At 34.9% G+C, this 144179-nt stretch overlaps 1 protein-coding gene across 2 annotated transcripts; it reads left to right on the forward strand.

Annotated features, from left to right (window-relative positions):
* Positions 1 to 29305: 29305 nt before the first annotated feature.
* Gabrg2 (gamma-aminobutyric acid type A receptor subunit gamma2) lies at positions 29306 to 119629 on the forward strand. Of its 2 annotated transcripts, XM_046426262.2 has the most exons (10): positions 29307 to 29827; positions 56866 to 57017; positions 58534 to 58601; positions 61994 to 62214; positions 65282 to 65364; positions 66226 to 66363; positions 106579 to 106731; positions 111781 to 111986; positions 114246 to 114269; positions 115658 to 119628. In XM_046426262.2, the coding sequence occupies exons 1-10, from the start codon at positions 29721 to 29723 to the stop codon at positions 115931 to 115933; spliced, it is 1428 nt and encodes a 475-aa protein (XP_046282218.1). In that variant the 5' UTR covers positions 29307 to 29720; the 3' UTR covers positions 115934 to 119628. The 2 variants fall into 2 exon arrangements, with proteins under 2 accessions (XP_046282221.1, XP_046282218.1); XM_046426265.2 differs by lacking the exon at positions 114246 to 114269 and having other exon boundaries at positions 29306 to 29827; positions 115658 to 119629.
* Positions 119630 to 144179: the final 24550 nt, after the last annotated feature.

Consider the following 144179-nt stretch of genomic DNA (forward strand, 5'->3'; position numbering starts at 1 on the left):
ATGGCAGTTATTAAGAATACAGACAACAATAAATGTTGGGAAGGATGCAGGGAAAAGGAACATTCATACATTGATGATGGGACTGCAAATTGATGCAAACAATCTGTAAAGCACTATGGAGATTCCTTAGAAAATTTGGAATGGAACATCTGTCACACTCCTCAGTCTATATCAAAAGGACTAAAAATCAGTATACTGTAGTAACATAGCCACATAAAAGTTTATAGCAGCTTAATTCACAATAGCTAAACTGTGGAAGCAACCTATATGCCCTTCAGTAGATGAATAGATAAAGAAACTGTGGTATTCTCACACAAAGGAATATTACTCAGCATTAAAAGAAAATAAAATTATGACATTTGCAGATGAATGGATGGAGTTGGAGAATATTATGCTAAGTGAAGTAAGCCAATCTCAAAATCCAAAGACCAAATGTTCCCTCTGAGGAGTGGATGCTGATCCATAATGGGGGAGGGGTGGTTCTCATGGGAAAAATGAAGGAACTTTGAGCAAAGAGTAGGAGGGGTGAGGAGGGGGTATGGGGGCAGGAAAGATGGTGGAATGAGATAGGAATCATTACCCTAGGTACATGTATGACTGCACATATGTGTGATGCTACATCATTACAACCAGAGAAATGATTGTGCTGCAATTGTGTACAGTGAATCAAAATGCATTCTGCTGTCATATATACCTAATTAAAATGAATAGTTTAATTAATAAAAAAGAATTTTAAGAAGAGGTGTTTACTTAAAATTTTAGAGCTCCTCCCTTGCCTTTTCCTCTCTGGAACCAGGTTTCCCAAATTCCACTCTGTCTGCAAATTCTCAACTCTAAGTACATGTCCTGTATCAGCAGAGATCCCAGTTCTTTACCTGAAAACTACTTCCCTGAAACACATTTTAGAATAGTGTCTGACAAACTCTTACAGGGAGAGTATAGTTTACTGATGCCTGTTTCCTTGTGTCAGGACAAAAGCTACTTTTAAAGTTGAATTCAGAATCACATCGGTTACACATCCACATTTTTACATAATGCCCTATTAGTAACTGTTGTATTCTGCTACCTTTCCTATCCTCTGCAATCTGTATTTGGGGTAAAATTGGGAGTTCATAACCAACTTGAATCTAATGTATGAAATATGATATGTCAAGAGCTTTATAATGTTTTGAACAACCAATAAAAAAAAATAAAAAAAAATAAAGTTGAATTCACATTTTCTGCATCACTACTTTTAATAATTTCACCTATCACCCCAAATTCACAAAATAAGAAACAGGAGAATTCAGAAAGTTATTCTGTCCAGGTCTTTTAGTAGTTTTTGTTTGTGTGTTTGTGTGTGTGTGTGTTTTTGTTTTATAGCAATATGATCTGATGCTCTCCTAATTCATCTTTGTCAGAACCAATGGTCTTTACCTCTCATTTCTATTTGCAAATGAAGTTTTGTAGTTAAATTATAGGGTAAGGTAAACCTCACTTCTAGATGGCACTTCCCCTGCCATGCTAAATTTCTTCTGATGATCTCAAAGGAAAATGTGAGGCATGAAGATCAGAGAGAGGGGAGGGTGAGAATAAAGGTAAAAGAAAAATAACAGGAGGGGGAAAGAATCTTCATTTGCCTGTTGTTTTATATCTACCAGAGAAGCTAAACTATCTTTCTGACTCAAAAAAGTAAGCACTAAAGTTTGTAGCTGGTCCTTTTGCTCAGAGTTTTTTTATTTGGTTTGAGTCCTTTCGCATTTGATTAGCATCAATTTAACACACTCTGATCAGAGCAATATAGAAATATCTCAGAGCAATATATAAATAATTAGAAGCATACTTGAAGTTTGAGACTCTCTGAACTCTTCTAAATTTCCATTAACAAGTATAATTAAGAGGTATGAAACTGGTAGACACTGTAGAATTCTCCTGATCTTTTTTCTAAAAAGGTGCCTGATTAAAAAATGCCTCTTGAGAAAGGTGTGTTCTAGAGCTTAAGTAACATTACATAAGAATGAAAATTACTTAATAAAGTTTTTAATTCAGAACTTAAATTTTTTAGACTACTAATTATATTCTTTAAGGAAAGTTTTTTTTGAAAACCCTAAGAAAGGAAAAAAATATATTTGCATTATATATATATATATATATATATATATATATATATATATATATATTTTTTTTTTCCTAAATAGCTAGAGATAATGGGGGAGAACTATCTAAACACTTATTTAGAGGTAACAATTATGTTTCAAGGTCATGTAGGCATTTGAATTCTGAACTTAATTCAGCTCATATCCTTCTCTTAGTATTAAACTAAAGTTTGTGGATGTTGAAAATAATGCTAACTCATTTGTACTGACCAGTATTTCATTAGTAAAATCACGAACCTATCACAGGGAAACACCACCTTCAATGAGCTGGATGCAGTGTGAAATAAAGAACTCTAAATTGTCACATAGAAGTTTTCCCTGCTATAACTGCTCCACTTATTTTCATGTTGGAGAAAACTTCGAAATTATCCTAAAACTGTGGTAGAATTGCCTTTGAGAAGATAGTATTTAGAATCTCCTTAAGAATGGTGGCAATGCCTTGTCATTTAACGAATATTCCCCTTTTGAATATAAACTTTGATATGAGAAATAAACATAAAAGCTGAACTGTCATAAAAGTTCTACTTACCCCTTGTGGTGATGAGGAACTATGGAGAGATGAGCCCACTTTGTCCCAGAGGAGCCTCATGAATCTCTAACAAAAATCCTAGGAGCTACAACTGATGAGCATTTAAAACAATGCCAGACATTTCACATGGGTTATGTCTTTTTTCGTTTCCCAGTTTATTGTAAAGTGTTCTCTTCATTTTACGTTGTACACCAAACAAGAAAAGGAGACTTAGATGGTGAAGGCATTTGCCATAATTCTGAGAATTAGTCAGTGTCCACTCCGTGTTTACTGCAGGTATCTCTGAACCCAAAGCTCAGGATCTCAATGCCATTTTGCCTCCACGTGGATATGACATTTATGAAAAACTAATTTAGTGGGTTTTCAGACTAGTCAATTAATCTACAAGCTCGGAGAAGGCGAGGCCACTTTAATTCATTTTCATTAATTTTTGGTTCACTCATTTGTTACTTATTCATTCATTTAGTAACTATTTATTAGTGCAGATGCCTGGATATTAGAAGTTAAAAGCAAGACTGACAAAATCTTTATCTTGATAAAATTGTATTTTAGTTAGTGTAACAGGAAGCATGGAGGTCAGGTGGGGTTTTTGTCATGCAAATTTGAAGAATGAAATCCACAGACAAAACAGTGAGAGTGAAGTAACTGGATTTATTACAGCAATAGAAGGAAAGCAGAGCTCCCTAAGAAGGAGGGATCCCAAGAGAAGATTGCTAATGGGTGTCTGTTTTCTAGGGGGTTTTATGGGTTTGATCTGTCCCTCGAGGTGATTGGTGGAGTATTAGGATTCAGAAAAGGGTCATTTAACTCTATTTGTCTTCTTCAACAAATCTGCGGAAAGGAGTTTTCCAGCCTTTCTTAACATCAGGGTGTTGCACACACACACACACACAACGTGCTTTAGATATTTTGTGGTTGGCTGGTGCTAACAGAAGGGTTAGGGAGAAAGAGCTGTTGTAGAGGAAGCTGTCAGAGATAGCAACAGAATATTCAGGTAAGAATGAGCCATCTTCGTTGAAGCTGTCGGGGAAGTGACAGAATGTTCTCCAGACCTGATATTTCCTTCACTGATGATGAGGACTCATTTCCTCCTTCCCTTCTCCAAGGCTATTATCCTATCTGCCCATGGGTGGTCTACCTTCTTTCCCATTAGGAAGATTGACACTAGCATTATAAGAAATCAAAACAGTAAGATAATTCCTATCAGTGATAAGTTCTATGAAAATTGTGGTGTGATAGAACAGAGATAAAATTTATAAAAGTGTGATCAATTTATCTAGAGTGGTCAGAGGAGACCTTTTTAGTGCAAGTCACAGTGGAGTGGATAAAATTCACAGCACATCATCAGCATTTTAAGGAATGGATTTCATCCTTGTCAAGCCATGATTTTGGTTAAGTCAAATTTAATTTTTTTCTCCATTTCTTTAAAATGATTCTAGTCGAAAAGTCACAGAGCTCCTTAAACGGAAATTTATCGCTAATATGCTTCTTTTAAATCACAGTTATTACTTTATAGTAAGAACATATTTTGAAAAGATAATTGGTTTCTATAGTAGTATAAGTCATTGGGAAAAATGATTATTTATGCACTCCTTGTTCTTCACCTATTCAAAGGGCTACTATTGCCATTGCAAGTCTTGTTGATCACTATTGGAAGTGAGAGAAGAATGATTGTCTCTAGAGTAGGTAAGGAAAAACATAAACCCACCAGACAAATAGAGGAAATGTAGTAATAATGTCAAATACTTCTTTAGACACTATCATGGTATTATGGTTCAGATGTGAGGTGTTCGCCAAAAGCTCATGTGTGAGACAATGCAAAAAGTTTTAGAGGTGAAATGATTGGGATATTAAAGTCTTAACCTAATAACAGCATAACCCACTGATAGGGATTAACTGGATGCTAGCTGTATGCAGGAAGGATGAGGGTGGAGGAGAGAGGTTCCTAGAGGCATGCCTTTGGGGTACATATATTTGTCCTTGTTGAGCAGAGCTCTCTCTCTCTCTCTCTCTGCTTCTTGATGCCATGTTCCCATTTCTTCTCTTTTGCCACACAACCTTCTGTTGTGATGTTCTGCCTCACCTTAGGGTCCCAAAAAATGGAGCTGGCCTTCTATAGACTGAGACCCCTCAAACCATGAGCCCTCAAATACACTTTTCCTCCTTAAAATTGTTCTCGTTGGGTCTTTTGGTCACAGCAACAAAAAATCTATGTCAAACACATGGGTTTTCCTTTAATGAATAATTGTCACTACTTGCACAAGCAATATTTTCATAAATTTTACCTTAAATGCAATGAAAAAAATTCAGGCCAAAAAATGTTTTTTATATTCTAAAATTCCCATCTCCTTCATAATATGCTACTATGTATATTGTCTGATCACTTAAATAATGTAACCTTTGAATTTTGTTTATAATGTTTCCTGATAGCACCTGATACCATTAAATAAAAACTCAGTATGTAGAAGAAATTAACTTGTCTTCCATTGGAGAAAAGGTACACTGAAAAGAATGTTTTGATATTATTCTTTTTGAAGACAAGGTATCTAATGCCTTTTGAAACTCTGAAATGGCATTGTAAATCACAGTTACACATTGTTTCATCAATGGGCAAACTAGTATTTTAAGAATTTTTATATTCTTATTAGCCCAAAGGTGCAGCACATTTTTTTTTGCTGCCTATTAATTGAAGTGATGCAATCCCTAAACATGAGAATAGAGGCATCTGTTCTCTTTTCTTTCTTTAATTATTTTGTATTGGCTTTGACAAGGTGTTACTGGAGATTTAGTGCAAAGAATCTCACTTTACCTGAGCTTATGCCCTGTTCTCTAAACATGGCTGAGCCACATGCGTTGTATATAAGGCTTTGAAAAGAGCTAGAATTTCTAAAACAAAACTTAACATCTTCAATAAAGCACAACTATTACAGGTGACAAATGAACTATTGAATTGTTGCTGAATGCAAAACCTGGTAAGCTAATTCCTGTTGTGTTAACTTTTTGTTACTTGTCATGACTTCCTGAATTTGTGTTCCATGATGTTCAGTACTCTTTCTTTCTCTAGGCTTTCTTGTGAGGTCCATTACAGAAGACTGTTTGGAAAATTAACATTTCATCTTTTCCCCACATACTACCTTTGAAAGGGTGTTAGTGATGCTTTTCCACTTGAGAATTTCCTAAGAATCAAAGTGACTTTATTTTCCTAAATTACTTCTGTTAACTTGTTTAATTATCTGAAGTTCCTACAATAATTCAATCTCTCATCATCATTGATATGAAAACTTCCCTCCCATCGAATAACCCTCTCCCACCACAACATGCACATCCACACTGGAATATATCCATTGAGGCACAAGCAATCAGATACATTGATGACCATGAAATCTACAAATTTTTTCATGGTTCTAAAGTGTGAACCTTGTGTGTTTTAGGAAAAGAGAAACAAAATAATATAAAAAAAAATCTGTGACTAAAAATAGTGTTGAAGCAAAGACACTATTGTCTCAATTCTGGATGTATAGTAGGAAGTTAATGTGTTTACTTAAATATTTTTATTATTGTGGGAAATAACTACTAATTTTTCTCTGACTTCTAGTTATGGAAATTTATGAATGATCTATTATTTAAGTAAGCTTTAAGGAGTTATGGGCTAATTTGAAAGTTATTTAGCCTGACTCCATTCTGTTCATACATCTGACCCATGCAACATTGGCCCCCCTTCCTGTATGAGCCCACTTGCATAGAAACTGACACCCTCACCCACTTGTATCCTGACCACAATGTTTTTAAACTATGGGGCTGGTGCTAACTTAATTCCTAAGTACAGGAGATACAACTCTGAGAACTTGATGACACTTTATGAAATGGGTCTAGTAATTGTACTTTCCCATACTGCCCCCCTCCTTTATGGATTTTTGGTTTTTAAGTCTCGCTCTCTACCTTCATTCTTTGTCTTGGGCTACAGAACTCTCTGCTTTCTGATTCTTCAGCCCTGGCCAGAATAAATCCTTTGTCTTTACTTCAAAAAGACCCAGTTTTATTTGTGATTTTGGAATAGCACCTTAAGAAAAGGACACTTTCTGTTAACTTGCTCAAAGTAGTCTGGTATAGTATCTCAAACACAACCAGTGGTAAAATAAATCATTAAAACCTTTTAAATAATTATAAGAAAGCAACTATAAGTAATATAAAATGTACAACTAGCTGTGAATTTTATAATATCACATGAGACAAGGAAGAGAAGCAATGAACTCACCTTCTCAAGACGTTTTAAAGGCACTCAGATCCCTTATGGCCAAATCACCATCTAAGGTTTCATCTCTTAATACTTGGGGAAGTAAGTGTCAACATGAAATTTGAAGGACAAACACATGTGTCATCATAATAGAAAATGGTAATGGTTGTTTAACTCTCTACTTGTTCACCTCATATGGATTGAAGTCTTCCATCCAAACCAGCTCCCGTTAGGCAGAATATAGCATATTTGTTTCTGTTTCAATTTTACTTATGAATAGATAGGAATATATTACACTTATTTTTATTTCAATTTTATATGTGGATAGAGAGTTTCTACACTTAAAATTAATATAGAGTAGTCCCCTTTTAGTCACAGTTTTGCTTAGTAGTTTAGTTACCCACACTCAACTTTGGTCCAGAAATGTTAAATAGAATATTCCGGAAGTAAACTATTCATAAGTATTAAATGCCAGGTCATTCCACGTAGTGAGAACAAATCTGTGTCAACCTGCTCTATCTCACCGGGGACAGAAATCATCCCTTTGTCAGGTGTATCCAAGTTGTGTAAGTACCCTTTTTCAGTAGTCACTTAGTAGCCCTCTCAATTAACAGACTGATTATAGAGGGATCACAGTGCTTGTGTTCAAGCAACTTTTACTTTACTTACTCCCAACCCCAAAACATAAGATTAGTGATGTTGGTAATTCAGATATATCAGAGAAGCTGTTTATCATTTTGTACACCATTTATTACATTTAATCAAAGGAAGTAGGGAAGAATGGAAAGAAGAAAGGAAGGAAAGAAGGAGCAGGTCAGTAGGCAGGCAGGCAGGCTGGCAGACCACTAAACTACATTGATTCACAAGGCTTACCCATCACTTTTAAAAACATTATTTTAAAAATATATTCATTTAAAAACATATATTTGACTATGAAAGATATAAATAAATTTTTTAATTATTGCCTTTTTAAAGATCGTTTAAAATATAATGGAATGTAGAGGTCTTAAAAGGAAATGAAAATGTCATCGAATTGTGATCTCTTTACGTGTACAAGCTGGTTGAATCATTAATGTGGGCTGATGGAAGTAAACGTTTGCTAAAGGAAGAGAGATAAGGATTATGTACTTAATCACTGATTAAGAACTATAAAGATTACGTACTTACTCACTAATTAGAGGCTATAAAAGGGTAATCTTAACACATCTTTTAAAATATCCTAAGTAGATACCTTCAAATGTCAGCAAAAGTGTTGAGTCCCTGGAATACTTGGCTGTGAAAGGGAAAATTGGTAAAAGGACTTTGAAAAATAGTCTGAATTGCCTTATAGTGTTAGATTCCTACACATCTAATGGTCCAACAGTTTCATTCCAAAGTGTATGTCTATAGATGCTGAATCCTTGAATATGGGCCCAACAGATATAACCAAGAATATACATAAATAAACAGTTTTGAATTACAAAAATAGCACATATTCTGAATGACCACATACATTCGGAGAATGGAGTAATATGTGTGAGATATTAATTCTACAGACTGCACTAGAGCAGAGACAGCCTACACAAAGCAAAATGGATCAATCATAAGAAGTTAAGTAGGTGAAAAGAAAAGTTGAAGAATATACAGTGTCATTTTGTTCATATATATTTCAAATGAAAAAGGAAATTTATGGTGATACCAGCATGTATGGCTGAAGAAAAACAAAGGAACAATAATATCAATATAGTGGCACTCGCAGAATGAAGAGAAGGAGATGGGGAGCACACAAAACTTCAGGTTATGTTAACAATCTTTTCTTTACACTGAAGGTTCTGCCCACAGGTATCACCTTGTCGTTATTCTTTGCTATTTACCTAAGTTTTATAAATATTCTTGTATCTAGTCAATACTCTGTTTAAAATCATGTAATGCAATGTGAGAAGCAACTGTGTCATATTTATGTTTTTAAGCAGGTATTTATCCTGGTAAAATAAAAAGGTTAAACCCCAAACAAAATGTGAAAATAAATAGCAGAAGACAAATGGGATTATTTGAGATTAGCATTCCCTACTATGTTTATCTATCTGCCACCATTGTGTGACTGAAGTGAAAATAAAGTCTTGGCCTATCTCTATCTTTATTTGCACTTAAAAAACTTAAGAGAAGGCTGGGATTATGGCTCAGTATCAGAGTGGTTTCCTAGCATGTGTGAGGCACTGGGCTCAATTCTCAGCACCACATATAAATAAATTAATTAAAGGTTCATGAACAATTAATAATAAAAAATGATGAGTTTTTATTAGCAAATGCTAGGGGTTTTTTTTAACAAAAAAACCCCTAGCATTTGGTATCATTTTTGATTCATATAGAATAGACCTTGGCCATATTCCCAGCCATGTTTTAGTCCACATTTCCTCAGTGGTAGATGCACACCCATGTTTGTATGCATGCAATTCAAGGAAATTGCCATTGGTTCCACACCTTCATGTGTTGGAAAGACTACTTTTCCTTTTAGTAGTAATGTGTTTGGGGAATTAAATATAATGGGATAGTTTGATGATATGTTGTTATTATTGCATTGTGAATTGTCTATTGTAAGGAAAATCAAATCTATCTGTGCCCAAAATAGAAATAGACAGCATTGGAATCCTCTCAGAGAGGGTGCCCCTTCCTACATTATTGTGTCCTATGCCCGTGGTCTACCTCATAGCTTCTTCCACAATGCATGTCTAGCCAAGGCTAAAGATTTAATCACATTGAGTTTACTAACCACCACAAAGTTGATGTTACCTAACACTAACTTGACCAAACTGTATGGTTTATGGTCAATTTGTGGGAATATATTGCTAATGGTTATTACCTATTGGTCATTTGAAAGGATGTAAAACATCAAACTGAATTTTGATTCCTTCCCTAAGTGGTGACATTGTGTACATTGTTTCTCAAATCCAAGATAATGATGTTTCTTCCCCACCCCACTCCCCCAGATAATCTAAGACATATTAACAGGATATTACAATGTGCCATAGGGCTGCAGAATGGACAGAGAGGCTGCTGTTGTTGGAACCTGTCCTCCAGAAATTCATGCATTGGGAACTCATTCCACAGTGAGGTGGTATTGGCAGATCAGGCCTAATGGGAGGTGTTTGCTTCACAAGGGCTCTGTGTTCCTGAATAAAATAGTGGAGTTATAAAAGATCAAGGTCAGTCTTCTCTGTCCCTCTTGCCCCTTGACCTTCTGCTGTGGGATCTCACAGCAAGAAAATCTCGGCCACATGCCAGTACCACAATTGTGAATTCCACAGGCTCCAGAACTGTGAGACAATACAGTAAATTTCTATTTATTACAAGTTACTCGATCCTGAGCATTCTATTATAGCAACACAAAACAGACTAAGAAAGAAGCAAGCAAAGTGATACTTTGAATATGCAGAAGTTCTAATGCAAATATTGGAAAATGTGTTTTAATTATAATTTTCCTTTTTCATCTCTTTAAATGCTATTAAATGTATTATTTGTCTTTAATATTTTCTTGGTTTGTTTTCCTCCTAATTTGGATCCTACCAAATTAATTTGGCATCTAGAGTTAAAAAGAAAGAAAGAAAGAAAGAAAAGAAAAACCTAACAGGCTTTGGATACATTCTCCTTCTATTTAATCAGGCCAAAGAACTTTCGCTTTAAATATAGAAGTTTGTCTCTCACAAGTTTCTCTGCAAATATCATGCCACCCATTTCCTATTTGTTTGTTTTTAGATTCTTGGTCCCTATAAAAGGACAAGATCAAGAGGTGAGAACAGTCAGGTGAAGGTTCTGAATGGAATGGAATTAAAAATAATTTAACACTCCATATGGAACTAAGTTTTCCTTAAGTGTGAACCTGGGGGGAAAAAATAACCTATAGTGTTATTATTGCCTTACGGGTTTTTAGAATTTTCAAAGCTAATTCACACACACCACAACTTTATGACTTTATAAAGACTGTGAATATATAGGATTGTTATTTTAAATTTTATATAGTGATGAGAAATGAGCTAGTCACAGAACATTTAGATAACCTATACAAAATCACAAAACAACACCTCATGAAGTGAGAGAGTTGGTGAACATTAAGAGCTGATTGCAGTTCTAACACTAGTGAGCTCTACTATAATCATTTTCTTTTCTAGTTACAACTTGCTTTCAGTAATGTCAAGAAAGTTAGGAAATGGCAAACACATCTAGGTTGTATCTTGGGAAGAGTTTACCACTTTTATTAGTTATTAATCAGCTATTCATCTTTGGGTAAAATATGGAAGCAAATAGTGACTGATCTTGAGTCTGCTGATTCAGCTTTACCTGGATGCATATATTCAGTAAGTAAAACAAAAATGTAAAATATGCAAGTAGTGGAGCACCTATTTCCATAATTGGAAGGTTTTAGTTTATGATCTCTAAGATCTCGGTCAGACTGAGCACAGTTCAAAGTTCCGACACTTCTTTCCTGTTATGCCTAAGAACATGCTTTTGAATTCTTCTAGCACATGACTCTTTTATAAAATGAAATTACAGTATAAATGTGTACATAAATCAATATTGACTTTCCAAGTTAAACATTTTACCTTTACCTTATCTGTTTTAAACAATGCATAGTATTCCACAGAACTCCATGGTATTTCACTAAGTTTATTCAGTCATAAATCTATTTAAGGGAAATTATATTATTTTCAGGATTTTTTGTGTTTTTATTTTTGTTCTTTTGGCTTTTACAAGTAAAATTTCAGTGTATAAATATATACATATATTATTTATAATATGTATATATATACATATGTGTATATGAGTGTAAATATATATATATATATGACATAATAAATAGATCATATGTATGTTTATACATATATGCTTTATTTAAACTGAACATATTTCCAAGATTCCTAGTGTATTGGTAGCTGACTCAAAGAATGGGTCAGCTTAAAATATTTATGTAATGATAATTATCCAGAAATGTTACAATGCTCTTCATTACCCCTGACAATGTTTGAGGTAGAAAATCAGGTTACTGCTGGGATGCAAAAAATTGAAAGTGTTGATTTCAGTTTATTGAAACATTAAGAAAATGCTTCATCTCCCAAAGTTGAACATTCAGAAGGTGAGAGGATAGTTTTCAGGCCAACTCCCTCTTCTTTCTTATCACCTTGTGACTCTTCCTAGAGACTACAGATTGAATGCTACGGATCCTCCAGTTGTTAATTTGAGATATAAAACCATCCAAAGATTAAAATTGGCCTCTTGGCCTATTTTTTGAGAGTATGCAAATCTTTTTCCCCAATAAATTATCATTTTATTTTATTTTATTTTGCCTTTATACATATACTTTTTTGCATTACAATTCTTATCACACATATATACCACAATTTTTCATATCTCTGTTTGTATATAAAATATGTTGACACCCATTTTGAGTCTTCATACATGTACTTTGGATAATGATGTCCATCACATTCCACCATTCTTGCTAATCCCCTGTCCCTTCCCATTCCCTACCACCCCTCTTCCCTATCTACAATTTATCTAATCCTCCCATGCTCCCCCTCCCTACATCACTATGAGTCATCCTTCTTATATCAGAGAAAACATTCGGCATTTGTTTGGGGGGATTGGCTAACTTCACTTAGCATTATCTTCTCCAGTGCCATTAATTTACCTGCAAATACCATGATTTTATTTTTTTTTAATGCTGAGTAAAATTCCATTGTGTATATATGTCACATTTCTTTTTTTTTTATCCATTCATCCACTGACGGGCATCTAGGTTGGTTCCACAGTTTAGCTATTGTGAATTGTGCTGCTATAAACATTGATGTGGCTGTGTCCCTGTAGTATGCTGTGTTTAAGTCCTTTGGGTATAGTCCGAGGATAGGGATAGCTGTGTCAAATGGTGATTCCATTCCCAGCTTTCCAAGAAATCTCCATACTGCTTTCCATATTGGCTGCACCAATTTGGAGACCCCTCACACATCACATAGAGCACCAATATCATGTCATTCCAGTCAGAATGGCAGCTATTATAAAGACAAACAACAATAAGTATTGGCGAGGATGTGGAGTATGCACATCTTTTGCAGAATTTGAAGAGCAGACTTCTTCAATTTCATTGGCTTGAAATGTAGCAAAAAAATCAATGTTTATACCAAGTACTGGGAAAAGGTATGACCCATCAGGATCCATCCTTGGAGTTGGATCTATGGCCAGCATATTCTAAAGTGTACAGGTATACCAGCAACTTGGGAGGCTGAGGCAGGAGCATTGCAAATTCAAAGCCTGCATTGGCAACTTAGCAGGAACCTGTATTAAAATAACAAATAGAAAAGCCTGGGAGTATAGCTCTATGGTAGAGAATTGCTAGGATCAGTCCGTACTCCCCCCAAATAACTAAATATAAATAAAAAGTGTGAGTATTCTGAGAAGGATGCAGAGCTGCACAAAATCGGTTTCTTTTAGAAACAACTAGGTATTTAATTGTGGTTAGGCAATCAACAATGTCTGTCATAGGTATTTTTGCTCTTGAGGGAAGGGATTATACCCATCTCATGGATGTAGTGGCATCATATTATTGTTTTAATAAGCATTTCCCTGATAACTAATGTGATTAAATTTTTTTCACATTTATTTATTGGCTTTTGTAATTCATCTTCTGTTAAAAATCTATATCCCTTTTTCATTCTATCAGAATAAACATTCATCAATTAGCAGGAGCTCTTTGAAGAATACTATTAAAGCCTTCTGGATCCATTTTTTTAAAATCATGGTCTACAACTAGACTTTGACTTATGTTAGAGTCTACTTTTGTCATCAAGATTTTTTTTCCTACTTCTCCCGTTATAGATTTTGGATGTTTAAGAAACTATTAAGTTATAAAAATATTTTCCTGCAACAGTGCAAATAAAATCTAATCTGTTTATTCCCTGATATTATTTCTTTGGATATAAAAGTAATACAATAAAAGGAGGGGGAGTTGTCATTAGGAAATATTAATTATAATAATTGATCAGCCAGGCATGGCGGTGCACACCTATAATTCCAACATTTTAGGAGCCTAAGACAGGAAGAAGACAAGTTTGAGATGAAACTGAGGACACTGTCTCAAAATAAAAAAAATAAAAAATAAACAAGGCTGGGGATGCAGCTCAGTAGTAGAGTGCCCCTGGGTTCAATTCCCAGAACCAAAAAAAGTAAAACCAAAATGATTTTTTTTTTAAAAAAATTGTAAATGTAATCAATGATCAGCTGAAAGTATAGCTCAGTGGTGAAGAGTTTGCACACCATGTGCAAGATCTTGGATTCAATCCTCAGCAATGATGATGCGTTAGTCAGTTTTGGATCACTCTGACCAAAATACCTGACAAGCACTTAGAGGAGGAAAAGCTTATTTTGGCTCATGTTTTCAGAGTTTGAGTCCATGATAGGCCAGTTCCATCACTTTGGGCCTAAAGTAAGGCAGAACATAATGGCAGAAGTGTGTGGCAGAGGAAGGATGTTCAGCTCATGGCAACCAGGAAGCAGGGGGAGGGAGGGATGGGGGAGAGAGAGAGAGAGAGAGAGAGAGAGAGAGAGAGAGAGAGGAGCTCATGAGAAAATATGATTCACTAGAGCATGTCCCCAGTTACCTACTTCTCCAGCCATACCCAAATGCCTACAGTTACCACCCAGTCGTAGGCTCAAGCTGTTAATTCATCAAATGGACTAATCCACAACACAGTCACAGCTTCCATCTAATCTCTGAACATTCCTGCATTAACACATGAACTTCTCAGGACACACCTGATAACTCAACCCATTAAAAAATGTAGTAATAATAACTGAAGGATTAGAAAGCAGGATTTGTTAAACATTCAACACAGCCTCCCCTGAGCTGAACCTCAATACAAAAATGTCCTCAACCCTGTTAATGCTTCTTATTATAATGTATTTAGTTTTTCTATGCTACTTACTAAAATTTATTAATGTACTTTGATGGCCTAATGTGCATTTGTTTTTCTGTTTAATATCTCATCTAGAAAATAAACTCACAGAAGAGAAGGACCACACCTGCTTTCCTCTCTACTTTATCCACTGGACAAGTAAAAGCATTGCCTTTACACAGAAAACACTAGATAAAGTGTATTTAATTAACAAATTGACACAAGTTAAAGTAACAGGATGCTATACTTTGAATGTTGAATGTCATCTAAAGGCTCATGTGTGAAGGGTGTAGTTTCCAAGTTGGCCCTACTGGGAGATGGTGGAGGATTTTGAAAAGTGGTGTCTAAATTGGAGGTCTTTAGATCACTGGGGCAGGCCTTCTAAGGGGTTGTGGTACTCTAACCTCTACCTTTTTATTTTTATTTCCTGGCTTAAACCTTTAATCAGAACTAGAGTCAATTTCTTTTTTATTCCTACTTTGAAATATTATCTCTCCCTAGTATTTACTTCTACTATTTAGGAACTTAAGCAACAAGAATCACTGCCTCTTGTTAAATCTCTCTGGATGGAGCTAAATGTCCTAAAATAGCATAGAGGAAGTTACACAAATATAGACCTTGTGTTTTTCATTGAAAAGGACACAAAGTATGATGAAATATGCAATTTTAAGAAAGGAAATAGAACTTAAAACTTGAAGGATCATATATTCAGAAATCTTTTAATTCTAGGGGTTAAAGAGTTAGAATATAATATACTAATGTACTGTGCAGTCCACACTGAGTAGGGTACCAAAATATTTGACTGAAAGATTTTGCAAATTGGTGTCTTTCTAAAGTATTCCTATAGATTTTCAGGCAAAGGACATAGAATACTAAAACATAATTAGCATATAAAAAACTCCTTCATGATTCTCCTTAATCTTACAGCTTCCATTTATTTAATGCCTGGAAGTTATGCTTAGATTAAATTAGAAACAGAGTCATTTTTTTTTTGACCTGATGTTCTTCATCAAGGTCTATCTCTAGCCACAACCTAATGAGTGGGGGAGGGAGAGAGATTGGGGAATACAGCATAGTTGGCAGAGGATCTGAAATAATTGCTTTGAACAGAATGTAGTAGTTTTATGGACACAGTCTGACATCAAGGGGATCTGGCCTATAAACCAAGCTCTACTACTTTTTACCTATATTGTCTTGGCAACACAAGTTAAACCTTCTCTACTTCAGCTTTCTGCTCTTCTGTGAAATTGACAAAACATTCCTCCCTATTTCAAGGATTTGTTCCTATTTATTTATTCAAATTTGTTATATTTAACAGCAGAATGCATTTCCATTCATAATACACATATAAAACACAATTGACTTTCTTAATAAGACTCCTATTGCACAAGAAATAAAATCAAGAATCAATAAATGGGATGGATTCAAACTGAAAAGCTTCTTCTTAACAAAAGAAACAATCAATGAGGTGAATGGGAGCCTACAGAATGGGAGCAAATTTTTTATTACATGCACATCAGATAGAGCACTAATCTCTAAGATATAAAAAGACTCAAAAATCCTAACACAAAAAAACCCACAAATAACCCAATCAATAATAATAAATGGGCCACAGACCTGAACAGACACTTCTCAGAAGATGATATACAATCAATCAACAAATATACGAAAAAACGTTCAACATCTCTAGCAATTAGAGAAATGCAAACCAAAACTACTCTAAGATTTCATATCACTCCCGTCAGAATAACAGCTATTATGAATACAAACAACAATAAGTGTTGGCAAGATGTGAGGAAAAGGCACACTCAGATTGCTGTGGGACTGCAAATTGGTGCAACAATATGAAAAGCAGTATGAAGAATCCTTGGAAAACTAGGAATGTAACCACCATTTGACCCAGCTATCCCACTCCTTGGTTTATATCCAAATGATTTAAAAACAGCATACTACAGTGACATAGCCACATCAAAGTTTATAGCAGCACAATTTACAATAGCAAAATTGTGGAACCCACCTAGTTGCCCTTCAGTAGATGAATTGATAAACAAAATTTAGAGTATTAAGGATTTGCTCTAAAGATTAAATAAGATAATGAGTATGAACCAGCTAACATAGTGTTTGCTGCAAAGCATTCACCAATTCCTTCTCTGAGGCCGGCATTATCAACAGTCCAGACCTGTCTCTGCTTCTGTACCTTATGCCCTTCTCCTCTGACCAAATGGGATTTAACGGAGCATATGTCTTGCACATACTAATATCCTTCCTCTCAGACATTTGATTTTTAGAACAGAGAAAACAGGATCATGATGACATTGGAGGAATAACATTAAAGGCAGGTTCTAAAGGTGGTTATGAATTTTCATAGCAGAACTGTTTCCTTTTCTTTCCAGCTTGTTATTTGTTCAAGTTTTGGGGCCTATAATATGTATTACGAAACTACTAATATTTTGATCTACGAGTTTTAACAAAAAGAATCTCAACTAATACAAAAGTGAAGAAATGCTCCAATTCTTATGTGAATATTCACATTTCCTTTTGGACTCAAGTGGAAAATAAAGACTGTGAAGTTAGGAAGTGAAATAGAAGAAAGATAATGTGTATTATATGTCTATTGCACCATATACATATAAAAATACAATCTAAATTTCATATTGCAGAATAACAAAAAAAAAAAAAAGAAAAAGAAAAGCTCCATCTCTTAAAACCATTGCAGCAAGCAGCAGGGAGTCAAACTTCAACGTATGGATTTTAGGGGTATACTAGTCTATAATATTCCATCCCTGACCTCTTAAAATTCAAGTCCTTCTTACATGCAAAAAGTCCATCCCAATAATCCCTAAAGTCTTACCTCATCTCTGCATCAGTCCTAGAACTTAAATTCCTAAGTCTCATGTAAATATTCTCTAAATCAGAGATGGGTGTGATTCCAAGTACCATTCATCCTGCAGCAATTTCCTCTCCAACTATGAACCTGTGAAACCAAATAAGTTACATGCTTTCAAAATCCTAAGAACATGCACTGTGATTTACTTATAAAGACCTGTCCCAAACAGTAAAAACATCATCCCTGTCGGCCTGGATTTACTGGCAGCCCAAGCAACACAGAATCTCACACTGTAGCCTGGAAGTCTTCCAGATCCTTTTGCTGTTCTGAGCTCCATTCTCCATTCAAGACCAACACCATCGTGGGTAATTCAGTAAGCAGGCAAGGCTCCAGTATGTTGGTATCTTGTGAAGGGGGAGAGTGATGGAGAGTCTCATCAAATGAATTATAACATGAGGCTGGAGAGTTGGTATATTCTTAAGGGCTGTACTTGTGCCAGTTGCTAAATTACATTGTGCACGTAATTTTCAATGATCTCAGGTTTGCAGCTATGGGAGACGAGGGTGTCTTTAGGGCTCAAAGAGAAATTTCCATTTATTTATGTGGCACTTGAGAATTTGAATTCTCAATCTTATCCTTTTCTCTGATTTTTTACCAAGGAAAGTAGGAGTAACCAGTCATTTTCATTGTATCCCTTAGTTTGCCATATATGAAGGGTCACTCCGAGAATCCTTGCTTCTTATAAGTAGTTGTTTATGAGTGTCATTATTTGTACTTGTTAATATCATGTAATTAATTTCAGGTTCTTTGGGCCTAATTTTCCCTGTAAATTGGCAATAGTTGCTTGTGAAAACAGGCCTTTAGTATTAAGGTCTGAGGCAGGTATTATATTGAACTATTTACTCATGACTAGCAATATGTGCATCTCAAGCAAAATTATTGAATTGATATGAGAGAAGAAAAGAATTCTATTTGACTCCCAAAGAGAAGAAAGCCTTTAAAAATCATAAAGTACAATTTCTAATTTTAAGGAGTTTATGATTTCCTTGGAAGTATGAGAAAATATATTGATGCATTCTTTTGAACATTTCATTTTATGTGTGCTTAGATTTATCACACCTATGCACATATATATATATATATACAAATATATTCAAACAATCTTCTTGTAACAGATGCACATTATTTTTAAATATTAGCTAACAGTGTAAGGCTATTGCTAATATTACTTCTTAGAGATTTGATACACTGAGAATTGTTAATATGTACCAAATATTATTTGCTTTAGAGTTTAATAAACATTTATTTTTTCCCTTCCAGTTGAAGATGAGAGAAAGACAGATAGACACAGGAATCTGAATTATAATCTGCCATAATAAAATGAAATCCCAGAAGACGAAAACATTTAAACAATGACAGCATAGTTCCCCTGAAGAGTTACTCAAAGAATGGTGTTATAGAAGATCAAGACTGTTCTTGCTTGTATCACACATTTATTGTGTGTTCTTTGGTTCTTTGGCAAGCCATTTAGCACTTTCAGAATTTTATTTCAGAATTATTTATTCATAAAATGAATAGAATGAACTGTACTCTCTGTCACTGAAGCCTATTCAATAAAAAATTGTATAGAGTTTTATTTAATAACAATAATATATTTTTAAAAATTCATTTTTATGAATCACGGAGAAATGGTTCTTAATGTTTCATGTAAGATAAAACTTAAAAATGGTTAAAATAACCTTGAAAATACCAAAGTTGACTATGAACTTCCTTTTATTAAATCATAGAGTCACAGAAAACCCAGTAAGATGCTGAAATTGTAAGCAGAAAGTAGGAAATTGAGGTAGATAAAAAAAAATAGTAAGCAGTTCATTTATTGCTTCATCTCCCTTTTCCTGGAAGCAATTGTGGACATCAAGGGAAGAGTCACCTGGATTCTACTCTCTTCTTGATCTTTGCTTTTCAGCTCTTGTTTTTAACTTTCACCCACTTGGATCAGATTTGCCTTTTTCCATGTTTAATAGCATAATGACATTTGCATGTGTCCATATCTTACTCAAACCTACACATTGTTGGTAACTAATAAATGCTTGCTAGAAAAAATAAAGGTTATATGTTTACAATGAGAAGCAAATGTATAATATCAAAATATAAACAAAAAATCATATTTTATAAAAATATAATATAATAATATAATAAATATAACAGCGATATAATAGGACTCCTTATTGCTGTGATGTGGCTAGATATGTGTGTGACGTGATGATTAGTACTTGGTTGAGATGATCTTATTTTTCTTGCAAATGATCTTTGAGCTAGTTACCAGTTACTACCCATATTTTGCAGATGGGAAAACTATGGCTCAGAGAGGTTAAATAATAAGCATTAAAATATAATATAGGACTGGAAATATAGCTTAATTGGTAGAGGGCTTGCCTCGAATGCACAAGGCCCTGAGTTGAATCCCCAGCACCACTATATTGGTGAATTTTCAGCCAGTCTTCAAACAGTCTCATTCTGATGGCCACAATCTTTTCCATGTAGGTGTCTGGCTACTATCTATTCGTTCATCCATCCATCTGTCAATACTTTATAACTTTGTTTACTTATTTAGCAATATACCACCAATATTTCCTATGCTATTAAATACTTTTATATTCTACTAATGATATGCATTTCCTCTTGTTTTTGACATTATGTACCTGTTTCATCAAAAGTAGATTGTGCTATTTTTGTTCTCTTTATACTTAATCTGTGCTTTAACAGAAATCAAGCTCACAGTTATCTAAGTTAACTTGAACATGGCATTTTATGTGAAAATATTTCATAAACAATTTAAATGTAGCCTTGAATTTAATTATGTATTCATAAGCTAATTATACTTCTAAAAAACCCTTAAAATAGCTATTTATCACATTGAAATTTGAATTTTTGAGGAATTTTTTATTCTTTTAAACAAAGCTCAAATTCTAAAAGAAAATGATAAATGACTAAATGATTCCTCCTTAGGCGGCAAGAGATTACAATGTTAATATGGTTTGAAGGGAAAAAAGAAATGTTTGAAGGCATGAATTTTTATATTAGAAAAGTTTTTCTTGGGTTGGGAATCTAGCTCAGTTGGTAGAATGCTTCCCTCATATGCACAAGGCTTTGGATTCAATCCCCAGCACCACCAAAAAAAAAAAAAAAAAATTCTTCCTTTCTTTCTTCCACATACACTAAATGCTTTATATGAAACTAACATATTTTGCTCAAATAAAAATACAACTTAAAATAATTGCATACACTCCACTTGTATAAAGCACTTTTAAAATTTTATTTTTTAACTTATTGGTTTACTGATTATTTTTAGTTATATATAACAGTAGAATCCATTTTGATATAATTATACAAACACTTTATAAAACATATCTGTTTGTCAGTTTTGCAGCTAGCTGGATATGATCAAAATTCCATGAGAGAAAACTATATTTCTAAAGAAAAAAGTAAAAGTTTGAGAATGTCATTAGCTCCATGGTTCAATCTAAGTTCTACCATTAAACTAAACTCTTGTGTTGACCAATACTGTGGAAATGGACATCACTGCCCACCTTGCCCTATAATAACAAGTACTCCTGTCTTCCATACCAAGTATTGTGAAGTTTGATAACTAGAGTACTGGCATATTGTTGAACAGTTTAATATCAGGAATCAATAAAAAGTAAACCGTCTTTTGAAGACTGGCTTAAGTAAACAAGGAGCAAATCCATATACTTCATAGCACTCAATAAGAAGAAATGAAACACAAGCTATGGTCATATCTTCACCTTTCTATGAGAGTACAAATTGAAGTTGTTGTCAGGGATATAGGGAAGATGAAGACTGCTAGTCTAGGAAACTGTCATTAATTAGCTGGGCAATTTGAATCAGTCATCAAATCTCTCTGAGCCAAATTTCTCTCTCTCTCTCTCTCTCTCTCTCTCTCTCTCTCTTTCTCTCTCTCTCTTTTTCTTGTTTTTCTCTTTCTTCCTCTCCCTCTCTTTCTCAAAGAGAAGCTCAAACATTTTATAAGACCCATTTCAAATCTGAAATAATATTCAATAATTTTGAATGAGTAGTTAATATGATGTTGATTAAGGCATATGTGGGGAAAGTATCAAAGTTATTACATCATTTAATTTCATAAACATTACACCAGCAAACTGGTAATTTTTAAAAGTTTCAGTTGCCCTTCTATTCAGTATCAAATTCCCACATCTAGCCACGAATAAATGCTTAAGATTTCCATGAATATTTTACTTTTTTAAGTCATTTTTTTCCAAAATAGACATATGGGCCCTTGAAAACGAAGCACTAGGCTACTTCCCTGATATATCTGTGAAAATCATGAGGGAAAAATCATGGCTTGCTTCTGTCTGTATCCCCACACTTGGCAGTGCCTGTCACCTCAGGTGGCAGTTAATAGTAATTGTGCAATGAAAGAGTGAATAACTGACTTGAAAGCTGACTGGTCTGTCCAGTTTTCTGTAGAAACAAGATTAAAAAGTTTTTCTATTAGTAATTGGACTCAGATATAATCAACCTCATAAATCAATGAAGTCAGTAGTTGCTTTACTAATATTAATTGAGGAGTTAATATAAAGGAAACTCTTTTCCTAATTATTTTCCATATTCTTATATTACAAAAGTTACAATTCCAATGTAATATATCATGCCCCTTGTTTTACATGTTTTCATATTTTAAGTTTAATTCATGTTAAGATGTTGAGAGCCACAGCCAAAGGGGCCCCAGCAAACTTCCAGCTGCCAGCAAACTTCCAGCTGCTGGCTGATGATTGGCTCACAGTGGCCCCAGCAACATCTAGCTGATTGGCTCCTCTGCGGTGATGCTCATTGGACTGTTTCCCTGCCCTTTCAGACCACGGAGCTGCTCATTGGGGGACTTTTTTGGCTCCGCCCACGTGACCCAGCCAATCGGCCTCAAGAGCAGGAGGATTGTGGGAGGTGGAGAGAAGCTTGTGTGGGAGAGAGAGGCTTGTGGAAAGCCGGTGGTGGCAGTTGAGGCTCTGAGGGTTTTTCCTGAGAGGCTATTTTGTTTGGCGTGTGTGGTTCTAAAAATAAAGTTAGTTTCTTTTGACAAGTGGCTCCTGATTGTGCCCAGCCAGACTGCGGCATTAAGAACACAAAGAATGTGTCATTTTTTGCCATTATCTTTTAAATCAACCAATGCAAGGATTCTCTCAAGTGCACATAGAAACAGAAAACCAAGGAATGTGGTATAATATGAACAACAGGATTTCAGCAGAGATACTCAGTCATCATACTTTTATTCCAGTATACAAAAACACTGGACAGAGGATCCACCTTCATGAAATACATGTTGTCAGTGGAGAGACAAATGTTAAATGAATAATGAATTAATTACGCAATTACAATCACCCATATTTCAAATAATGAAAATTCAGAATAGAGATGGGTGTGTGGCTCAGTGGTAGAGCACTTTTCATGACATACAGAAGGCCTTGGGTATAATTGCCAAGAAATGTAAAGGAAAAGAAGAAATTTCAGGATGATAGGAAACCATATCTCCTATTTAAGCTGAAACATTTACCTAGTTTGTGTGTCTGGTGAATCTTAACTGAAGAAAAAAGTTTAAAATAGGAGTTAATAGGAGATCAATAGCGAAAAAAAAAAAAAAAAACATTTAAAGGCAGAAATGACAGCTTATGTGCAGGTCCAGGGGCAAGGAAATTATAAAAGTGCCCTAGGTAATGGGGTTTCAGTGTGACTAGTGCATAGGAGGCATTTATGAAAACAGACCAAGTTGAAAGTAGGCAGGAGGTTATAGTGAGACCATGAAGTCCTGCTTGTGAGTTCTCAATTTTATTACATACCTGATTGATAATCTTTCACTCTATCCCTAACAGATCTACAGCCCCCCATACACATATACACTCTAAAGCATTTAACATTCATTATTTGTCCTTCTTAATATTTACTTTTAGTATAATTTACTCTTCTATCCTCTGGTTTCTGAAGTTGGAAATCTAGATCATTGATTTCTTTATTTTCATTTCTATGTATCTTTAGCTATACATTTTCCTCTAAGTTCTGCTTTAGTTCCTCAAACCAAAATTTGATATTGGATATTTTTATTTATTGAGAAAGCTCTCTAATTTTCCTCATGGTTTCTCTTTGATCCCCCTGTTTTATTCAGAAGTATGTTATACAATTTAAAGATTTTTTTACGATTTTCTATTATTGATGTCTGAATGAGTTCTGTTACAGTGAGCTTTCAGAATTGTGAAATGTACTGAGAATTCCTTTAATAGCAGTTCAGTGTTCTACAACTGTCTAGATAGAGAACTCCATTTAATATCTCCAAGGATGATGTTAGAAATTTTTTATGTCCTGTTAGCTTTTGCTTCAATTACTTTGAAGCTCTGTTATCAGTTATACAAACTTTTTTGATTTTTAAAAATTTTCTGATGAATTGACTTTTTTTGTTATTTTATAAATAAAGCCTCATTGTCTCCTTATATCCACATGTACTTTCAGCCAACATTTTGCTAAGTGCCATTATTTATCCAATTATTTTCCTCTTCTCTTCTGTATTTTCTACTTGCTCGGTACTTACTAAATTATTTGTAATATTAGATTTTAATTTAGTGTTATTTAGTTGGGATTTTGTCATGTTTTAATGATTACTATTTTCATCTTTCATTTATCATATTCTATTTATGGTTACTCAGATACCAATTCATAAGATATGCAGGAAATGTGTAATAGTATGAGTTTATTTAACTCCATCTCTGGGGTGCTTGTACTATTGCTAACATATTTTTTATATGTATGTGTTGTGAACTCCAGAATTCAGTATTATAATTTTTAGCATTATATAGTCCGGGTGTCAAAAATAAAATGGAAAAAGATTTTTAAAAATTAAAACAGAAACCAAAGGAGCTTAGGGTCTTTTAAACAAATCAAGCTAAAATAATATGATGCTTAATGTTTTTTTCACATATTAACCATTTTTCAGCATTCTTCCTTAATATGGATCTGTGTTTCCATCTGGTATTTCTTTAAGCATAAAATTGTTAGAATTATTTTTAGCTCAGCTTTACTGGTGACAAATTCTCCCAGCCTTCACTTATTGGAAATATTTTTATTTTGCTTTAATTTTGAAGGTTTTATTTACCAAATTCATAATTCTATGGATATATTTAATTTTGATGATTTACAGATGTTTTCACCCACTTTCCTGGCCACAGTTATTGTGGTAAGTCAACTATTACTATATCATTGACCACCAGCAATTGCAATTATAATGTTGCATTTTTTCAAGATACTTTCAAAATTTTCATTTTATCTTTAGTTTGTAGACACATGACCTGTATATAAGTTCCTAGACATAGTTTTCATTGTTTAACCTGCATGGCATCCACTGAGCTTCTTGGATCTCTATGTTAATATTTTCCAGAACAAATTCAGGGTCATTTTGTCCATTATTAAGTTAAATGTGTCTCTGCTTAATTTTTTTCTTCTCCTATAAAATTTTATAAGTATTTTTTGATTTTAGCTCACCATTCCCAAGGATTCCTTTAATTTTTGGTGTTCAGTATATTTTCTCTGTACTTTTTATACTGGATCATTTTTATTGGTCTGTGTTCAAGTTTACTGTTCCTATGTTCTGCCTTCCTACAAGTGTGTTTCTGCTATTAAGGTACATGCAGAGTATCTTTCTTCCCAAACATTAAAAATTTAAGCTCTACAATTTCCACTTTGCTTTTATTTACTAGTTTTCCCTTTTCTGCTGAGATTTCATGCTGCTTGATGATTTGCTCATGCAAACATCATGATCAGATTTATATTTTAAGTGCTTTAAATGTTTTTTAATGTTTGATTAAATGTCCTCATCTGCGATTTACACTGTGTCACATTACATTTTACCTCTTTTATTGACTGAAATTATTTTTAATACCTTCTCATACTGTATTATGTATATCTAATATTTTTTACCATGTACTTGACATTTTCTGGAATATATTAATAACATTCTTGATTAGTTATTTTCTTCTGAACAATGGTGGTTTTTGTTGTAATGGTAGTTAAATTGCTAACCAATTTCTAACTGTTTTCAAGTTTCTCACTGTTTTCAAGTTCATCAGCTTCAGTCCTCACTGTTAGGGCAAGTCTTTAGTCCAGGACAGGTAAGGGTTGTGGTCCTTCCAAAATCCAAAAGGAACATCTCTTATGGTAATGATGATCCTTTAACTAAAGTTCCAAACTTTGCACTTTCTGCGGTGAGTGGCAGCTGAAATATTGGCTCAGACTTCACACATTTTCAAGTGTTGCCTTCTTCCTGGCTTCTTACTATCTGTTCCTCCTTTCCACACAAAACAGACACTTGAGGCAAATGAATATTCAGATATGGAGTCTTATCTTTCTCTTGTTGTTTTGCTAGTGATGTCCTCATATTATGCTGCTCTGCAGTCCCTACCCTCCTCTGAAACTCCAAACCAGTAAGATTGCTGCTTTCTGCTGTTTCTGGCTTCTTACACTTCTGGGTTTCCTGGGATGTGGGAGTCTTCATTCTAAAAACAAGACAATGTCAGGGAAATAGGAAGAAAAAGGTTTTCACCCTTTAAGTGTCCTGATGAGAAATGCCACAAAACATTAAGTCACATCCAATTCTGTTTCCTCTTCACACTTTCTAATCACTTTTGGTAATTTTCTACTTAACATTGTTGTATGTTTAATATTTTTCCAACCGTTATAATTATTATCTACAGAATGGTTAATTTCTCAAATAATGAGAGATTTTGTATATTGTTCAATTTTAATCTCATAATTTGTTTCTGAGTGTAGTGGCCATAATGTTAATAATTATGATACTGTAAATTGGAATTAAAAGTAAATGAAGACTTTACTCAAAAATAAAAATTCAGCTGGGTATGGTGGCAGACACCTGTAATCCCAGTGACTCAGGAAGCAGGAGGCAGGAAGATTGCAAGTTTGAGGTAAGTATCAGTAATTTGTGGACGCACTAAGCAACTTAGGGAGAACATGTCTCAAAATAAAAAGGGCTAGGTACGTAACTGACTCAGTGGTTAAGTGAGTCTGGGTTCATTCCCAGTACCAACATAAATAAATAAAGGTTCACATCCAAAATAACTTTCTAGCATAATGCCAATGCCTCATTTAGATCAAAGGCCATAGGTGGTAGATTTTGTCTTTCTACTTCCCAATGTTTTTTATAAATTTTAATAAATTGTATGTAAATAAATATATACATAAACATATGTACTATTTCAGTGACTATATATACATCATGTTTACCAAATAATGGTTATGTTTATGTATTATAAATCTTTTCTTCAGAGTGGTTAAGAGGAAATATACCTACAAGGTGATTACAAAAGAAACAAGACAATGTCTCTTAAATATACCAATAATGTAACATGCAAAATATTAGAAAACTTATTAAAATAACTTTTTATCAGACACTAGTCAACAGATCAGAAAGATCCACAGAAGCATAGTGAGACCAACGAGGCATGAACAGCACAATTAAAACTGTGCCCAGATTCTACAAATAGTAAAATTTCTTCTATGAAATCTCTTACCAGGCTAGAAGCTATTCTGTTATTGAAATAGATCATAAGTTAAGGGAGCATTATATTCCATTATGGCTGTGAGTTTTGTGAAGGACAGCATTCATTCTCACAGCATCATTATGCTTGTTACTAAACAAACTCACCTGAGGGTCTCACTAAGTTGCATACTCTGGTCTTGAACTTGTGATCCTCCTGCCTTAGCCTTCCAATGGCTGGAAAGTGGCTGGAATTGCATTTTCTCCAGAATCCAGTTTTACCTGAAAACCTTTACAGTGGAAAATTGAGAATATCTTGTATGGTAGAAAACAGATTTCTTATATGTAGTTTTATTTATATAGTCTATAATTAAATATGCAAATTAGTAGCCTAAAGGCCTATTAGATTTGGCCTTCTTAGGACATTTCACAAAATAATTATCACTGACATTTCTTCTGGGAAATCTGGGACCAGACAGTGGTAACTACATTCAGATGACCACTCTAGTTTGCATGGATTCTGCCACTTTACAAATTCATAATGAGCCCGCTTCTTTTATTTCTCAAACTTGCTTGATTTTTATAAGCATCTAAGTATATATATTTAGGCCTTATGAAAATATGATGAGTTGTCTTCACTAAGACCACTATAATTATAAACAACCTGGGCTCTTTTAAAAAGTCAAATTTTGACCAGAGAGGGGCAATGTTCCTCATTGCAGCAAGGAACAGGAGAATTTCAGAGAAATGGGATTTACATTGTTCTGCCTCCATTTTAATCTCAGTGGAGAGAAATAATTTCACTACATGTGAATGCTTTTGCTTTTGCTATGTTTTATTCATATTTCCTCCAAATGTACAAAAATAACTTTTCTTAAATCAAAGTTTGAAAGCCATGCAGACTTTGAGGTGTATCTGTCAAAGCTTGTTGTCAGAATACATCTCTTTGGACTATGGCATGAGCAGCAGCCACCAGTAATTCTCTCTGCGTTTTGGGGTATGTTTTGGAGTTAGTGATGGAATTTGGACCAGATCATCTTGTGTTCTGTTCCTGTCTCCTGGACCTGCCACTCAAATTTCATTTCTGGAAGAGTTTTTCTTGAAGAAAAAGTACCACTTTAGAGACAACTTCCTTGTACTTTCCAGGAAGAGGTCCAATTCCTCTGAATCTCTTTATGAACACCTTGGTTATGGCATGTTGGCTCTCTGGGAACCAGGCAACATTCCTCCATCTTCTTCCCCATGATGAGTGAGTGGGGTTTCCTCTGTGATGGATGGTCTAGGTTGGCATTAAAAAGGGTATCTCCATTCTATCAGTATCCATGGCAACATTCTACACTAGAAGGAAACATTCTAATACCACTCATGCACCCCAGGAATGTTTAGAATTGCTACTAAAGGACCCAAAATTTTCAATTCTCATAAATGAAACAGAATTCCCTCTGCAAAAAAGAAGGCCCCTATTGTGTGGTCTATGTTCTTTGCTCTAGCAGCTATCTGGATGAAATTGTCTTCTTCAGTCTTCAAGGAGTTCATGTCTTCACGTTTTCATTGGAGTTGGAGAGCTGAAATAGTTGAAATAGAATCCTGGGAGCATAGAATGTTCCCATGTCTTGTAATCCCATCTGCATTTTCTCCCTTCACTCAAATTAAATTCACCAAATCCATATTCTTACAGGATGGCTTATAGGAAAGCAGCCACTTTCCCCAGTGCTCCCCCACCCCCAACAATGTAATCCTGATTTCTAAGACTACCCAATTTTAAATTAAGGCTTCTTGGCAGATGTGACAAGACAAACCTTCTGTCATTAGTGATGTAGTTTATGGACTTGCTAAAGCAGCTCTTCTTTCCATGAAGGCCAATCCTTACATGTCTGTATGCATAGAAGGGTTAAAAAGCAGTGGCAGGATGCCATTCATGTGTTAATTCCTGCTGCAGCAGCGTGCATCATTTCCCCTTTGACCTCTGAGTTAATCTGCGTGATAATCACGCAGAGCTTCTAGTGATTTTTTCCTTTCTTTTAAACACACACACACACACACACACACACACACACACACACACACTGCCCTTATTAAAAGGAAAAATAAATAAATAAAAAAGAAAAGAAAGAAAACAAAGCAAATAAATAAAACCTAAAACGATGGAACTGGGGGAGTTCGCGTGAGTGTGAGCAGCATGAATGTGCGTGCTTTTCTCTGTTTGTCTCACTGTGCATCTCTCCCTGTGCCCTCCCCCTACCTCAATTATATTATTCCCCCAGACTTGGAAGCCGCTGCCTGAGCTGACGCTTTGATGGTATCTGCAAGCGTTTGTGCTGATCTTATTTCTGCCCCCTGAATATTAATCCCGAAGCTGGTAGCAATACATCTCCCCAGTGACGGGACCTACTACAGGCAGGTGGGGGGAGCCACCATCAAACCATAAGCATAATAATAATACAAAGGGGAGGGATTCTTCTGCAACCAGAGGCAAGAGACACGAGAGAGGAAAAAAAAAAAGCGATGAGTTTGCCAAATATATGGAGCGCAGGAAGCTCTGCCTACTCGACTCCTGTATTTTCACAGAAAATGACGGTGTGGATTCTGCTCCTGCTCTCGTTCTACCCAGGGTAAGATGTGCCTTTTTAGGCGTCGTTTTTTTTTTTTTTCCCCCCCTGAGAGGTGGGGGGAAGGGGTGGGGATGTGGAACTAGGAAGACCACCCAGATTTAAAACACTCTTCTAGGATTTGGGGCTTTATAATCTGGGGCAGAGTGAATATATGGGGCGGGAACAGGAGGGATGAAAGAGGAAGGTTACGTTCGTTTATTTATTCATGTATTGGATTTTATTTTGGTTTTGTTTGAGAGCGGTAAAGCTATCCCTTTAGACTTGGTATTGGGGGAATAGCCTTTCTCTATTACTGCAGTGCGATTTGTCGAGGTGGGCTTTTGCTGCACACGCCTGAGGATGAGGCCATGTTGAAGGCATTTGGGTGGGGGTCTGGGGGAGAAAACTGCAAATCGGGTCCTGGCGCACACAGGAGAGATGTTGTGAGGGAAGATGGGGGCGGGGGCAGCTCTGTTTCTATACACCAAAGTATCCCTCGTTCCTGCACCTGGTTATTCAGTTAGCCAGGTTTTCTATCCAGCCCCATTGACCCTGCAGCCGACTTCCTGATGGGCAAACATGGTTCAGCACCAAGGACAGCGGTCCTGCTCAGGGCCCGATGGAAGGCGGCTTGTCAAACTTGATAGAGCATCTCTGAATCTGCACAGGACATCCCTATAGTCAGGTAGAAGGCCTGTGGAGCCAAGGAGCAAAAATAAAGCCTGGAGACCCTGCACTGGTTATTGCTACTCCCTCCCTGTGGTGGATGGGAATGTAGTTGAATGAATGCTCAGGGGAATACATGTCTGCAAGAGTTGGCCTTGCTGCAGTGTTGGAAAGCATGCTGAACCAAATGAATGTGAGGCCAAAATTCTGAAGTATGCATTAACGTTTTATAGCATAGCTGCACTGAGTAGAAAAGAGGAGGGGGGAGGGAGTCCTAAAAATCCTGAGCATGAGTGTGCTACAAAGTGTCTTGCATCTAAATTCTTGGAACTTTCCTGAAGCTGGAGCATTAGGGATAACCCTCCATGGAGTATAGTAAACCACTCATCTACCTACATAAATAGCCTCTACCATATCTCAAATTCCAACCAGGACCAAAGGCAGGTTAGAGATCCACTATTTACATTAATTATACTCCTCTATTTTGCTATTTTTAAATAAAACTGTATAAGAATTACCCTAAATTGCCTTACTCCCTACCCCCTAAAAAGAAAAACAAATAGCCATAGAAGAAATCCAGACTACCCCAAGGTTCTCTTGGGAGTTACCACTCTTAGATAGTAGTTGTAACCAAGCTGGAAGGAATGGGGGTTAAGCTTCATTTTACTTTTGCTAAGTGTATCTGGTCAACTGCTTTGGTCCCCTGCTCTCTAGGATGGGTGAGGGAACATGCAAATGTCTGAAAAAAGAAGAGTTTTAGGCAAAACAAGGAGAAAAGGGATAAGTTTGTAGATGCTGACAAAGACAGATCTGTTCAACTCCTCCAGTATTTTTTGTATTTTATTCCTTTTCTATAAAATGGAATACACTTTCATTAAAAGTGTAAGATTAAGAAGTTTACTCAGAAAAGAAGAGGACCTTTTTGAAAATGGTTCTATGTGAAATACATTTTAGTGGAACCCTGGCACAATAATTTTTCTATTCAAAATTCACACACACATTTTCCTGTTTAATGCTATATATGGTTCTTCATCTTTCTTAGAGAATTAGGGAGTTCATAGTTGCTTACCAATAGAAAGTATCTTTCCTATATTCCTAGAGTTGAAGAAACCTGTGGATTAAAACCTAGACAAGACATGGAGGAATACATCTTTCTTTCATACTCACTTCAAATAAATAATTTTATAATTAGAAGGGTTTATATTCTTATATATTTAGTTTCTAACAGTTATTTTTTAACAAAAATTAATTTTATTGTTATTTATAATACTACAGTATTTAGGATGGCTCATTGTTGTAACAGTCCCATTTTTTTTCTAATATCATATGAAAATCAATACCTTATGACATATTATAAAGGAGCTTCAAGTAATGAGAATATGTGTCATGAAAATATCTCCAATAGAAGTATTTTTTAAAACATTTTCTCAGTAGCAATCGAGAATGGAGTCATTGCAGCTTGGTGCAGAGAGTGTAATCAGAGTTTCAGTTTGCTGCAGTCCCATAAACAAGCAATTTGAATGGCTGAGTAAGACTGGATGCAAACATAAGCTTTGATGTATGAGGCTACCCTGAGAAAGAGCTGAAAAAAAAAATAAAATAAAAACTTGGAAACTAGGAGCCTTTGAGTTTAAATACTAGTGGTAGAATCATATAGAAAGTTGAAGTAAAATAAAACAAACATTTAATTGACATTTTAAATTTACAAATTTCTGGAAAAAAACTTTCACTCCTTATGAAAAGACTACACTCATTAGATTGTGTCTACATAAATATAAAACAAATAAGAAAATAAAACATTAGAGTGAGCAGATTGATAACCAATATCTTTTCTCAGCAATTAAGTAGTTCTTTTCAAAACTCAAAATCTTCTGAAATGTCATGTATCTTGCTTGCAGTGCTGACATAAGAATCACCCAAGACTTAACCAAACTAGAGATTGCTATGCTATACACTAATGATTTTGAATCATGTGCCTGAAGTAGAGTCCAGAAATATGCATTTTAAAAGTACCCTAGAACTCATTCAGAAGAGGCCTATACTTTTCTGACTTCCAAAAGTTTATTTATCACCTCATTTAATATTTATGAATACTTTGCTTTTTGATATTTATTATTCAGATGGGCATAGTAAATCAATTTTGTATCCAGACATGTTTTACTCTTATATAAATCATTAAGTATACTATACAAACCAAAAGAAATGATGAATACTATAAAGAATTTCAAAAAACCCACATAATACATAAAAAGACAGTGCCTAAAAAACCCCAAAGATATATACATGTATAAATATGTACCTAAGTATGTTCATAAATTCTATTTATTTATATCCACATAGTGATACAAATAAGTTTTACATATGATTTTGTAATTCTAATTTTATAATTTTTTAATCCAACTTGATTCCGTCTCAGTAAAAATATCATAAGAGAAAGAAAAATAATTAAAATACAACAAAAATTATTTATGTTAAGTAGGAAAGACATTTATTTCTACTATAATAAAATCTCATAATAGAGTTAGGGTGACAAAGAATTGTTTTCAAGAGATCGAGCAGAAATGAATTTTATTTAATTTTTGATAAGTTGAACTAAAGATTTATAAATATTTTATCTCCCTAGATGTTGCTGAGTAAAAATGCTTCAGGTGACATTTTTGAGAGCTCCTAAAGTTTGCTCTTTATCCCATGATTTAATTTCACAGAGACTTTAACCTATAAATTATGACCATTCGCATAGAGAAAATATTGTGAATTTTCAAACAAACAAACTCTATTTACTTACGTAAGTACTCTCTAGGGATAATTTTGTAATTCCTTTACTTCCAAATGTTTCACCTGGTTTTAGATAGAGAAAATCACATTTCCACAGCATATTTAATTGCTTTAGTGGTAGGCATAGTATTATAAATAGTCTACAGTGAGGCTGGGATTGTGGCTCAGTGGTAAAGTGCTCACTTAGCATGTGTGAGGCCCTGGGTTCAATCCTCAGCACCAGATAAAAATGAATAAATAAAATAAAGGTATTCTGTCCAACTGCAACTAAAAATAATATTAAAAAATAGTCTACACTAAAATAAGCACCTGAATAATAATAATAAAAAAGGAGAAGAAAGAAATATTAATGACTCAGAGTTTCCCAGAATTTAGTTGCCAGTCACTATCTAAACAAAATGAGGACAGGAGGCTGGAGTTGAAAAATTATCTTTTAATTTAAACAATTAGCTTCATAAATGTCTCTCTGATATATTAGATTCATTTTTTAAAGAGAGAGAATTTTTTTATTAGTTGTTCAAAACAATACAATGATCTTGACATATCATACATTTGACTCATATAGGGTATTAATTTTCATTTTTCCAAGTGTACAGATTGCAGGATCACATTGGTCATACATCCATGTGTATACATACAGCAATCCTAGTGTCAGTTGTGTTCTGCTGCCCTCCATATCCCCCCCTCCCCTCCCTTCCAAGAGAGAATTTTAACATTTATTTTTCAGTTTTCGGTGGACACAACATCTTTGTATGTGGTGCTGAGGATCGAACTCGAGTTGCATGCATGCCAGTCGAGCGCGCTACCGCTTGAGCCACATTCCCAGCCCTTAGATTCATTTTTAAATAGTCAATCTCCTCAAAAGAACTGTCACAGAATATTTAATTTAAAACAGAATTTAAAATTTGTTTCATGCCAAAGATTTCCACCCAAATGGGAAGGAAGTTAAGACTGATGTTAGTGACAATATCACTGTTGTAAATACTGTGTTACTAGGGTCATGGCTACCTCTCTGCTGCAATTCCCAGCCTTTCCAAGATAGACTATTCAGAGTTTAAGTCAGTTTAAATATCTTACGACCTTTCCATGTGACTACACTTGTAAGAAAAGAGTATTAAGAAATTTAAACTGAAAAAAGAAACAGAGAAGGTAATTATTAAAAGATCTAAAGTATAACCAGCTACCATTATATATATATAATACATATATATATACATATTTGTACTTTTATCTTTATATACATGTACCATGTTTATTTACTCATCATTTTGCATGCTAGATTTACCAACAGACAAACTCATCTTCTAATTATGTTTCCCTCTAGCCAGTCATTTCTTCTGTCTGTAGTCTTGGTTTCCTAGTCTATCAAACATGATTGACAATAATTACTTTAGAGTCATGGTGAAGAGTCAATGTGCATGTGTGTGTGTGTGTATATACACACACACACACACACATATATATGTATATACATATTTTTAATATAAATATATAGTTAAGCATATACATATATATGCATACACACACAAATACATGATACAAGGCGGTTTGAAAGTATGAATATTTTCTGGATTTGAAAATGCCATTTAGCTCTTTTAACCTAGTAGTAGAATGGTATTTTGTGCTGTGCATATGTGGTTCTGCAGACTGAACCTGGACTTTGCTCATGTGAATCAGGCACTGAACCCCTGACCTTCATCCCTATCAGGATGTACTCTCTTTGAATTTACCAGAATAAAGTGTTCCATCTGGAATATCCATACAGATTGAAATCTTGAATCTTAGAGCACTTGCATTGTGAATACACCATAGTGATCTAACTTCTAGACTGCCTTAATTGCAACTTTTAATCAATCTCCTATGATCAATTTGGCAAAAATAATTTGTAGAACTGCAAGTCTGTCATTCCAGTAAAGGCTAATTGTATTGCATCAACCTTAATATTTATAATCCTGAGTCTATTTTCAGATGACCAGGGTCTAGGACAGATACTGTAGATGCCATTGGCACATTGACTAAATTAAAGAGTTCAATTTAATCTATTCTGACACTGGTTTGAGAAAAATCAGTCTCCACCAATTACACCATTACTAAATTGTATCTTATTATATTGTTTTAAAGCTCTATATAGAAATACTTAAGAGGAGCTTGCTATTTGTTGTTTTGATTAGTTTAGGAACATATTAAATGACAATATTTAGTTGCTAAACCAGAATTACATTTTGAAAATTTATTTCCCCAAATGACTGTGTATATGTAAGTGAAGCATAATTTAATTTGCAATTCATTCATTATGCAGGAGCTTAACTACTGCATGACATCTCACCTATAAAGAGATCTTGCCATCCAGTGAGCAAATTTGCAGGATAACATGTTCAATGATATTCTTCAGTTTCCTTCCCATGTTAGTCAGCATTTCATAACTGTGACCAAAAAAACCTGATAAAAACAAGTTAGAATAAGTAGATTTTATGTTGGGATCATAGTTTGGGGTTCAGTCTATGGTCAGCCTGCTCCATAGCTCTGGGTCTGAGGTGAGGCAGAACATCATGGTGGATGGGTATGGCAGAGGAAAACTCAGCTCGCAGCAGCAGGAAAGTGGGGGGAGGGTCAAGCAAGTACCAGGGACAAAATATAATCCCTATGGATATGTCCCCATGACCTTCTTCCTCCAGCCATGTCTCATCTGCCTACAGTTACTACCTAGTAAATCCACTAAAATTATTAATCTATAAATTAACTAATGAATCAATTAGGTCACAGCTCTTATGATCTAATAAGTTCACCTATGATCATTTCTACATTACCTAGCATGAGCTTTTTAGGGTACACCTCTCATCCAAACCATAATACTTAACAAACTTTTTAGAAAAAATGCAAGACAAAATTGAGTAAACTATACTGAATATTAAAATATGAATAATATCACCACTTCAGTGTCTGGATATGTATATTTGTAATACATAGATGTTAAAGGATGATGTACTTTTATCATCTTAGTACAAGCAACTGCTTAATTATCTTTTTTGTGATAACAATATTAACACACTTAAGTTTTAAAGTCTAGAGGAGTTAGAAATTTTCATTTCTAGAAGTTGAATGGAACTTTAGTTTTTTACAAGAATGTCTATATCCCCATTCTGTTTTTTCTCAATAGACTTGTGTTAGATAAAAAATATTTTCTGCTCATGAGAATTGTCAAAAGTGACATACAACGAAGTTAAAGAACTTGTTCAAGACTCTGACTCTCAGCTTCAGGGAAGGATTAGGATACATCCTGTTGCAGTCCTAGTGCACATGCCACATTGCACAAGTATAGCCACTCTTTTTCTAACTTAGATTATTTTGAGAAGCAAAAGGACTCTCCAGTTTCTCTTGCTGGGAGGGTTAATTCTTTTTATTTGTTCCATATACTACAGGATAAATATCCTTGAAAAGGAATAAAAACCTCTTTTTAAGTTACACATTAGTGGCATAGGGTAAAAATAAAATATTTAACTCCAAATCATATTAATCCCTATAGTATTATGCTATAAGTACACAAAATATGGTAATAATACTATGTTATTATAAAATCATTGTATAACTCTGCATAGATAAAGTACCATGTAAATAAGTAGCACTTATTTATACTCTCTACCCATTCATAAAGGAAACCATATGAATACCAAGTAACATAGCACTGAAGAAAAAAAGGGATATTTTTAAAGCAATGATCCTTAGTAATAACTGAAACCCTGCCATGATCTCAAGTCAGTTGTAGAACCAAAGTCTATATAGTAAGACAAATATACTGTGAGTTCTTTAATTTATTTAGGCATATTTAGGTAAAATGTCTCAAACAAATTGAATGTACTACATCCAAATTCATTATATATTTTTGGCCTAAAAATAAATGATTGACACAAAAGTGTTCTTTTTTACTGGTTATCAGTCCTTTTATAAACTGCTTTTGAATATACATAACTGGAAAAAACATGTATATATAAAATTATAAATAAATGTCAAATTTCTCAATTTATTAAAGGAATAGAATTTAAGCCAATTCTTCTCTGGAGACTGTGTGTGTAATTCGGGGTCAGCAGAAATCATGGTATGTACCATCATAGAGTTTACATTCTCACACAGGGGATGATAAGTAATTACCAAAAAGGTGTGCAAATAATTATTAAGCTTTAACTCAGGCAAATGCTATACAGGAAAGTGACATGTCTTCTTGGCAGAATATAGAGTTTTATTGTAATGAATGCACAGGAAGGAGAATCTGAGCTTCCCAAACTAGCAGAAATTCATACAAAATCAATTAACTTGATAGTTGGAATATTCTGATATTTTTCATGTCAGATTTGTTGCTGTCCTTTGCAGACATTCTCATTTGAAAAGGATTTTTTTTGAGAAGTATAGATTTCTGAAATGTTCTGAAGACTTGTTTTCTTTAGAATTTAAAAAAATATCTATGCAATAAACAAATCTATATTAAGGACAATTTTAAAAAGCACCACTGAGGTATGACACTATCCTTACAAAGACTCAATTTACTAATTATTAACTGATTAATGCATTTTGACTCCAGCAACTTCTCACACAATAGTCAACAGATATATACACAAAAAGAGATCTTCAAGCTATTTCCATGGAAATGGAACTAACTTCTTACTTTCATCTTCCACTGATACAACTTCTCTGAGTCTGTGGTAATTCCATGTGAATATCAAATACGATAATGAAGAAACCATGACCACTTTAAATGCACATATCATTTGTGAGCTGAATTTATCTTCATAAATATTAAGGCATGTTTACTTGGATACACTAGAACTAAGACATGCATGAATTTCTTTGGAATTTTTGAGTATTAAGTGAAAAATATACTATGTACCAATAAAAATACATAAGGAAGGAGATGTTAGTGCCTTGATATTTTCCAATATTGATATATTTTAACATTTCAGTAAGATAGTAGAATTTTAACTACATTAAAAAGATTGAGTGCATTTGTATTCCTCTTAAATGACTCCAAAAATTGAAAAAAAAAAACAAAAACAAAACACCTTTTTAAAATGTGGCTACATTCAGATTCACTTCTCCTTTTTTTAATAGCTGCTTCCCCCCGCTATTTCTTAGTAAAGAAATTTCAAAAGGATAATTTTAGAATCTGTAACAATATTTAGATGTTTCCAGGTAAAAATTATCCTTTGACTGAGTCATCTCCTTTTAAGTTCCTCTTTGCTGATAGAACTCTATATTCATTTTTTTAATTGTGCTATATTTAGTAAAATACCTCTTGAACTTTTTCAGATGTGTATATTTAGAATTAATTTTGGTTCAATTTCAAAATAATGTAAGATATTATTTAAATCCTTCCTTTATAAACCTCATAAACCAATATTTTTTGAACAAATTATTGCAAATTCTTGAAAATTGAGTACTTTTAGTCTATATCCAGATAATATGTACAATTTAAATTAACTTGGGTGACTTCCTTAACCCTACGACCAAGAATTATTTTATACATAGAAGATATTTGATGTTTGTGTACTGAAATGTGTGATATTCTCTTCTAAAAATATGAATGCTAGGCTTGGTGGTACATGGCTGTAATCTTAACAATTTATGAGGTTGAGGCATGAGCATTGCAAGTTTGAGGCCAGCCTCAGCAACTTGGTGAGGCCCTTGGCAACTTAGCAAAACTCTCAAAAAAAGGACAGGGGGTATAGCTGAGTGGTGTAGCACTTCTGGGTTCAATCCCTAGTACAAAAAATAAATAAATAAAAAACACTACCACCACCACCACCAGCAAAAAACACCTGACAATAATAGAATTGTAGCCACATGTAGGAATTAGTATTAATCCATATATATATATATATATATATATATATATATATATATATATTACTATGCTTTCTGTTTTGAGATGATATTTAATTGGCCTGAATTTTCCCATACCTGATGTGTTCTGCAGCCAGGACTTGGAAGGGAATAGGTCCAAAAGTTGTGTTTTCCTTCAAACCTCACCTGTTGAGTCTCCCCCTCACTTGTGGACAATGTATTGGGTACACCTCAAAGCTTCTTGATTAACTTTAAGGTTGAGAATCCATCAGTTCATTTTCTGATATTAAAGTCTCATTAAATGAATCCTTGAATGTCTCGCTCAGTTTAAATCATCCTTCTTGCTGTTTTCAGGTTTCTGTAACCTCAGGCTTTTCCTTCCCTTTATTCTGCTGCCTTTGGCTTTTTAGGATCAGGGTGGGAGGAGGGAGGAGAGTGAACAAAGCAGAAAGATTTTTATTATCTCCTAACAGATGCAGAAAGACTGAATCATCTTTCACTGGTGGGTGAGGGAGAGTTTCACAGGCTCTATGGAGACAATCCCTTCCTCTGTCCCCCTGGAGTTCCTCAGCATCACAGAATTGAGTGGACTGAGTAATGCTTCATGAAGACTGACAGTATGAGACATTCCCTCAACCCCATTCCAGAGATAAATTCGTCCTGAGTCTCTGCTAGTATTGTTTGTCAAATGGGCAATCTTTTCAAAATGGTCCTGCATGACTATCTTTGTAGCATCCACTTAGTTCATAGGAAAAAGGCAAAAGTGAAGCTCTTTCTGTCTCAGATTCATAATTGGGGAAGTTCAAAGCCAACAACTAATCTTTCTGTTTCTTCAGGAGAGAAATAGGCTATAGCAGTCTGTTCGTGTTATAGAAAATGTACGCCAAATTTACCAAAGAATCCTCTATCAACCTGCTGTTCAGAGAGCATTAGGGAACAGGTATTTGAGTTTTTCTTTCTGGGGTAGAGTTAAGAATTTCCCTGTTAGTCTTCATTGTCTCAATTCTTTTTCTCTTGTCCTGAGCTGGTGGTGTATCCAGCACCACCGTGGGGAGAGGGGCTATGAAATTGCACAGTTCATTCTACTCTTAGGTTAATAACCTTCTACTAGAACTCCTCTTTCTTTGAATCACTGAACTTCCATTACCTGGCTGAAAAGCAGCAAAGGAAAGGGAAACTAGAGCTGGTTTGTGGTCTGGTAGCAAGCTCTGCCTCTTCTTAACAGTGTACTACCTTTATGTCAAATGACAGTGAAAGTCTACTTGTCACCTGTTTTTCTCAGGTCTGAGCTGTCACATATGATAACAGGGAAAGTCTTATTTAATATTGTGCTTCATAGGCAAAGCATTTTTTCAAAATATCTACTTTCTTCAAATGTTTGCTTAGGCATCACCTTCTCTATAAGACCTACACTAATCTTTCAAAGCCCTATTATGAACAGCCCTTTAGCCTATACCCCAATTCCTCTCAGTGTCTTTGGTATTATATTTTTCCTCAGTACTTAGTTGAAACCATCAGTAAGTAATTAGAAAATTTTTATTTTATTGTCTGCTGGTTTAGTATTTTAACTTTCTATCTTAGCTTTAAACCAAGATCCATGAAAGAAGAGATGCTATTTTGTTGCACTAATACAATTCAGGCTTTTAGAGGGTGTTTAGCTCCTCATAGATGATCAACAACTACTTGTTTAATTAAATTAAGAAAATTACACCTTGTATTCTCTAAAATTTGTCCTCTTTTGAAAAAGGGAGGAAAAAAATATTTTCATCTTATCTGCTTTATCTCCTTTAAAGCAAGCATATATGGCTGTCAACTAAAACAGAACAAGCAAACAGGGCCTCAGGTGCAGAGTGGAGGCTAAGAGCACAAGCTGTGGAAATCACCTGCCCAGGACCCCCTCTTCCAGCCTTTCCATTTACACAGTGACTTTCAGTCAACTTAACTGCACTTGCTCAGTCTCTTTGTATAAAACAGGAGGATTATAATTCTTCCCAAATTTACCTTGAGTTGTAACTGGCATGATGCACTCCAAGGATCACATATATAGAAACATTCCTCATGCAGTGCTAGTATTGTGCCTATTGTGGTTATTGCTGTTTCTACAATAATGTCCTTATGTAATTCCCAGGCAAAGTCTTACAGGCACAAATAACCCTTCTACTCCTGTTAAACTCTAAAATGAGGGAACATACTTCAACATGTACAGTACATATTAATATATAGAATAATGTCATACACTATAACTGATAACAAGAATATTAAAGAATTTGATTTTCTTTAGTATATACATTGATTGAAGTGAGGATTTTTAGGCTATACAAACATTTGAAAAGTTTGACAAATATTATAAAGATCTTTCCTATAAAACAATTCTTTTAATTATTTTAATTCTTTTACTATTATGTGAGCAATTTTTGAATTTTTCAGTCCTTCAGCTTAACCTGTATGAAAAAGTGAATTGTGTCAATGTCTCTAAGTTTCTAAAATGTCTGTGTTATTCATTTTAAGCATATCATTTATGTGACCTCAGTGATACTAGTAATATTTCTAATAATATGGATTAATGCCTCACAGGGGCAATAGTCAATTGCATGAGACTCCTTCCTTAACACAACTTACCTAACTACATGTAAAGAAAAATTTTTTCCCAAAATAGTATGCAACAACTGACATTGAGTTGCTAAGGAAAATTACTCAATTCATGATTCAGAGCAAACTTGGGTTGCTAATCTTGATGGACAAGTCTATTTTGATCAGCATGAAATGAAAGCCATGGTTGTTGAATCTGCCAGAGAGGAATGAGGAAGGAGAACATCCAAGCTGCTATTTTGTTATTCAAGGTCATGACTAACTCTCCATTTTACTTTGTTCCTCTTAGATTTAAAAATTAAAGAAAAATCATCCATCACCTAGGTTACTGCCTCAGCACCCAAAATACCTTTCTGATACCAGTTTTGCTAATTTCTGATACCGATTTTGCTAACTTCCAACTCATTCCCAACATAGCAGAGAGAATTTCTCTCCCCAACTATTCCTTAAAATAAAGACATAATTCAGATTCAACAAACTGTTTATAATTTAATGAATAGCTAGATGGGTTTTCCCCTATTTTCTCTTTTTACTTAACATAGGTTAGTTTTTCTTGTTTGTGAACCTCATATTGATGAAATGAAGAATGTAGGTATTTTTTGTGTGTGCCTGGTTATTTGGTTCAAAATAATGTTTTTGACATACAGTAATGTAGCACACATCATGTGGTCTTCTTTTATTTCTACAATTGCATAGTATGAGTTACAATGCATTGACCATTATTTCCTTGGTGCTTGCAGTGTGAGGTTAATTGAATAAGGCTACCATGAACATTATTATGCACATGTTTTTGAGGACACATTTTAACTTCTCTTAATGAAGTTAGTGGGACATGAAATAGGCATATTTTAACATAAGAAATTAACAAAAGTGTTTTCCAGTACATGAACTTAAGGTTTTTCTAAATTCTTACAGCTTTAGAGATTATTTATCTTTGTAATAGCTACATATCTGATAATATCTTTGCTTGGGAGTTTGAGGCAGGAGAATCACAAATTCAAAACTAGCCTTGGCAACTTACTGAGATCATGAGCAACTTAGGGAAACTCAATCTCAAAATAAAAATAAATAACTAACAATAATGATCTGGGGATATGGTTTGGTGGCTAAGCACCTGTAGGATAAAAAAAAGAAGGAGTAGAAGAAGAAAAAATTCTTTTCATCTCAAAATTTCTGAGAGAAAGGAATATAGGAGTGGCTTAGCTAAGTGGTTGTGATTCAGGACATCTCATGAGCTTGCAGTCAAGTTATGAAACAGGGTTCTGCAGACATCTGAATATGCTGGACAATATGCTTCCAAGTTTGCTCCTAGGTGGCCATTGAAAGGAAACTCTAGTTGTTTATGTTGAGGGCTCTTTGTGGATTTGGAGATATGGAGAAGAAACAAGAAACATGGAAGCCACAATCGTTAAAATAACATCTCAAAAGTTACATGCCATTTACTTCCAAAATCTGCTGTTGATAACAGAGACCAACAGGTGCTGAAGATGAAGCATTGAACAAGGCAGGCCTCACCCTTCCTCTGTGGATCTCATATTCTAGAATAAAGACATGGCTTTTTGGACACAATAAAGTATTAAATATAATAATATACTGTAAGCCTGTATTTATAAACTTACTTATAGACAATGTTGTATCTATAAATTGATTTGTTTCACTTATTGACTACGATTTAAGGAACTTGTGTAAGTAGATACATATTTTATACTCATTTTTAAAACATGTAAATTCACAGGATCATGTTCATTTTTTTCCCTAGACTGACATGGGACCTTATTTGACTCTTGTTGAGGGAAGCCCTGTTTGTTTTTTTTTTTTTTAATTTTTTAGTTGTAGTTGGACACAAACCTTTATTGTATTTTTTTAATGTGGTACTGAGGATTAAACCCAGGGCCTCACACATGCTAGGTGAGTTATCTACCCCTGAGCCATAACCCCAGCCCTGAAATGTTTTTAAATGTGGAATGGAAACAAAAAAGAATGAATATATATATATATATATATATATATATATATATATATATATAGAGAGAGAGAGAGAGAGAGAGAGAGAGAGAGAGAGAGACAAATCTTTCCCTGCCTTCAATAACTGTTAACTGAATTCCTAATGCTTTGTTGGCCTGTTTTATCCTGGGGATAAAACAAGGAGACAGACAAATATCTTTATCCTCATGTGCCCTAAAAAGTGGGGGCAGGCAAACAGTGAACAATAAACAACAAAAAATAACTTAAATCTGGGTAAGTGTCAAACAAATAACTAAGATGTGATGTTATGAAGAAAATCCAGGGAATTTTACTTTACATAGGATGTCAAGAAAGGGCATTATCAATAATGGATAAAAACAGAAGTAATTTCTAAAAAAATTAAAAAAAGAGAAGTTGAGACTGTAAGGTGTTGAAAAGAAGCCAGCTATCACCCTTAGGATGAGAATGATGGCAGGGAATAGCAGGTGCAGGACCCTGAAAGGAAGAAGAGTCTTGTGTAATTTGGGATGTGAATGAAGGTCCAGATGACTCAAGGACAGGAACCAGGGATGGCAATTCCCTGGATTTGCCAACAAGAAGCTATTGCTAACAGATGGCCTGGAAGCCACAGTAAAACGTTTGAATCGTATTTCAGGTAGGGTGTGGGTCAGGGGAATTACTTCATATATACATACCACCCGTGTCTTTAAGGAAGAAGTGTTTCTACGTGATTAGAAGAATAGTGAGGGCTGCAGTTTTTCTACTGATCTTCAGGTGCCTGACAACATAACTCAATTATTGACTTTTAGCTTTCTCGGGATCTAGTGTCATCCTACATCCAAGAGAGACATAGAATCACTTATCAATTCTATTATTATACCTATCTTTTAAAAATAATAATTATTTTATGGCAGTTATGAAATTTTTGCACTAGATTGAACAAATGTGTTTATATAGATTTAGATTTGGAGAGTTAAATGGCAAAAACTATCTCTATATTCCAAAAAATTAACAAATTTTTCCATAAATTGATTGATTAAAAAATGTAAGGATTCACATAGGCAGAATTAATAAAAGTACACTTATTCATGCCTATAAATTTTCTTGCTGATTTAATATGTGTCCAGAATTACTGAGGAAAGTAAAATGCCAGGTACAATTTAAAAAAAAAAATCAAAAAAGTAAAATATGTGTCAAATTAACAAGAAACCATAGTACAATTTAAGTAACAAAATTTTCCCTTTCCTCAGGAAATTAAAAAAAAAGGCTTCATTATTTCATATTTAATATCAGAAAATTTCAGAAGTATCTTATAGTAAAGGATATTTCTGGGGTACACCTATATGAATGCTAGCTCCCCTCTAAAATAAACTCCCTCACCCAACTCCTTTTCACTCACAACTTCTCCCCACCTTCAACTCCTTGCAATAACCAACCTGGTGTTCATCACTGAATATTGTTCTTTCAAGAATACCAGATAAATAGTATCATACAGTTCACCTTAAAGATTCATCTACGTTATTGAGGTAACAAATAAACACATGAAACAGTTTAACACTCGGAGCCATTAGTCATCAGGCAAATTCAAATTAATACTATAATATGATATCACTACAAACCCATTAGACTGGATAAAATAAAAACACTACCAGAAAGATCTAGTGTTAGTAGGAATGTGGACAATTGTGGCCCTCATACATTGCTAGTGGGAAAAAAAAAAAACAATATAGTTATCCTGGAGAACAATTTGATAACTTTTATAAAGTAAAAATCAAACACCTAATGTATTACTCATCAACCCGATTTCTAAATATTTACATGGGATAATTAAAAACTTATGTTCCAGAATAATAGCTTTTCAAAAGCAGTGATTTCTTTAGCTAAAATTATTTTTTTAGGAATGCTTACAAAAATGAACACATTAAGTTTCCTAGGTGAAATAGAAACTTCTTCTATTTTATTGGAGAATATATATAATTGTGTTAGTCATGAGCTTTAAAAAAATTTTAGTTGTAGATGGACACAATACATTTATTTTATTTATTTATTTTTATGTGGTGCTGAGGATCCAACCCAGTGCTTCACACGTCCTAGGCAAGCACTCTACCACTGAGCCACAGCCCCAGTCCGGTCATGAACCTTTCAAACTTATGTATTCTGCTTTGATATTACAGGTATTATGTACCTGAGGAATTATGTACAGGTATTATGTACAACTGAATTTGATACACTTGACTACCTGAGGATTGTGGAAACAGAGAGAAAATAATAACAAGAAAGATGGAAGGGAAGAACATGGATTCCATTGGGACCTCATTTTATAATCTGTGCACTAGGATTTCAGGCTTTCTAAATGTTTTAAAAATAATAACCAATAAAACAGGAAGTTACCTTGTTATTTAAAACTTGTTATTTGAAACTTGTTATTTGAAACTTATTTGAATTTACCTTGTTATGTGAAACTCTCTTTTCCATAATGCAAATTCTGAATGATTCAAGTTTTCTAGCCACATTATATAATAAAGGATATAAGTTTGGAAATCTGTAAGAGATGCAAATATCCCTTTTCTATTATATGAAACTAAAGTGCTTACTTAAAACGTGTTTAAACTTGAGATGAAGTTGATGAAGTTAGAATTCTTTCAAATTTCACTAGGACTTTTTAAATTTTTTTTCTCTTTTTTAACATTATTCCAGAATTCTTGCAACAAAAGTCATTTGGACTTTCCAAATGTATTCAGAAAGCACTAATTGGTGCTCATTCTCAATAAAGAACTTTTTTTAAAAAATCAATAGTTCTGGGTGCTAAAACTACTACTTAGCTCATTGGAAATCTGTGACTAAATGAGTGGATGAACATAAAATTTCTGTTATCTGGATTATTTATTATTCCTAGTTGTATAAATTTATGTTATATGAATATAAAATAGACTATTTAATGGAGGAGAGAAACTAAAGAAGAGAAACATTGCTAGCAACAAAACAGAAAAATAAATTTAGACAAACCTCATTAACTTTTAAAAGTGAGCAATAAAACCTTAACTTTGAGAAAATAATTTATCAATAGTCAAATAATTTAAACTTAAGGTAGTCTTCTAGAATTGGCTTTGGCCACAAGAATGGACCTTGAATTTTTATGACTTGAACTTAAAGATCAAAGGTATATCATAATTTTGGAAAAGAAAGAGTCAAGAAGAGAAAGAAATATTCTTGGAATCATAGCCACTCAGATGTATGTAAACAGGTTGATAAAATTCCCGCTTGAAAGTGAAAGTGTATACAGTTACCTGAACAAATTAGCTCCATGGCTCCAGACATCTGGACATAAGGTAAAAATTGGAAATTTTCATTTTCTGTTACTGCACTGTAGAAGATAAAACAGCAATACAAATTTTCAACACTTTTTCAATACAACTGAATTTGATACACTTGACTATGCATCTGAAAACACTCAGGTATTATATGAATTAGAACTGACTTTCATTCTCATCCACTTACTCTTAGTGACCTTTAAACAATCCAAGATCTAGAAAAGTTTAATCTTCTGTTCATATACCATTTGAAAGTGCACAGAGGTTGTATGCTGTGTTTGTGGGCCCTGTACAAATATTTATATGTCTGTGCATGATATATGTATGACCTTTTTTATTAGAAAAGAAAGCAAAAGTTTTTTTAGTTCCTTAAAATAATTTGTATTCTAGAAAAAAATGTCTTTCTTACAGAAATTGCAATTTGGAAGTGAATACAGAGGCACTTTGATAGATGTAAACTTGTGTCAAGTTGGAGGTGCTGACAGACAGATTAGTCATGCTCTGTCACATGAGAATGTTTTATTATTGTCTTGCCTTGTTATTTAAGTGTGCCTTTTTCTAGCTGTTCAGGTATTTGTTTGTCTCCTTAAATAGATGGGAGGTGTTTTGATATCAGCATAGTACTTTGTGCTTCTTTCCATCTGCAACTGTTTCCTGCATAAAAGAGTCTCAAATATAAGCTGATTAGCTAAGGATTAGGAAATCTAAATCTGTAAGGCATCATTTCCCAAATTTAACTGCCTTTATGGATTTTTACAACATCTACGTGATACATGGCCACTTATTTACTGAATATTTTTCATAAAATAAAGTACTATATATTTTAATATAATTATTTTATTTGATACAGTTAATAAAAGTCAAAACAAACAAACAAATCTGTAAATTTAGTGACATTTTTTCCTAATGAAAGAAACTGCAAAGTAAAGTCAATAAAACCAAAACAATGCTATCAAGTTTTTTATAAGATACTTTTGTTTACCATATGCTATTGATCTCTTCAAAAATTAGATTAGTTGGGCTGGGGAGGTGGCTCAAACGGTAGCGTGCTCACCTGGCATGCGTGCGGCCCAGGTTCTGTCCTCAGCACCACATACAAACAAAGATGTTGTGTTCACTGAAAACTAAAAAATAAATATTAAAATATTCTCTCTCTCTCTCTTTAAAAAAATTAGATTAGCAAATCAAGGGTAGTGGCTAAAGATTAATTGCAGATAATCTGAGACTTTTACCTCAATATCATAAGATATGTTGAAAAAAAGTTAAAAAGAAAAAACTTTGTAATTATGTGTATATATATATATATATATATATATATATATATATGTATATATATTTCTTGTTGCTAAATTCTGAGAGCTTGTGTATGCCATGTTTTGGTAATTAATGCCTATGACAACACTTAAAATGATCTATGTGACACTTGGAATTGTCTTGTGTTCTAGTGGCAGGTGTCCCAATTTTTTAATGAGACAAATACAACTACTTAACAGGACATAAATATTGAGAATGAGGGTATTTTGCATTTCCAGTATACCTTGAAACACTATAGTAAGTTACATCTAAATTACCTAAGAACAGTTTCCCAAAGTGATTATTTATTCTAAGGAAAGAAAGATTGGAAATTCAAAGGGCTATGTCATATACTCTCTCAGTAGCTCTTAATTCTTTTCTCAGAATTAGTTGAATCCAGTGTCTTGGTGTCATCCTAGACCAATTACATTAGTATTTTAAGAGGGTGACCTTCAGCATTGACATTTTCATGAGGACCTTCAGGTAGTTTTAACATGGAGCCAGGGTTAAGAATGATTGTTCTGTACCCTGTTTAAACATTAAGTGTGTGCTGGACATTGTGCCTTCTAAATGCCTGATATGCATCATACAGATGAAGAAATGCAAAGTATTTCCTTCTTGAACTATTTCTTGTTGGTAAATCATTATATCCTTCTCTAGCATTAACTTTTAAGGTTTGCATATCTTTGGGGGTTAAAATTGATCTTGAACTTCTATAGTTGGAACATTGCAGGAAATGCAGAATCCAGCTGTGTCTCTGGAGTGAGGGAGAGGCACCCCCCACATTGGCTGAGCATGTGACCGTGTTTTCATTATAGTCCAAATACAATACAAGTGCAGTTGGTAAGATCTGCCTTCTTATAGGAAAAATGATACTGCCTGAGACCCACACACTTATGGACCTACTTCATGATACAGTTAATTAAAGTCAAAACAAACAAAGCCCACTTTAGGCTTTTAAAATTACACATTAGTGTAGAGTGTGCAGGATGACCCACCCCATTTACAGGTTATGAAATCGTGTTGAATGCAACAAAGTCCCTATAGCGTCTATTTCATTGAAAAGGGTGTACAAGTGAAAAATTGAAAATATTATATTCATTATTTTTTGTAAATAACCACATTAAAGTTCTTTATAAAAAGATAAATAGGATATACTACAGTTTAATAATTACCCATTGATGTTTCTTTCTAACTGCAATTTACCATCCAATCTTTTATATATATATTCTGTTCAAAAGCCATAGATAGTTCAGATGACTTCAGAAAACATTTCATGGGTTAGCCTTGACTTACTTCATTTTAATCCAAAAAATATTTTCAGTGTATGTCATTTAAGTTTTCACATGAAGAGAATCAATAGCATTTAATGAAGACAGAGGATTTTATGCAATTGCATGTTCTAGAGGCTCCTCATCTGAGTGTTAGCTACAATTGTTCCATAGACACATATATAAAAAGGGGGGATGAATTTTACTAATTTTCACAAACATTCAGTCTTCTTTAAAAATAACCCATACTCTCATTGATTCAGTAAATATTTTGAAAAGTATTTGTTGGGCATATTAGCAGGTGCCAGGTATTTGCAAGCTTTGGGAAAAAAAAAAACACTGTTGAACATAAAAGTAGCTCTTGTCTGGAGGGGCCTAATGTTCTGCTTCTAACCTTGACATTTAAATCTAATTATTTTAACCTTTGTTTTTTCTTTGGGGAAGTAAAAATATATAAAAGTGCATAAGACAAATTCAGCTCAATGAGTTATCACATATTAAAATAAAAACTAATATAACCACCAACTGAGAGTGGAAATTAAATATTGCCAACACCTTAGAAAAGTCCTCATTATTTTCCCAGTTTCTGTACTCTTTCTCTGACTTCACAATAACTGCTGTCCTTTCTTTGAGCATCTTAATTCTTTCCTGTCAGTAAATTCTATATAAACAGGAATATAACATATTTGTATATATATGAATGAATGCACAGTATCTTTTGCTCATATTTTTTATTTATTGAATTCATTTTTGCTATATGTAACAATAATTCATAATTATGATTTATAAATTCAATAATTCATAATTCATAAATAGATATCTACTGATGTATAATATTTAATTATGTAAATATGTAATATTTTATTCTTACATTCTACTGTTTATCTGGGCCATATCCATTTGTGTCAAGTACTAAGACAATAATGCAACTTTTAACTTTCTTATACACGTTATTTAGTAGATATGTATAAGCATGCATTTTCAGAATAAATCCAGGAATGGGATTTGGGGGCTATTATATATATAGATGTTAACATTATCAGATAATGCCTCAATAATTTTCTTCCAGCAGTATATTAGTCCTAGCCACACCATAACCTCCCATTTTTCTTTGAGAAATGTTAAAACAAAAGAACAACAACAATAAATAATAAGGGAACTAAAGAAAATGAACTTACTAGAACATGACCTCACAGGGATGATTTTTCCCCCTATCATATCCTTATCTCCTCAGTGACCACTGTGTTTTCCTTCTCCACATTTTTTTCTCATAACCTTCTCAAATGCCCCAATTTTCATGTGGTATCTGTGAAGCCAGCACACTTTGGGGGAAGCTCTATTCTCACTTTGATATTAATGGTAAGAGAGAAACTAAAATATACAGCATATCCTCATTCTCTAGTTATGGATACTAGTTTTCTATATATGATTCCTTCCAGGCTAGTGATACATAAAATGAGAATTTTTGAGGGTCTTTAAACAACAAGGATCTCACTCTTTTGGAGAGATCTCTTGGAAAAGTTTATCTCTGCTTCATTAGTATAAGCAAGGAATCATAGTGATGCAGAGTCTTCACCAGCAACTTAGGACCACATGGTCAAGTAAAGTTTGGAACGAAGCTGATGCCATGGAGAATGGAGGAGGAGAGAGAACAAATCTGAGTTTTTGAGTAAATAGGCACGCTAAAGCCCATCTTACCTCAGTCTTTGTAATTAGATGTGCCAAGGCTTCCCAATTTGGTTTAGATGTTCCTGAAACTTGCAATCAAAATTCATCCTCACAGACAGGTCTGGGGATGCAGTTTAGTGATAGAGTGTTTGCCTAGCATTTACCAGTGCTAGGTGTGATCTTCAGCACTGCAAAAGAAAACTTTTTAAAAAGTCACAGACATTTATTTTATGTGAGTCATTAATGACTATTAATAAAATAAAGTTTGAATTTTACATACTGGAATTTATATCTCTGATAATTGATTCAGTCAAATAGACACATGTATCAAAAGGTGTTAGACTAATGTCAAAGAATAGAACTTGGTGAGAGATAAGGAAGTCATTCCAAGTATGGCAATTTACTTTCAGAAAGTTTCACTCTCCTGTGTGAACATTCACATTCATGTGCACACCCTGCTGCATTGAGGAACAGCCCCCTCAATAGGTCCTTTATAGGTCACTGACAGGTTGTTACTGAGAAATACAGAATGCCCTCTACCCCTGAAGTGTTCTATAGAAAAAAAAAAAACGGTATTCCAGTTCTGTTGGAACTGGAACATCACAATATTTTTTTTTAATTGCTGTATGTATAAACGTGGCTGTATAACCAATGTGATCCTGCAATCTATACACGTGGAAAAATAAGAATTCATACTCCATTTGAATCAAATGTATGATATGTCAAGATCATTGTATTGTCCCAATATCTTTTAAGACTCCTGGTTCTCCTGGAAGTACACAGTGATGTCTGCATCTCATCTTCAGATGCAAAGTTCTCTATGCTGTCTGATGATGCAAACTTCCTTATTCTACTTGTGACTTCACTTTCTAAAGTTCTCCTCCCCCACAGGCTGGAGGGCATCTTTCAAAATGACCTGACTTATATGTCAGCCATGCTCCTGCTCAAGTATTGCTTTCCAAATACAGGAGAAGTTCAAATGAGGCAGCTTATCCCATCCATTAAGTTAAATTTCAAGCTTTGCTGTTATTCCTCACCATGGGAAGATCCAATCATTGGTATCTGCAAAGGCTAGTTTATGAAACCTAAATATCACTAACTTGGTGCTGAAGGTGCTGTATCTTTTATTGGGCTCTGATATAAACTAATTTATTCTCCTGTGGGAAGATGAGCTGGTGAAATCATTTATTTTGTATGATTTTATTGTTTGATGAATGCATAGTAACAGACTCTTTGGTCCCAATTTCTTTTCAAAGCCTTTTAGCATAATGGTTACATGTTTTGTTTTGGCATATCAAGTGTCTACTGGTAACTATAATTGTGTATATTTATCCTCAATAGGAGGATAATTATAGGAATATCAGTGTTTTAAGGATTAAATCAGAGAAGTATTTAAACCCTCAAGTTACTTCTATAACTCAATGAATATTTAACAACAGTTATTTTGGTGCTATTATTTCTCTGGGAAAATGAGTTATCCAGAAAAAAAATGATGATTTCTACAAATTTTCATTAAACACATGCTCAAGGAATTTTATAGTTTAGTAATGGAGACAATTAATAGGCAAAGTAAAAAAATGCAGATTGTGATCAGTACTATGAAGCCATCAATTTCCTGTTTATAGCATATAAAAAGTGCAGATAGCAACTAATGTAGAAAAGTCATCCAGGCATGGCCAGGGTGAGAAGATGATGTTTGGATTGAAATTTAAAAGGTGAAATAAGCTATGGCGAATATTAGGTAGAGGGGGGAATTAAGCGAGGACTGTAGGCAGAGGACGGCATATACAAAGCCATGCAGTTGGGCCTGATTTCTGGAACTCCAGGGTAGCATGCCGGTATGAGGAGGAAGATCTTCCTTGTTAATGATGCTTTGGAGTGTGGAATTCCTATGGGATAGCCTCACAAGGAGCCTGAGGAGCAGGGGACACCCCTGGAATGTGGCTAAAGCAAAGAGTGGAGATTTATGAGATATAAGCAGGGGGTATTCAAAATTTAAAGGGTACATTAATGGAGCAAAAAGCCAAAATGTACAGAAATATTTTCAAAGAAAAGATTAAAATTTATCATTTTATGGAACATATATCTTGGGAGATATAGATTGACATTTAAAAATACTGTGCATATGATTCACTATATCTGTAAAATAAATGTTAACCAAAATCATATCAATAATACAGTGGTGAAATTAGTGTTATGAAAGAGTGAAACACTAGGTATTTAAAAATACTTGAAGTGTAAAACTAAATGAGCTTTTGTTTACTTTTTTAATTCAATGATCTCATCTATGTATGTTACAGAAAGGTGCACATTGTCTTTGTGATGCATGTAATATCAACGAATTTAAAGATATATCAATAAAATGACAACTGTACATATTTCTTATCAATTTTTTTTCAGTTTTACTATCTTAAGAGTGTAATAATTAGGCTTTTCCCCCTATCAAACTTAAAGCTATATTAAGTCTATGGGAATATGAAATCCTTAGATGAAAATGTAAAAATTCCAGAAAAATGTGTGATTAATCTTCTCAGTGACAAACATTCACAAGCTGTACCAAAATTTGGAGTCAGAATCTTCTATGTAATTGTAAGAACTCTCAATGAACAATGTCAATCAAGTTTTGTCTTCTTATACACCTCTTTTAATCCTAGATAAAATGTTTTATCAGTTTGAAGATGAGTTCATGTTTATAATCATATGTGAAACTGTAAAGACAGAAATAAAAAAATGAATAATCCAATTTACAACATAGAGACTCAGATTTAAATAACCCTTTATGATAGGAATCTGGGAATCTATTTTTAAAAGTTCATTCTAGCACACATATGCGCACACACACATGCACACATACACTAGGACTAACCCTCTCATATTTAATATGTATATGAATCTCTTCTACAATTTGTTAAAATAAAGATTCTGATTTGAGGATCTGGGTGGATCCCAGGGTTCTGCATTTCTACAAAGCTCCCAGGGGATACTGTTGCTGGTGGTCCAAGTCTTCTGGACAGATGGCTTTGTAACAATGTTTTGAAACTTTCCAGAAATGAGAAGCCCAAAAGCTTTTCTTGGCACTGACACTCAGACATTATCACTCAGATGACCAAAAATAAAACCTTTCTGTATTATGGTTTTTTAATTTGAGAGTAATTTCAATTTCACTTCTTTCCCTCTTTAAGAATATCATTTTAAACTAAAGGGCACCAGGAGGAGTAATAATCTCTAAATGCTGTTGCATTTAAAGAAGTGCCTTTTGCTAGAAGTTCAAATGTGTATTTACTCTCATCCCACACAAGGGTCAAATGGACCTGAGTCATTGTTAGTCTCTTTCTTCTGGGACATCCTCAAGGAGTTGACAATACCCCGGAATGTCTCACCTAATGGTCATTATCCCCAGATAGCCCACCTGTGAACACAGGGGTTCTTACCTCCAGCAGAGGCCAGAGAAAGAAATAGCCAGCCTTGAAAAAGGATCATATTTTTTTAAAGACAAATTAGGAACTAATTCCAGATTATGCACCAGTCCCATTAATTTAGCTCTCAGCTGAGAGAGAGCCTTAGAGAAGAAAAACCTCATTTATTTATAATACAGTGGCTCATTATTTTTCTTCCTGAAAAACATCTGTTTTTAGTTCTTCTGAACCATATTATACAAAAGCCTTGAAGTAGCATCTTTAGAATCAGATTCGAGAGCTGTTGTTATGAATCAGCAGTGGTCACTCTATAATGACAGTGATATTGGGCCTAATTGCTGTGTCAGGCGTTGTGCTACATACTTAATAAGCATTATCTTAATCTTACATAAGACTATGAGCTGAATACTAGTATTTCCTACATTTTAAAAAATGAGAGTTTTGAGGCTTATCAAGGCTAAAGTAACTTGTCTCAGGTCATTAAACAGTAAGTGACAGACATATGAATGAATCCAGAAAGCAGACCATGGTGACAGCAGATGGGCCTCTGAGTTAAAAGAACTTAAAATTTTCTTTGCCAGAGAGCTGTTCCTCCCCTATGCTAGTAAGATTTGGGTCACAGGATTATAGTTCTATTACACAGAATTTAACAACGCCCTGGAAAAATGAAGAATTGAGCCCTTAGAGGGGATTTCCTAGCAGAGGACTGGTCTCAATGCCCACAAGAGGCCTTCCTCTTTGAGAGCTGGTTGAAACATTGCCCAGCCCATCCTACCCACTATGGACACTATGAAATTAATGCTTGTTTAAAGTTTCTGCGCTCGCTGAAGTGTAAGATGTAAAATGCTGACTATTTTAGGCTTTTTGTACATGTATTTTTATAATGCTTCCTAAAACTTTAAAACACAATGAAAGAGGAGGTTACAGTACTTGCTTAATAAATTGAGATATACTAGTGATTGCTCTAAAAATTTCATCTTCAGTCCTTATCCTCAAGCCACATTATTCACATAATCACCATTTTCTCCAATATTTATTAATCTAAATATTGTGTGTGTATGTGAATGTTTTAAAACTGTGGGTGATTGAGAAAAGATAACAAATATGGTTTGAGAATATAGGTATTCAGGGTAATGTGGCAATTTAATATCTGACATTAAAAAAAACCTACTCTAGACCACATATCCACATATTCAGGAATATAAACTGAAATTGGATATAGGGTGGGAAATTTTGTATTTTTTTCTTTTTAAATTTTGTCCAAAAAATATTCACTGAGTGCTCCTAAAAACAAAAATGTCAGCTTTTACAAGGGTTCCTATTTTTCCTAGATCAGACAAATATAATCATCTTATGTGATGGCAGAGGTGGGTGTTGGAACTTAGGGCAGGGGAAGAAGTAAGCTCTGGGAAGTCCACTCACCTTCCAAATCCACACTTAGCTTCTATATCAAGTGTGTACGTGTGTGACGCAGGGTTGCGGGAGTTCTGTCAGATTTTAGTCATTTAAGACTGAATTACACGAATAGTATATGACTATCAGTCAAAACAGGTGTGTATTTATATGATTGCACTACATCAACCACTGTCTGAAATTCCAGCTCAGAAATGTTTGCAGAAATTAATGGTGACTTAAAGTCTGCAACTGCATTTTTTCTTCATAGTGCCAGGTTCTTAACAATCAAAGATGAATGAACTTCCCATGCCTTCAGTACAAGCAAGGAGGGGAAATACAAATGCACACATCCTGGGGGCAGAAGATGCAGCAAGACAAAGTTCTCCCTAGTAGTTCAATTGAGAGGGGAGAATGTCTGGCGGTCTGTGGGAGTGGATCTAATTATCACTCTCTTACTTTCATGAATAGGTTCCTTCTAAAAGAGGAGGAAGTAGACATTGTGCTTGAATTCTTAGACTACATTATGATAATTTAAGCATCCCATTCACAATTTTTTTTTAATAAGTCCTTCCTGAGGCTGGGCAGGTGGGTAGGAAGAACGTCAAACATGGGAAAGGCAGAAATAAATGATAACTCATGGTGTATTTATAGATGGTAGGGCAGAGCACCCTGGAAAACTGGAGAGATGCTTTAATATATTTTAATCCCCATCTGTACAGTTTGATCAGTTGGATTCAACATCAGGTGGATATATTTTTTTTCGTTTGTTTTCCACATTCCTGTAAACTTGCTTCATTTTTCCTTCACCATCAGTATTTTTTGGTAAAAGTCAACTCACACGTAATTTGTTTCTTGACCAATATTTTTTTTTTACTTAGCTTTACCAGTCAAAAATCCGATGACGACTATGAAGACTATGCTTCTAACAAAACCTGGGTCTTGACCCCTAAAGTTCCTGAAGGCGATGTCACTGTCATCTTAAACAACCTGCTGGAAGGATATGACAACAAACTTCGACCTGACATAGGAGGTATGATGAAGCCTCTCTGAGAGGACCACCTGAATGTGTCCACCTTATCAGAAGAAAAGCAGGGACATATTTCAAGAGCCAGAAAATTTTAAATTATACTTCTATGTTATAAAAAATAGAGAATGTAAATAGCATTCATGACTGGGTCAGAAGGGTATTGATCAGTTCTACATGAAAAAAAAAAATGATTTTCAAGTGAAGCTTGAGGACCAGAAATTCAAATTTTCTTAGTTATTCGGGACAAAAGCTGTAAAAAAAAATAGTGACAACTTCTTATGAAATACTATCAAAAAATAAGAAAAAATTAGAAAGGATACACTGGTTAACCTGCTGCTATGTAACAAACAAGGACCAAATTACTTGGCCAACAACAGAAAGCATTTCTTTAACACTGTACCCAGGGATAAACTAACTTGGCCCAAACCAGGCTGAGGCTGCTCATATGGGGCAGAGGTGCTCTAATCATCTTTCATTCTACTCTTGGAACTAGAATACTAGTTAGGAGAATCCTTTTCAAGGCAATAGAATAGAGCAAATGAGAAACTCGCAATGTTTAATGCTTAGGCTTAGAACTGGCAAATAAACTTTTGCCTATATATCATTACCCAGAGCAAGGCTGGTCAAGAATCTAGAGGTAGAGGAACAACATCACTGAGATGAAGGTCAGACTGCACATGCCAATATGCCTGAGGAATTCCATCCACTATGGAGTCTGGCATAGTTTTTCTGGGAAAATGAATAAAGATGAGAAAAAAATGTACTTTGTTGAATCAAAGCCCAGAATGCTATTATGAATCTTTGTTCATTAAATGCTAAATGAAAATGGAGCACCAGTATTTGGTCATGGATATTATATTATAGATTTTTATACCAGTCTTCACTGATAAATAGGTTTATAATGGGCTTCCATATGGTTTCCCCATCTTTTCTGTGTAGTTACAGCATGCGATAATTCACTGAGGGAGATTGATTTGGGGTTGGCTAGAGGTGTGTGAGGATAAAGTGGTCATAAAATGAATCAGCAGGGAGAAATGTTTCAAAAACAATTCATATTACTGGTGGCTCTTTATATCTACCTCATGTGTCTAATGTAGTTTTTTTTTTTCCTTGAGTTACTAACTAATTATTTTCTACATGGGTAAAGTCAGGTTAAGATATGAAAGTAGATCACAGAGTTTCAAGGTAAGATGGAAAAACTCAACCTGTCTTAGAGAAAAAAAATGAAAATAAGCTTTGAACAGTATCTTTTGATTTCTCCATTTTTATATAGTATCAAAAGGATAATCAGTTTCAAAACTCTACTATGCTTGTTTATTGCATTTACATCCACAAAAGGAGATATTCCTTTGAAAACATAGTTGTTATTCAAAGGTATTGAACTAGTAACTGGTACTAAATTAGTTGTGAATAAAATACTTCTAGTGTAGCTAAATGAGTCTATTCTAGAAAATAAAGACTAAAATGATAAAATTTTGTACCTCTCCATCTGTATATATCTCTGTGTTTCTCATTACAGTTAAACCAACATTAATTCACACAGACATGTACGTTAATAGCATTGGCCCAGTGAATGCTATCAATATGGTGAGTTTCATATTAAAATTGTCTATTTCGTTAGCATGGAAGTAACAAGGAGCATGTCAATACAGAAGATTAGGTTTAATGGGTTATGGTCTCATTGAATTTCTAAATACACAAATGGAGGAAGCCAAACAGAAAAGAGGATATGTATTTCAACTCAAGAGGAGAGTGAAGGGCTGGGGTTGTGGCTGAGTGGTAGAGTGCTTGCCTAGCACACGTGAGGCACTGGGTTCAATTTCCCTACCACACGTGAGGCACTGGGTTCAAACTTCACCACCACATAAAAATAAAATAAAGATATTGTGTCCATCTACAACCAATATATGTGTGTGTATGTATATATATATATATATATATACATATACATATAGAGTATTCCATATTTTTTAGAAAATTGATGTTGTGGGGATGACGTATATATATATATATATATATATATATATATATATACACACACACACACACACATATTTATAAATATAAATAATGAAAGAAAGTGAAATAAGTCAGACTGAGAAAGTCAAGAGTTGAATATTTTCTTTCATATATGAAAGCTAGAGAAAGGGAGGGAAAGAAAGGAAAAAGAAGGAGGAAGGTTGAAATGTCAAAAAAAATTGAAGAGAAAATTATAGAACAAAGGACAGGGATAGATAGGGAGTAAGGGGGTATGAGGAAATACTGGGGAAGAGAATTATGCTATGCACATGCAAAAATACAGCACAAAAAACCCATATATAGAAAATGCATTAATTAAAATAATAATAATAATAATAATAATAAGAAGAAGAAGAAGAAGAAGAAGAAGAAGAAGAAGAAGAAGAAGAAAAAGGAGATCAGTAAAGAAAGGAGATCTGAGGGATCGAGGAGGGAAGGAAAGCTAAGTTACTGTGGAATGAGGCTGATCAAATTACATTATGTGCATATGTGAATTTTGGCATAATGAATGCAACTAATTATGTATAATTATAACGCACCAATAAAACCTTTTTACAAAGATTAAGTTCAACATTTTGGAAGAGAAATAAAATCTTTCAGATTTGTTTTTTTCTCTTGTAATTTGATGGTAAATATTGAGGACCTTTTGTTATAAAAATTAAATGTAATAGAAAATTAATTTTTATAAAATGTTACAATATTATAATTCAGCTACTGTATGTATACTTGACAATTGCTAATTACAAGAAAATAAAATAGAGTATTCCACTATTTTTTAGAAAATTGATGTTGTGGGGATGACAGAGTTTATATCAAATTAGAAACCTTTTTCAGAGAAAATAGTTCATTAGTTATAATAATGAATGTAACTTTGTTCTTCAATAAAATTTTCCACCCAAATCTGAAATGAGAAAGTATGCTGAGTATATAGTATAAAGAATGGGGTCAACAAGTTATGATAATATGTAATATTATTTAAATAATAATATAATCTAGTGTGATATTGGCACATTTTAAAAAGTGTTTACCAAGCTAGCAATAACAACATTCTGTGATGAAACTATAGGGCACCCCTGCATAGCCCATACAAATTCCATTGCTTACTTCACCATGAACCATTCATTTTAACATGTTACATTTTTTACAAATAAAATTCTCAAAATCCTTAGTTTCTGGTATAAATTTTAAATATTTAATAACGGGAATCTATAGGTATCAGTGTAGGCAGTTTATTTAAACTTAGAATCTTTGTTTTGTTTAGGAATTAGAGTCTCCAGAACTGACCCAAGGTCACAGTTTCTAAAATGCTGGTGTTAAAACTCAGATGTTTTCAGTTCTGTTTGATTTTTTTGTGGGATTTTTTATTTTGGGGTTTGTTTTCTATTTTGGTCAAAATATATCCAAAATTTTGGTACAGGAAAAGACACAAAACAGTGTAGATATTGTAAAATAAGCACATCTGGCAGTGCATATTCTCTAACAAATCAATGATTTCCCTGGTTCATTGTGTTTAACGTAAAACAGAGTGTTAGGGACTGGGCTGGGGAACGTGGGTGACTTTTTTCCCTATCTCTGACCATCTAAGAATACTAAGCTGTTTCTACTTTCTTTAATTTTCCCATCATAGACATAATTAAAATCAAGTTACAAAAAATTGTGAGACTTAATTAGGATTCATTATTAGGAATGATGCCAATATCAAATAATTCAATCTGTAGTTTATGGTAATAATAGTTTATTATTTGTTGTATTTACACATAGGTAGTTTATTAGATGAGATGTTGCATGAAAAGTATTTAGCCAGAGGACTAACATCAAATAAGTACCCAATGGAATAAACAAGAAAACAAGAATAAAAGGAGAGCAGCCTTGTGATTAAGGGCTGGATGGTGGCAATGGTGGTGATAAAGTTGAGAAGTACAGCATCATAGCATTACAGAGCTGGAGGGGCCTAAGCATGTATTGAATTGATTGCTAGTTTGTGAAAATGAGGGAAATGAGGCCCAGGGAGTAAAGGGTTTTCCACAAAGACTTCCACTAAATGTGACAGTCCCACTGGAACTTGAGTATTGTGACTCCAGGCCTAATGGTCTGAATTCCACAGCACCTTTGTTTTTCTTTGACTGAAGTTAATGATTTTTCTGGTTTAGTGACATATGCTTGAGGGGAATCATTATAGGCATTTAAGAATAGGCTTTGTGATAGAGATTAGTGCAATATTAGAAATGATTTTTATTTCATTAATTTCATCTTCTTTAGACAAAGCAAAAGCAGCTATAATAGTGAAAAAAATGAGTCACTTTTTATTGATTGTTTGCTGTCTGCCATGCATGTGTGAAGAACTTCATGTGCATTCACTTTTTCTATGTTGACAGGACCTGACTCCTTAGATTTCTTAGAATCTCCATTTTATTATGAGTTATCTGAAGCTCCAGTTTAGTACTGTTTGGGTATTCTAGACTTTGTTTCACTCTACAATAATGATTCTGAACCTAGTAAGTTTTGTTTCTTAGGAGATATTTGGCGATGTCTGGAGGTCATTTTTGGTGTCACAACTTGCTGGAGTTACAATGCAGTGGAGTGGTTGCTGCTGCTGTCTAGAATATAAAAGTAAAGAATGCTGCTAAACACACTATGATGCATGGGTCAGTTTTCCACAGCAAAGAATTAGCTGGCACTGCAAACTCTGTTGTCTAGACATGGGAAGCAAGGAATGATGTCAGGGCTCTGAACTTTTGTCAGAATATATTTATAAACGTCTTTTTAAAAAATAAAAATATAAAACTGCTTGCAAAAGATAATAGAGGCAATGGCCTGTAAACAAAGCTCTTGCTTTCTCTTGGAGTATTCAAAGCCAAGTACTTTCCTTCATATTGTCAATATGTGCAAGAATAAAATATGCAAAATATATTTTATTATATTAACATGTTCTGTGTTATCTATCTTTCTCTTTAAAACAGGAGTATACAATTGATATATTTTTTGCCCAAACATGGTATGACAGACGCCTGAAATTTAACAGTACCATTAAAGTCCTCCGATTAAATAGCAACATGGTGGGGAAAATCTGGATCCCAGATACTTTCTTCAGAAACTCCAAAAAAGCTGATGCACACTGGATAACCACTCCTAATAGGATGCTGAGAATTTGGAATGATGGTAGAGTGCTCTACACCCTAAGGTATTCTTTTGGAAAAGAAGCCCAGTAATCACTAGGGATATAACAAAAATCTACCACACTATCTTTATGAAAGAAAAAATAAAATTTCCAGCCCATATGAGGGTTGGGGTATCTGATGAAAATAGCATAGAACATCACCAAGTTTTTCTATCTGTTATCAATAATCTTCATTAAGGTTCTAATCATAGGCAGAACTAATTTTCTGTTAATAATGTAAGTACACTGTTTTCTTACAACTGGTATGAAATGTCTCTTACCTGTATGAGATCTTCTGACTTTTATACCATTCTTGATGTTTTGGATGTGAGTCCTGCTAATTTAGAAGATAGAAACTAAAGTAGTTATCTTGGGGACCACCACTTCTTGTGTTTGAATATGTCCTCATTTCTAAGGAAATCATTGCTAAAGGAGAAGATTTGATGTGGGAGCCTCCACACATTGTTTTTCTTTTAGCTGAACAATGGCAAGCACTTAGAATTTATTATCTTCCATCTCCCATCCCTCTTCCCTATGACATTGCCAAGGTTGTGTGACATAATTTATTATCTAGTTTAGGATTAGGCATCTTTTGGAAGAGTTGAAGAAGCCATTTTATATCTTCTGAATTTAGGATTACATAATATTTGGAAAGTTTTCTATGTAAATTACTTTATGTCATCATCTTAGTTCACTTTGTACTCACAGGCATTTAAAATATTATTACACTGAAGTTCCTCACTAGTGAGAGTACATTATTAAATAGTAAAATAGTACATATACTAAAGATTGATCTGGCTCTCTGTCTTGTTCACTGTTTGAACTGGGCAACTCTTCAGAAATTCTATCTATGGGAACTTGGAGATACCTATATGATAAAAAGATTCTTGGTTCTAGAAGACATCTCAAAGATTTGTGTGCAGAGTAAGCAAGATGTTTTTTACTAGGTTACACTTTTATTTAGATGAATTATGTGAGAACTGGTGGAAGTTACTGTGACCACCAGCAGTCACTGCACTATGCTACCCCACCCCCACCTCTGCTACAGTTGTGCAAACTTGTACCTTTCATTCCAGATTGTCTATAAAGTACAGATAAATATTCTTACCTTACAGAATTGTTATAAAGAGAAAATGGGGTAATACATAAAATGCTTAATATTGAGTCATAAATAGTAAATACAGCAGATGTTAAAATATTTTTATATATACTTTCAGTAAAAGAACTGGAACAATATGATTCTTTTACATATTAGTATCCTAGAACATCTAACTTCAAAATGATTCATATCACTTGTGATACATATTTTTATGCCTTATGTAATATTCAATTTACAAAATGAATACTTCAAAATAGTTCCAAAGCCTAAAGACTTTGAGTTAGATCAAATCAAGGAAAAATGACTACAACTGCAAAGGAAATTCATTGCATCTATTTTAAATTCATTCATCATGGGTTTTGTTAAATTAAAGATAAGGTAATAACTGGAATTAGAAACTAGTGAAAATCAAAGCCTGGTCCAATAAATTAGAACTTAGTCTAACTTTTGAACTATGAAGTCAGTCACACTGTCTCAAGTCTCTTTATCATTCTCATAACATTATACTCATTCTTTGACTTATTAATTTGAGAAATCATACAATAGTTAATTATAAAAGCTGCCTCAATATGTCACTCATAAGATTCAATTAAGGCTTGCATCATTGCCAGTCTATATATAGAAATGATTTTATTCTGGTTGCTTATCTATAATGAGCTGTGTGTGCAGGGGGTGAGAGTATGTGCACATGCATATGTCTGTTTCTGTGTATCTGCAATCTGTCTGTATCATTTTCAACTTTAATAATTCAGGTTTAATTTGGAGAGATAATACTAATAAAGTATCAAATTTAAGAATAAATTCAATTATGAATAAAACAGTCTTTTATTTGAATGACATGTAATTATGGAGTTGCAATGATTCAAACCTCCATCTCTAAAGACTGATAAACCTAAGCCCAAATATTAACCGTGTCACTAGTTATGTGATTTTGGACAAGTTCAAGAGCAATTAAGGCACATTTATCAAATGAGGAAACAATTCACTTTATCCAGCTCTTCTTAGACAATTTCAAATATATTTAAAGATTAGTAATTGCTCTATTACAACACTGAATGATGAGTCTCTCCAATTAAAAGTTATGCAATTTGAGAAATATTTAAAATAATTTTTATAAAAACATAACTTAAACATTAACATCAACTTAAACATTGATTTTTATATATATTTAAATAAAAGAATTAATAAATATGAAACTTTAAAAATTGTCAGCCCACCACCTATACAATTGTAGATTATATTCACAGTTCTTAAAAGGTGGTCAAAACATCTGGGCTCTTTTAAATCTTCTTCCTCCTGGAGTCCCAGTCTAGGACTTTAGACTAAAAGTCTGTATACATTAATAGACCCTCCAGATACAAACTAATTCATACTCACTGGCAAACATTTTTCTAATATGTCTGTGTATATGTATTCAATATGGATTGGCTATGATTTGATATTCCTCTTCTCTTTTAACATCCTATTTAATGAATTCATAGTGCTTTATTGTAAAAATGCATAAAAGTCCATTGTGAAACACAGTAATTTTTAAACTTACCTATAGCAATTTAAAGCTAACAGCTGACAAGCACTTACTAACAGAACATGCTGTTTTAATTAGCAGATAAGATCTGAGAATTCTCAGCATTCTTTTATATGCAAAGAGTAAATGAGCTTAAGTTCTTAAAACAGTTTGTTCTGTTAAATAAGTTAAATATATTCACTGAGCAATCTCATGTGTGCAATTAATTTGCAAAAATAAAAAATAAAAAAATAAACAAAACACAAAACTTAAGTGATCACAAATTTTGAATAAATGGAGTTGAGGCGAATGAGAGGCTAAGCTTTGGTCTGCAAAATTGCACACACATTTAGTCTCTTAATTTTTGACTGCACTTAGTGTTATGGATCATTTTGTGTTATGGATAGGGATGTGAGATACACTCTAGAAATCATGCTCATGTGCATTTAAAAAATCTTTCTATTTATTTTTAATATCTTTCTGTTTAGACTGACAATTGATGCTGAGTGCCAGTTACAGTTGCACAATTTCCCGATGGATGAACACTCCTGTCCCCTGGAGTTCTCCAGTTGTAAGTGTAGTCCTTCTGCATTCTGTATCCCATCTCATGTATAGTTTTTCTGGTTGCAATGTCAATCAAATGGGAAAATTGCAAAGAATTGCAAAATGGCATGAAGCTATGCCTCTGAGTTTGAAGATTTTGACAGGCTTTTAGTTTAATCCCAGTTTGTCTCAATTAGGCAGTTTCTAAAAAACAATTGATCTATTTTATCAGAAACTACAGATAGGTTTCACTGGAGTTCAAAGTTTTAATGAATTGGCAATGTTTGCTTGGACTCACAAAAAGAATGTTGCAGCACATTGCTAGTTAAGACCTACCACACAGAATTACTGTTTTATTGGTATAACATAGGTAAAATGCTTAGTATGCACCCTGACACAGTTAAACTCAATATGACTTCTTATTAACTGTTATTTTTACCAGATAATAAAGTTCCACGAAGCTTCATAACAAACCTAAACCAGATGAAGTTTTCATAAACTTCACAGGTACCTAAACCCAAGCAAGCAAACCTCAGTTTCCCTAAATGTTTGACTTACTTTAGTTCAGTATCTATATTAGGTCTCTTATCTACTACTCATTTTTGGTCTGCCAGTTAGACATGTTAGGTAGAATAAAAAAATGATTATGGATGAATTTTTGTATACTTACTTATGGTGCTGAACATCAAACCCAGGGCCTTGCAAATGATAGACAAGAGCTCTCCCAACAAATTCTCTCTCCAAACCAAAAAAAAAAAAAAAAAAAAACAAAAAAAAGAAAAACCAAATTCCATTATAAAACCTTTTTCATTGACAGTTGTTGCTACATATGTTCATTTAATCATCATTTATCATCATTTTTAACATGAGCTTTTCCATCTCACGGTAGATGGCTACCCACGTGAAGAAATTGTCTATCAGTGGAAGCGTAGTTCTGTGGAAGTGGGTGACACAAGATCCTGGAGGCTTTATCAGTTTTCATTTGTTGGATTGAGAAATACCACTGAAGTAGTGAAGACAACTTCTGGTAAGACCCACTTGAAAAGAATTTTAAATGACCCTTCTAGAGTTAAAATTCTGATATATATGGTTTGAAAGTATTTTCAATGTCTGTCTATAAATGATATTCAGAAAATTAATGAAGTGTTTTAATTTCCTAGAGAAAATTATAATTGCTTTTCTAGTAGAATAGATAAACCTAACTGTATTCTATCAATTTAAAGCAAATTGGATTCAAATTGGATTAATAAATTATTTACTAATTTGTTTAAGCAAAAGTGAATAGCAATTATTTTTAAAAAGAAAATATTTATTAGGTGTAAATTTATTGTTTCTTTTAGGAAATATGTTTTCTAATATATTGAAAGAGGAATATTTGAAATAATCCTACAGAGATAACGTACATTCCACAAATGCAGAAAAATGACTGTAGTGGATATAGACTCATTCTCCATTCAATAATTTAATATTTCAAACTGGCTTTATCAGTGGAAATAAACCAAGCTTTGGGTATTATCAAGTCTGGTCTCAAATCCCAACTCCATCAGTTATGAGCTATAGATGCTGAGCAAATTTATTGAATTTCTAAGGGATCAACTTTCCCAAGTACCCAAATATCGAAGATGGATAAAAAGAACCACTCTCAGGGATTCTCTGTATAAAAAAAAAGTGAAATGCTTAGAATAATGGAATAATACCTACCTGGCACTTAGAATTCAATCAATAGTAAGTGTTACCAAAACTAATTATGCTTATCAGGTATGCATGAGGAATAATGTGGTCAGCACTTTAGATTTTTCAATAGAAGCTAAAGTCAATGTTTTTACATGAAATCTTATAATTTATAATGTTATTATTTATTTGTTTTGAAATGCCAAGTGGTGTGGGTTAAATGTATTTCTAAACAAGAACTTTCTCCTGTGTGTGTTTAGTAGGAACTCTAAAATACTGAATGTATCCTCCATGCAGATGACTCCAATTATTCCTTTTAAGCTTATGTAAATTTAAATAGGTCACGATTTCAAATACATTGTATTCTCAAATTATTGTCTACTTAAGGCTTGTCATTAGAAACATATTTCCATGAGGTTAACAGATTTCTATGGATTTGTTCATACATACCTGTTTTTTCTAGAATTCACAGGACATATTTTTGGGCTAAGTTGGAATAGACATTGGTCTATTGTATAGAGAAAAGAAAATTTAGGGCCTATATAAAGATAAAAATTCAAGATTCTGCTTTTAAAAATACTATTCTATAAATCATAGAGTTTTTTGGTCCTGACACTGTTTTCAGCATTTGCAAGTTTCTTCTCAAGGCTCTTATTCTGCAAAAAAAAAGAAGCAGAAAGGTCAAGTAATGCTTGAGTATATTTTTGAAAGGTGGCCTTCTGTTCCCTTATTCACAGGAAATCCTGGCCATCAAGTACTAGAACAATCTTTCCTTTGGTTTAGAAAAACAAATTAAAAAAGAGGTTCAGGATTGCCTTAGAGCTGTAGTCTTCCATCTGTGAAAGGAAGTGCAAAAATAATCTCCAATCCTCTGTGCTTCTAGAATGCTGTATATTTGTATTTCTATAATTATTCTAGTACCCTAAAATAGAACCCACAAACTCATGACAAGTACATTTTTTTGTTTAGTCATTTGGGGCCCAGAGTAGCACTAAGACCAAATGACAGAAGCAGAAGGGTTGGCTTTACTTCATAGGGTTCAGTGTGACTCTCCTCTCCATGTTCCAATGGAGAGTGATAGAGGACATTTACTGATAATTAGGAGATAATGCCAGGAAAAAATTATCCCCTTATTGTAAGTTTAGCAAAGAGAATTGCCAAGCTCCCACAAGGCTGTTCATCCTTCTGAGGAAATAACAATGAAACAGTATTGAAAACATACTCGATTTCATACCCAGTATCTTCACTTACCAGAATTCATCAACTTCTTTATGAATTTTACTATTATCGGTAGGCTCTACATTTGTTCTCTTTTGCCGTTCCTTGTTCTTATTGGTTTATATTTTGTACACTATTTCAATGACCACTATAAAAAGAAAGGGATGAATTAAAAACTAGCTCAGATACTGACTTATATGAGAGTTCATTTTGTAACCACTGGGAGTCTTTGTTGGATATTTTGTTTGATTTTTAATGCCATTTTTAACTTTGCATTAGTGCTCTATAACTAGTTAATAGCTATAAAGAATACATATTTATAAGTTTTGTGGAAATTATCAGAAGTCCAAGTTATAATGCTTTTGAATAAAGGTCATTATCATAAAGTGATTTTCTTCTAGGCTTGTAGAGAATGTATCTCCCTTCAAGAAGCCTCTGTTATAACTGGACACAAATATTGCCTAAAATGCAACATAGCTCTTTGCAGGGTTTTCTGATCTTCATTCATTCAAGCTTAATAAAATCCAGTCACCTAAGTGGTAACTGTACTTCTTGTTCCTTAGTGTATCAGAAGACTCTGTTGTAAACGAACTGATTGCAAGGAGTCCTGAGATCAAACAAAGAGGAAGACAGATCTAGAATTATACAGGGTATAATTTGTTTGGGACTTCCCGACAGAAGAATGGCTAAGGGCAGCAGAAAGACCAGTGGTTACATGTGATGTGGGGCAGGTGGAGGGGCTTATTGAATGGTGAGGATGAAATGATGTTAGCCAAGCCAGAATGTACCTGGTTTCTCTCAAACTAATGTCAAGAACATCAGACACATTCCTGGAGCTGACAGCACCGGAGTCTGGTGGTAAAGCTCCATGTCTGACGGTAATGGCGTTTATTTATAGCATGCTGGGAAACTATGCTGGGGGGAAAGAGACCAGAGTTGCTACGGGTAACCATGGCAGGTACAAGGCCAGGCACTAATGGTCAGGTTTATCTTTATCTCTGTATTTAGCCCTTTCTTTTTTCTTTACATTGATAGTTTTAGTAAAATAATCTTTTTTATTATATTAAGACAATAAGTGAAAAGCCAGAACCAACTGACAAATTTCAAGTGTGTCTATTTGTGTTGACCAGATGAAAGATATTGAATGTAAGAGAAAGAGAGAGATCACAGATATAGCACAAACTAATTAGTATCCAAGTAAAACATTCTCTTTGATATAATTAAGATAGAAGGAGCATTTCATAGGAAACAATTTTCTCATCAGGTAGTTTAATGCTACTTGAAAGTCATTTCATTCACCACCTGGATCACCTCCTTCACTATCAGTTTTATCTGTACTACACTTGAGAAACATATTTCCTTGGGGGTGGACAGATAGTCCATGAGAAGATCCTTAATTCAGTGTCAGTACATAAGAACAAATTCTGGATCCAGGATTTCTCCTGCAAACCAGCATCTCTCCCTGACTATTCTATATCTGGCAAAAGCAGCACCATTGCCCCAGCGAGCCAGGCGTGAACACTAAAGAGTCATGTGTCTGCCTCCCACATCTAATGAATCATGAAGGCACTTATGCCTCTGAAAAATCTTGTGTAACTGTCCTCTTTCCAGTTGCTACTGCCACTGTCCCAGTTCACAATTTTGTTTGTTCTCATCTGGACTATGTCAGAGGCTTATGAAGCTATGTCCCTGCTGTCAGTCTTCCTTTTAAGGTCCATGCCCTACACAGTAACCACAAAGGCTAGCACATTGCTGCTCACTAACTACATGCATCCTAAAACACTTTGTGAAAATGACCTACTTTAATTTTCAAACCCAGCCATACCTACAATTATCAACACAATGGTCTCATCATCGATGAGGAAATTGAGACTTTCAGGGATCCATTTATTTGCAGGGATCTTGTGCAAGGTCTGGGGCATGAAATCCAGTGATCTGCTTTCAGACACATCATGTAATCATTCTAGATTTCACTACCCCGGGGTCCAATGAATCCCTGGGTACAACTTTCATCAGATGTCAAATATCCAGTAAGTTGGATTAAACACAAGCTTTTATTTCTAATACATAAGAACCTGCTCATCACTTTTCAGCACTGTTTCCTGTACTTTCCCAGATGTGACAGAACTTTAATTAATATTTTTCTGAATTTAACTGACCAATAATATCCTCATATTTAATCATGACTCTTTTTTCTCTCTCTCTCACTTGTGTGACTTTTTAATTCATCCATACCTTCCTATTGTTATGACCTAATGACACCTCCGCAATGAGTCCTTCACTTATCTTAACAGCAAAACAGTTCAGAACTATTACTAAGAACATGAACTTTTAAACATAATTGCAGTTACTTGGGCACTTATTTTACTCCACAATCTCTGACCCTTTTGGCCAGTAAATGTGACAATTTTTTGAATAAAGCTTCCATATTATCTTTAGCCATGCATCCAAAGCACCTGTGCTTCATGAAACAGCTTTATAATTTTTATCATACTCATCTATATTAGCTATTATTTTCTTCCCTTGTTGTATTTAACCTACATTTTGGACTTACATTCCATATGTTAGTCATATTTTCCTAAATTCTACTACAAGAAATATATAACATATGAAAATTAAAAAAAAAAAACCCTCTGTGCATCACTAAATTCATCTTCCCCTTCACCAGTGCATACAAATACAGTTTTAGGAATGCCAGCTTCAAGGATGAAGTCCCTGGTCGTTGCCTGATTTTTAAAATATCTACTACCTACTCCTTATCTTCAAACACTATTTGCCATTCTCCCACTCTACCATCTCCCTTCCTGCAATTTCCTAGAGAGGTTGCACACCTACTCCAGTCTCTGCACATTTTAATTCCATTATTCAATGCCAACTTCAAGTCCACTCTTTTGTGCCTGCATCAACATATACACCCAGGGAAATAATACTCAAAATAGAAAAAATATTCTCACTTTTAAGACTGTGTTTGAATTTACATATATTTAGAAACTAAGAAGACTCATTCTTTTTTATTTTAATTAGGGATATATGATAGCAGAATGCATTTTGATTCATTGTACACAGTTGCAGCACAACTTTAAATTTATATGGTTGTACACGATATAGCGTAGCACCATATGTGACATGTAACTAGAGTAATGATGTCCACCTCATTCCAACATCTTTTCTACCCCCATGTCCCCTTCCCATCCCTCACTCCACTTTACCCCACCAAAGTTTCTCCATTTTTCTCATGCCTCCCCCCCATTATGGATCAGCTTACACTTACCAGAGAGAACATTCAGCCTTGGTTTTTTAGGATTGGCTTACTTCATTTAGCATGATATTCTCCAACTCCATCCATTTACCTGCAAATGCCATAGTTTTATTCTCTTTTAATGCTGAGTAATATTCCTTAGTGTATTTATACCACAGTTTCTTTATCCATTCATCTATTGAAGGGCATTTATGTTGCTTCTGCAGTTTAGCTACTGTGAATTGAGCTGCTATAAACATTGATGTGGCTGTGTTACTACAGTATGCTAATTTTAAGTCCTCTGGGTATAGATTGAGGAATTGGGATAGCTAGCTGGGTCAAATGGTGCTTCCATTCCAAGTTTTCTAAGGACTGTCCATATAGCTTTCCAGAGTGCTTGCTCCAATTTGCAGTCCCACCAGCAATGTATGAGTGTGCTTTCCCCCCCACATCCTCACCAACACTTATACTGTTGTTTGTATTCTTGATAACTGACATTTTGATGTTCATTTCTCTAACTACTAGAGATGTGGAACATTTTTTCATATAATTGTTGATCAAATATATATCTTCTGAGAAGTGTCTCTTCTGCTCTTTAGCCCATTTATTGATTCGGTTGTTTGTATTTCGGTGTCAAGTTTTTTGAGTTCTTTATATATCCTGGAGATTAATGCTCTATCTGACTCATTCTTGAGGTGAGCTGTTTGGGGGAGGGAGATAAAAGACACAATTTAATGGTATACTTTCACTGAAGTGGTTGAAAGGGGAAAAAAAACACTAAATGATAAAGGAAAATTAAACAACTATAGTATGAATTCCATAGTGTTTAGTTATTTTTGAGTTTCAGGGAGTTGTGAGCCTATTTTAATTAATACCAAAATTTTCAAATTACTTGGAATAATGCAATATCTTAAAATAAATATCCTTTGAGTTTGGATCATGGTACAATATAAATTTGTATTTTATTTTCGAGCTTCAATTTAGAAAAGTTAACTTTGGTTTCAAGAGAGGAAACTGTATGGATTATGTAAATGGAGCTGGGCAAGGAGCAGCCACAAGGAAGTCATTTTTCTTCTCCAGGATGCAAGTACCTTATCTATAGAAATAATTCGTCTTTATCAGGTGCTTCCTTAGAGTCCTCATCCTTAGCATTTTTCATTGACCCCTAGGATAACCAAGTTTATGCCATAGATGTCATAATGTAAGAGTTACTTTCTCTATGTGTAAATATTTTCCTAGGCTGTTTCTCCTTCAAGTTTTTAATTGTTTTCAAAGCAAGACAAATGCAAAAAAAAAAAAAGAAATTCCTTCAGGTTTAGATTTTTAATTCAAGGCAAAAAATACTTATTCTCCATCTATTTGGTCCTTAGTGACCTAACAAATACTTTCAGAAAAAAAATGCTAACCAAAAATGGCAACTTATTTTCTTTATTTGAGTTGCAAATATGGAAGATTTGTATATTACATTTAAAAATCACACATTTGAATTTTAAATTTCAAGATTTTCCCCTATATCACCTCTTAGGAAATAGGTTTTAGGGGGTAGAAAGAGATTTTGTAGTGAAATCAAAGAAATTGTTTGGTTTCAAGGTGACACCTGTCATTTCTACTTAGGTTCACTTGGCAAGAAAGCATTGCATGTTTCCATGGAGACAAAATAGGGCTCGGAACTGCAGCTTTGTGCTTGGAAGGGACCATGGGTTTTCTGATGTTTTAGCATCTGTGCAATATGCGTGATACCATTTCATTTCCACACCAAGCTTCTGAGAAATGTATTATCATTTTTTTTGATTGACAGAGTAGGAAACTGAAGTTTAGATGGTCTAAGTAATAGGTTCAAAAGTATTCAGTGAAATGGAATTATTTATTCACATTCATAATTTTGACTCTCCTGTCACTTATAAACATATTTCTTTTTGATTTTTTTTAGTTGTAGATGGACACAATACCTTTGTTTTATAAATTTATTTTTATCTGGTGCTGAGGACTGAACCCAGTGCCTCACACATGTTATGCAAGCACTCTACCAGTGAGCCACAACCCAAACCTACATCTTTCATGAAGAGATAGATTAATTTGAAAAAAAAAATGATTCCTAATTTTGATAATAGCTAATTTTACAGAGACATTCAACAAGGTGGTATTAGCATTTAATATGAGAACTACATGTATACATTGACAAGTTAAATTGTATAAATAGAATTTATCTTTAGATAGAGCACAAAATAAAATCAGAAACTTGATAATGAGAACCTTTCATTTTTCAGAAACATATGTAAGGTCTATGGAATGTTAGCACCTACTACTTAAGGTGACCTCGGGGTCACCATTTCTATCTGGTCTTGATTAAGAAACTCTTAGATGGAGTATATTTGTATAAATTTGTCCCTTAAAGAAAAATATCCTTTGAGTATAAACATAATAAAAGATTTACATGAATATTATTTAAAATAAGTTCAAGAATCAATCTCTTATTTTGATAGTCTATCAAAAGCAACCAGGTCAAGAAAGCATTCATTTTTTTTCCTGTTGTTGTTTCCTAACTTACTTGAATATCTCACTAGGTTTAAAAGATATATCAGCATGAGCATACATGACTAAGAGATAGCACCTATCCAACTCCTGTGCCAAAATTAGTTTAAAACATGAAATATGGTGTTTTTGTTTGTTTGTTTCTAACAAATGAAAATGTGAGTGAGAATATAGAGAGTGAGCAAACTGAGATCATGTTCTTCACACAAACTCAGGGCAGGTACTTTTTACCCAGTTTTATGTAATTGAATGATTCCTTCATCTTATTTTTGTATTTTCAGAAAATAATCCTATTTAACATTACAGATATAGACACTTACATATATCAATGACTGAGAAAAGGCAGCAGATAGCAGTCCAGAAAATAATGAATAAAGATTACTATACATTCCATTACAGAACAGCCCAGAAAAATACTTTGCTGGCATACAGACTAGAGAGGCTTACCAGACTTTATTGACAATTCTCACCTGCTACTCATGTAATCTCTCATTTAGAAAGTCAAGAAACATCCACTTTTACAAGTACATGCAGAAACAGATCAGAAAATCCCAGGGAACAGGAGGGACAAATATGTGAAATATGATTTGTAATGTAATTTTTTGGTTTACTTTCGTATATAAGTATTAGCTTTTCATTGGTGCAACAAAATACTTGAGAACATCTACTTAAAAGGAGAAAAGACATCTTGGCTCACAGTTTCAGGGCTTTCCATGGTCACTTGACTCCATAGTTTTTGGATCTGTGATGAGGCAGAAACATCATGGCAGGGAGCATGTCGTGGATCAAATCTGTAGAGCCGCAGGGTACCTGGGAAACAAAGAAAAGAAGGAAGTAGACAGGGCCCCGATGTTCCTTTCAAGGGCAGGACCCAATGTCCTAACTTTCTCTCATTAGGCCCCACCTCCTAAAGATTCCACCACCTCTGAAGAGCACCACAGGCTAGTGACCAAGACTTTGGTGTATGGACCTTGGAGGACACTTAAAATCCAAACCATAACTGTATATCTCAGCTGAAGAAATAGTGCTTTATAGTTAATATAGAATCCTAAACATAAATGTCCAATTTTTCATACCATCATTTTTTAATCACCCACTTCAATATTATCTGCTCCTTGCAATTCATTATCTTTCAGAGTGATGACAAGGAGGTTACACTAAAAAGGAACATTTTCTTACAATTATAATTTTTCTCCATTGCTCAACACTTATCTAATTGTTTTGCCCATAAGCACTTCAGTACCAGCTCTATGACACTTTTAGTTTTGAATAATGGAGTTCAAGAAATAAGTGGCATTTCTGGTAAGACTTAAAGTTGAAAAATTCAAATTATACAATGATGTTCACTGGAATAGTTTCCAAACATGATTTCTCTTCTGGCGATACTCACATGACTAATAGGACCACGCACCTTGATTTGCACCATTTATATCCATTGTTCACTGCTAAATGGTGAAGAGCCAAATAATATAAAAGACAGTGTGTAATTCATGAGCTGTGTAATAGCTCCTTGTTAAAGAGATAATGCAATCATGGACACCTAGTGTAACCATGTAATGATCACATTTCCTTAGTTGGTGATTTCTTGTTACTACATCAGTAATCAAGGGTGAAATTAGATTGACACAAACATAAAAAAAATTGGGTCTAAATCTTTTTTTTCAAAATTTTTTATTTGTTCTTTTTAGTAATACATGACAAAAACCTTAAAGATCATTTGCAACTGTAATTTTACTTAAAGGGAAATTATCCCAAACAGGTAATATGAGAGGGTGTGAACTGGTAGCCAGCTAACTATTTCCCACCTAGCCTGGGTCATTAGGCACAGAGTGAAATTATTGAACTCATTAAATAATTGAGAAATTTCATAGGAAATCCTTAAACATCTTTACATCTGCACCCTATTCCCATGTGAAAACATTTGTGAGGAGTAGAGTTGTCAGCCGTCTCAGCATGTGGGGTATGCAATTTGCAGCTTACCAAAGTTCCTGCCACCCCCTCTCCCATTTTCAGGGCTACTTGCTTTCTTCTTGAATTATTACTTAATTGTTATAAAGAAGAGTATTTGTGCATGTCATTACTGAAAATGTGGGGGGGGGGAGATGAGAGACAATGAATCCTCAAATGACAGCACGTATGTATCTTTAAGAGGAAAAGAGAATGTCTATCATAGAACAAGACTCTATGAATGTGAAAGGTTTGTCTCAGAACAGATAATGAGTTGCAAAGAAGTACCAGGCCCTGCCTGATGAAGGTCTGACTTGCTTGTTACATGCCACAGCTGTATCACAGATGGCTAGCAGAAGCAATGCAAACTGATTTTAAGCTCATTCAGTTCATCTTCACTATATGCTTTCATGGAAGGCAGATTTTAAATAAAAGTAATATTGTGCTGTTTTATATATGGATAGCTTTGCTTATAGAGTTCTCTTTGTGTTTCTTTTTCACACATCAAACAGCTGAAAGCTTTGTTGCCACTTTCCTGTAAGTTACTGATTAGCAGTCTTGCATTGCCAATTAACATCTCGTTCTTTTGTAGTTTTATGAAGACCTACAGAGCAATTGATCTGCAGCAAAATCCAATTATTCATTTTCTATAATGAGATGAGACAACTGGGTATAGGATAAAGTAGCACCACTCCTGTTTAAGGGCTGCCCGTTTAGTTGTATCACCATATGGGTGAATGACCTTGAGCAAGTCCTTTTCACTTTAGGACCACAGTTTCTTCAACACAAAAAGTCAGACTAGACTGATTTGGAAGGACCCTTTTAATCTTAAAATGATGGACTGTATTAACTTATATTTAGCAGCTCTGTTATCTAGCAAACTCTGTTGGATATTGAGATTTTCTATGTTCTATTTTCTATGTTCCCAAGAGTTTCTAATAGAAATTTACTCATGTTGTCTTATTTTGTCAGAAATTAACAGAGGTATTTGTTAAATGACTTTATTTAATATATATGTATTGTAAAACGCTCAGCTAGGACTTGAGGTCAAGTCTATTCTCCCCCCAAGTTCATTATCCTTCCAAGCTCTTCAGTGGCATGTGGTGGGCGGGGGCATTGCCACAGAGAGGACTGGTAAGTCAGCTAAGGTCTGATTGAGAATTTGGCATGAGCACTATGGGTCCACTGTGGGTGGGAGGAGGGAGGGGGCTGCCAATTGAATTTAGAGTGAGTGAGAAATTGGGTGGAAGTGAAGGTAGGCCAGTGGCTATAGCAAGACTTTCAGAGTGAAGAAAGGACAGGCACTCAGTATGTTCAAGCAGAAAGGATACCTGCAATCAAGAGCACATGGAATGACATTCCTTTATTTACTTGATATTTTATTTTAATAACTTAATTGTGTAAATTTGGCTGGATGCCAAATAGTTCTGTGAATAAGAAGTCCATTCAAAAATTCACGGCAGTACCACTTCTATAATAAGAGTAATCATAATAACAACAGTGTTAGTATTTATTAGTCCTTTATATGCCTCATTTCATGGACTTTTCATAGTCATTCTACAATGCAATACTCATTTTCCAGGTGAGATTATCAGGTATAACCAAACTTGTAGAAAAATATCCAGAGAGGATTGAGGACCTTGTCCAAGATCATGTAGTACATGACTAAAGAGACACTCATGTTTTCTTACTGATATTCTGATTTAAATCCAGTGATGATTCAAAAGCCAAGGTTGTTTCTGAATTTGTTCTCAGAAAAATGTGCCCTTGTTCCTATCACTTTATCTATTGTGCATTTTTCCTGTTATAATTACAGCATATCTCTATATCTCTATAATTATCTATTTTCTATCATCTATTTATTTAAAACTATTCTTTTGTAGGTATGGTAGAATCAATTTTACTGATCAGTTTAAGCAGGACTATACCATGATATCAAATAACATTCAAATTTGTAGTGCCTTAAACAACAAATTTATGTTGCTCTTTTTCCTATGCTTGTAATTTGTTGATGCAGCATTCTCATCATCTAAAGGAGAAAGAATATAAAGAAAAATTATTTTTAAAGTCTGCATTTGGTAGACATTATTCATTTTGGTTTATATTCTACTGGCTGAATCAAATGGCAAGCCTGATGTTCATAGGATGAGATGCTACTCTGTTTGCACAGAGTACCACCAAGAAAGGCCCAGTAGAGATGGTATTGAGAAAAAAGGGCAGAAATATTTGAACTACAAAAATGTAACCCCAAATTGCATTAGTATAATCCTTAGTGCCATAAATGACATCCTGCCCTGGCCATGTAAGAAGGAAAATGAAGTCAGAAGTCCTGATCATTGGCTCCCATGAAGTCTTCTTTAGGAGCAGTGGTACATGCAGGACACTGTGCCCTCTGATCTGGTATTACCATGGTAAAAGAAATTCTTTACTCCATGGGGAAGATCAAAGCCCTTGGATGGTGGTTCATAATTCCAGTTTCTATTGGTCTTCAAAGCTGTTGGTCACATGCCAGGATAAGTTATCCTAGAAAAAGAAAAGGATCACATACTCACAGAGAAAATACAGTCCAGATATGAAATTGTTTCTCAGCCTGGGAACCATCCTTTGGAAGAGACAGGTCAAGCCTACTTCACCTTGTCAATGAACTGCAGCTACTGATTCTTATTTTTGTAAAATTGTTTTCAGAAGCAACAAGTGAAAAGATACAATATTAACACAAAAATGATTGTAGGGCGATGTGAAATGTCCCACCTTATAAACATGGGCAGGTTTTCTCTTGCTGTACTTCAGAGACAGCTTTATTAATTACAATGAAAACAAGTTCATAAATATTGTACTATGCTAAATTCAATTTCACAGATATTAGTCTGTGGTAATTTCTAAGAAACAATAACCCAGAGTCATCTTCTTGTTAGTAGCAGGAAATAATTAAATATGATTTAATAAAGAATGGTCACAAAATAACAAAAAGGTTAGGCTGTTTTGATTGTTGTTATTTTGCACGAAAACATATTTACTGTCTTTAATAGTCCTGAGTAAGAAGGAAACATTAAATAGAGTAGCTTCAAGTAAAATTACTTTCTTGCATTTAATCTTAAAGGGAGGTTCCATTTTAACCTTTTCCTCTATGAAACACTTTTAAAATTAATTATGCTCCTCTGTTTACAGACAAAACTCATAAATTATAACACTACTAATAATTGAAAACATTACCATGTGACTGGTTATTAGTAGGACTGGAATGAATCAGCTACAATTTGGGGCCCCAAACAATTGTTCCATAGCATTTAGGTTAGACAAAATTAGTATAAAAAGAAATTTCCATTTATTGGCTAACAATAAATAAGTTCTAAGCCATATATTGGTCCTAAAAACCTGCTAGTGTAAACCCATTACACATTGTGGTAATATGGTGAGAAGATGCCAGCGCAGATACTAATGCCAGGTTTATTTGGGCATTGCATGTGTGAAATACACTATGGGAAGTACTTCACAAAAACCTGCAACGACTTTAGAAGGCAGAACTCCTTTTTATTTTCATTATCACACAGCTGTTAAGTGCCAGAGTCATGGACTAAACTCACAGTCTGAGAAGGGTCCCCAGCATTTTGTGTTGGTTCTCTTTGTAGGTAGTGGATATTTAATGTAGTAGATTTATTAAGGAAAAATTCTTCATATATGAACAGGGGTTCCTCTGTGTGTGTGTATGTGTGTGTTTGTGTGTGTGCACATATATGTTTATCATATATAATAAAAATACATGATTTCAAGACACTTCATACAAACTCCATGCTGTATCAACACAGTACGTATTATTAACTCAAGTACAGCAAATGAGTTATTCTAGTCACTTTACTAAAATTATGTAAACCTGCAATAACTTTGGAGTTCATAGTTCTGATAATTGACTAACCTCAGATGTTCTTGTCATTTTACAAAGATAACAATGAGGTATGAACAGAAGTGTCTTGATCAAGGGTAGCTAAGATGCTTCCCTTGAACTGAATTGTTATCTATGACTCAAAGAACAGTCTGGGTATAATTATGTGGGTGCTATACTACCAAAATTTAACTTTTTATTAAAACTTGAAAGGAAAGAATATTGGGCTAGGGGAGAGAAGAACTGGCTTTAAGTCCTAGTTGAGCTTTTTAATATATATATCATATATATATCAGGGCAAGTCATATAACATCTCGGCACTCAGTCTGCTTATCTGTAAAGTAGAAGAATTATAATGACCCTGTCAGAGTTGCTGTGAGTCTTCACTAAGGTAGATGTCTTAAAATGCATAGGAGATTATGAATAGCTTTGAAAAACAGATGACAATATCATCATAATATATTTCCCTTAATATAATCACTGAAATAAAAATGTGCATGTGCAAAAATTGCTGGAAAATTCCAGCCATATAGAATGTCTCCAAGAAGTTTGTAGAAGCTAAGGATTGATGCAGTAGTCAGATCCCGTTTGCTTTCTAACCTTGCATTTAGACTACATGGAAAGACAAGATGGATATGGGAACAATCTTTTAATAGCTCTCCTATAAAGTATCTCTGGAAGAAAAGTGCCTGACGATGTGGGAGAGTGATATTACATTGACTTGTATATTTACTGTCACTGGCTTTGGCTGTCAAACATAGGCATGTGCATGTGTGAGTGTGCCCATGCATACACACACACACACACACACACACACACACTCATTTCCTGTCAGAATTTATTATTTTCCATCCCAGGTTATTAACAATACTCTATGCCATAGTCATATAATAAACAAAAGTGTGCATATGAATGAAAACCTAGACTTCCAGAGTCAAATTCCTGTATTTTTCATATTAAAGTGTTTTTTTTTTTTTTAACTATGGGAAAGTAAAGCAGCTTGCGTAAATTCTGCCAGAGAGCTTACCAGGAAATGCAGCAGATAAAAACTGGTTTCCAGATCTCATTCTAACAGACCTCTCTCAATCCTTCCTAGTAAGTTCGAGAACTTAAAAGTTTACTTTGGCACGTCCTCTCTCTTGCCTCTAATGCGGAGGAAAAGCAGAACAAAGAACAATAAAAATTAAAAGAGGAAAAATGATCGCATAAACAACATGACTTATTTCTTCATTTGCTGGAAGATTCTGACATTGAATGCTTTATGAAGAATAAGTTACAAAGGGCTTGGAATTTTTATGGTGTTTGTAGTTATTAATTATTAGTTGGAATATCATAGAATTTAGAAAGAAAACTCGAGTCAGATCTCTAATCTCAGGTTCCATTCCTAGGCTGCCTTTAGTGTATTGTGTCACCTTGGTTAAATCCCTCTATCCCTTTGTGCTTCAGCCTCTCATCAGTAAGGTGTGTGTGACATTAGCAGGCTTCTTTCTCAGAGATGTGTGGAGAGAATCAAATGAGATAATGGATGTGAAAATGCTATAACATCTTATAAATGCAGCACATATGCTCAGCATTATCATTACCTTTGCTGTAATAATTATCTCTAAGGCCTGTAGGTCTGATATTCTTAATTCATGCTTCAGAGTTATGACTAAAGATAGGCATTTGTGCCAATAAGGAAACTGAGACAGGAAATAATGAATCACTTGTCACAATTCAAGAACTGAGGCTGAGTGACTCAAGTCCCTGTCTCTCACTCCTGGGGTCCTGAGCTCAGATTTTGTCATCAGGACTTAGGGAGGATTATAATCCATAACAACCAAGGATATCATTAAAGCAACACAAAAGGCAAAATTCTGACTTTTTCTGCCATTCCAGGGGGCATACTGCTAAGAAAAGATCAAGACTAGACGTGGGTGAGAAGGGATGAAGGGAATTACACTTGGAGAAAGACAGGGGAAGGTGGAATGTGCACGGCCCCTAGGATTAATGTGTTTCTACCTAAAGCCAATAAAGGACCTCTAGCCTCGGACATTTTTGAAGTCCCCAGGAGTGTGAGAAAGAGCTGGGCCAGGTCAAATGCAGTCCTTTAACTCTTGGGCATGGAAACTTAAACTGTCAGATGGAGAATGCAGGCTGGAAGGCAATTTGATATTAGACCTCATATAGAGACTCAGAAACAGGTCTGAAAAGAATAATCCTTTCACTGCAAGACAATCAATGCTTTTTATGCCTCTAAGTGGGATGCAAGAAAAATTACAAAACTCTGCATTAGTGCTAGTCTGTATTCTGACTGAGCCTGGGAGATACAGGGCGTATTTTTTTCTTGCAAACTGATAACCTGGTTAAATATTTCTCTCAGAATAATTGTTTATTTCCTGGATTCATATTTACCCAATATTGTAATAATTAATAACATGTTTTATTTATTGATAATACATATGCAGCAAACTGTCTAAGGCAATTCATAAAATGTATCTCTTTTAATCCCTATAAAACCCTCAAAGTAATTATGATTATTATCCTCTTTTTAGAGATAAGAAAACTATAACTCAAAGACATTGGATAACTAATAAGATGAATGTGGACTTTTAAATGAGATTCAATGTGCCACAAATCCCATGTTCTTAAACATTCTTGTGAGAATGCCTCTGGTCAAAGGGTATACATAGGGATAAGGGATGAGAAGGAAGAGAAAAATAATTCTGCCACTAAAAAAATATACTGTAGAAACCAATGTAAATTCAGATCAACGTATCAAAGGGCACTTGCCAAACAGCCCCTAGAGTTTGCCAAAGGCTGATCAACAGGGCCACTTCGTTTCTCACTTGTGTTTCCTCACCCCATGTTAACTGATGAAAAGAACATTTTAGAGATCATCTGACAGGCACCTGAATGAGTCAGTGTCCTGATTTCTTAAAGTCTTATTTACTGTGGAAATTCACCAAGTCAGGGAACATTCAGAGACTTGACACAGACTAGGGATTCCTGTGAACCAGTGGGTGAACCCATTTAAATCACATCAGATAGGAAGGTGGGTTCTTCACTCTTAACCGGTACAGAATTTTCATTGCCCTAAAGGAAATGTACCACACTTTGGGGGAAAAGTTAAAAAAAAATCCAAAAAGGAATGTTTTCTTTCCTGATGAAATAATAACTAAGTCCTAGTTTTAGTTCCTGGTTCTCTCAATTACTCCATGTGGGTTTTAATATAGTCAGTGTATAAACAGAAAGACTGAGATTAAGAAAGGAGAAGAAACTGCCCTAAGGCTACATGGCTAGCATGTGGAAGAGCTGGGATTCAGACTCAGTTCAGATGTGGAGACTGCACACCTGTGGAACACTGAAGGGCCATCAGTAAGTGACCAAAAAGTTCTGTTTTGCTCCTTTCTCTGGGTCAATTTAGTCCAGTTCATTGGTTATTCATTCAATGCCTACTATGCTCCAAACAGCACTAATAGGTTTCATGAAGATAAATTTCCCTTGACCAGATCACAAGCCAGCAGAATAATAATGAGCTGGACCTAACTGCATTTTCAAAATTTTTTACTTAGACCTTTATAAGATATGCCTACAAAACATCATATATGAAAAAATTCATATTTTTTACTCTACCAGAAAAAAAATCAATACACATGTGCTTCAAAAGCATGTCATTCTCACTTTTACCTTTCTGAATGAAGAAATCATTATCCTAAAAATACCTTATATTCTTAAAATACCCTCATATATGGTGATATATAATTTGAAGGTATCAGAACAATCATTATCTTGTTTGAGAGCTATTGTAGTTCTTAATTGTGATGGCTCCAAAGGCTCATTTTAGCAGGTTGGGACTCCCACCCACCCCTCTACCTGACAGCTGGGATTCTCACATCCCTACCTGGGATGTCTGGTGCCTCCCACTGTGGATCCCCAGAGAAAGGTGTCCACAGAGCCAACTGCCAGCCAGCACTCTGCTAAATGGAGCTCTCTTGGGGGTCTTTGCTCAAACATCACACAGTAGCAAAAGAGGTATTTCCATAACTGTGCCAGCTGATATTGAATGGCTTCACTTGTCTTCCCTGTCTTTTACTTTCAATTTGAGGCCCACGGAATTACCAGGCATGAGCTTTGCATCTAAACAAATATGACCCGACTATAGATGTGACAGTTATTTGATACTTGAACCCAACTTTCCATTCAATCTCAGTCCTTTGGAATTTTTTTATGAAGCCTGAGATAATAGATAACAGTTTTTGAGATCTTTGCTCTAGAATTGCAATAGTATGTCTAAACAAGGGTTCTACCCACTTGGATTCTCCATTCAATGGAAATATAAGAAGTTGCAGTAGGTACTCCATCACTGTGATTTTGCTTGAGCAATGCATCTTTCTAGCCTATATAATGGATTTGGGAGAATTCTAGATGAAGAGTTAGCTAAGTTACCTCCTTGTATTATCCCTGCAAACTCCATAAACTTGAGCCAATTTCTAGATTTTTTGAGTCTCAGTTTCCAAGCCTATAAATAAGGATCAAAACATTCTATTTTGCCAACCACATAGGATCTTTGAATAATTAAATGAGATTAAAACACATAAAATAACTTTATAATTGCAAAGTACTATAAAACTATGGGATCATTTATACTGCTTGCATGGATAAATTAGTTCTCTAAGTTAGCAATATTTTTGTGTCACTGAAGGCAAAAGTCAGATTTTTACAAGTTCTTTAAATTACATAAAGAAGCATAAGGGAATTTGTATAAGTGAGTAAGTATAATACATATTGTTTCTTTTTTAAATTTTTTATTTATATATGACAACCAAATTCATTACAATTCTTATTACATATATAGAGCACAATTTTTCATACCTCTGGTTGTATACAAAGTATATTCACACCATTTCATGTCTTCATACATATACTTTGGATAATAATGATCATCACATTCTACCATCATTTCTAACCCCTTGCCCCTTCCCTTCGCCTCCAACCCCTCTGCCCTATCTAGAGTTCGTCTATTCCTCCCATGCTCCTTATCCCACTATGAATCAGCCTCCTTATATCAAAGAAAACATTCAGCATTTGGTTTCAGGGGATTGGCTAACTTCACTTAGCATTGTCTTCTCTATACATATTGTTTTGTATTCTCCTAGTTTGTAGTTTAAAATATTTTGTTGATTCTACTAGGTACATGCACACATACACAGACACACACACACACACACACACACACACACACACCACATACACACACTGATACGAAGGCTTTTTTAAAAATCTGAAAAACTATATATACTCATAGAACTTGAAGTAATTTGGAGTTACTCAGAGATAAAAGAAAGTTCCATTGAATAAACTTCAGGAGGAATTTGAATACTTAAATGCAATTCATAGGTTCTGTATCCTAGTAAGAATCAGAGCTATGCTACAAAATTGTACCTGTAAGAATCAAGTAAACCAAACCCAAACCAAACATATTGGTAATATACTCTTAACCAAAATCTTAATTCTCCACTCTCATTACAGTATAATGATGTCTATACTATTATTTAAATATTTGATAGAAATATTAAATATTTTTATATAAACTTTTTTTTTTTAACAAACAAGGAGCTACCACAATACAATGTGATGTTGCTGTGGAGTGTAATCGTGTAGAATCTGGAGCCAAACTGCCTGGAGCCATCCACCAGTGACTTTAAGCAAGTTAGCAATCCTTTACATGCCTCAGTTTCTTCAAATGAAGTAAGGAGGGACAAATCATACACTCTCATAGAATTTTATAAATATCAAATCAAGATTATTGGAAGAGTGTCTAGATGAGTGCCTGCACTTTGGTTTTGCTGTTAAGATTCCTAAGAATAAATCCTTGGGTTCAGGTTCAAAGTGGAAGGTTATATTTTTCTTAATATGCATTAAAAAAAAACATTAAAAGTTCATCCAGGTAACATTTCAAATTTCCTGAGAACCCCAGTAGTTGCAATAATATATTTTAGGAAAGACTACTTATTTATCCTTCTATATGGTGCTCATTTTGTGGTTACATAATATAAGGATCAGACATTTAAAAACAATGGCCTGCCTCAGCTCCCTGTGATCAAAAATCCTCTCTTTCTAAGCTCTTTGTGAACTTGTTAGTACCCTGGGTAGTTGTGAATCTTCTTCATGAAAATCACTCAGCAGGGTCTGCTAGAGTATGAAGCTATCCATGAGTGAGTGAGCTGTCCAAATTGTTCCCCATGCCCTTACCACTAAGGAGCTCTAAGATTTCAGGGGTGGGAAGTCAACTCAGGAAAGAGAAAGAAATTGTAAATATAGACAAAAGGGTCAGGTTCTCTCCTTGTTCCATTAACTAAATCTCATAGTTGACTGAAATATGGGCTAAGTATTCTGACTGGTAATCTTTCTGTCTCAATTCCGCAGGTCATATAAAAGAAGGATATTCTTTCTGCCCAGCATCTCCTCTGGATGCCAATGTTGGCATCTAGTGTCCTTGGATTTTAGGAAAAACTAGCAGAGACAACACTATGGCTTTCAGTCCTTTTCAAAATGAGGTCTTTCTCAAATAGGAAGGAGAAAAAATTAAGGCTTAGCATTTGATATCACTAAAAATCTACTAGTTTTCAGCCACACTTAGCAATTGTACCATGGGTTAACATGGCTATTATGAAAAAAAAAATCAATGCAACTCAGGAAATTTAATGCCAATCCCAGTCACATGCAATCGTGGTACCTTATAAATTAGGGAGTAATTTAGGGGTAAAAATAACTGGGGATCAGCAACTAGGATATTGATTAAGTGCCTAGAAGACTTGCACCTAAACCTTTATTCTCTTACCTGGTTGCACTTGATGGCAATCCTCTTTGCAATATATACTGGATATGGGTACTAGTGCCCAGCTTAGAATTTACTTGGGCACATATCTTTTGATTTTGACTATGGATAAAATTTGAAATGAGAACCATATAGAAGCAAGAGAAAATAATAAAGAGTGATACTAATGCAGAAAAAAATACCGTTCCTTAATTCAACAACCAAATACATATTAAAATCCAAATTTAGAAGTGGATGTTGTACTTAAGAATTCCAGAACTTTTAGGAAAGTTAAAAATAACTTTAACTAAAGTGAATTTTTAACTTGGAGTAATTATTTAGCCTTACTTTTGACAAGTACTATAATGTGTTCATAAGTGTTAAAATATGGGACAGCAATTCCATCATGCAGAACTCAGAGGACCTCATGAAACAGTAGCCTCAGATCCTCCTGCCATGAACTCCAAGTACAGATTTCCAGGCCCCACCCCAATGCTTGAATATTAGAATCTTTAGAGATGTGACCTTGGAATCAGTATTTAATACTACAAGACTCTTGAGATGATTCTCAGGCGTAATAAAAATTTGAGAAGTGCTTCCTCTGATATTAAGAAAAGCTGGTCTTTTAAGTTCCCCTTGAGTGAGTGATTCAGTTTTACCTAAACAAGTCTCTTCCCCCATGCCACTGTGTGATACCTTCTGCATTCCTATTTCCAGAGGTGTCATTTGAAGTCTCCTTTATTATATTTGATATGCTCTTTGGTCCCCTGGAGCATTTAGCACTACCTTCCTTATTGTTAATGTTTGCCACCTGGGCTTTCCAAGCAGCAGTCTTGGAACAGCTCCTGAAAAAAAAAAAAATATATATATATATATATATATATATAGAATTAACTGTTTTTAGGAAATTAAACCAGAGATAGCAATAAATGTTAAGGAAACTCCTATTCTCTTGTAAGAAATGGAAGGCATGTAAAAATAAATGTGTGATTATAGTAGTTGCTCAGAGTAAAACATCTGACTGAAGTTAGTAAGACATTCATGAAGGTGTGGTGTCCCCTTGGTCAAATAATCCTATGGAATCTCACAGGTCTCCAGGGGTAAATAACCTGAGTAAAGACAGTAGTTTGTTATCTTAGAGTCATTAACTTCTAACTGGCTGTGATTCTTCAGATGAGCGTGGGAATAGCACAGATGGGCTCAGTAGTTGAAATAAATGACAAACCCATAATTTACCAATTTAGTGTGTCATTCATGTTACTCATTATAAATGGAAATTTCTTCATCTGTAAAATTAATAAAATAATAAGTATCTCAAAGTTTATTTTGATTAAATGAATAATACAGAGGAAAAAAACAGTACTTGGCACTTTGGGTTTTAACAGAAGACTGTCTTCATAATCCTTTCTAGAATTGGATTTTTTTTTTTCAGGAAAATACTTAAAATTCAATGGTGAGTATCCCCATAGGTAGCATAACTGGAAGTTATTAGTCCAGGGAAAACTGAACTGTCTGTTGATGTTTGAAAAACCTCTGTGGGTGACTGTGTCATCATGGATTGCAAGACAGAGATGAACATGAGCTAAGATGTATGGAACTGTGTATCCAATTTACACAGCGTTAAGGAGGAAAAGTACCCTGAGGAGATGAAGAAGAATAAAGAGTTCATGAAATCAATGGATTCTAAGTTTCCGTAAAATGAAAAGATTTTGCAGGCCAGAGTACCAGAAGGAGTTATTTAGAAATAAATAAGAGATATTTGTCACATAATAACTAGATTCAAAGACAGAGATTATGGAAAAGTCACAATTGTTAATTAAAAAAATAAAACTGTTAGTCATGCCATTCAAGAGGGTGAACAAAATTGTGTTAAGACAAGATCATTGTACTATCATACCAGAGGAATTCAAGGAACTTAAAGGATAGAGTTCCATAGATCATACAGTGATCTTTAAACATTGTAAGAATACAAAAGAGATGCTAGAGTGTGTAATAGTGAGCTATGAGCTGAAATGTTCAAAAACTGAGGCAGTCATGATCTGGTTAGATTGAGGTTAGACATGGTAGACTCAAAGTAGCTAGTGTAGTACAATTGTTTTGGGTATTTATGAGCACAGTTATCTGTGACTTCATCTGCAGCCTGGAATGACATTTCCCTAGTCACTCCTGATAATTCCGGCAGAGAGCTTTAGAAATGTTCCACATTGCTCTCAGGACTAATTCCAAGCACCTTACCCTAACACCATAGCTTCTCCCAGCTCATCTTTCTCTACCTTCTCTTTCACCATTACTGACACTCAACATTACAACCACTAGAACTACCAGGCTTACTCTGTACAGAGGGTTTTCCCAACATTCTTCATGTGACAGCTCCTATTTTTCCTTTGTCGTTCAGTGGAGAGGCAGCAACTTCTGAGAATGTTCTCTCCTAGGCTCCCTTTATTTCTCCTCTTTCACACTTAATAACAGCACTTTGAATTGCCTGTTTCCCTGAAGTCTCTCACTGTACTTGAATGACGAGCTGAAACTTTCTTGTTTACTCTTGTCTCTCCAATTTCCACCTCTGGGAGCAGTGATCAATAAGCATTGGATGATATAAATCCGTTTGGTTACCAGAAGTAACTGATTTGCTTGAACTTTTTAAAATTCACAATTACAAAAAAATTCCAGAGGTAATTTCCAGGCTCCATAACCTCTGTACACCTATCGTCATTAGAATTCACCAGTGCTCCTCTTAAAGGATGCAAAGAAAGAGAAGAAACAAATCCTAAGGACAGACACATAAGTAATGAAGATTAAGAGAGTATCCTTTCCTAAATCTTGTTAATTTTGTGAAGGATTTTTTTAAGCAAAGTTATCAAATCTTTGTACCTGGAAACTTTTGTGTGTTGAGTATGAAAGCATGTCATTTTTTTTCTTGTTCTGCATGAAAGTCATCTCTTCACTTTTGCCTGTACTGTAGATATTTGGAGTATTTGGATCTCCTCCCCCAATTTAAACTATGCAAGAAAAAAAAATATTAAGATCATTTGAGGTTCATATTGGGTTTGGTCTGTTCTCCATTTACTCATCTTTATGATTTGCTTTAGGGAATCACTAATTCAGATTTTGATAAGATCATACACTTAAAAAGTGTCATTATGATGTAATCCAACCACAGCTGAAAGTTCACATTTCCAGACATGAGCAATAGTGAGATTTGGCCTTAGGGGTGGATTAGAGTGTAATTTTTTGTGTTGTTTGGGGGCTCCCAAATATATTTCTGTTAGGTACTGTGATACCAAAAAACCCACTCTTCAAGATCTCCTCTGCTGAGTTGGAAGCATTACCTTTAGAAATCCTCTCTAAACCACAACTAGTTAGGAAAATCAATCATTAGACACTTTCTGCCATGCATCTTTCCTTGCCAGTCATCCTAAAGGGAGGACATGTGACATAGAAGGCAGTTGAGTGTAGATACAAAGAACCTGGCATTCCAAGCCGTTAAGTGACTTAGAACACTTGACAAGAACCAGAGTGAGGGTGCAAATCCAGACTGGTGGTGTCTCCATGATGAGAGCAGCATGTTGCTCAGGGCAAACTGGTCTGGCAGATGCCCTGTGTGAAACTGGGTAGGAGATGGAAAGGAAACTTCTGCTTCATGGGACAGAGGGCACCAGAAGCACAAGACCAGAGGAATGGGGAGAATGAAGCATAAAATTCATCCTTTATCATACTTTTATTTAAGTCTTCTAAATTAACCAGGAAAAGAGAAAACTCACTTTTCTTACAACTGCCATTCCAACTTCCTGAATGTCTTTCCTTGCTTGGAGAGCACAGAGCTTGGCCTGATGCCAAGCTGAGGATCTCTTCCAACTGTCTCTCTCTTGTTCTGTTCCTGGGCTGAGACACAGTGAGCAGGTGTATTGATTTCATCTCAGATTCTCTTCTGGATCATTCAACCTACATTCAGCAAGTCATGTTCTTTTCCTCCTAGAGGCGGAGACACACTGTCAAGCTCTCCCTAGAGGACAGTTGACTAAGTGTGCTGAGACTCTTTGCTGGCATCCCTTCCCTTCTCTGGGTTTGCTTTACATAATCAGATGCCACAGCTCTTCAAGGAACAATGTTAGAAATTGCCCTGGCTCCACTTCTCCTGACATCTAGGAGGGAAACATAAGTATTGCAAAGTGCTGCTTTCTCTAAGCTCAGCTCTCAGCAGGTGGAAAATCAATTTTCCCTGATGCCCAACGCCTTCTCTCCTGTACTCGTTCTCTTCTGCCATGTTACACCTGACAACCTATGACAAAGAAGCACAAATATTTTTGATTCTCTAGGAGGCAGAATGGGAAACAAGGGGCTTCAGTTTTCTCATTTCTAAGATGAAAGATTTGAACAAGTTGATATTAAAACCACAATGTCTGTGGTTATCGTTCGTTGCATTATTAGTTTAGTTGTATGGACCAAAAAATATATGAAATGCTTTTAATGAAATGTCACTCTGAGAAAATTGCAAATTCAGATTCAAGCTCCTGGAATTGTATATATCTTAGATCTGGTACTAAGTAATTGTGCAACCCTGGTGGTTCAATTTTAACTCTTGAGTTTTACCAATAGATGAATTAGATAATTCTCGATTCCTTTTTTTTACATATAAACAGTCTAAGTTGTATACTTTCTCTTTTCCATTTGGTCTGTCTTCTACTTAACTTAAAGTGACAGTGGTTTGAAGAAATTATTTTAGAACTAAAAATAAAGGGGGTTTTATTGATCAATGTCTTTTCTTAACAAGAACAATAAACCAGCCAGCAGAAAGCTATAGAGTGTGTGGGGAATGTCTACATCATCGGGATTTTCTTTGCCTTCCTGCAAAAGATGAGCTGTGTATGCTTGGTGAATTTGACACTTGGGGAGATTACAGCTGTCCACAGAAGCTGATACACAGCACACAAGGAAATGAATGGGTTGTCTCTCTCTCTCTTTTTTTTTTCCTAAGAATATGTCTTAAAACATCACCAAGAGTGTTTTCTCAATCATAGCAACGATTGGAAAACATTTAACTTACAGCAGATATTTTCTTTTCTCTGATGTTCTTTACCTAGTGAGTCAGTTTTTACAAACTATCCCAATTATTTTACCCTTGCAATTGGATGCTATATGTTGTTTAGGAATTGGTTGGAGGAAGAAGCTATATATTAATGTGTATAAATTTAAGAGTGTACAACCTATGGAAACTGCCTAAAAAGGAAATGATATTTTTTTCTCCTGAATGAATGGCTATAGAAGGAAAGGAAGCAACTTCAACTTACTTATTATTTACAAAAACAGATTCCAATTAGGCTTTACATTTATCAATACCAACATCAAATGCTCCTTTAGAAGTCTGTCTTGGTCAGCTGACTGGGAAGTTGTTGTCACTATGCTGAGAACATTTGTGCTGCACAAATAATGGAGCTCTTTAAAAGTAAGGGCTATTATGCTTTCCCTTCTTTTTCTTTGTAAGTTATAAAAGCAGTTATTCCACATCAAGGATTGGTTGACTCCAAAATTTATTCAGGCACTTAGTTAGGGAAAAGAGAAGAGGGAAAAAAAAACTATCAATCTTTAATGTATGAACTGTGGTTAAATTTTACAACCCTTAGCTTATTTATTGAAATAAAAGTATTAAAACAAACAAAAGCATTCAGGGATGGACTGAGTGACCAGGTTTTCGGTGCAAGTTTTATACTCTGAGCAGTGACTGCTCCCTCTCAGGGTTCTTCTTTCTAACATATAATAAAAAGAAAATGTCTTATTCTATAAATTTTCTTTCAGTTCTGACCCCACAGGGTTAAATTCTAACTCAGCAATGGAGGGAATGAAAACTCCCAATATAATGAAGCCAGAGACAGTTCATTTTAGGAGATGAGTATTATGCCATTGTTCTCGATGCTGATTAGACACAGAATACCATCTGTGAAAAAATATTAAGTGCCAACTCAAAAAAAAAAACCAAAAAAAAAAACAGTGGACTTGGAGGGCTTTGATAATCCCCTGTATGAATCCCACAACAGCAGAAGCCGGCCATAGGACAGTTGCCCACATACTTTGGTTTACATGACCCTTCCTTCAGAGCAGTTTTTCCCAAAAGCCTTTTTCTGCACCAAACTTTCTCTACGGACAGAGCAAACTTGGTGCCAATCCCTTCCCTTTATAAAATGCAAACGACACACCACCCATGTAGCAGGTTGCCCTAGAATTTATTCTTTGACATGTAAATTGAAAACCAAGACAACCTAGAGGTCTGAAATCCAAGCATAATCTGAAAATGCATGTGGATGCATGCTGTTCCCCGTCTTCAGAGTATGTCACTTAATTTCACAATCAAGTCACAGCAAAGACTTCATGGTGAACATCCCACAGAGCACGGGCACTGCCTCCCTCTGACAGCCTTATTGTGTCATGGCTGGGGTGAGGCCCTAGTTCTATGTCTGGAATGGAGTCTTCTCAGTCGAACAGGATGGCTAGTTTGGTTTTCTTGTCTTTGACCCCAAGTACGTATTGCAGTGCTAGAGAGGATTTCTGGTCAGATGTGTACCAATAGCAAAATTAGATTTCAAAATAGAAAACTAAGAAATGGGACTAAGGTTTTAACTTCCTAAAATGACCTGCATCATGATGTATAAGAATATATATCAATCAAGTTGGATGTTAGAGCTATTTGTGTTACTGTAAATATAAACCCAGACAAATAGCTCTAAAATCCAACTTGATTCTCAAGATCAAAAGATCCTCTCAGTTATTTGAAACCATCAGATAAATAAAAAATGAATAATAATGAATCGGTAGTTTTTGTTAAACACCTTCTATATCTCAATCCCTTTTTAAAAACTCTGCACGAATCATTTTATTTAATCATTATCACATATCCTTTCCATAAGAGGAAAGGACAACTATCATCCCCATTTTTCCATGTGGGAAATGTCAGAACAAACCTTACCCAAGTTTTTGGAAAAATGAGTATTTAAACTAAGAAAGAGCTGTTTTTCACTTTTCATCAAATGTCTTATTACTTTATTTTTAGAAGTAACTTTTAGATAACTCTCATTAGTGGTATTTGCATCATCCATGAAACATGAAATATGTTTGAACTATTAAATAACAATATTATAAAAATTTTTGGGTACTAAAATCATATTTAACATTTATATAGTATTTCCACTAGATGCATCATCTAATTGAATCTTTTATATTTTATAGAGGGGAGAAAAAAGAGAACTAGAAGTGATGTTTACCCAGAATCAAACAACAAAATCAGACTCAAATAGGAATTAGAACCTCGTTCTTCTAATTTTGAGTCCTGTGTTTCCCCCAGCAAAATATCAAGTCTCCTAATTGAGAGAAGTTGAGCTTTGTGACTCTGCAGTATGGCATAATATACATTTTTTTTAAAAAAATTATATATATATATATATATATATATATATATATATAGATAGATAGATAGATAGATATAGATATATATATAAGCAATGATTTTTAAAAATATCTTAGCAAGGATATCTTAAAAATATCCTTGGCTATCACAAAACACCAAATTTCCTGAGAGAAAGAATTCCATGGGGTAGGTGGAAGGACTTGAAAATTGTGTGCTTAGGAATAAAGAGCAAGTAAGGCCAAGTTTTTAAGCCTGTAATTTTGCAGAGTATCCCCAGGAGTGATTTGACATCTCAGGGAACATTTTGTTATTTGACCTTTTGCAACCATCGTCTGCAGTTGCCTGAATTTGAACATTCTTTTTTTTTTTTTTTTCCCAGCTCCTTTCAAAGACATTTCAGAAATGTGGTATTCTGATAACATTAGGTTCCACAATCTCCATGGAGTTTTTTCTTTAAGAAAATGTCAGGGCCTAGGTTAGATTAATCAAGTCTGGCTTCAAATGCAAAGTTATACCAGGTTCATTAAAAGGGTGAAAACATGAAGTTGTTTTTTGTTTGTTTGTTTGTTTGTTTTGTTTTGTTTTTAAATCTAATACCATGCCTATTTCTCCAAAAAAAAGTTTCTGGGTTTAGTGTTATAATAATTAATATCATTTTAATCATTCCTTCAATATTTTGGCACCATTTGTGTGATATCATCATCAATAGGACAGATAGTATTCAAATACCATCATTATTGGTGGTAGTATTAGTATTAGATTTTGAGTATAGCTTGAATTCTTACCATTTTTCCTCCAAGCCTGAAATTTGGCATTAGTCAACAATGCGGGGAAGGGCCTTGTATGCAAGATTTGCCATGCTTAGAATTAGCAGGCTTGTACCTATTGAGTACTCAAAGTCAGAATAGATTGAGCCCATGAAAGCAACTTCTTAACATTAGATCTTTTGTTAACACAAGTGAACTTACCAAATAGAGCATAAAAGGAAGAAGATACTAGATTCATCCAGTAAGGAAATACCTCAGTAGCCAAGTGTATCTATTTTAACACAAGGTAAATGAAGGATGAGGAGGTCAGGATAAAACCCAGGAGAGGAGTGCACGCCACAGCAAGTCTTGGTGAACAGTTGTAGGATGGGCCTTAGTGCGTGTATTCTTAAAGTATAGATGCTTTCAAACATTACCAGAAATATTAAATGCTGCATAAAGCAAATTATGATCTGAAAAAGGAACAAACTTTATAAAAATAATTTTTAAATAATGTGAAAAATATTTATAGAGATTAGATTTACATAGAATAAGAATTAACAAATACTTATTTTCAAATCTATAAGGCAGCATGTATCTAATTAAAATTACAACCCATATTTCATAATTCAAATGTCCCCAAGATTTTTACTGCCTTTTTACTCCTGTTGCATCTTTTATTTTTCTTAAACTACGGAAAATAATGATCAAGCCTGGGGTTTGGAATAAAGTTTGATTTAATATTTTTCACAATATTAACACAAATTTGAAATCTTTGCATACTAATTATTGAAATATGTCCAATAATAGCCAAGTACAGAATTGGGGAGACATGTAGTAATAAAGTCTTAGGTAGTGATTTAATTAGATCTGTAAATTAGATCTGTTAGTGCCACATAATACTCTACACAAAGAGTAACTATATATTAAAGAATATTTTGTTACCTTTGACTACCATTAGGACACGAAATATTAAATCATTGCAATAACTCTGAGGTTTCTATGGTGAATTTTTGTCAGCTCTATTTTACATAAAAATGCAACTGAGGCCCAGATTCATTAGTTAAAATAACTCCATAACATCACAAATTAGAACCTGACTAATTTGGGATAAGATCTCAGATCTCACCATCAATAGTTTCCTGTTTCTAGGAAGTGATAGGTACCAAAAGGCTTTTACAGATAACAAACTTTCACCTTTCAGAATAGATGGATGTGTGGCTGCCCATGGCTGGAGACTGTTTATAGGACTGTCTTCCACTGGGAATTCTGTTCCTTTCCACAAGTCACAGATAGGAATTCCACTCACTTGCCCAGTGAAGTGCAATCTTTTATGGCAGCATGCAAGTGTTATGTATTGACCCCTCCTCTGTGGTTCTGGGATTGTAACTCTGACCAATTAATGATAATCTTGAACTCAAATAAACACAAAGTTCTTCCCCTGGTTCAACTTATCTAGCTGCATATAGAAGTGAATGATTGCGCTATTTCTTGGGACTTTGCAGATCTTCCCTGACAGTCTTTATACTCCATTTCTAGTATTGAAGACTTACTTTCTTACCAAAGTTAGCAGAAACACCCATGCTATTTCACATGCTCCATATTGACATCTTTCTTCTGAGCTACTGAAAATATTGTCTGAGAGCTGTAAGAGCTAAGAGTGAAACATGAATTCATATTTTAAAATTTCTACAGCAATGGGACTTCCAAAAGAGGTAAATTAGATCTGTTAGTGCCACATAATACTCTACACAAAGAGTAACTACATATTAAAGAATATTTTGTTACCTTTGACTACCAAACCATGTTGATATGTAATTAGTCTGCACTTCAGAGTCTGAATTGAACAAAAGAGTATAATTTTACTGGCACAAAACTGTGAGCTCTATTAAACTGGGAGTGAATTAATAATATTCATAGATACAATGAAATTGGTACAAACAAGAATAAGATTAGCTGCTTTCCTCTCATTCCTGGTAGTTGCAGCCTTTTAACAAAGGTTAAAAACACATACCCCTCAACAGGAATCTTACCTACCAATGTTGTAGAAGTTATTTTGCAAAACAACCATCTTCAGGAAGCTGATTGTAATACCTTATGTATATACTGTGCTTGAAAGAATACAAAACACCTTCCTCACCATTAGCAAATGTGGTGTGGTTTTCACAGCAGCGTTAGCAATAATATTGTTCTCACTATTTTACTGGGAGAATTTAAATGATGTGGACATGTCCAGGTACCTTGTTATCATTATCCTTTGTTATCACTATGCCTTGTACTTAAATTCTGGCTCTAAGTCTGCTACTGGGAACCACATTGCACTTATGTAAAACATGTTTTAATATCTAGTCAGATGTTTGCAGGAGTTAGACTTAATTATGCTGGGAAATTGCATTCCCTTTTGGTGGATTAGAGTGGAAAATATATTCATTTGTATCGATAGTTTCTGACTTCTCAGCCAGAGTTATTTTATTCATATAGATCCCAAGGTGAATTAATTCAGTTTTTTTGCCTGCTGCATTTTTGGAATTTGATGGTGGATTCAGAATTTGAATCAAACTATAAAAGTCCACACTGGGCTAGGCATCTGCGGTGGCTTTTTTGGAGATTGAGGAAGAGAAGCTGCTATACTGATTAATAAAGAGAATTATGGACCAGAGGAGTACAAGAAAATTGATATTAGCAAATTCCTATAGTGTGAACCTACAGAACAAGCACACTCTGAAGGATTTGCAAAATCTGATTTTCCTTGCATCCAAAGCTATTCTCCAAGAAGAAAAATTTATAGTTGTTAATTCTGCCAAGCTGTTCTTCCAGATGAGTTCCCAGCCTATAAAGGGTACTATGTGTTGTTACATAAGGTTCAAGAGTAAATGAAGGTATTAATTGTTTGATGTTGGGGACCCCAGATATTCAAACCAGCTTTCTGTATTAACTACATTCAACAATAACTGCTTTTCACTTTCTCTTCATCTTTATCTCCATGGTCCTAACCATTGGTTCAAAATGAGAGGCTGTTTTCTACAGAAGGTGTGTGGGTTTACGAAGGAAGAGTCTTGGTTCTGCCTCTAGAAAACTGTCTTGGGTGAAGTATCCTTCTTTGATGAAACTTAATTACTTAGTCTTCAAGGGAATAGAATTCCTTGGTAAGGACACATTCTAAGATCCTTTCCATCTCTGATTCTCTCCTGCGTGTTTAATAACATTTCTCCTATGGTTATTATGGGACAGAATGGTGCTTGATGGTATGACATCAATCACTCTACTTTGTAATAACTGAATGAACAAACTTTATATGTGCTAGCAGGTACACCAAGTCTAGTTGATTGATATGTGAATTCTGGGTATGTTCACAATAACCCTGTGAGGTGGATTCTATTACTATCCCTATTTTACAGATAAGGATGATGTGATTGGGAGAGTTAGAGAAGTTGCCTAAAATCACACAGTTAGTGATGCAACTAGGAATGTTGAACCTAGCTATTCTGATCTGACCGCCCTTGTAGTGGACACTATTTTCGTCCAGCCACCTTATCTCTGTCCTTGAGCTCATACATCCACCTTTAGATGTTAATGGGTTGGCTGCTAAGGGCTCAGTGCAGTCCATTTCTCCAGAGAATGCAGCCATTTGAGCTAAGAGATTAAGACCAGCCTACCTCAATGCACAAGAAACAGATGAGTCCCCAGTCTCCTTGCCTCCAGGTGGAACCAACACTGCAATGGGTTGTTGCAGAATCTCCTGGAGGCTCTCCCCAGCAAGCTGCAGCATATTCATGGTGCTTCGCTTTTACATGAATGACAGCTTTTATTTTCCCCAATTTCCTTTTTGTTTTTGTTCTTCAATATTTGAACTTGAACAACAGATAAAATAAAAACAGCAAATTTTTTAAATGGAAACAAATCCATTAGACTTAACATGAAGACAGAGAAGGGCCTGCGCAACAGCCAAGCCGCTTTGTTCTTTTCTTTCAATAACTGAATCTGTCAGAGAAGCCAAATATCCAATGAATGCTTCACTAAGTATCATGCAGCCTGATAGAGTTGATTTCCCTCCCCTTCTTTTCTACTTGGCAAGAAGTTAATATTGCTAACAGAAGCCGTGATCTTACATTGTCATCTCAAGTGATTCAGTTCAGCAAGGTATCCAGGAAAACAAACAAACAAACAAACAAACAAAAAACAACTTCCAAATGCAATAATTCATAAAATGAAAATCTAATATTTTAAAAACTAATATTGATCTCTGCATTGGCATTAGTGACGCTGTACAGTTTATCCAAGATTTTCATCATGACATTCTGAAATAAAGCATTATTCATTATAGGAATTCATTGTTCCTTCTGTGTAACTAGATCCTGAAAATATTAAAAAAAAGCAGTTCAGCTCTTTCCCAGATGGAGCTCTGGATTATTATCCAGAGTGTGATCCAGTATTTACACCATTCATATAGCCTGGATTATGATTTTACTGATGCCTTACTATGAGATCTTACCAAAGACATTGGACCCAGTAATGACTTTTTGAATGCTAGGATTAATGAACTGATCTAAAACATGAAAGGTATGAGTTCTATAAAAATATTAGAGTTACAATCATAGGTATAGGCATATCCTTGTCCCAAAGACAATAAGTAGTAGATTTGGGTGGGGCATGTAAGGAACTGTAAGAATGCCAAGTAGCAAAGAAACACCAGTAAAAATGAGGCAGAAGTGAGATGATTCTTAGTGTAGTTTTGATTTGTATTTCTCTAATTGCTAGAGGTATTGAACACTTTTTTATATATTTGTTGATCAATTATATTTCTTCTTCTGTGAAGTGTCTGTTCAGTTCCTTAGCCCAGTTATTGATTGGGTTATTTGTTTGGTTTATCTGTTTGTTTTTGGTGTTAAGTTTTTTGAGTTCTTTATATATCCTAGAGATTAATGCTTTATCAGAGGTGCATGTGGTGAAGATTTTCTCCCCAATCTGTAGGCTCTCTCCTCATATTATTGGTTGTTTCCTTCCATGAGAATAAGCTTTTTAATTTGAATCCATCCCACTTATTGATTCTTGATTTTACTTCTTATACTTTAGGAGTCTTGTTAAGGAAGTCAGATCCTAGGCTGACATGATGAAGATTTGGGCCTACTTTTTCTTCTATCATGTGTAACTAATTAAAACAAATTAATTTTTTTAAATGAGGCAGAAGATATAGGTAGGGGAAAGACCATATGAAGTGTTACAGGTCAAGTTAAAGAATTTCAGTGTCTGAAATGGTCAATAACTGAAAGGATAGGAGGCATGTGTATGTGTATGACTTGACCAGAGTGGCAGAGGACATTCTAGAAGTTGGGGGCAATATATGACAAAGAAGAACAAAAGAAAGAAAAGTACTCTTTTGGGGAGACAGGAAGTAAATCAGTTGGCTAGAAATAAACTGGGAACATTATAAATGGTGAGTGATAAGGTTGTGATGGTTCAGTATGGGTAGTGGTGAAATGCACCAGATGTGTTGAGCGATGTAGATTTATAATGAGAACTGTGAAGGGAAGGCACAGAACAAACCCGTATTCTAAGAGGAAGAGGATTTGAGTCAAGGTGGTCCAGTTGAACTACACCCCACTGCCCCAATGCAGATTATGTACCAGTCACTAGGCATGTGTAGCATTGAGCCCTTGAAATCTGGTTTATCAAATGAGGAGGTGAAGTTTTAAATTTTATTTAATATTAATTTTTATTTAAGATGGCTATCATTTTAGACAGCTCAGGCCTAGATACACTGTGAAATCCGTGTGTGTAGTGGTGTTGGTGGTTTTGATGTGGATGGCCAGAAGCTTTGAAAGGGAAGAGGGCTGTGAAGTTTTCTAGGGATCTGGGAGAGAGCTGAAGTCAGGAAAAACAAAGGCAGAAGAGTCACCAGAAGCATGAAATGAAGATGATGAATTTCCTTTGGCTAAGGTTTAGAGAACAGGAAGGGAATAACAAAACCGAAAGACATAGGTTAGATAGGTGAGATTCAAATTATAGATTACCGGGATGCCAGGATATAGAGTGGATTTTTTTTTTCGTTTTTTGGAAAAGAAAATGGACTGGTTAAATTTTGGGAAGGTTGGCAATATTTAGTTAGAACTTTCAGAAAGGTGCTTGCCAGAAACTTCCGTGGTGGGGTGTGAGATCAATTAATGTCTGTTTGTTTTATTGGAGCTCTGGTGCCATTGTGTAGGAAAGGTAAAGTGACATGGCTTTCTTAGCCTTAGGAATCCCATGACAGGCAAGGCTACAACGCAGCTCTGTTTGCCCTCCCTTGACTTCTCATAGTCTGGTTTCTTGAAAACACTGAGTGTATTGCAGAATAGTTAGTGAGAGGCTAAACCACCCCTGGGAAGGTGGATATAGGTGACAGATGCTGAAACTCCTTGGAGGCAACATGCATAGAAGCTAGCAGCTGATTAATGTGGAAGCCTTTCCTCCCTAATCATGTTCTAGATCTCTTCAACTCGAAGCCTGAGATTGTGCCCAAGGACTGAGAATCCTCCTCAAACTTCTAGGCACACAGTTGATCTTGAGAAAATCTTGGGACCCAATGAAAAGCAATATATAAAAGTTTTTCCACCCCCTCCCCATAGGTACTTAAGATCCTGCAGAAATGTAAGAGTAAACTGTGTTTTTTTAAATAAATAATTTCAGATTATCTTTCAAAAAGTTGCATCTCTGTATGTACCATCTCTGTGTTCTCCCTCCACCCCCAAACATATGTAGCTCTGCCCTTTGTTCACATCATATTGGGCCTGAACTTTACATGTCAGTTTTTCCCTCCTTACTCTGACAGTTTAAATGAAATACTATTTTCCATTGAATTTCACTGATCACTACTGAAGTTAAAAATATCACCATACATTTAGTATCCATGAATTCTTCACTTTTTATTTTGGCTTAGTTAAAAATTTCGGTTTCTTTTCTTGGTGAATAATGGGAACTCTTTATGTATCGGTGATTATGAGCCTTTGATTTTTTTTTAATATTTCATTGAAGTGTGGTATTTTGCCTTTTAAAACCAGGTATAGAATTATTTAGGAAACATAATTTCTGAGTTTTACACCTTAAGCCTTTTCATAATTTTATATTTTATGTTATGCTTGATAAAACCTTTCATGCATAAAGATTGTAAAGATATTCTATGTTTATGTAGTACTTATATTTGCTCATAAATTTGGATTTCTGGTCCATCTTAAATTGATTTTGTGTGTTAGGTTGAGGTATAAATCTAATTTGAGAAAATGACTTCTTCAAATGAAAATCCAACCAAATTTATTGTTTGCCTGTAGTCAAAATCAACTGCCCAGAATTATGACTCAGATTCAGATGTCTAGTGAGGAATGATGGAATAGATCTGATGCATTGTCTCACATCTCTATCTGGGTTCCAGAGAGAGAACAATATTGTTCCCATTTAACCTATTTAGTTTAGAATCAGTTGTTAGATCCCATAGGTCTTAATCTCCATATACCTAACAGAGTGCCATACAAATAGCATTGCTTAAAAATATTGTTGATTTAAAGAAGAAACTAGAAAAAGGACTATACATTATAACACTTTGTAAAGTTAACAGAGTGGAATATGATCTGCTCTAATTATTTTAAAATAGACTAAGAATGATGGAAGAAGAACAAAACACAGGTAAATCTTAGGCTTATTTTTTTTCGTTTTCATGACAAAGTATTTAGGACATTTTAAGATGATGTATGCAAATCATTTAGCCCAGTGTCTGCATATAGTAGGTTCTCATTATTGGTAATTAGAAAATAATTATTATTATTTCAGGGTTCCAATGGAGACAAATAATTATCTCCTGTAAAAATCATTAAGTTTTTGAGGTTTCATCTATGAAAGAAGCTAAACACACTATTAAGTTCAGAATTTTATTGCTTTCTCATTATTTAGTTTTATTTTATTTTCTCATCTTTGGTACTGAAGAGGGGTTGAATCCAGGTGTGCTTAACTACTAAGCCATATCCCTAGCTCTTTATAGTCTTTATTTCAAGACAGTTTGCTTAGGCCCTCACTACGTTGCTGAGACTGGCTTCAAACTCACAATCTTTCTCCATCAGTGACTCAAGTCCCTACGATGACAGTTATGTGCCACCATTCCTGATTCAGGTACCTATGATTTTTTTTAACACTATAGCTAAAAAAGGAATTAAAGTCTCATGTGTTACTGACATTGATAGTTGCTTCATAAAACTAGACATAAGAAGCTTGAATAAATTAAGGAAAGAGATGGTTGGACATTCATGGGCATTCTGAGCTATGCCTCCTGAGCTCAAACATGGTCTACCTAAGTATGTATATACTAAATCTAGACCAAAGTCTACATGCTTAATAGACCAAAGTCTACTACATGCTCAGTCTAAGTCTTGACCAAAGTAGAGATGGAACTAATTTATGAAAGACTATAAATTTAAAAGCCAAATGTTAGGACAAATCAATGGGAAGAATAAATTTGAAGTGTCTAAAATAAACACCTTTGATTTGGTGGCCATTTAAACCTTTTGGGTTTGGGGAAATCACTGATGTAGCACTTTAAGGGGATTTGACTTTATAGGCTCCTCAGCCCAAGAGTTTTTAAGAATACAAAAAACACCAGGGCCTTGAAGATAAGACAGGCATCGGGCTGTCACTGTGAAACTGCTTTGCTTTTAAACAGCTTGTTCCCAAGTTTGAATCCATAATCCACTGGTAGAAAAGCTTTAGATTTGCTGGCAAAGATGAAAGGTGCTCAGAAGCTCTTCCCTCATAATAGAAATTCACAGATAAGTGCACTATGGAAGTTTAGACCCTGACTTAAAGGGAACTGGAGAATTGAATTGAGATAATTATCTTGCTAATATTGGACAAGATTAAAGTTCACCTTTAAAGAGTCAGATCATTAAGGTAGAAGTGCAGACTCTCATTCCCTTACATGATAAGGAGAAAAGAAGGTACTAACATTGTGAGGCTTTACTTAAAATATTAAAATTTTGAAATTTTAATTTAAATATTTAAAATGTGGAGAAACTCAAGAACTTGGAAAATAGCAAAAAAAAAAGTACCCATATATGACATTTTAAAAATAAATAAATAAATTTACAAACAAGCAACAACAACAACAAAGAAAACCCCTTCTCTTTCTTTCTTTGTGTTTTTCATACAGAATAAGAGGCCTTGCATTTTCCTTTGGTATTCTGATAAAAGAAATGAAAAGAGAAAGATGACTTAATAGAGCCCATCTCAAATAAAATGTTTTTACTCCTCAATCATATCCCATGTCTATTCTATTTGAAGTTAGGACAAAGCAAAGACTACACTGATTTATGAAATGCTATAACTTGATCTATATATTAGAAATAGTAGCACACAGAAGCATAATCTCAAGGAGTCAGCTAAAATCTACTTACCATTAATCAAGTATTTCTACCTTCAAGTTTTGAGGCATAAACTAAATAGTTATTGCTAAACTAAATAGTTATTACTCAGTGATCTTTGAGAGGGTACAGATGTCCCTCAGGAAGCCTTGTGTCCCACTCTGCTCCAGGTAGTGATTACTGCATCAACCAGGCTTAGCCTAAACACATAGTGAGATATGAATCTACTGAAAGGCAGTGCCGAGGGAGAGGCTTTGATCCCTCAAAGAGGGCTTAAAGGGCTTTATATCCCAGCCCTTTGCAAGATTAGCAGGTAAAGCTTGAAAATGGCAAAGAACTAGACTGCATAGTGATACCTTGCAAAGTTAACTCCTCTGCATGAAGTTTCTTAGGGTGTCTGATTTCAGATTAAGTCAACATAGGCACAATGCCTAGTTATTATGCTCAGGCAAATGATTTGGATTTAATTATCTAGGTATTTTAGGATAAAATATAATTTATTGGGTTGGGGTTGTGGCTCAGGCATAGAGTGCTCCCCTAGCATGTGCCAGGCCCTGGGTTCGATCCTCAGCACCACATAGAAATAAATAAATAAAACAAAGGTATTGTGTCCAATTATAACTAAAAAATAAATATTTAAAAATACATACATATATGTAATATATAATTTATTAAAGAAAATAGGAAAGCAAAATTTGAAAAGTGTTCCCATGTATTTCTCTCATGTCATAAGCACAAAATACAGTCTTTGAAACTAATGTTCTCATACAATATATAGAAAATATAAATATACTGTAACTGAGATGTAACTCCATGTTATGTTCTGTAATTTTGAAAATCAAAATGCTTTAGAATTTTACATGGAATGATACAAAATGATGGATGTGGATTTTAAACAACAATATACACATCATGATTTAATAAAGTTAAGAGACTTGAAATTGTTTTACAGTAAGTTATTCTCAGGCATAGCTATGTAGTTACTCTTCAGTTCCTTAGTACTTCTAAGCAGTGTATTTCCTGGGTTATTTACATAAATTCCATTTTAACCCAAAAGTTTCATGATATGTTTTTTGTATTTTCTTCTTTAAATTTTAAATTTATCAATGAATCCATTCATTTGTTTATTTATCCAACAAATTTTACTGAGCACCTGTTTAGAGTCAAGCAAGATGCCCAGTACAGATTGTACAATGGTAGACTAAAATGGGTACTTTTTTTAAAAAAAATATTTATTTTTAAAGTTTTTTAGGTGGACACAATATCTTTTTTTTTTTTTTATTTTTTTTATTTTTTTTTATTGTTGGTTGTTCTAAACATTGAAAAACAATATCTTTATTTTACATTTATGTGGTGCTGAGGATCGAACCCAGTGCCTCGTGCATGCCGGGCGAGCACTCTACCACTGAGCCACAATCCCAGCCCCTAAAATGGGTACTTTTAATGAACTTTTTCAGGTACCATGCAGTGGAAAGACAGGTATTGCAACATTCACCTTCCGAGTGAATGAACAATTGCAAATTAAAATAATTTCTAATAAAAAATCATATGATTCAGTAAAAATATGAGGAAAATGTCTCACCATAAGAATTTGGCTATAAATTCTGAGTAAAAGATTCATTTGTTATTGTCAAGCACCTAGATATTCCTCTCTGGTTTTTGCAGATAAAAGTCTAAGAAAGGCAGGAAAAGGTTACAAAACTTAGAACATACCATATTGCAGGCAAGACAGGCAAAGCATAAAATCAAGAATAGTAAGTAAACAAAAATTTTATACATTGTGTTTCAAATGTGATAACAAGATTAAAAACCAAAAGTCATCTGAGAGAAGAAAATATGATCAATGCCCTTAAAATGTTTTCTTCCACCTAGTAGCTAACATGGCTTCTAAAAGAATCAGGGTTAATTTCCCAAATTTCCACTGTATTTTTTTTAACCCAGTGTTTAGAAGAGAGTTTTCAACATAGCCCTCATATAATGCTAAGTGAAATAAGCCAATCCCAATAAAACAAATGCCGAATGTTTTCTCTGATATAAGGATGCTGATTCGTAATGGGAATTGGCGGGGGGGGGGGGGCAGCATGGGAGGAATAGATGAACTTTAGATAGGGCAAAGAGAAGTGAGGGGAAAGGAGAGGGTATAGAGGTAGGAAAGGCAGTAGAAAAAGACAGATATCATTACCCTCAGTACATGTATGAAAACATGAATGGTGTGACTCTCCTTTGTGTACAACCAGAGACATGAAAAAATTGTGCACTATTTGTGTAATATGATTTAATTGCCTTCTGCTGTCATATATAACAAATTACAATAAATAAAATATTTTTAAAAATCCTCTCCATTTAAATGTGTTCCGGAGAGTTAGATAGCCTGCTCATATTTAAATGTTTCCAGCTTTTGATATAGGTACTGCTATCTCTCCTTTTCTCTCCAGGAGACTACGTGGTCATGACTGTCTACTTTGACCTGAGCAGAAGAATGGGGTATTTCACCATACAGACCTACATACCCTGCACGCTTATCGTGGTCCTGTCCTGGGTATCCTTCTGGATCAACAAGGATGCTGTTCCAGCCAGAACATCTTTAGGTGAGTTACATTTCTTTACGTTATGATGTCCCAAGATAAATACACAACGCAAGAAATCTTTATTTACTCTTTATTTGCTCAAAATTCAGCCAGCAATTATATACAAGTCCATTTGTTTCATCTTTTGGAAAGTTAGTACATTTTTTAAAAAAATAATGTTTATCTACAATTATTTTTAAATAATGGTTTTAAAAATAGTGTTCATTTTACAGTGATTGCAATGACATTAGAAGTAATTGGGTCTTTACAGAAGATCCACTGAACAGATTATTTTTTTGAAAAACACATTTATCTGTGAAATTTTGGACAAAAGACCAATTTTAAGATTATTTGAAGTTTTTTCCAAATATTATATATGATGATATTTACCTTAGATTCTCCATGTCTTTTTCTTCACCTGGAGAAGAAGTGTTAAATAGACTAAATCAAAACAAAACCACAGGAGCATTGGAGTCTGGGTTTATGAATGAAACTATAAAGACTTAACTAAGTATATAGCAAGGGAAATGTCATTATAAAACCACAATACCCTCTCATCATTCATCATCTATGTGAAACCTAGAACCACAGCTTTTGCCAACTCCCTGGCTAAAGAAGTGATATCAAGTGATAAGTAAGAACTGGGGATTTGAAGTCAAATCTGGACTTTCAGTCACACACACTATATAACCTTGGAATGCCCTTCCATCTCTACATCAGTTTCCTCACATGTAAAACATGCATCATTTCCAATTCCTAATTTGCAGGTTCTCTTTGGGTTATGTAAGGTATTCTATGCACAAAGCACATGGAACAGGGTGAAGACTCAGAAATCATAGCTACTATGTAGTCATTTTCTGACAAAATGATCTGTACTAGGTTATTAAACTGAGGGCAGAAGTGATTACTGGGAAGAAAGACAACATTTGCATATCTGCCCTCTTCCAAACCTAATTTAGTTTCCCATCTGTTTCGAAATGAAGTTATTTTGATTTTTCCTGTTATATGCAGTACTTTTTGTTTCAAGTCCTATTCAACAATTCAAATATCTCGTCTCATGCTTCATGCTGACACATACTCAGAATACACTGAGCCTAATACATTAGGACTAATGCTTGTCACTGAGTAGAAGGTGTTACATGACATGTTTACATGTCATTGCAAATCAGAATGTAAATGTCATGTGTCTCCAGTGTACTATCTGGCACATAGCTGGTACCTCAATGATCATTCAATTAATGTATATCTCATTGAATTGATGGGACAAATACATTGATAGATTCTAACTTACCCTCTTCCCCAATATATTTTAAGCTAAATATTTCAGTCAATCTCTCCTCTTGAAACCCGGGCTCTTGTTGGTCAAAATCCCTTTTATGGCCCCTTAGATAAATCATTTCAACCATTCATGAAATGTGTTCATTGGCTTATTAGCAGAAGGAATGGAGATGTGTGAGTTAAGAAATGGAGACCAGATTTTTCAGCAAGTTACTGATACATACTCCTATTTCTTGATCATTTTTGAATATGTCAATCATGTTTAATATGGTCTTTATTCCTTTGTTACTCTTTGAAACAACTGCAAGAAGTTGCAATGATAACAACACAAGTTATCATAAAAGTTTTTAGAGCTAAGCTAAGGAAGTAAAGATGCTGCAAGGTTAAACAGCTTATATAAAGTCACACAGCCAATAGGTAATAAAATTGCTCCTTGGCTAATGGAACATAGATTTGCTGTGGGTGGGCAGCTTTGCTGAAGGCTGGTCATGGTAAAGTCGAGAAGCCAGCCTGAGCCAATATCGCTCTTTTAACTTTGCTGTCTCACTCATCTAGATGACTGCTTTTTAAACTCAATTACATATTTATATAACTAGGACCACTTTTAAAAAGTAAGATTCTTTAATATAGTCCCCAAAGATGCTTATTTAAATTGTCAAGGGCATGGCCTGGGGCTTAGGATTAAAAAAAAAAATTAGTCGATTTTAATGTGAAGTCACCTTTTAGAACATTGCTCTAGATTTCATTGAGTTCCATTATCTTTTCCTGTGTTCATCATCGAGAGTTAAATGAGATGAGCATGAACACCTGCTAACTTTAACCTTATTGCCAAAGAACAGTCAGAGCCAAGTTCTTTATTGAGTGAGATAAATACGCTCACATTGCTCAGAGACACATGCTATTCTCTGTGCCTAGACCATCAGAACACAAGGAATGGTCATCCTGGAGCTTATAACACTTGACTGTAGCTACACAGCTGGTAGCTGATGAGGTTCGATTATGTTTCATTGATGATGCACAAAAAGAGGAAAATGCCAATTGGTATTTTTTACCAAAGTAACTGAGCTGGGCTAACATTCCTGAGAAGGATACTTCATGCCAAGACTGGAAGACTTGGTAAAACCTATGGGTATTTTCCATCTACCTCCAGTAAGAGAATTATGTCATTGTTTAGCAAAACTGGATTTTAAATGCTTTCTTACTGTTAGTGAGTGAATAGGGGAAACCTACTCTGTCATCACTTCTCATTCTTGATGTCATAGCCACTTTCTTTCCTGTGGCTTCAGGTGGCTCTCTAAAACTATCATATGGTGATTCTTCAAACTATACCTTAAATGGTTGGGATTGATTGACTTCCATGTAACCTAAATAGTATCTTCCAAATGCGCAAGATCAGTGTTTAATCTGCATGTTGGAATTGTTTTGCTTAAACTGTCACACACCAGGTTTTCTAAAATGAACTCATCTTTGGTATCTACCACAAACACGGAGGTTTTCACTTTTCATAAGTCAAGTGTAGCTTGAGGCCTGATCATGAAATGAAGGCCAAGGCTCCAATTTAATTTTTAAGTTTTCTACCAAAATGATGAGCTGTAATTGGGTATAATCAAGCATTTCAACTTTAATGAATGCATAGATAACCTAACTAATTTTTTTTTAGTTTAAAAAAATTAAACTAAATTTAATTTAGTTTAATTTTTTAAATTAAATTAAATTTAAAAATTTAATTTTAATTTAAAAAAAATAATTTTTTTTTTTAATTTACCAAACATTTACTGAGACTTTACGAAATATTGCTACTCTGTGTTGATAAGCTTTCTAACACTGTAACAAATACCCAAGAAAAATCAACTTCGGAGGAGGAAAGGTTTATTTTAGTCCCTGGTCACTAGAGCCCGTGCTCTGGTTGTGGCAGCGCAGTACACCCTGGCAGGAGTCCATGGCAGAGGAGGCCTGCTCACCTCACAGCAGCCAGGAACCAATGACAAAGACACCGAGGGGCAGTGGTCCAATATGCTCTTCAAGGGCACATCCTCAATGACCTAACTTCATTCTTCTGGATCCTACCTACTAAAGGTTCCACCATCTTCCAGTTGAGCCAAGCTGAAAAATCAAGCCCAGGCCCTTTGAAGGACATTTTACAGATCCAAACTGTATCACGTTTTATGCACATTATTTAATTTAATTTTAACCAAAGCTTCATGAAATTTCCCACTGCTTCCCCACCTTCCATCCTCTGCTGGTAGATGAGAAACTCGAACTTTCCTAAGATTTCTCCACAACAGCATGAAAGACCCCCAGGCCTATAATAATTCCTCAATCAAGAATTATTCACGGGCTGGGGATGTGGCTCAAGTGGTAGCACGCTCGCCTGGCATGCGGGCGGCCCGGGTTCGATCCTCAGCACCACATACAAACAAAGACGTGTGTCCGCCGAGAACTAAAAAAAAAAATAAATATTAAAAAAAATTCTCTCTATCTCTCACTCTCTCTCACTCTTTAAAAAAAAAAGAATTATTCACTAACACAGGCTCCAAACACTTTGAAGATGCTGCATATCATTCATATATTTCCATTTGTTCATGGAAATGAAACAGTGGTGGTTCAAAACATAGCATTTGAAGTCAGGCTGCCCAGGTTTGTATCTCATCTCTACCACTTACTAGCCTGGACAAGTGTTTATTCTTCCTGTGCTTTGTGTTTTTCAATTATGAATTAAAAGGTAATAGTTATAGGACACATCATAGGAAATTAGGAAGATTTTCTTGAATAATATATAAAGCACTTGACATAGCGCCTTGCCAAAGAAATTTGACTATCTCCTACATTTTGTGAATATGAATTACTATTCTCAAATGTAGGCTGAGCCTCTTGAGTCTTTCACATATATATTATCTATTGATACATTATGTCACATTTTTCATTCAACAAGTATTTATTGAATCCCAGCACTATGCTCTACTATGGGGTTACAATGGCCATCAAGAGAGATATCCATTGTCACAGAGTATAGAAAATGGAAAAAAGTGGATTATTAAATACTCAAGAGCAGTGTAATACAAGGGCTATGACATTTATAGTCACAGTTTGCTTGATCACTCTTCTCCTCTTCCAAAGTTTGATCTTTCCTCTGAAGTCTCCTGGGCAGCAATAACTGTTATCTGCCATCAATAAATGATGGAATCTTTGTGGGTTTTCTTCCCCCATGAGAAAAATCATAAAACCGGAGAAAATAAAGACACAGAGCTACTATTTTAGAAAAACCTAAAGACACTTCCAGTCACTACAAGATATGCAGAATTAGAATCCTAGAATGATAAAATCTAAGGTGGGCTTTCAAGGAGCTAGTTCAAATGATGGGGAAATCAATACCCTGATGGTTAAGATGGTGAACTAAGTTTCTACAGAAAGAGCCAGAATCAACTTGAATGCTGAAGCTGTGTTACCTTTTCCACTCACGACACAGGTTTTATAGAGGAAACTGTCACCTTTTCATGGTTGTTGCAGCAGGTTGTCTTAATTTTGTTCCCTGTCACAAAACAACTAGTGGAATGGGCTGGTTTGCTTGGAAAATGTTCGAGTATATATTCAGTATTTGTCACAATAATTGTTGCATAGTGAAAATATAATAATAATATTCATGGCGAGAGTGGATTAAGTTCAGTTATATCTCCTTTCCCACCACTGAAGTTGTCTATCAGAAGACACAAACCAAGTTTAGTCTCCTTGGTAACATAGTTACTCAATGTACTGATACTATAACACCATCAATTCTACTGTGCCTCTTTTTAGGTATCACGACTGTCCTGACAATGACCACCCTCAGCACCATTGCACGCAAATCTCTCCCCAAGGTCTCCTATGTCACAGCAATGGATCTCTTTGTGTCTGTTTGCTTCATTTTTGTCTTCTCTGCATTGGTGGAGTATGGCACCCTGCATTATTTTGTCAGCAATAGGAAACCAAGCAAGGACAAAGACAAAAAGAAGAAAAATCCTGTATGTATCATGTCCTATTGGTACCATAGAAATGTTTATACAGGAAGTTTACCTGGTTTTGTCTTAGTTTGGTTCTGTTACCTTATCTGCATGCTAAGGCTCAGCACTTTGGGCTTCAAGATGAAAACAGAATGTGTGAATTTGACCAGATCATAAATAGATCCATTTACGGCCTCTAGTTACTTGAGAGAGCCCTGATTCTCTTAGACTCCTTATGCAAATGTAATTACTTGATTTCTTCATTTTGTGAGGATTAAATCCATTTCTGAGTAATATACCATTTTCTAATTAGTATTACTCTCTAGGTTTTATTGGTTTTCACGTTTTTGCCCAACTTTAATATTTTTAAATTACTGATGTTTTAAGTTAAAACTTTCATCCAAGGTATTCCACTAAGAAGTCACAGGGTTTGAAGTTTCAAGATTCATAACAGTTTTGCAAATAATGTGTGTGTGCGCGTACGTGCGTGTGTGTAAATGGGTGTGGTGTGTGTGTGTGTGTGGTGTGTGTGTGTGTGTGTGTCTGTGTACCTGAGCATGCACATGTACATTGCCCGATGAGGACTTCTACTGATTGCATACTTAATATGCATCTCTTTGTTTTTAAAACAAATATCTCACTATTGTGTGGGCTAGTTACTAAGCCTCCATATTTTTATTTTTCTCTTCTTTTCTCATATAGAAGATAAATTTAATATTATTCAAAATAAATCTTCTGGTGCTGCTCTGAAAAATAAATATGGTAATGGAAGTAAACAAATGAAATACAAAAACATTACCAAAAAGTGCATGAAAATCCTTTGTTAGTAGTTGGTAATGATATATGCTCTTAATGGGCTATACAGTTACCAGCCTGAATTTCTTTCAGTGTCAATGTGATTTGGAAACAGGTAGGATGATTTCCACTTGCACTAAACATTAGACAAAATTATGAATGCCTAAACAATTCTCTTTTATTGTGGATGTTATGCTTTGTTAGGGGTAGGTAACCCACTTGAGTGCAGTATCTGGCTCTTAGAAGCTTGAATTAAAGTCCATTCCCTTCCAAGAGAGGGCAGAGGTAATGGCCCTTGCCTCCTTGACTTACAGCCTCTCCTGGTCCTCTGCTCTGAGGGCCTCCAGGGCCATGACAGTGGCTAACTATCTGACTCATGGACTTTGGGAGCTAAATTATGAGGGAATCTGACTGAAATAGGTCATAGCTTGATGCATCTCCAAAACTCAGGTGAATTTATGTAACTGGCTCATGTTTACTTGACCATGAGACTGCATAGCAGGTAAAGAAAGAAGCAACATTATTCTAGATGATTAGCAAAAATGGAAATGCTTATTTTTAATTTTCAAAATGTTATTATGCTTTATGCAGTCTTTCCTTCCCTAGCTGTTTTGCTACTCTCTACTTTTACATTTTTTTTCCTCTCCTGATTTTAATTTCCTTGTTGTGTTGTGTTTTTTTTGGTTTTTGTTTGTTCTCCCTCCTTCACTTTCCATTTCATTGTCCCCCAAGAGGATGGTTCCATTGACACTCAGAATTATTACCTGCCAGAGTCACAAGGATGGGAGGGCTGGCTCTCACATGAATTCTGAAGAGCCCTTTAGAAGTCCTTTGGCCTTCTCTATCAGCTGTGTCACTTCAGAGTGGATTTTGTTGCTGAGTTAGACACAGATGGATTCCTTTAACCAGGGTCTTGGAAATAACAGAAGAAATAAAGACGGTAGAAAGGACAGGGGATTTAAAAACCTGAGAAAGTGAAAACAAACAGGTAATTTTATTCATTTTTTTCCTTTTAAGCCAGTTTGTTAATTTACCAAAGCTACATGGTGAGTGAGCAGCCGAAATTTCATCCTTCTGTTTGATATACCCTTGGCTCATCGTATCAGGACTCACCAACACTAACATCAGGTCTCCTTGGTGACAATGAGAAGATAAATACATAGTATTTCCATATGGGGAAACTAGATAACAGGAAGTTTCCTCACAGCTGAACAACACTAGAATTTGCAGTCAGATAACTGGATTAATTTATTGAAAATTTCACTAATATCACAAAATTCTGTTTTCCAACTTTAGGCATATACTTTATCCCAAGCTCAGAAGATTCCTTCTGTGTTTATAATTTCAGTTCATTTTTACTTACTATGTTTTCAAAATGTATTTTTAATTTATCTTATTTTGTCTCTCTCTTTTTTTTTCTTTTCCACTTTCCTTCTTTTAATTAAAAAAAAAATGCTATTCTCTTTTCTGTCTACAAACCCAAAGCTTCTTCGGATGTTTTCCTTCAAGGTATAATGTTTTTGGAATGGAAATTCACTGCATGCCACTGCTGAATTTAACTATTAACGCTTCCATGGTGTTTTATTTATGTTTTTATAAGGAGAAATTTAAGCATTTTGCTAAAAATAACAGAAATATTTGTAGATTTCTAGAGTTGATTCTACAACTATTCACTAATTCTCATAGGTTTTGATCTTATATCAAGCTCAAAAGCTATCAGACCTATGAGAGATGTCATAAGTAAAGAAGGTTTTTTTACACATCAAAAACAAACCTGATCCTCTTTCCTTGGATGCACTTGAGATCCAATTCTACTGGCTACTTTTACCACATACAGACTCTTTCAAAAGTAAAGTTTAACTCTATAAACCTTAGTTTTAAGAATGGAATCTAAAATATTGTGTTTTTTAATATATAATCTGTGTTTTCCTTAACTATACTTTTGATTTTTTTTGAAGAATACTGCCTTTAAAAGGCTGAGTTTAAACATCCATACTTTCTTTCTAGGGTAGTTAATTATCAGGGCTGTTGGCTCTGAGAAATACTGCAATGAGATTTCTTTTCAACTCTAATATCTGATTTAGACACATTAGAATTTGTGTTTATATTATCCTAAAGCTAAGTCAGTCAAATTAACATTAAATAAGTCTTTTTGTCCTTTAGCAAATTTATTATTGGTCTTGCAGCAAAGGTTAGATTAGCATGTAGTCATTTGGCACTAGTTCCTCCTCATATGCTTAAACGTTCAACAGGCAGTTACGTCTTTTTTTTAAAAATTTTCATTCAGATGTAGGTCAATATTGCTGATAATTTTAAGCTTCTAACTGGTGAATGTCACACAAAGTTCTCTAAAAACATAAACTATCCCTCTGTGGCATAAAATCAGGAAACTTCTATTTTTACATATATATTAGCATTTTCTGTTAACATCATTTAATATACTTGCTCTGTGTAATGATTTCCTATTTGCCTTATAAGTAAGCATGACCTAAAATTTGATTTCAAAATAGATGCATTTTTATTTCTCTGTTTCACTCACATGCAATACCATTAGCCTTCATGTAACCAACCTCATATCTAATAATTAATAGAATAAGATTCCATGTAGTTTGATTTAGATCTTCAAATTTGAGTTCTTTTGGTGTTCAATATTCTTGCTCTAGCTATTAGCTTGGTGATATTATTTTCAGCTGCACTGCTTAAGCTCAAAATTTGAAATATGCAAATGTGTTCTCTTTCTAAGTTCAATTTTACCATTGTAGATCATGATGTCATAGCAATTTCCTGAGTACCCATTTTCAGATTCATCATCACATTGGTGACATTATGGAAAAATCGTCCAGGATTTCTCAAGTGTAACTAACTTGGATTCCTCTCCTTCCCTACCCTTGTCTCAGGCCCCTACCATTGATATCCGCCCAAGGTCAGCTACCATTCAAATGAACAATGCCACGCACCTTCAAGAGAGGGATGAAGAGTATGGGTACGAGTGTCTGGATGGCAAAGACTGTGCCAGCTTCTTCTGCTGCTTTGAAGACTGCCGCACAGGGGCCTGGAGACACGGGAGAATACATATCCGCATCGCCAAGATGGACTCCTATGCTCGCATCTTCTTCCCTACGGCTTTCTGCTTGTTCAATCTGGTGTATTGGGTCTCTTATCTTTACCTGTGAGGAGGTATGGGTTTTATTGATCTGGATCTTATTCACTGAATCTCATGGAAATAAGATGTCTCTTCTAAGTCCACTTCAAAAATCCCCTGTGTGGTTGATAATGACCTGAATTTGTTTCTATGTCCTAACCTGGTAAATCGTACAATGTCATATCGTTTGTGCCCAACTCTCCTTTGGTTAGTATAATTTGAACTTTAATGTTTGCTGTGTTTCATACCTGCAAGGCAAAGGAAAATTAGAGCAAGAATTGAAAACAAGCAAGGTATTTTTCATCTATAGCAACTGAAATAGTGAAAGCTCTTCCTGTTTATATTGACCAGAGTCCTTACTTGATTCATAAAACAGTTAGATACCAAGGTCCAAAACCGTATCCTAAGTTCACTTGGGGGCAAGTTGTGGTAAATTTGGACATAATGAACACAATGAACTCCCTCATTTGAGAATAATCACAAGCCTAGACTAGAAATCTCTTATTCCTTCATTCCATGATAGGAAGAAAATTTCCTCCACATCACATGTACAATGATGTAAATATTTCAATAATGTAGAATGCTTCAAGTTTAATGCATGCATCTCTTTAGAGCCAAAATAAATGGATTGAAGTTATCATCATAAAGTATTGTCCTTTATTTTGTGTCTTTGAGTTATAAGAGAATCATGAATGTAATTATAAGGATTTGGGTTTAGAATTGGAGGGAGGAATTTCCATTGCCTTCTCCCTCATGCATGAAGACTCAGTTTTTTTTAATTTCTTGTATGGCATATTAAAAAAACACTTTGAGTAAAATATAGGCTGAATAATTGACATTTGCCAACTCTAAATATGCCCAATTTCACAAATAAGCTATAAAGTAATCATATGTGCTTGCCGCTATTTTTTCTTCCAGTTAGAGTGATAGATCATAGCAGACTTACTCTCCATCTCAAGATCTGCTTCTAGTGACTGTTAGTGCCTTGTGGGCAGAATCCTTGTCATTTCTTCTTTGGGTCCTCAGTACCTTGCATAATATCTGACATATAGTCAGTGCTCAATAAATATGATTTGTGATGTGTTGCCTTCATAAACTTCTGGTGAATCTCTCCGTGCTGCCCCGGAACGAGTGATTCATCCATTCATGTTGGCACTGTCAAGTGATGCTTGATTTTGTAGACATAACCACAGAGGATCCAAAGATCTTTGGTTAGTATGTTCATCTTCAAAAATTTGTTTCAGGTAAAGTCTGCACTCCTTTTAAAATAGTATCTATGTTCTATATTTGTGTACAGAAATGACTAAGAGGGCATAGAGTTTATAATATTATTTTTTTCCAGGTTTGGGTGTGAGTCAATTCTGACCCCTTGAAAATTCTATTTGCAAATTTACGCAAGGCAAAAGCAAGATTCATACCTGACTGTCATTCAGAATGTAGAATTCTACGCTCTGTGAAAAAAGTATACAGAGATTAAACTGAAAACCAAATGAAAAGATGAATGGCCCACATGGAGGTCATTGAGCCTATGATTGTGGCCCCATGAGACTATATTGTAATGAAATGAAGTGATTGTCCCAGACGTCAAATGTGATGAATTGAGTCTTATATTTATATACTTACCTGAGTCCTTATTTTTCTAAAATAGTACCTTTTGTTGGTTCTTCTTTATGCAATCATTGCTCTAAGTCAGAGTTTAATAATAGCTAGTGTAACTTTATAGATAATCTGAAAAAAAGTAGAAAGAAGAGAGAGACTTTGTGAATATAAAACCATGTAAAGTCATCTGGATGAATCTTGAAATACATTTAGCTGCCAATTTTGCAACGTTTAATATATCAGTGCTCTCATATTTAACCTCAAACAAATGTAAATAGAATGAATTATTTTCTTGTTTTAAATCGTCAAGATATTAAATGTTGACTCTTTGGGAGAGTTGTTGGCAAATTTCAATGGTGAGAAACATGTTATTATTGTCAACTTGAAACGTGTTCTGTAATAGGGACACTAAAAAAAGCTAGCTTTCCAATGTGTGCATAGTATTGGCAACATGGATATATAGTATATATAATCTAATTCTTAATTATCAGCTGCGCCCTGTCTCTGTAATTGAAAGCCTTTTCACAAAAGGAATTGCCTAATGTGGACTTTTACAATAAAAATGCTGCATTCTAATCCTGGTAGCATCTCATTCGTCTGGTTGGACTGTTTTTCTTAAAGATTGTGACCTTTCTAGTTTCATTTCCCTAACTTCCTTTCTAATTGTGAGCTATGTGATGATGTTTTACATGGTGATTCTGTTGCCTTCAGAAGATTTAAGGTGCATTTGGAGCATATGATGAAGAAGGAATGTGGAAATGTGATGAAGTTAGTAAAGGTCAGGCTCATGCCTTGAGATTTTTGATGCAGTTAAGAATAGGGAGTTTGATGTTTGACAAAGTTGGGGTCCCAAACTCAGCCTTTAGGAATCTCTGTTTTCCCAACTATAAATTGGGTGTAACAATGACACCCCATAAAGTAACAATTAACAGATGCTCTCTCCCTTCTTCCAATATTGTCCACTCACCAATGAGCAGCTCCTTCTTCCTCCAACAAATCAACCCCACTGAAAGAATGAAGCAGTGGTCACAGATGTGCCTTAAGGTGACCCTGCCTCATGGCATTTCATTTTAAAGGAAGATTTGCCTTGCAACTCTTATTTTAAACTGTAAGTTTTCAACAATTGTTGAAAAAAAATGTTCCACATCACATTAGGTTTTATTTTTATTGATTGATTTTTTTTTACTTGTAGATGGACACATACCTTTATCTTATTTATTTTTATGTGGTGCTGAGGATCAAACCCAGTGCCTCACACATGCTAGGCAAATGCTCTACTACTAAGCCACAAACCCAGCCCCCAGATTAGTGATTTTTAAGGCTCAAATAACCCCAAAGAATTTCCCTTCTGAAACTCAGATATATATGGAGTTAATTATCCCTGCTTCAGCAACAGTGTTGTAGATTCCTGAAGTCCTTTGAAACTCTCCCAAGAATAAAATAATTCTTTAGAAAAGCTACTGTAACTGTTCTCTACCTGCCAATTTCTTGGCCCCTTGTGATTTCCTATATCTGATTTAAACACCCATTTCTCACTTTCTAGATATGTAGACATATAGTTTTCACCTAGGTTTTACCTGCTGTCTAATTTAATGCCTCATTTTTGGCTGAGTGTAGATTCATTGAATGGCCCTCATCCCTTTTTTGGTCTCAATATTATTCTGTTAGTTGCAATAACATTTGTCTGTGATGAAGGTCTAATTAAATGAACCAAATGATGTGATCTTTAGGGATTATGCAAAAAAAATAACTGCTCTCTCTAATGCTTTGTCATTGTGGATTGGAGTCAAATGTGTAGGAGAAAGGGGACAACCTAGAAGTTCTTCTGTAAAAATATGTCCTATTCCTAGAGTCTCTTTTCCTACTCAATAGACTCAACAGTCTGTACCTGGTCCATGAGGTTTTTCTGGTTTTACTGAATTACAATATGCATTTTATTTTTTCTTTTTCAATATTTGATGTGATTTTTGAGTGGCCTAGTCCTAATGTTTACCTCATCTGAGTATTTAACATTTGTACAATCCTCTTAGTAAACAAATTTTAAATGAACAATGCTGTGACAAGAATATGATATAAATAATTCACTACCCATTTGCATTTTAAATCAGGCTGTTTATATTCTGCCTCTGCTGAATAAATGTGCCCCACAATTTTTTTTTCTGTTATTTGTACATATTACGGGTCTGGAGTTAAGTCCTTTATCAAAGAAATTTTGATTAAGCACCTATAAATTTAATTCAAGAGAAAGCTTTCAGTAAACATACCATGGGCTCCAAATAAGGCACTGTGGATGCAGAAAGAGAACAATTTCAAGCCTTCTTTGCTTTAAAGTGTTTGTGATATGATAAAATACAAAAATAAATACATGTAACTATAATGGGGCTGCACATAATAGCTTTAGGTGGAAGAAAGCACTACATTAACCATAAGTGAAACCAGAAAAGTGTTTCTTATATAATGCAAAACATTCTGCCATATTTGAAGAGGTCCTATAACTTTCTTAATGTTTCCTTTATGACTACTATGAAAAACTTGTGAGAAACTTATAAAATGTGAAAAAAAAAATACAAGGAAGAAATATTAGTCAATCCATCAGCAAAAGTTAAGCACTAAAACTATCATATAACATTTTTTCTTCTCTACATATTAAACAGATAGATAAAATAGGTAGATATGATCAAATATAGATACGGATATGGACATATCTGATTTGTAGATTAATTTTTACACAAATTGTATGAATCTATGTAACATAAACATTTTCCAGAAGTCTATTATTATAATATACAGCTCTACCATAATTTAGGTAACCAGTCTTTTGCTTCTAAAAATCTGCTTTATTTCTTATTTTTGTTGTTATAAATAATGCTACAGTAAATGTCTTTGTCAGAAACTATAGCTACCACAGATTCATCCCTAAATATAGGCTTTGCTATACCAAAATGCATATGCATATTAGAATCCTGGCAGAAATCAGGTGGTACATTCCAGAAGATATTGAAGAACAATGAATGAAGGGATTACTCATGACAATGTAGGTCAGGTTAAGGTCCACCAGTAAAAGGATGGTACAGTATTATGTGCCTACCAATACTGGAAAGCCATCATCACCTAAGCTAATTTCCTTATGGCTACTGTACTAAATTTTCATTAGTATTTTGCCTTAGACCAATACAAATTATCATATCTGAAGGTTGAAAGTCTCACTGGATACAGTCAAGATGCAGGCAGGGCTGCAATTTTTCCCCCAGAGCATTCTTTTTTCTTTTGTTTTTTTCCATGTCCTATAGGTCTCTGTATTCCTCAGCTAAAACCTTTCTTCCAAATTCAAAGCAAGCCACTGCATCGCTCAAATGTTTCCTTCATCACATCTCTAGCTCTGACCTCTTGCCTCCCACTTATGTGGGCTCTTGTAATTACATTGAGACTGTATAATCCAGGATAATCTCCTCATCTCCAGATTCTTAATTCATATCTGCAATGTTCCTTTTACCACATAAGTTATTTACCATTCACATGGATTAGTTTATGGACATCTTTAGGGGGCCATCATTCTACCTAGCACATCACCCTAATCATATAAACAAAGAGAAAGGATAAGCTACAGTACTTTAGAGAAAGCAGTAAAAATAATAGTTTTTGATCAGGGAGGAGTAAGCACCCAAAATAAGCTCCTGGGATTAAGGGAGGACTAAGCACCCAGAACTCTTTCTTCTTCTACCCGACAAATACCAAATTGTTCTAGGCAAATGGAAAGTAAAGGGCAAGGAAATCCAAATAATATGGGCCAGAAGGGTCACCCTCTGGTGGGGGACAGATGATAAAGAGGAATGGACAATGGATCTAGAGAAATTAATGGAAATGTACTAGCAAAATTCTCCACACATTTGCACATGTGGTACAAAAGAAAGTTTATTTATTTGCAGATTGGTCATTAGGAATTCTGAAGAAAAAGGAGAAATCTAAGTTTTTCAAGTGGTAATCCTACCCCCATGAGTGAAAAAGGTAACTTAAAGAATATTAGAGTCTCATATATTTTATGCTGGGTAATATGTTCAACATGAAAATCTTTCCAACTGGCTTTATAAGCCCTTTATGGAGTTATATTCTGGGAGTTAATGTGGGTTAATAGTCTTGGCCCTTTGGTTTGTCCCACAGCAAGAGTGCCCAGGCAGTCACTGATTTATAGGCCCAAGCAGCCTGGAGCTGCTTCAGGAATATGGGGAACTTCTGAGCCCATATTTTTCCTCTGCTATTGCAAAACGAAAACGAGACAGAGCTTCTGAGTCACTGGGTGCCCAAGGGTACAATTCTATACTGGGTTAAGACTAAAAATAGCAGAGCTACAGTTCTATTTCTGTAAACACAATGACTATAAGGACAATTAAAACTTAATTGGCACAACATAACCTGAAGTGAAAACAGTTGAACCACTTGGCAAACAGACTGGTTTGTTTTGTGTTTTCCATTAACATTTTCAGACTGGATAACTGGAACCTGTGAGTCCTACTGTAAAACGCATGCACCAGGCATACCTATGCATTTGCAAAATACATGTCTTATGCAAACTTTCTTATAAAGCTATAAGCTCCTTAAAGTGGGGCTACACATGTTACCACTGAATTATTGCCTATCACAGTGCCTGATTCATAATAGGAATGTGAGGAATGAAGTTTTCAAAATAAAATCTGTAAAACTGATGCCATGGAACTAATATTCATAAAATTTTCATTTAAAATACACATTATGAGGCTTGGTTCAGATCAGTAGCTGAGTGCTTGATTAGTATCCATTAAACCCTGGGATCAATCTCCACCATAAAAAATAAAATAAAATACCCATGGTATTTTTTGATTTTTGAAAGAGGAGTTAAAGTATACATATATATATTTTTTTCACCAAAATCTTCCAAAGACACAGCTTCACAATTCCTCCACCAGAAGAACACACTAACTTGATGAAAAAATCAGAATTAAACATTTTCATTAATCTAACAATGTCATCAAAGCTGAAAAACAATAAAATTTCAAAAAACTTAACGAGGTTTATTCACCAACTATCCATCAATGACAGCCAGTAGATTCAATTAGTTTTGGGGAGAAACAAAAAAAAATCTTTCCTTAAATGGGATTTTGTAAGGCACAATCTGCCCAACAGGAGGAAAAACTCAAAATGCTTTCTTTGTTGACAAGTTGACAATCATTCATGATTGTTTTAATTGACTTCTTCAAGTCCTCAACAAAACCCACTTTGAGAGCTTCTTGTTTTGCATGCATATAATTCTCACAACTAATCAGAGGTGGGAAAATAAAGAGATAGTTTTCTAATTATCATTTTGTATGACTTCATCTTTCAATAACTTTTATAAACTTTTATAAACTTTTATAAATTTTTAATAAATTGTATGAAATCTATCACCTTTATGACTCAGAGGTGAGAGTTGGAGCAAGACCAAAGGCAAGCTATAGCCAGTACGAGAATGAAGAGCACAATGGGCAAGGAAGCTGGCTATTGGCCCTCCTCTGGTCATTGCTTCATTACTATGAACAGTCATTTAGCTGGAATGTAACAATTTCATTATATTTGGGCTTTAATTTTTTTTTTTAGCAAAATGCACATGAACCTTCATATTACTACTAGCAGTAATTTGAGCACCTGTATTTATATTGGCTTCTGTAATAAAAAATACCTTTCAAATTTTTCCAAATGTTCTTTTGTTTATGTCAAAGTGTTATCATAGTAGGCTGTTTACAACTTGTGCTCAATAATTGTCTGCTTTAGTAACAATAAGAACTACCAAAATTTATATACAAAGAAGCTCCATCTCTACATTTTTTTAGAGAGAGAGAGAGAGAGAGAGAGAGAGAGAGAGAGAGAGAGAGAAAGAGAATTTTTTAATATTTACTTTTTAATTTTCGGTGGACACAACAATTTTATTTTATTTTTATGTGGTGCTGAGGATCGAACCCAGGGCCTGCACATGCCAGGCAAGCGCGTTACCGCTTGAGCCACATCCCCAGCCCTCTACATTTGATACATTTTCCCAGTAAGTTTTACTTCATAGAAATTAATGCTTTATGACAAATGACAAGATTATTCCACTTTTCTCCAAAAAAATTTTCCCTTGTGTATGTCTTTATATGATTCAATAAAAAGAACAAAACAAAAATATAAAAAAATTAAAAATATAAAATGCACAAGAAGGAGAAAAAGATTTCTTAGTCAACATAAAAAATACTAAAGATAATGTGAGCAAGTGATAAACTGGATTATATTAAAATTAAAAACTACTTTTATTTACACACTTTTTATTCAAAACTTCTTCAATTATTTCATTCTTTAATTTACACATTTAAGAAAGCAATCCAAGGGTGTTTAGGAGTTATTTGCAATACTTGTATTTAACAAAGGATTCATTAAATTTGCCTAAAGATTTTCTACAGTTCAATAAGAAAAAGATAACTGAACAAAAATGTGCAAAAAGTGAAAGATCATTTCCAAATGAAGACACCAAACTAATATATTGAGTGATCATGAGAGTGCAAATAAAAATCAATGTCACTATACAACCATTGAAACTAGTTTAAGAGAAAATTTCAAGCACTTGCAAGGATATGAAACAACAACAAGTCTCAGGTTCTGTTGTAGAAATATAAATTTTACAATAAAATTTAAAAAATCTGTTGGAAGAATCTATTAAAAATAAACTGCACACACCTAATGACATACCAGTTCTTCTCTTCAAAGTATAGAAATGTCCACACTCATACAGAACACACTCAAATGCTTATAAGAATACTCTATTCGAACACTTGGTTTTTTGTTTGTTTGTTTTTTTATAATTCAAAGCATGAAATTCCTCCATTGCAAATCAAATGGGGAATGGATTTAAAAAAAGGAAACTATGACATAGTCTAACAATAAATAGCATACCAATCTACAACAACTTGATGAACTACAAGTAACAATATGAATGCATTGGAAATTGATGTAACAGACCTAGAGTATGTAGAACAACATAGCAAACTCAAGAGAGGACATTAGACATTATTCTTCCAATAAACTGGATATTTTTGTTCCTACTAAATCCACAGGTTGAACACTCATCATAATGCAATGGTATTTGGAGGTGGGATCTTTGGAATTAAATAGGTCATGAGGGTGCAGTCCTTATCAATGAGATTAGTGCCCTTGTAGGAAAGGCTCTCTGGCTTCTTTCCACTGTCTGAGGTGTTAGGGTTTAGATATGAGGTGTCCTTTAAAAGCCCCTGAGTGAGCAAATGCAAGTAAGTTTAAGGTTAAGTGATTTGGTTATGAGAGCCGTAACCTATTAAGTGCATTAATCCATTGACTGGATTAACAGTTGACACCTGTAGGCAAGTAGGATGTGATTAGAGAAGGTGGATTACTGGGGACCTGTCTTTAGGGTGTACATTTTGTCCCTGGTGAGGGTAGTTCTTTCTCCTTCCTTGTTACCATATTCTTGACTCCTTCTTCCTCCACTCCCCTCTGCCATGATGTTTTGCCTCATCTCTGGCCCAGAGCTATGGAGTTGGCCATCCATAGACAGAGACATCTGAAAAGCTGAGCCAAATCAAGTTTTCTTCCTCTAATTGTTCTTGTCAGCTCTTTTGATCACAGTGACAAACAAGTGGACTAAAACATAGATATACAACAGAAACCCAGCAGTCTGTAAGCCAGAAGAGGTCCCTCACCAGAAACAAATCATGCTACAATCTGATCTCAGACATCCAGCCTCCAGAATCATGAGAAATATTTTTGTTGTTGTTTATAAGCCACCCTGTCTATGGGGGTTTGTTATAGTAGGATGACCTGAATAAATTTATATAAAATTATATATAAAATTTAAAAAAATCAAAACTATTCTATTGTGTGGCTGTGAGAAGAATTCTTGTATATATATGGTGATGGTGGAGAGAGGATTCCCAACAAGAGAGAGGCTTCTAGGATACTAATAAAGTTTCTTTTTTGATTTGGGTTCTAGGCACACAAATAAGTCATTCTAGAAAAATTATTTGATAAGTATACTTTTCACTATATATATTTTAAAAAAACATTAAGACTACATAGAGTAGTCTTAAATCTATCTACAAATTATCAATCTACCATGAAAATAAAATGTACCCTTTGTCATGAGGCATAATGTAAAAGACTTTGTAGAAAATCGATTTTTTCTAGTTCTGTTTTTAAAACTAACCAGCATCGTGACCCCAGGAAATTGATGTAACAGACCTAGAGTTTTCTCAGGAGGAGCTTGGACCACACTAACTCCAATTATACCTTTTCTCTTTTACATTCCATAAGCTATGCATGGAATTTTACACAAATCCCTAGGGCTGGTGCTTCCTTTGTGAGGGAATTTAAAAACAATAATGCAGTTTTCAGATTACTCATAGATCCACTAATTCATCTTAGACTTATACAAGTTCACTTCATGAAATGCTTTTTATTAAATGATCATCAGTTTTAATGACAGAAAGGTAAATAGATAAAATTTAAATATTATTTTAGTAGTTGGGGAATATTCTTCCAGTTTTACAAACTAAATAATGCAAATACTATGAAGAATATACCTACATAAATTTCCATATCCGCACAGTATCTTTTATTTCTTTGAATCATTACCTCTCACAAATGAAGAAATCCTTCATGTCATTTACTCTCATGCATGCTATGTGCATTGGCAAATCAATACTTGATCAAAATTGACAGCTGTTTCTGTATTCAGAGTCTCAGGCCCTCTATCTGTGCCTAAAGCTTAGTTGCTTTCATACCCCATTTTCCAAGTTCTCCAAGGTGAATCACCAAGACTTTTGCCCCCCACATGAAAAAAAGCTGCAAAAGAGTCTCTCATGATCAAAACAAATCATAACCAACAATTTATTTGGGAACCTAACCATGGTTCTACTAAACCAAATTTGGGGTATATCACCTAAAACATTTAAAAAAAAATTCTTAAAGATAACTTTCAAATTTGTTAGATAGATTAGATAGAAAGATGATTGGTAGACAGAAGACAAATGCTAAAAATATTCATATTGTTTGGAGAGATTATTAGTACCTCTAAAAAATATTTTCTTCTGTGTTTACTAGAAACCTTAGTTATGAACACAAATTAATTTCATATTCAAAAAAGCAGAATACTATTCAATTAGAACATTAGTATAATAGAATTTCTGGATTTAAAAAAATACATTATACATGGTCAGTATAGGAAGAACTTCCTTAGAGGAAAAAAGAATTATACCTTAAAAAAATCAATGCTAGCAAAAAATCTCATAAAGCTACATATACAATTCACCAAAATTAACAAAAAGTGTAGTTTTTTGTTAAATGTCAAGTATTCTAAAACCCAGAAGGTGAGTGCATTCCTTTTTCTGCTGTTGTTAAAACATGTTCCCTTTGTCCTTCCCCCAAGCCCTTCCTGTTTTAGATGGCATTTCAGTGCAGATGTAAGGTGGTGAAGGTGGACTCCTAGAAAAACTGTACTCTAACTGATGGATCGCAGGGTCTAGGCAGAAGAGTGAAGACTTCAGATTGTGACAGGGACACTTAACAGTGAAGTCACAAACTAAATGTAAATTCCACAGATTCCCAAGTACCAACCAAGATCAACAGAGAATCTCAGGATATTGAAAGGAGGTTACTTACTAAAACCTCCTAAGTAATTCTTATGAAATGGAACCAGACCCAATTCATGAAGGTGTGTCTGGGAAGTATGATCTAGTTGCCATTAAAGCACAGGTCAAAGGAAAATAAATATTGAAATGATAGACCAGGAAAATTAAGTGAAATGGATCGAAATAAGGAGCAAATATTGGCAGTGAGGGAAGGCCAAAGGTCATTAGAATATGTACAAAGGACTTAGGCTATGCTATTAGAAGAATGAGCCACAGAAATATAGAAAAAACCCTGATATTTATTCAGGGATGTGGGGTGAAGAGGAACAAGGCTATTAGTCAGATGCTTTATTCTCTTGTAAATGATAAAGTGCAACAGGAAGATCAATGAATGTCACCAAGGAGAGGAGGAACATGCAAGTAGTGACATATCTGAAAGTCATGCTTCTCAAGTAAATGCTTTTCTTTAGTTTTATCTTAATATGGGGCTATCAAGGAGTAATTGCCTGGAAGGATTTTTTCATAAACTAAGAATAGCTCTGATCTCACTAAGCAAATTTGTTGATGCAGAAAAATAAATAGAACTACAGAAATGACGTGATTTTTCTAAATAACAGTTCCAATTCTCTGTATTTCCACTAGGATTAGTTCTCCCTTATATCCCTCAGTAGTTCAGGTCTGAATAAATGGAGACCCAAATTTTTCAGTAATCTGATAAGATACAAATGTAGTCAATGATAAATTATGGTCTGAAACTCCATAATTATTATCAAATGTCCTTTGATAATTATGATCAAATGCCAAAATATCTAACTAATTTATATATAATTTCTAGAGCAGAATCTTCTCAAGCAATGACTGATAACTTGCACTGTAGACAAATTGATTGTAGTTGTATGGGATTAGTTACTATGGAATGAAGCATCTCAGGGGTAGGTTTTTCTGTCCCTAGAAAGATAAGTATTTCTACACAGTATGGATTTCTATGGCTGCCACAAAAATAAATAAATATATGAAATAACTGAAATTTGATGATCTAAGACAATATGAATTTATTCTCTCATAGTTGAGAAAACTAGAAGTCCAACATGAAGGTTTCAGGAAGTTCACACTCCTTCTAAAGGCTCTAGGATACATTCCTTCTTATACCAGCTTCTGATGGCTCTAGAGATTAACTTCTTTGACTTTGGGGTTGCGTCATTGCACCTCATGGTCACATAACCTCGTCCCATGAATCTCTCTCTTGTGTTTTCTTAAATGGTTACTTGTCACTAAATTTTTGTTTCTTCTGGATAATCCAGATAATCTCATATTAAGACCCTTCATATTATTACATCTTCAAAGACCATTTTTCCAAATTTACTAACATTCATGGGTTTGGGACATATATTTATTTGGGGGGACACCATTCAATCCATTGCATGGTTCAAATACAAATTACAGCAAGTTAAAAATTATCCCTTTAAACACTGTTCAGTAAAGTTTCATGTCCATGAAAAAATAACTTGGAAAATGGGCATTTATGCCCTAAGAAAGAAAGAGGGGTGTTTTGGAGGCATGACATATGACCACGTGTTTTCTTTTGCCAATGCAGTTAGGTTATTTCTTTCAAGTGATACTTTAGAATATGTGGAATTTCCATGAAGGTGTTAATTGACATTTTAGCTTTCATCAACACATTTACAAGTAAAACCAATATCAAGACTGTTAATATTATTGTCAGTTTTCTGTCCTTCAGAATTCTCCCAAGAGTGGATATGATAACAAAGAAAGGTCCACTTCCTGTTCTACCAGTACCTTTGAGATATCTAACTTATTCACAGTCCCTGTAAGCTCTCAGCTAGCTATTGGGTATGCATTATATGATATTCTTAGTTTTCCAACAATGAAATTGTACACCAGGAGTCACTAGTACATAAGTCCATAGATACCCTAGAATGTTTGTGGATCAATTTCAGGGGTTTTGTAAATCCTCTGAGTTTGTATGCATTTTTCATAACTCAGATAAATCAAAGGTAATCCACAGTGTACATAGTTTGAAAAATTGCTGAGTGGCCCTGTTGATCCCATTCTTGCTGTTCTTAACTATAGATATTTTCTTTCCAAAGTAACTGAATCAATTTAGACTCTCACCAGAAATATGAGAGCATAATACTTCTCATACACCTGCTGATACATATTACTTTAATTCCTGTCTTGCTTTTTGAGTATTGTTAACTTTTTATTTCTGGCACCCACAAATTTCCATTTCTTGTTGTAACTTTGCCTGCTAAATAATTATGATTTGTGCTTTCTAGAATTGAAGAAGTTTATATCTAGAATTGTGCCAGAATAAAAAAGTAAATTTGTACACTTGGGGAATGGGGTGTTCTCACACAACAGGAACATACAAATAAAGGCTCATTTTTAGTTTTATACCATTAAAATCAAATTATAAGTAAACACAATATAACCACTATTGTTTTCCCTTTTTTATCCAAACTCACGCTAAAAATATAAATTATATTGTGATTGGAGTGATACTGGTAAGGTGTCCACTGATATCAATTTTTCTTTGTGATGGTGTCTCTTAGTAAATCATTGAAAATACTATAATTTTCTCCTAGCAAGCTTACTTACTTATTTTTTAATTGTTTAAACCAATGGTTTGATATTATTGTTTCCAATCACTGATCTATCAATCCAATTGAAAATAATTTACATTATTACACTTGAATTTTATTTTGAAAAGTAAAAAAAAAAAACGAAAAATTTTTCGTAATAATTTTATTTAATTCTTTGCTGAAGACTATATCTCAATTTTTCCTAATAATGCAGAATACTTTATTAATACAATTTACATTTCACCTTATTTGTTTTATTACAAATGCTTCTCCATCCAGCACTCTCTTAAACCAGACCAAATTTTAAGGGTAAAAATTTCGAATACAAAAGGCATAAATCATTAGTGTATTGTTATATGACTGACATAAATGCACATACCCTTGTAAGGTAAACCAATTTCAAGAAACAACATTATTGATACCCTCAAGAGTTCCCTCTTTTCTCTTCCTAGGGGTTTCCTACTTTCAATTCCCAAGAGGCAATCCTTGCTCTGATTTTTTTCATCACAGGTGAGTTTACCTAATTTAGAATGTTATGTAAATGGAAATGTGCCATGTATATTCTTTTTCTTAAGACTTCTTTCATGACAGTGTTTTTGAGATTCATCCATGTTATTTTATATATTGTTTTTTCCTTCGTATTTCTGAATGTGTGCTGTTTTATAAATATAATGAACTATTTTATAAATACAGTCAATTTTGTTTATCCATCATTCTATGATGGAAAATTAACTATTTTCCTATTTTAAGGCCATTACAGTTAAAATCGCTATGGACACCGATTTTCAAAGCCCTTTTGATTATGTAATGTTGTGTATCTTGAGTAAATAATATAGCAATAGAATCACTAGATTATCACTACCCACTGAGTTAGAGAGATATTTAATTTTATAAGAAACCATCGGAAATTTTCAAATATGTTGCATTATTTTCCAGTCCCACCAATACCATGTGACATCTCCAGTTGCTGCCAAACAAAGCATTCCAAAGCATTTGCTGTCATTTCTGTTAGCTTTACTCATTTGGTAGAAGTGTCTTATTGTGCTTGGTTTATTTATTCATCTTTCTAAAACTGTTTAAATGGAACTATGAGTTCTGGGAAGGTGTGCATGCCTATGTGGGGATTTTGCATACTACTTGTAGGAACTAGGGGTTTATAAGTATAGCATCAAAGGTTAAATTTCTGGAAGACAACTGCCTTTGTTTCAACAAAGAAATACAATGCCAGATGGTCTAAGTCCTCAGACTGGCTGATTGAATGTAATTCCATTGAGAAAAGCAATTTCACAGAAAAGTTCAGGAAAGCAAATTACATTTTGATTGTCTAGATCATAGTTAATGTTATTGGTTTTTAATTTAACCATAGAGCTGATGACTTTATCTCTTACAAATAAATCACCAGACTACATTAACATATTAGATAAATAAACACAAGAATACCATGTTTCCTATGATAGTTCCCCAGCTTATTTGGCTGCTTTCTTAGCTTTTTAGAGCTATCCAGCCTAAAGTATGTTGCCTGGAATTATAAATCATGAAATAAGTTGCCTGGAATTATAAATCATGAAATAAGTTGCCTGGAATTATAAATCATGAAATAATAGGTGACTCACTAGGTAAAAGTTATAAGAATTATCAATCAAATGTTTCCTTTTAAAATTATAATACACAATGCCCACCTTGTAAATGGTTTATTGTGAATTTTTTCACTCACTCAACTACAACCTATCATGTAACATTACTAAATGACTTCTAAGGAGATGGCTGTTAAAAAAAAAAGGACCATTTAGATGCTTTTAATATTTTTCCCAAGGGTGTTAAGATGTATTAGTATTGAGTTTAATAGCCGGATAGCATCTGATTGTATCACATTTCCTTCAGTTCATTCTAGGGATTTTGTTTTCAAGTTTCATGAAGAGTCTTAATCAACAGAAGAACAGAGTAATAAAAACATAATTTTAGCTGAGTGTGGTTGCACATTCCTGTAATCCTAGCTACTCCAGAGGTGGAAGCAGGAGGAGTGCAACTTTGAGTCTAGCCTCAGCAACTTAACAAGACTCCTTCTCAAAATAAATCTAAAAATGGCTGGTGTTGCATCTCAGTGGTACAGTGCCTCTGGGTTCAATGACTAGTTCCACAAAATATGCACACCGACCTAATCTTGATTATTGAGAAAGATAATATTCAACGACTGGAGTTAAAAACTCAGTTCCCTGCTAAAGGCTTCTTCAAAGGTGAATAAGAAGACATCATTTGGAAACCTGCCTGCTATTTTTTTTTTTTGCAATTTTTGATTCCTATCACATTAAAATAGAAATAAAATAATCTTTAATTCTTGAGTCCTGTTACATGCTGTTCATGTTCTTATGTTAGTCATTTTTCTAAATATTCAATGTACTTTGTTGACTGCTTTAAAATTTATTTTTATTTGAGTATGCCTGGGAGCTCAGGGATCATGAATATGTCCATGACCCTTTGTAGTAAGAAATGTGATTTTCAACTAATATATTGGCTTCTTTTGAATTACTATTTTCCTTCTTAACAAATTTTTCAAAAGAGGAATTAGTATCTCCAGCTTATAGGAGGAAAAATGCAAAGTGTTTTGGTTATCCCACAAAGAGAGGACTGGTCTATCACCTAACCGTGATATTTGGATGATGAAATTGGTGATACTACAGATGTACCAAGAGGGCATGAAAACATTCATTACTCACATATTGAGGGTTTCTGGGGGGCACAGGGCCAGGTGCATGAGCTGGTTCAAAAAATGGCTTGAGAGAGCCTGGTAAGTCTTTGTTCGAACTGTGGCTGTTTGGGGAGACTGGAGTTGTGTGTTCCAGTGCACAGGCCAGGGATTTTATGGTCTGACTTTCAGGTGACCCTGCAGCAGGGAGCACTCAGGCTTTTCTATAAGCTTTCTAAAATGTGGTACAGAAAGGGAAGGGGAATGGTGAGGCTTCAAATCTGTCAGTAGTCAATATGGAAAAATGGAGCCAAACATCTTTGTAAAAAGGAAACAACAGTTCTCTATATTTGGCAGAGTACAATGTACGTAGAAAGTGCTGTGATACTCTGCTAACTAGGTGGGTGTTAAAAATCTTTAAAATAAGAATGCAAATGTCACAGAAAATTGCATTCACATGTTTTATCTCTGGATGTGGATTCTTGGGATCCCCTTCACATGTCTTTCAAAGTCCCTATCCTTGGGTCACAAAAATTTGAGGTAGTCACATTGAAGCTTTATGTAAGGGTTATGCAACAAGACAGAATTCTAAATCAAAAGGTCAATTTTTAATGACTTATTGTTTTCATTTTAGTAGTTATTTTTTTCTTTTGTACAACTCAGGTAACTGGCAAAGTTTCACTGAATTTCAGTTTCTTTATTGTTACATGACAGATTGTATACTGTTATGCTGTTTTCATTACTCTTGTCAATCAAATATGAAGTCACAACAGCTGTCACTGTTGCAGTTTATAACGTCATAGTTCCTGTATACAGAAAAGAGCATTGCCATGAATTTAACTCACATGCACACTTACGCATGAAAAGAAAATAATTGTTATGCATAGGTCAATACAATACTTTATAGAACTCATTTTTGAAGTAATACTTAAATTTTATCTTACTCTCTCAATTAGAATATAAGAAAAATAGGTTATCTCTTATCCAAATCAGAATGTTCTAGAAAGTACAAAAGAAGAATACTGTAGTATGTATATAAGCTCAGAGATTATTACTATCAACCACATTTGGTAGTGGTATCTTCTAGAGGACTAGACAGAGACACTGAGAATGTTTCAAAGCATAAGAAGGAAATGAGCAATTTCTCACACATTCATATTTATCATATATCACAGGATTAATGCAAGAATTTTAAAACATATTTTTTTGTGTGTGTTATGCTTGGCAAAGTGCCTGGGACTCAGTAAATATAAAAGTTGCTGCTGCCAATACAAGCACTACTAATTACTCCCATTATTCTAATACTATTAGGTGTACTTGGTTTAAATGTGAAATAAAATCTAACTTGATGTGTATTTGGAAAGGCTATGTATTAAAACCAACAAAACATTTGTTTTCAGCTTTTCTGCTTACTAGCTTCTTAACCATATTGCCAGCCAAGAGAATTATAAATTGAGATCCATGTCAGACATCTGGAAACAGATATTTACTTACATAAATACTGATTTACCTGATAAAAAAGAATAGAATTTTATTAAGATGATTTGTGATACAAATATGAAAACCTCTGACCCAGCCTGTATTTAAATAACGAAGAAGCTGATTACTGCAAAAAAAGAAGATCGCTTAAAGTAGAAAAGGCTTCAGTTTGAGTCAATTTAACTGCTTGGTTTTACCTTTGAGAACTCAGATGTTTTCCATCTCATCTCTCTGCCAGTCTTAATCATGGTTCCATTCTTGTGGAGCAAAAATCCAGAGTTCACATCTGATATATCACCATTTAGAGCAAGGCTTCTCAACTTCACTTTTTTTTGGCTGGGATAACTCTTTGTTATGTGAACTGCCCTGCATTGAAGGAGGTTTAACAATGTCTCAGACTTCTACCAACTAGAGGCCAGTAGTACTCCCGCTGGTTATCCTCTAGTTATGAGATGTCTGTAGACATGGGCTTCTGGTTGGTGAAGGGTCAAAACTGCCCTCAGGTGAGAGCCTCTGGTTTAAAGGAAGAGAATAAAGCATGTGTATTTCTGGAAGTGCTGCAGGAATCTTTTTCTCCTGCTTCGTAGGTAAGGACTGGATCATGCATAAATGAGCCAAAAGAAGGTACCCCCTCTGTCACTTAGCTTTGGGAATGGAAAACTGAACACTATTTCAGAACTTTTAGGAGGAACACTGGAGTAAAAAATCACTAGTATGCTACATACTATATACATTAAAGAAATGAATACTTCCTACTCTATGGGCAAATCTCCAATCTCGGGGGCTTAACACCAAGAAAGCACTGTTCTAAGACTTCACCTACAATCTTATATGGGTAGTGTGCACTGTCTTCATCTTATCATCTTATCAGCCTAAATCAAGGGAAGAGAGAGATGAGGTAAGAACACTAATCACTTGTTTTTGACCTTTAAATTTTGAACACATTTCAATCTTACAGAGGATTTGCAAAAAGTAGTCAAAGGGCTCTTTTTCATCTCTGACTCACCTTTGCCTGATTGCTAACATCTCTCGTAAGGCCATTATGAAGACCAAGAAATTATATTGGTACAATATTGTACACTGAACTGCAGATCTTGCTAGAAATCCACCAGTTTGTTTGCTAATGTCCTTTTCTATTACCACTTTGGCCTGGGAGTGACACCAGTCACTTTTCAGAATCATTGGCCAGAACTCATCATATGACCCTAAGCAACTGCAAGGGGGAACATGAAATGAGGAAGGGTATGAATATTTGTTGAGGACAAAAGACTTCTGCCTACCATTTTTTAGATAGTTATGTCACCTTACAAAATTCATCTCTCCAGAGAGTTCTGGGACATATTTAGCCAGAGCATTCTGATTTGAACAACTCATGCAAAGTGGATTTTGTCATACCTGGGACATTGCCAAGTTTAGTGCTATCGAAGTGTGTTTCTTACTGACACTTTGTGGAAAGCCTGCTCGTCCACCTCTATCCATATTATTTGTCCTGTTCATCATTGGACCACAGTGAGGCACACATTCATGTCTCTATTCCTCCCAAAATAGTTATAGAATGACCCAATTATCTGTCTAAAAATGTATGAATAGTTATCTCCATGAAATAAACTTTCTTCACAACAATCTAGATGGGATGCTTGACTGCTTGAGATTCAGTCTTTCCTTCTACAAAATGAACATAATAATGTCTCATATTGCGCTATAAGGGTTATATGAAGTAACAAATAGAACCAGTAGAATGTTCTATATATGTGTGTGTGTGTGTGTGTGTGTCTGTGCATATGTGTGTGTGTGAAAATTCAGTTTACATATCATTATTTACGTAACATTTAAAATCACATTTTAGACTTATTTGTAAACTTCAATAAAACCAAATGAGTGAATGTGATCTATTTCTTTAGGAATATAGGGCTCAAAGAGAAAATCAAAAGTTCAGGTTTCAATTCTCTGTGCTAATTCGATTTGACTTTTTTTCCCTACTAAAAATAAGTTGTGATTGTTTCTATAATATGTTTTCTCACACTATCTCCAGAGAATTGGAAAACTGTGATATTTTTAATATAGTCTTTTTTTGTTCCCTAGAAATTGGGCTAAAAGAAGGTGAGAATTGCCAAAAGAGAAATGTTTTGTGAAAAATTATCTATCTGAGCATGTACAATGGACATACAAGATATATTCTGAAACTGTCAAATCAAATGTAAGCATGATTAGAATAGAGTCGCTCCATGTCAAGGCCTTGCTTAAATAAAAGTGACAAATTCTGACAGAATCCCTGCCTGTGTAGATGAATGACTGAGCAAACAGCATTGAGATGATTTCTGAAATAGCTTTTTTGTCAAGGAGACATTAAAAAGTCAGAGTTGTTCTGCTGTGGACCATCTGCAGACTGCTTCTCATAAATGAGAAGCACCATTGCTTTTCCAGAAGCCAGGCATTTGCAAGCTGCAGGATGTGGTCTTCCTCCCATAGTCCTTCACTTAATGGCTGGAACTGGTCTTTGACCAGCTGTGGGTAAAAGGACCCTGTGATTTTCAAAACCACAAGGAAAGCTGGGCTCCAAGGGCAATGCCACCTTGGTCTCTAGAGTCTGGCTCTTCTCTCTACTAGTGAATTTCCTTGGAGAGCAGTTTCCCTTCTCAGAGGAGTGCTGTTTCTTCTCACAAAGGAGGAAGCCATACTAGGATGATAATGGCTCTTAATCCTATAACTACTGAGAACCAAGTGCATGACTTAAACAAACTTTTTGCTTTCTTTTTGCATTATCTTGCTCCATATAAGATATGAATAATGCTTTCAACATTTATTAGATCCATGCTGCATGTTATGCACAGTGATAGACATGAAATGTATAAGACGTGCTCTCTGTCTCTAAGGACTTCATAATCTATTTATTTACTGAGCAACTAGAGATGATTTAAAATATAAAGCACTATATCAATACAAGGATCTGCTGTAATATTTTATTGAAAACAGATATGTGTGTGGTGTGTATTCAGTCTCTTTCTGTCACCATGTATATCTCTGTACACAGACACACACACTGAGAGGGAGAGAAAGAGAGCCACTGTTCAGAAAGGAAAGCTTAAAATTGTTACCTTTTTAGTTGGGATAATATGTGATATTTTATTTTAAACTTATTTTTATCCAGATATATGCATTGTTTTGTTTTTTTAAAAAAAAAACAGCAATCTACGAATCATCCATCTGGGTTCAAAAAAAGAATGTATTCTTACAAGCATGCAATTTTGCAACTTCCATCTTCATTCACCTCTAATGCTCCTTAGTTAACATGAACATAGCCTCTTTCCTGTCTTGCAGATTATTTTCATATATGGTGACGTTAGAGGAAAGGGTAGAGGAAGGTGACACCAATTTCATGTCAAAACAATTTTGAAGTATGTAGGAATTCCATGAGCAGGTAGGGAAAGGGCAGACTTGGTGGCTGATGCAGAATGAAGGAGAAAGATGTTTATTCACAGGCTGATCCCAAGTGGCTCCCAGTCATCCTCACCTTAAACAGTGCCCTGAAAACCTTTGCTGAGCAACATTAGCCATGAGCTCCCTGGCCCAACTTCTATGACACATGAATCACAAAGTTCTTTTTTTTTAATTTTTATGTCTCAGTTAGTAAAATGCAAGTTTTTAAGAGTCAAATCTTTCAACAGTCATGCTTCGTTAAAAAAAAAAAATTAGTCTTTGCACTTGATACAGACAGGTGTCCATCTGCGCTCTCCTCGGGCACTGCCTTCCCAGGCTTCTAATGCTCAGTTGAAGACAAGAGGCTTCATAAACAGTCATTTATCTGTGACAAAATTTATTGTGTTTTCCATCTATTGCTGTGTAACAAATTTCCCACAAATTTAACAGCTTGTGACATCAATTAATAATCACAGTTTCTGCGAGTTGGAAGTCTACGGGTGTCTCAGGGTGGGTTCTGTGGGTGCTTCTGGCTCAGGGCTGCTGTCAAAACAGGATTAGGGCTGCAATAATCTAAGGACCAGACTGTGGACCAGGAGCCTCAGTTTGTGGCCATGTGAGTCTTTTCACAAAGCTGCCCATGATACATGTGCTTATAGCAAGGAGATAGAGCCAGAGGGAGAGATTGAGATTGAGGGACGGAATGGCAGTGGATTTGGAGACACAGAAGGTGCCACCAAAGAAGTTCTAGTGCTTCTATGGCCCATCCCAAGTCACAGTCCATTAATTTCAGTTTAGATTATTTATTAGAAGTAAAACACTAAGTCTAGTTTAGTTCATGGGAGAAATATCCAAGAAGGAGCTGGCACATCTTAAAAATCCCCACAGTTGGACTCCATATTGAAAGTCAAATATCCAAATCATGGCATTTGCAGGGAAACGGATGGCACTAGAGCAGATTATGCTAAATGAACCTAGCCAATCCCTAAAAAATAAATGCCAAATGTCATCTTTGATATAAGGAGAACAACTAAGAACAGAGCAGGGAGGAAGAGCATGAGAAGAAGATCACCATTAAACAGGGACGAGAGGCAGGAGGGAAAGGGAGAGAGAAGGGAAATTGCATGGTAAAGCAAGGAGACCCTCATTGTTATACAAAATTACATATAAAAGGAAGTGAGGGGAAAGGGGAAAAAAACAAGAGAGAAAAATGAATTACAGTAGATGGGGTAGAGAGAGAAGATGGGAGGGGAGGGAAGGGGAGGGGAGGGAGGATAGTAGAGGATAGGAAAGGCAGCAGAATTCAACATACACTAGTATGGCAGTATGTAAAAAAGTGGATGTGTAACCAATGTGATTCTGCAATATGTGTATGGGGTAAAAATGGGAGTTCATAATCCGCTTGAATCAAATGTATGAAATATGATATGTCAAGAGCTTTGTGATGTTTTGGACAACTAATAATAAAAAAAAAGAATTAAAAAAGAAAGAAAGTCAAATATCCTGGTTTTGGCCTCTGGCTGTAACTGTCCTTCACCTCTCTCCTCAGGCTGGAATCAATCTACAATATTCTGACTCAGTTGATGTTGTTGAGCTCTAATGTATGCCTCTGTGAAGACCCTGGTGAGTACTGAGGTGGATTTAGGGGTCCTTGGAGACCAGTTTTCATTTTCATGGATGATTTCACTAACACTCATGCAATTTCAAAAATATGATAACATCGTCTTTCCGTCCTTTATTTGATCCTTGCCTTCCCCAACTGGTGTTTTTTGAGTGCCCAAGAGAAAACTGACATTGTGCCCAGGAAGAAGCAGGGACCAGAATACATCTTTCCAGGTTAAATGCTTGTTAAAATTGTAGCTCCTGTTCTCATAGCCTGTGGGAGAACTAGATTTATTAGATAAGAAAGACCTATTTTTTTGGCAATATGTTATTCCTTCTCTCTTTCTCTCAGTATGTGAAAACATTAGTAGTAGAAACCATTATTTTAATAGGTCGCTTTATAAAAATTACACACAAATTAATCAAGCATAAATTATGCTTCTCGAAAGCTAAAAAACAGTCTAGAAAAGAGCTATGCTATTCCCCACACCCATCTTATGATCTCAAAGCACGTCTCAGTTTTATAAATAGCTTTTCATAATATTTATTCCATCTTCATAAAGACCCAGTGGGAAAGGTAAAATCATTGTGCATATGAATGGAGAACACACAAAGTTTTGGTGACTTGACTAAAGTCATGTAATTATTTAAAACATCTCAAAGATATCTTAAAATAAGTTAGTGGAGCCAGGTGAGGAGGAGACTGAGGTGAAAAGCAAATACAAAGATATCACACAGCAGGATCCTGGTGGAGCTGGCAGCTGACCCTCAAAAGTAACACAAACAAGAGGGTAGACACTGTGAAGGTTTTTGTGACTTTAATGAGTCACAGCACTATGGAAAATTTGAACCTTAAAACTTTCATCTCATCCTGGATTTTTTTTTCTTCCTGCATTTGCTGGGAAACCAGTCCTTACTGACTATAGTCAAAGACATTACAAACAAAACAAAAAACAAACACACAACAACAACAAAAATAGTTACAAACTTCTTTTCCAAGTCATCCTACGAATTCTCTTAATGAGTCTCCAGTTGAGAAAACATCAAATGACCTGAAGCTTCCTTAGAACACGGATTGGGAACTAGCACCTACCCAGCACCTGTCTCTAATTAATAGTTCTGGGCAGGAGCCCAATAATTTGCGTTTCTTACAAGTTTCCAGGTGGTGCTGATGTTGTTGCTCTGAAGATTGGACGAAGAGAAGCTGGTCTGTCCTGTTTTTGTAGTTCTTGACTCTTTTTTAACTCCTGGCCTTGGCCTCCCCCATTGCCTCCATATCTAGTTTGTGTGCACTGCCCCCTGGTGGCATCCATGTTGGACTGACCTAGGATGACCTTTTATTATCTAACAGGGACACTGTGAGTAATGACCACACTGGGATTGTCTAGGTAAACAAATCCATAAGCAAAGTTATGATATCACCAATTTTACTTAATTCTCTACATACCCTTTATCCTGGATGACTATGTAAATAGTTGAGTTTTATAAGGGGGTTGTATATATCATGGTGTCTCTCCCCCTGCACACAATGTATAAAACCTCTTTATGCCCTGATTACTTCATCTATATAGCTGGGATAAGAGAATTTAAACAAAAGAATGTGGGAAGTGTACAACCCAGTTCCTCTACATTATGGTTGATTCTCTGAAGAGCATCTTCAAGATGAAAAGATGGCTTTATTCCTTCCTCTGCTGGTTGAAGACAGCTAATAGTGCTAACTCAAGCCCTCTCAGGAAATCACCTGAATGGGAGCTGAATGCCTCTCCAAAGCCACATCTCCTTACAAGGGCAGCCGGAATCAACACAGGAGGCATCAACACAGGATAGACAGCCTCACTCATGGCCCCACTCTTAGCCCTGGGGAGGCACACATTGAGACTGCTCCATAGCCCAATATCTCCCCGTGCTTAAAACTGCTTTCTTCCTTTTTGTAAGTGTTGTTCCCAGCAGATGTCCACACACCCATCTCCACCTCAGACCTGCTGCTTCCTAGACCCCAACTATGATGCATACAGTTAGCATTTAAAAAGGTGAGCTACTGCTACAACCACCATCATGACTACAATTACTATTTTCTCCCTTAATTTTTTATACCAGATGCTGCCTTACAAATTGTTATAAGGCATATGACCAGACCACTTGATCTATGATAATGATTGAAATTACTACTGTAAATCCTATGACTAAATAAAGAGACTTCCTAGAGTTTACATAGTATCCTATACTGGGTACATAGTGATAAATGTCATATCTTGAAGTGAACTTAACCCATGCCCTTAGTGGGGGGGGGGGGTGTTTCTGTGTGATGCTTGTCACTGGGATGATATGGTGGATGAATGATTGTGTTGCACTTTAAGACGTGTTTATTTAAACTCACTTCAGCTCCTGCAGGTGGTTGCTGTTAATTCCCCCGTTCTGCATTATGGCCTATAATGTACCCTCAGTGTGGACTGCAGAGTGTGGGGTGCAAGAATCCACATAGAACTGAAGATGAGGTCGGATTCTGAGCAGGGAAGCCACACCGCATACTTCAGGCCTCAGGCAGCCCAACTTCTGTTAAGGATGAGTTCATAAGACAGGCTGGGTTTCCTTGAGAACTGCAGCTAAGACCATGTCTTGTCCTTTCTAAGGAGGGGGACTGTTAACTGACTGTGATTAACAGAAGCCCCATTCTGGGCAATAGGAACATTTATATTGCTTGAAAATATTTAAGATCGAGCTCACAAAGAACCCGTGAATTACTTAATCATTGGCAGAAGCGTAACTTCCTCTTGGATGAAATCCCTGGGCCTCTATTCCAACTTCCTTGTCAGTTTCAAATAGCTTGGGATTCTGAATACAAAGTCTTGGCCCCATAACGATCTCCTCCTTTTAAATGCTTCCTGACAGATTTTTTTTTTAATAGGGGAACAATTAATTTTCTCTATTTGGGTTTAAGTAAACCACTTCCCAAATCTTAACTCTGGTATGAACGCATTTCTTATTCTAAGACCTTTAGGTATGCCCCTGAGCACTTTTCAATAACTGAATTAAGACTTATCTGGGAGAGTAACAGGGACAGGAATGAAGAGAAACTAATTAGGAAAGGAAGGCAAAGGAAAGCCAGAGGGAAGAAAAATGCAGTGCATTTAGATCAAGGCTTCTTAGGCTCCATACTGAAGTTTTGTGCTGGATAATTCTTTGCTGCAAGTGGTTTATATGGGGTTTAGTAGCTACCCTCTCTCAAAATCTCTCTGATATTAGAAAAAATTCCCTCATGAGAGGGACAAAATCATTCCAAGTTAGAAACCACTGATTAGGATGTTAAGGGACAGATGGTGGAAAGAGACCACAGTAACCTAAATGATCATCCACCTATCCTACGCAGTACTACTGATGTCCAAAATCTGGTGACGTGACCCTGTCTCAACATTGGACATCCAGTTATTGAATGAACAATGACAGTGTTTTCTGTGCTGTACTAGATCAAGGAACCTATAGCCAAGTGAGGAAGGCAGACACTGAATTTAAAATTAGAGAAGTAAATGCTGTCACTGATTGACGACATAGGATGGTTTGACTTAGGAGTCTTTGAATTTTCAATGGTGCCAAAAGCATTACACATCCGGTAAAACCATAATTCAAATTTTGAGCTTTTAGGTATAGCTCTGAGAACTCCTCAATAACTCGATTAAAATCCTAGTATAATGGTATTCTAGCCTTTTCCAGGACTACCCATACGTAGAGTGATACTTTTTCATGATGCTGGCTAGCAACACTGGGCCAAGGGTCCCCTTTGGCCACAGTAAGTCGTGGCTAAGCTGATGTCCAGTAGGTTAGGGGTACCAAATGCATTTTTGACCTAGAATATTTTCCACTTATAATGGGTTTATTAAGACCTCATCCCATTATAGATCTAATAGCATCTGTAAATACAGACAAAGGAAGGGAACCTTGTGACAGAAAGTGTAAGCTGGCATAAGGGAGTCAGGCAGGGATTGGTCTTAGAACAGCAGACACAGAAGGACCCTCAATGTGCAGTGTTGTAACAACATCAGGAATCTAGCAAGAGCGAAACAGAGAAGATTTGGCTCTGTTTTTCTTCTTGAGTCCATAACTTTTCCTAAATTGCTCTTTCTGCAAGTCGTTCTAACCCTTCCTTCTTTGATTCTTTCCTTAGTCATTATTGAGTGGCATATTCTTACTGCCCTTTTAAAATCCTGAAGAGGTTAAAAAGAATGACACACGGGGTAACATATTAAACCTGAAAATGTCCTTTACTGTAAAAAATATCACAAATTAAGTGAATGTATTAGTTATGAAGAATCAGACCCGAAAATTGTAAATCAAAACCATCTTTTTTACCCTTTAGAATGGCTATGGTGGGAATATAAATTGATGTTGTCGGACAACAATGTGCAGTTTACTTGAAAAATCAAAAATTTAAAAGGCAGGACTGGGGCTGTGGTACAACATTTGTTTAGCACATGTGAGGCATTAGGTTCTATCCACAGCACCACAAAAAAATTAAATAAATAAAATAAAGGTATTGTTTCCATATACAAATAAATAAAATTGAATTGCCATATGGTATAGCTGCCCTACTCTTGGTTATGTTGAAAATAAATTAAATAGGGATATTAAAGAGACATGCACACTTCAATATTCAATAGATATGAGAACAATCTCAGTGTCCATTATCAGAAATGAATAAGAGAATGTGAGACACACATACAAATGGACACACACACACACAAACTTGTGACAACATGGACAAATATGGAGGATATTATGCTGACTCACAGAAATACAAATGCTCTCTTGTTTTACTATATGTACAGTTTTAAAATATTTCAACCTCATTGAATTGTGGGATGCAGTTGCACACACCTGTAACCCCAGCAACTTAGGAGGCTGAGGCAAGAGGATCCTAAGTTCAAGGACAGCCTTGGCAATTCAGCGTTACTGTGTTTCAAAATAAGAAATTATAAAAAAAAAAAGATTGGGGGTGTATCATAGTGGCAGGGCACTGCTGGGTTCATTCAATCCCCAGTAGTGTGTGTGTGTACAGACAGATGTTCACACACACACACACACACACACACACACAACTACATAAAACAGAGAGCAGAATAGTGACTGCCACTGGGTTGGGGGTACAGAAATGGGTAGATGTTGATAAAAGGGTATAAATGTTGAGTTATGCAGGAGGAATTAAGCACTGGAAATTTCTTGTACAATATGCTGACTACATTTAATACTGTACTGTAAACT

This window comes from Marmota monax, unplaced genomic scaffold, assembly GCF_021218885.2.
Source record: "Marmota monax isolate L192 unplaced genomic scaffold, Marmota_monax_Labrador192_F-V1.1 WCK01_AAM20220418_F8-fsc00246, whole genome shotgun sequence".
In the NCBI taxonomy this organism is placed as follows: Eukaryota; Metazoa; Chordata; class Mammalia; order Rodentia; family Sciuridae; genus Marmota; species Marmota monax.

Excerpts from the sequence above, each read along its gene's own strand:
- Gabrg2 (XM_046426262.2), top strand. The coding sequence starts at position 29,721 with ATGAGTTTGCCAAATATATGGAGCGCAGGAAGCTCTGCCTACTCGACT. Across the intron at positions 106,732-111,780 it reads TCCAGCCAGAACATCTTTAG|GTATCACGACTGTCCTGACA; the intron begins GTGAGTTACATT and ends GCCTCTTTTTAG. Across the intron at positions 114,270-115,657 it reads TTCGGATGTTTTCCTTCAAG|GCCCCTACCATTGATATCCG; the intron begins GTATAATGTTTT and ends CCCTTGTCTCAG.